Source organism: Alligator mississippiensis, chromosome 5 (assembly GCF_030867095.1).
Source record: "Alligator mississippiensis isolate rAllMis1 chromosome 5, rAllMis1, whole genome shotgun sequence".
In the NCBI taxonomy this organism is placed as follows: domain Eukaryota; kingdom Metazoa; phylum Chordata; order Crocodylia; family Alligatoridae; genus Alligator; species Alligator mississippiensis.
Window position 1 is genome coordinate 74,595,661 of NC_081828.1, and position 121,896 is coordinate 74,717,556.

The 121,896-nt window shown below is 49.5% G+C and overlaps 6 protein-coding genes across 14 annotated transcripts; 3 read left to right on the forward strand and 3 right to left on the reverse strand.

The window, feature by feature from the left end:
• Positions 1 to 11,867: 11,867 nt before the first annotated feature.
• LOC102576955 (translational activator of cytochrome c oxidase 1) lies at positions 11,868 to 21,502 on the reverse strand. Of its 2 annotated transcripts, none has more exons than XM_014604133.3 (6): positions 21,396 to 21,502; positions 20,295 to 20,603; positions 19,840 to 19,946; positions 17,797 to 17,930; positions 15,841 to 16,018; positions 11,868 to 15,045 (listed from the first exon to the last, which is right to left on the reverse strand). In XM_014604133.3, the coding sequence occupies exons 2-6, from the start codon at positions 20,557 to 20,559 to the stop codon at positions 14,845 to 14,847; spliced, it is 885 nt and encodes a 294-aa protein (XP_014459619.1). In that variant the 5' UTR covers positions 20,560 to 20,603; positions 21,396 to 21,502; the 3' UTR covers positions 11,868 to 14,844. The 2 variants fall into 2 exon arrangements, with proteins under 2 accessions (XP_014459619.1, XP_059584441.1); XM_059728458.1 differs by lacking the exon at positions 21,396 to 21,502 and adding an exon at positions 21,222 to 21,245.
• Positions 21,503 to 66,522: 45,020 nt separating this feature from the next.
• LOC102569560 (uncharacterized) lies at positions 66,523 to 85,618 on the forward strand. 7 transcript variants are annotated; one of them, XM_019500910.2, is made up of 16 exons: positions 66,528 to 66,691; positions 67,261 to 67,375; positions 68,323 to 68,430; positions 72,949 to 73,300; positions 73,529 to 73,753; positions 73,982 to 74,218; positions 74,483 to 74,635; positions 75,159 to 75,386; positions 75,763 to 75,990; positions 76,285 to 76,443; positions 77,287 to 77,403; positions 78,342 to 78,569; positions 79,456 to 79,689; positions 80,148 to 80,315; positions 81,274 to 82,242; positions 83,695 to 85,618. In XM_019500910.2, the coding sequence occupies exons 4-16, from the start codon at positions 72,955 to 72,957 to the stop codon at positions 84,618 to 84,620; spliced, it is 4,218 nt and encodes a 1,405-aa protein (XP_019356455.2). In that variant the 5' UTR covers positions 66,528 to 66,691; positions 67,261 to 67,375; positions 68,323 to 68,430; positions 72,949 to 72,954; the 3' UTR covers positions 84,621 to 85,618. The 7 variants fall into 7 exon arrangements, with proteins under 7 accessions (XP_059584448.1, XP_059584447.1, XP_019356455.2 ...); XM_059728459.1 differs by lacking the exon at positions 68,323 to 68,430; XM_059728465.1 differs by lacking the exons at positions 68,323 to 68,430; positions 81,274 to 82,242 and having other exon boundaries at positions 66,523 to 66,691; positions 79,456 to 79,685; positions 83,695 to 83,782.
• A 5,703-nt stretch (positions 85,619 to 91,321) lies between these two features.
• On the forward strand, positions 91,322 to 97,477 carry LOC106739665 (uncharacterized). The gene is made up of 4 exons (XM_059729341.1): positions 91,322 to 91,361; positions 92,590 to 92,998; positions 95,131 to 95,774; positions 96,236 to 97,477. Exons 1-4 carry the CDS (start codon positions 91,322 to 91,324, stop codon positions 96,484 to 96,486), a joined length of 1,344 nt encoding a protein of 447 aa, XP_059585324.1. The 3' UTR covers positions 96,487 to 97,477.
• Positions 97,478 to 100,238: 2,761 nt separating this feature from the next.
• Positions 100,239 to 106,077, forward strand: LOC109286517 (uncharacterized). 2 transcript variants are annotated; one of them, XR_002094586.2, is made up of 7 exons: positions 100,239 to 100,328; positions 100,479 to 100,675; positions 101,071 to 101,406; positions 102,864 to 103,028; positions 103,300 to 103,524; positions 104,012 to 104,200; positions 105,367 to 106,077. XR_002094586.2 is itself a non-coding variant. In XM_019500884.2 (6 exons), the coding sequence occupies exons 2-6, from the start codon at positions 100,522 to 100,524 to the stop codon at positions 105,426 to 105,428; spliced, it is 942 nt and encodes a 313-aa protein (XP_019356429.1). In that variant the 5' UTR covers positions 100,239 to 100,328; positions 100,479 to 100,521; the 3' UTR covers positions 105,429 to 106,077. The 2 variants fall into 2 exon arrangements, 1 of the variants encoding a protein (XP_019356429.1); XM_019500884.2 differs by lacking the exon at positions 104,012 to 104,200.
• A 10,285-nt stretch (positions 106,078 to 116,362) lies between these two features.
• Positions 116,363 to 117,307, reverse strand: LOC109286515 (sperm acrosome membrane-associated protein 4). Its single transcript, XM_019500874.2, has one exon. It carries the CDS (start codon positions 116,784 to 116,786, stop codon positions 116,403 to 116,405), a length of 384 nt encoding a protein of 127 aa, XP_019356419.1. The 5' UTR covers positions 116,787 to 117,307; the 3' UTR covers positions 116,363 to 116,402.
• A 927-nt stretch (positions 117,308 to 118,234) lies between these two features.
• On the reverse strand, positions 118,235 to 120,187 carry FAM83E (family with sequence similarity 83 member E). The gene is made up of 3 exons (XM_006266526.2): positions 119,735 to 120,187; positions 119,289 to 119,456; positions 118,235 to 118,363 (listed from the first exon to the last, which is right to left on the reverse strand). The coding sequence occupies exons 1-3, from the start codon at positions 120,176 to 120,178 to the stop codon at positions 118,235 to 118,237; spliced, it is 741 nt and encodes a 246-aa protein (XP_006266588.2). The 5' UTR covers positions 120,179 to 120,187.
• Between the last annotated feature and the right edge of the window lie 1,709 nt (positions 120,188 to 121,896).

A 121,896-nucleotide genomic window follows, 5' to 3' on the forward strand; every position in this document is an offset into this window, starting at 1 on the left:
GTCATGCCTGCCCAACCTGATTACCTTCCATGAGATGACTGGCTCTGTGGATACAGGGAGACCGGTGGATGAGATATACCTTGATTTTAGCAAGGCTTTTAACAAGGTCTCCCACAGCATTCTTGCAGACAAGCTAATAAAGTATGAACTGGATGAATGGACTGTAAGGTGGACAGAAAACTGGCTGGAGCATCAGGCTCAGAGGGTAGTAATGGCTCACTGTCTTGTTGGTAGCCATTGTCAAGTGGAGTGTCCCAGGGGTCGGTCCTGGGGTCAGTTTTGTTCAATGTCTTTATCAACAACCTGGAAGATGGCATAGAGTGCACCCTCAGCAAGTCTGCAGATGACACCAAGCTGGGGAGAGTAGTAGATATGCTGGAGGGTAAGGCTAGGATTCAGAGTGACTTAGACAAACTGGAGGATTGGGCCAAAAGAAATCTCATGAGGTTCAACAAGGACAAGTGCAAAGTCCTGCACTTAGGGTGGAAGAATCCCATTCACCTGTACAGGCTGGTGACTGACTGGCTGGGCAGTAGCCATGCAGAAAAGGACCTGTGGCTTACAGTGGACAATAAGCTGAATAGGAGCCAACAGTGTGCCCTTGTTGCCAAGAAGCTAATGGCATACTGGACTGCATTAGTATGAGTGTTGCCAGCAGATCAAGGGAAGTGATTATTCCCCTCTATTCAACACTGGTGAGGCCACATTTGGAGTACTGTGTTCAGTTTTGGGCCCCCTATTACAGAAAGGATGTGGACAAATTGGAGAGAATCCAGCAGAGGGCAATGCAAATGATGAGTGGGCTGGGGTACATGATTTCTGAGGAGAGACTGAGGGAACTAGGCTTATTTAGTCAAGAGAAGAGAAGACTGAGAGGAGATTTAATAGCAGCCTTCAACTACCTGGAGGGGGGCGTTCAAAAGGAGATGGAGCTATACTGTTCTCAGTGGTGGCAGATGACATAACAAGGAGCAATGGCCTTAAGTTTCAGCAAAGGAAGTTTAGATTAAATATTAGGAAAAACATTCTCACTAGGAGGGTAGTAAAAGACTGGAACAGGTTACCCAAAGAGGTTGTGGACTCTCCATCCTTGGAGGTGTTTAAACCCCATCTAGACAAAGCCTTGGATGAGATGATCTAGTTGGGAATGGTCCTGCTTTGAGCAGGGGGTTGGACTAGATGACCTTCTGAAGTCCCTTCCAACCCTAATTTTCTATGATTCTAAGGACTTGTATAGGATACTTTGGATAGGGATGATCCTGCCTCAGGCAGGGTTTGGATTAGATCCAGGGTGGCAAAACTTCAGCACATATGCCACAGGTTGCATGGGCAGCCTCTGTGGGGGGCACACAGATTGGGGAGGTGGCAGGCAGTACAGCAGCTGGTAGGGCAAAAAGCAGAAAGCAGAGCAGCAGATCAAGCAGAGGTAGGGGATCAGAATGGCACTCAGGGAGGACATAGGGCTAATTTGTGGCATGCCTGCTGAAAAGATTGCCCTGCACTGGACTAAAAGACCTCTGGAGGTTCCTTCCTGCTATACTTTTCTATGATTCTATGCAAAGCAAAGTCAACATGTCTTTTTGGTTGGTATAGCCTTCTAAAAATGTGCAAAACAGGAAGCCCACATCTTCATGGAAAAAATTTCCTCACATACCCTCACAGATTTTCCATGAAAAATATTGAAGGAACCAGAAAGGAAAAAAGGGGGGGAAACAGCATTAGAACATAAGAACTGCCATTTACTGGATCAGACCATAGGTCCATGTTGCCCAGTATCCTGTGGTGCATAGTGGAAGAGTGGATATTGAAAGGGAGAGTGAACTCAGTATGACCAGGGTTTGGTTTCTTTTCCACTGTTCCTCTCTCACTTGCAGTCTCCAGCATTTAAGATCTAGGAAGTTCTGATTCAGAGACTGTATCCCTAACACCCATGTTCAATACCTACTGATGCCTCTTTACTCCCAGAATTTGTCCTGTCTGTTTTTGAATCTGACCTCCACATCTGGTGGCAATGAGTTCCACACTTGATTACACACTACATAAAAGAACTTCCTTTTATTCATTTTAAGCTTACTACCTACTGGGTTCATTTTGCAAACCCTAGTTCTTGTATTATGAGAGATAGTAAATAATAAATCCCTATTTACTTGGTCTTCACTGTTTTGTATTTTGTAAACCCTTATCTTGTCCCTGCTCTAATGTCGCTTTTCTAAGCTGAATTGACCTAGCCACTTTAGTCTCTTCTCATATGGAAGCCCCTCCATACCACTAGTCATCCTTCTTGTTCTTCTGTGAACCTTCTCTGGTTCTTCTATATCCTTTTTGAGGTGTGGAGACCAGAACTGGGCACAGTATTCAAGGTGTGGGTGCACCATGCATTTATAGAAGGGCATAATGATACTTTCAGTTTTGTTTACAATTCCTTTCTTAATAATCCCTAACATTTTTGCCTTCTTGACAGCTGCTAAGCTCTGAGCTAATGTTAGCAATCTGCTCACAATGACTCCCATATCTTTCTTCTGTGGTAATAGCTAATATAGAGTCCATCAATACAAAAATTCATATGAAATGACCATTCCATTGAAAATTATTCCATGAATTTATTTTTTAAAGAACTGAGAGGGAAGCAGGGGGACCCTCCAAATATATTACCTATGGGTAAAAATTGGCTGATGGGGCGCACCCAGAGAGTAGTGGTGGACGGGTTGTACTCAACCTGGCAAGATGTGAGCAGTGAGGTACCCCAGGGCTCGGTCCTCAGGCCCATAAAGTTTAACATCTTCATCAGCGACTTGGACGAGGGAGTGGAAAGCACGCTGTCCAAGTTTGCTGATGACACTAAGATGTGGGGTGAGGTGGACACACTTGAAAGGAGAGAGAGGCTGCAACTAGATTTAGACAGACTACAAAAGTGGGCAGACGAGAATAGGATGGGGTTCAACGTAGACAAATGCAGGGTGCTGCACCTTGGGAGAAGAAATCCACAGCATACATACAGGCTGGGGAGTTCCCTTCTTGAAAGCACAGAGGCAGAAAAGGGTTCCTGGAGTCATTATTGACTCCAAGATGAACATGAGCTGCCAATGCCAGACCGCAGTCAGCAAGGGGGGAGCCATACCTTGTCATGCATCCAAAGGTGCATCTCAAGCTGGTCCAGAGAGGTGATACTCCCCCTCTATGCAACTTTGGTCAGGCCGCAGTTGGAGTACTGTGTCCAGTATCGGGCACCGCACTTCAAAAGGGATGTGGCCAGCCTAGAGAGGGTTCAGAGGAGGGCCACCCGCTTCGTGAAAAGGCAGCAGGACAAGCCCTACAAGGAGAGACTGAAGGACCTGAACCTGTTCAGCCTCAGCAAGAGGAGGCTGAGGGGGGACCCGGTGGCCGCCTACAAGCTCATCAGGGGGGATCAACAGCAAATAGGCAGAGCCCTTTTCTCCCCAGCACCACCTGGGGTGACAAGGAACAATGGTCATAAACTGATGGAGAATAGGTTTAGGTTAGAGATCAGAAGGCAATATTTTACAGTTAGGGTGGCCAAAACTGCTGAGAGGCCATGGCAAGGAGAACAGTCAGACAGACAGATGCACCTCCCACTTAGGCTAAGGAACAGGGGCCGTTGTACCCCTTCCCCTTTCCCCCTTCCCATGCCTTTTACCACAGGCATAATTGTGAGAGACCCAGGATAGATGCAGGTAAGAGAGATATAGTTAAGTGAGTGGGTGGATGGGGCCAGATAATTTAGTAGTCAGAGTCAAGGGGGGGAACCCTGGCTGTTGGGTAGGACTTCACTTGCAAGAGGAGGCCCAATAGTGGGCACTACTTGTGGTTGTGGGTGGCATCTTCTGACCAGAACAAGAATGGGGCCTCCTGGGAGGCTTTGGGGTCATGGGTAGGCTCTGTTTGTGGGTAGGGCTTGGGTATAGGTGGGCAGGGTTTATCATAGGGGTGGTAGCAGGTGCTTTTCTTATGGGTGGGGTCTGGGCAGCAGGTGTAGCTTTGAATAGCCTGCCTTGGAGAGAGACTTCAGGGTAGAGCTTGGTAAGTGGAGTTCAGCTTCTGAAAGGGTCTTAGGTTGTGGGTGAACCCAGTCTGGTGGAAGTAAGTCAGTGAAGCCTGGCTTCTGGAAGGGCAATGAGTGGTGAGCAGGGCATTGCCAGGGGGTGGAGCCTCCTGGGTAGGCTTGGCTTGCTGGCAGAGCATAGGGGAGGACCCTGCTTTACTTTCCTTATGTGACCCATGCCCTCAGCAGACCATATCCCTTGAACCAGGGGTTCTTCTGTCAACAGGTGCCAGAAGCAGGTGCACTGGCTGGAACTGGAACAGAAGGGAGCTGCCAGAGCCCAGCCCACTGTAGTCTGCTCTCTGCTGAAACTGGCCCAGTTCCAGGGTCCCATCCAGTACACTACATGGAAAACAATGAGATCTGTTCTCAGCCCAGGTAATCCAAGCCAGTAATTGAGACACTGTGCTGTAGGGAGCAGGGATTTCAGTAATGGGTGCTGTGCTGCCGGGAGCAGGGTGTTTCCCTTTTCTCTGTGTTTTTTATAATTGATAAATCCCCTCCTATGGCCTATTTTGGATGGCAGCCTCCTCCTTCCCTCTGCCCCAAAGCCCAGCTGGAGTATGAGATAACACAGGAACTAGTGACTAGAGGACACACACACACTCTTGGATCCCATTGACCTTTATCAACCGAGGAACTTTTATGGCCAAGGAAACCAGTTTCAATGCTATGCCGTTTCTAATAGGAAACATTTTCCATAAAACATTTCTGGGGAAATTTAAATGAATGGCAAAGTTCCTTCCTGCACTTGGAACATGTTCTTTTGACTAAATTTTTCAAAAGAAGAATCCAAAATAAAACAACCGTTTAGTGTCTCATATTTATATTTTCATTTCAGTTTAAGAGCCCTGAGAGTGGGTAGTTTTGCCCCTTTTTCTTTCACACTGGTAAATATTGAGGTAACATAAAAATTGAAGTAAAAAGGTAAAATCCCTAAAAATCCTCGACCTCTTTCTAGTCTCTCACTTTAAAAACAAAAAAAAGTTTGAAATCAGGAAAGATTAAAACAAAAAGCCAAAAATTAATATTAATTAGATTTTTAAAAGCCAAAACAATTATAAATTCCCCTTAAATTTCTTTTTTTTTTTTTAATGTTTTGTTCATTGTTTCTGATTTTTTGCACTACTCAGATTCTCAGTTTTTTACATGTTTGGTGCCAGCTGCCCATCCTTGACTTTTACAGTTCTGTTTTATATCACTAGAAAGTGGAGAATATTGACAAATGGAAAAAAAAAATTAAAAATAATGAGGGCTGTCAAATGGTTAAAAAAAATAATCCCAGTTGCTTGCACGATTAAAAAAAATTAGTTGCAATGAATTCCTATTTTAATCGCACAGCTAAAAACTCAAAATTATGTGCAGAAAAACTCAAAATTATGCAAAATTATGTAGGTACTTTGTATGGTTGGGGTGAGTGGGGGATGTGTAGGGGGGAAATTTGTGAAGGTGTAGGGGGTTGTGGGTGTGTGTTGGGGGTTTGGAGCCCAGGTGGGGGGGTGCTGAATGCCCTGGCAGGATGCAGGGTACTGTAGGTCAGGAGTAAGGGGCAGCAGCAGGGCTGGGGTGGGGTGGGCTGTGGCTTGGAAGTGAGGGGCACACACACACACACACACACACACACACACACAGAGCACCCAGCAGGGACATCTGAGAAGGGGAAGGGGTGAGGGATGGGGCAGATCGAGATCCCCACAGTGAGGGAGGGAGTGGGGCAGGGGGTGGGGTGAATGGGGACCCGAGGCCAGTATGTATTATGTGACAGAGCCACGGGTGGCTCATCCAGGTGCATGGGGGAGTGCAACTCCCCACCGCTGCATGCACCCCCGGGGGAGGCATAGGGGGCATGTGCCCCCCGGATTTGTGCAAGATGCAGAGGAAGACTGCCCACTGCAGGCTGGGGCTCTGCGCCATGCTGCCTTTGCCCTGGCAGCTGCACAATGCCATGTTGTGTCTCCTGCTTCCAGGTGGGCAGGGGACACGCAGTGCAGCCACCACATGGCTCCTGGGACAAAGGCAGCAGTACGCAGAGCCCCAGCTTGCAGTGGGCAGCCTGGCTCTGCCCAGCGCATAAATCTGGGGGGCGCATGCCCCACATTCCTCCCCCAGGGGTGTGAGCAGCAGCATAGAGGCACGTCACCCTGTGCCCCTGGACAAGCTTCCCGTGGCTCCATCCCATGATCCACCCTGGCCCCAGGGCCCCATTGACCCCTGCCCCTGCCTGACTCCCTCCCCCGTTGTGAGGGCCTCGATCTGGCCCCCGCTCCTTCCCCTCCACAGACTTACCTGCAGGATGCTGCTTTACACGCCACTGCATTCCTGGCCATGTTCATATTGCAGCTGCTCATGTGTCTCTGTGTCTTTGCGCCCCTCGCCCCCCTTTCCTACTGCAAGTGCCCGGAGCCCACATCTAAACTGCCTTGTGGTCCTCTGCACTGCCACCACTGCCCTGACGGGTGGCCCAGAGACAGCAGTGAAGGTGGCAGAGTGAAGCCCAGACACAGGCTTCAAAACCACTTGTGCGATTAACATGTTAAGAAAAATAACACAAACACCAATGAATGGATTAATCATGCATGTTAACAGTGATTAATTTACAGCCCTAAAAATATTTTTTTTTAAACTATTCACCATACTTTTTCTCTCATTTTCATAGATTCATAGATATTAGGGTCGGCAGGGACCTCAATAGATCATCGAGTCCGACCCCCTGCATAAGCAGGAAAGAGTGCTGGGTCTAGATGACCCCAGCTAGATACTCATCTAACCTCCTCTTGAAGACCCCCAGGGTAGGGGAGAGCACCACCTCCCTTGGGAGCCCGTTCCAGACCTTGGCCACTCGAACTGTGAAGAAGTTCTTCCTAATGTCCAATCTAAATCTGCTCTCTGCTAGCTTGTGGCCATTGTTTCTTGTAACCCCCGGGGGTGCCTTGGTGAATAAATACTCACCAATTCCCTTCTGTGCCCACGTGATGAACTTATAGGCAGCCGCAAGGTCGCCTCTCAACCTTCTCTTGCGGAGGCTGAAAAGGTCCAGTTTCTCTAGTCTCTCCTCGTAGGGCTTGGTCTGCAGGCCCTTGACCATACGAGTTGCCCTTCTCTGGACCATCTCCAGGTTATCCGCATCCTTCTTGAAGTGTGGCTCCCAGAATTGCACGCAGTACTCCAACTGCGGTCTGACCAACGCCCTATAGAGAGGAAGTATCACCTCCCTGGACCTATTTGTCATGCATCTGCTGATGCACGATAAAGTGCCATTGGCTTTTCTGATGGCTTCGTCACACTGCCGGCTCATGTTCATCTTGGAGTCCACTAGGACTCCAAGATCCCTTTCCACCTCTGTGCCACCCAGCAGGTCATTCCCTAGGCTGTAGGTGTGCTGGACATTTTTCCTCCCTAGGTGCAGCACTTTGCATTTCTCCTTGTTGAACTGCATCCTGTTGTTTTCTGCCCACTTGTGCAACCTATCCAGGTCTGCCTGCAGCTGTTCCCTGCCCTCCGGCGTGTCCACTTCTCCCCACAGTTTTGTGTCATCCGCAAACTTGGACAGAGTACACTTCATTCCCTCGTCCAAGTCACTGATGAAGACATTAAAGAGTATCGGTCCAAGGACCGAGCCCTGCGGGACCCCACTGCCCACACCCTTCCAGGTCGAGACCGACCCATCCACCACGACTCTTTGGGTGCGACCCTCTAGCCAATTCGCCACCCACCGGACTGTGTAGTCATCCACATCACAGCCTCTTAACTTGTTCACCAGTATGGGGTGGGATACCGTATCGAAGGCCTTCCTGAAGTCTAAGTATGTGACATCCACCCCTCCTCCTGTGTCCAGGCGTTTTGTAACCTGGTCATAGAAAGAGACTAGATTGGTCAGGCACGATCTGCCCGCCACAAACCCATGCTGGTTTCCCCTCAGCATAATTTGCCCTGCCGGGCTCTCACAAATGTGAGCCTTGATAATTTTTTCAAAGACTTTACCAAGGATGGAGGTGAGACTGACTGGCCTATAGTTGCCCGGGTCCTCCTTCCTCCCCTTTTTGAAAATGGGGACCACGTTAGCCCTTTTCCAGTCCTCTGGGACTTGGCCCGTGCGCCACGAGCGTTCGAATATTCCCGCCAGTGGCTCTGCAATGATGTCAGCCAGTGCCTTCAGCACCCTCAGATGAAGCCCATCCGGGCCTGCCGACTTAAAGGCATCCAGTTCTTCCAAGTGACTCTGCACCACCTCAGGATCTACGTATGGAAGTCTGGCACCTTGCTGCTGCCTCTCTACAACCCCAGTGAGAGACTTGTCGTGCCCTCACTTAGGAACACTGAGGCAAAGAACTCGTTGAGGAGTTCAGCCTTGTCCCCCCTGTCTGTCACCAATTGTTTCTGCCCATTTAGCAGGGGTCCTATTCCTCCCTGGGCCTTCCTTTTACTCCCAATATATCTAAAAAACAATTTCTTGTTGTCTTTTACTTGGGTTGCCATCCTCAGCTCCATGGTAGCTTTGGCCCGCCTAACTGCCTCCCTACAAGCATGAGCAGAGGAGGTATATTCATCTTTAGTGATCTCACCCTGTTTCCACTTTTTATGTGCTCCCCTTTTGGCCCTTAGGCTGCCCTGGATTTCTCTGGTCAGCCATGGAAGCCTCCTGGCCCCTTTCCCTTTTTTGCCTCACTCGGGGATTGTCTTGCTTTGTGCCCGAAGGATCGTTTCCTTTAGGCACAGCCACCCTTCTTGGGCACCCATCCCTTCAAAACTCCTACTCTGCAATGCGTCCTTGACTAATCGCCTGAGTGCATTGAGATCAGCTTTCCTAAAGTCTAGCACTTTCACCCTACTAGTTACCTTACCCACTCGGCGTCTTATGTTGAATTCTATTATTAGGTGATCACTGTCTCCCAAATGGCTACCGATCTGGAGGTCCCCTATCATGTCATCTCCCGTTGCCAATACCAGATCCAGTATGGCATTCCCCCTAGTGGGACCATGCACCTCCTGTGTCAGGTGGAGGTCCTGTACACAGGTTAGAAACCTGCGTGAGTGATGGGACCTTGCTGTCTGCGTCTCCCAGCAGATCTCCGGGTAGTTTAGGTCCCCCACGACTACCGCCTCTTTAGCTTTTATGGTCTCCGAGAGTTGCCTCAGGAGCCCCGCATCTATTTCTTCCCCTTGGTGTGGGGGTCTGTAGCAGACCCCTACCACCAAATCCCTTTCTCCTTGCCCCCCATGTAGCCTAACCCACAATCCTTCTACTTCCTCAACCTTGGATTCTGTCTTGATGAGGGTTGATGTGTATTGCTCACCGACATAAAGTGCAACCCCCCCCCCCCCTTTCTTCCCCGACCTGTCCTTTCTATACAATCTATAGCCCTCAATATGTACCGCCCAGTCATGGGATGAATCCCACCAGGTCTCTGTTAGCCCCACTAAGTCATAGGTGTTTCATGTTAAAACTTTCTCTTACTTGGAAGGGGGAAAAAAGCAAATATTGGAAGACTAAAAATTCTCCACATACTTTTTTTCCCATTTAAAAAATTAATCTCCAAACAAAACAAAAATTGTGTTCAGAATTTTCCTTTTATTAATTTCTTCGTAAATATAAGTCTTACTAAGAGGAAACAGAAATTGAATCTCTGCTCAAGACAACATTTTATTTGGAATTTTGGCTTAAAAATAAAAAATAGGTCAAAATTATAATTTGAATTATATTAATTGATAATTGTATTTAAGCATGATGTGGCAATGTGTGTTTCCTACATTTCTTTAGGGAAAATGGTGTTAAACTGTGTGGAGAAGGACTAATTGGATGCTTGTATTGTAATGTTTTATTGATAAAAAAGAAACGGACAAATATGGATGGAAAAAATGAAATTTTTACTTGCATTACGGCTGTTAAACTCATCCAGCCCCATGAGCTAGGCAATTCATACAGGGCCCAGCTGCAGGCTGGATCTGGAGTGCAGGGCTTTCCCATCTGGCTTATGGGGCTACATATAGGGCCAGAAATTTGGCAATGGCAGTGTTAATTGCTATGGTTCCCAGAGCCACAGCAACTGCCACTGCTCCTGCCGCCAAATTTCCAGCCCCATGGGCCAGATGACATGGCTTCACACTCCAGATCCAGCCTGCTGGGCACCCCATTGGGCCAGAAATTCCATTGTATGGTCCAATGACAATGCCATTAATTGCTGCAGCCCTAATGCTACCACTGATCAGTCCACCACCAAATTTCTGGCCCACATGAAATAGCTTTTTGCTGCTACAGATTGGAAGTTATATTGTGGCACTAAGCAGAAGCTCACTCTTTTGAACCCTCAATGGTTCCTGCTCCAAAGTTGTGCTACACACATGTAGGCATGTATGAGTGAGGTGTCCTTGGTGACAGGAGCAGCCCTAGCTCATTCTAACCCTTTCCCACAGCGCCAGCCTCCGTGACCTTGGACCCCCATACAGCCCATCCTGCCCTGGTGCTGTCTGATGACCTGACGAGCGTGCAGCTGGGTGCCCAGAGACGTCTGCTCCCTGACAACCCCGAGCGCTTCAGAGTCTACTGCTTGGTGCTGGGCCAGCCAGCGCTGACTGGGGGACGTCACTATTAGGAGGTGGAGGTGGGCAACAAGGCTGACTGGGTACTTGGTGTGGCATGCGAGTCCCTGGCGAGGAAGGGGCAACTAGCATCCTTGGCACGTGAGGCCTACTGGGTGCTACAACGCAATGACAGGGGACAATACCTGGCTGTGGCCTCATGCCCACAGCCCCTCACTGTGGAGGCCCCACCTCGCACTGTGGGGGTGTATGTAGACTATGAGCGGGGATGCATCTCCTTCTACAATACTGTGGGCATGGAGCACCTTTACACCCTCTCTGGGGCCTTCAATGAGCCACTGAGGCCCATCTTTTACCCAGGCTGTGACAGTGTTCCCCTGCGGCTGCTGCATCCCACACTGTAGAGGACAGGATGCTCCTTAGAGCTGTTAGTGGCCTGCCTCCCCCATTTCCTAGCCCACTGCACCCCCACCAACATGGCTGCCCTTAAGTCCTAAGATCCCAGCTACATCTCCACACTACTGTACTGAAGCATCTTTTCCTTCAGACATTAGAGCCCCTGTCCCACCACCATGGCTTGGCCTGTTCTGGAAACCCCTGCTCCCACTAGCTAGGTGAGGTACACTGAAATTGCCCTTTACAGGCTATTTTATTCAAACAACCAATGGCTTAATTACATTGTTGCTACTGGCTTCAATGTGGGTAGGACACTCATTAAAACATTTGGTGTCACATGCACTTCTGCCACACAGGCACTATTGCCACAGGGTGATATTACACCCCTGAAAGTGATCATTTGGAATAATGACAGGGCTCAGACAGCAGGTGGCTTCTGGCCCTGAAGTCCTCAGTTTGGGTTTTAAATAAAAATATGTTGAGTGCAACCTGGTGTTTTGGAGGTATTGGTTGTAGCCATGAATGCCACATGCCCCCAGAGGGGTGGGAGGGAGCCTGGCAGCGGCAGGAGCATGGTGGCAGCAAGCAATGAGCTCCCGCAGGCAACCACGGTGCTGTTGGCGGTGAAGGGGTGGCAAGTGCCGACTAGCGGTCAGCGACCACCTGCGGATGCCGCTGGCCATTGGGGACCACCTGCAGACACCACCAGCGGCAAGGGGGGTGTGGCTAGCGGCAACCGCCCGCTGGCAGTGTCGGCAGCACCTTTTTGCATGGGGTGCACTGCCAAGCTCAGGGTGCACGTGTACCCCTGTGCACCCCCTACGCATCACCAATGGTTGTAGTAATGTTGGTCTAAGGACATAGGCAGACAAGGTTCTTTGGGTAAATCAGATATTTTTTACTGGACCAACTAAAATAGTTGGAAACATTCTTCTTCACAAGTTTTCAAACTGAGGAAGTCTGTAGTTGTTCTGTACTCTTCCCGGATGGGATAGAATAAAATAGAAGCCCAAGGCCTGTCAGCAAGAAAGCCAGTCAGTGAAAAAGCAAATTAAGGCAGTCAATGGGTGACAAACAGGTGTGTGTGTGTGGTGGGGGGCAGGAAGAGGACTGCAGACCTGGTGATAAGTAATTGGTAAACAGTTACCTAAGGTATCAGATGTTAGGCAGGTTGTAATGTGCCATAAATCCAATGTCTATATTTAGTCAATGATTTTTTGTGTCCAGTAGGTTGAAGTGAAGTTCATAGCCTGGTCTGTGAAAGGTGTTTTGTAAATTCCCTTTGAGGATTAGAACTGAGGGATTGGAAAGAGTGGTTGTCTTATGAGAAATGTGCCCCCACAGGTGATTGGGTATTCCTGTCTTTGATAGATTTTTGGTGTACATTCATTCTGGTACGCAGTTGTTGTTTGGCTTCTCCTACATATTTTCTATCAGGGCATTTAGTGCACTGGATGAGATATATTACATTTCTGGAGGTGCAGCTGTAAGATCCAGGAATGCTGATGGTTCTGTTGTGGAGTGTAGTAATTGTGGGGGTAGTGGAGACGTGTTGGCAGGTTTTACATTTCTTGCCCTGGCATAGTCTGGATCCATTCGGTGTATTTTAGGCTGTAGGAAGTTTGCTTCTGGTGATGAGGCTGGCAAGGTTTGGTGCTTGTTTAAAGGTTAGAATGGGTGGTTCTGAGAAGATCTCTTTATGACTTGGTTCTTCTTCTACAATGGGTTGCAATTGTTTGAGGATTTTCCATATAGGTTCCAGGGAAGGATAGTATGTCATAACTAGTAGTGTGCGATTCATGGGGATTTTCTTTCTGTACTGCAGCAATTCTTCACGTGGAATCTGGGTGGCTCTTTCAAAAGTTTGATCTCTCTCTGGAGGAGTGTCCTTGTTGAATGAAAGTCGTTTTGAGTGATGATCATGGGTGTTCTCCTCAGTGCAGACTTGGTGGTACCAGAGGACTTGGCTTTATATTACAGCTTTCTTGGTGTGTTTAGGGCGATTGCTGGTTCGGTGCAGATACATATGTTGGTCTGTGGGTTTCTTGTGATTTTACACTTTGAAATACAAAGTACTTATCAAGGTGGAAGGGGATCAGTTAGTAAGATCCTGGCCATGTTTCCTGACCAAAAACCAGCAACATGAGTTCTTGTGATTTATCCCATCCTCATGTTTTTATTTAAAATCCCCAGCTGCTGGAGTCATGTGAATACAACCAAACCTACATTTGTCTTTAAAAACAGAATGAACCCCCACACAATCCTGAGTGGCAAAAACCCAGAAAGCAAACAAAAGATAAAACAAATTCCTAGTTTTAAAGTATCACATTTAAAATATTCCCAGGCATTCTGGGAGCCACGAGCAGCATGTGTGAAGACCTCAGGCTGCTACAGAACTTTATCCACAGAGCTAGGCACCAGTTTTTCAAGCACCCACTTGCACTTGGGCTGTAAAGTGGTATTAATCGGTGAAGAAAATATTTCCGAGTGAAAAAATTTTTTTCAACTAATTGTTTTCGATTCATCAAACATTTCCATAAGAGAACACCCTCCACTACCCTTTCCTCTTCGTTACAAATTTAATTTTTTATATATAGATTTAAAAAGGGGAAAATACAAGACAAAGTTTACTTTAGACCACAGGCAATTTCTGCACAGAACGCAGTGCTCTATGCTGGCAACAAGGACCAAATTTTCTCAGTAGGATGGTTGCAACGGCTTTGAAAACTATTGGTTTCACTCAGATAATTTTTCTAGAGAATGTTAGATAACCATCCCCATCCAGCCTCTAGTATAACCCAGGCCAGAGAATCCCTCCTGGGACCTCTGAACCCAGTCTAATAGCTACTGGACTGGAGTGGCAATTGAACAGTCGCCACATCTTAATTGACCAATGCCAAATGATGGAAGAGCTATCCCTTTCCATGGGCGATTGTCCATTCAACCAACCCCTTATTTCCAGCTTGAATTTTGTTCCTGCCTCACTGTGATAGAGCAAGCAACTCCAAGGACCCTTAATGTTGCCTTTGGAGAATCTCTCTGGACTTTTCCATTATGTCTCCATCCAATCTGGCCATCACTCATCAAGCCTCCAACTACAACTCCACAATGGCCCCACCCCCCATTCCCTGAGGCACGCATGTATTTGGATAGGAAGAACAGCACTATGCCGAGAGAAGAGACAGAGCCCCCACCCACAAACCATTGTTTATTAGCCAGCATGATGAAAGTATAGCTGCAGCCAGGCTGAATGGTGTGGGATGCCCCTAACCTGGCTGCTGCCCTCCAAGCAGGGCTGCCATAGACAGTCATGCAGGATATACAGCCAAAGGTGTGAGGCTAAGGATGGCTCCTGCCCTGGCACTGCCTGACTCGGTCTATGCAGTGCTGATGCTGTGCTAAGTGCTGCACAAATGAATGGTAGCTCATCCTGCACAGCATCTGATGCTTGGGGAAAGGGGTGGGCCTTGCTGCTGCAACAGGTGTGGGTTGAAGCCCTCACCTGCTGGGCTCAAGACACAAGCACCCAGGTGGTTATACAGGACAAGTGCCCCTGCCCTGCCGAGCCCTTCACCAATCAAACCAACCCCCACCACAGGTGAAGGACAAAGCAAGTCACTCCATTGGCAACAATCCAGCCCAGCAATTAACCTGTAGCGTCCTGATTGCATTCCAGGGCAAGACAGAGTCCTGAACCACTTTGCCAGAGGGTGGAAACCCCAGCTAAGCAGTGGACCACATCTTGTCACTGTCCACAGGGCACCAACATCCTGTTTCTTGTTACCCCAGTGATGGGGTCGGAGGGACACTCTGACACTGTCCCAGCCCCTTGCCATCCCAAACACAGCCCCCTACTGAATGTTGTCATAGATCCTGATCACGTCTTGGCAGTTACCCAGGACCATGAGGAGCTCTGAGGCCTGCTTCATCTCCTCCTCAGAGAGCTCCACGGTGGTGTTGGGGATGAACTCCAACCCAGCAGAGAGTGACTGCAAGCCCTGTGCATCCAGCTTCTTCCGCACCTGGTGTAGCACAGATACATCGCACAAGAACTGTGGAAAGAGAAGGGAGGGTCTCAGCACAGGGGACCAGGCATGCATCCTCAACCATGCAGCACAGTTTTGACCCCTTCTGCTCAGTTGGGTCCACAGCAAACTTGAGTCTGTTGCTGGAGCAGGGAGCTCATGTTTTGCACTCAGAACATCACCAGTTCCATTCCAAAGTCTGTTCTCCCTGACACTGCACTGTGGTCACCCTGAGGCCTTCAACCACAACAGAGTTCCACAATATTACCCTGGTTGAGCCGAGGGTGAAAAATGAGCCCCTGGGTCCATGTTACAACAGCCTCGGGGCTGCTCTCAGTCATACTACATCTCCTGTGGGAAGCTGGGGAAAGCAGCTCAAGGACAGAACAAAGCTGAGGAGCCTCCCCTCACCCCATGCATGGGCAGGATTCAGAGGAAGGCTGTACAATACACGCAGCACAGTGAAGGCTGCCACCAGCAGCTGGATGGTCCCATCAGCTGATTCAAACCCAGGCCCAGCCAGGAGCCCCCCAGGTATTGCTCCATCTCCCTGGAGGGACTGGGGCTAGTTGGATCTCCATGTACCTCCACCCCAGCACAAAATCATGCAGTGAAGTGTCAAGACACCACCCCAATCGAATCTCATTGGTCCCATGAAGACATCAGGAAACAGGTGCCCCCTACTGGCTGAGGGTATTGCCCCTCACACCCATCTGGGCCAGAGAAGCACAAGTGAATGGTCCTGAGTGCACCCCCACTTCTCCCACAATACCCTGCTTTGTTGGTCAGGAACCATAGTAATTGCAACCTGTGGAAACCTACCTTCAGCACCTCCTGCTCTTCCTCATCCTCACTTTCCTGTACATCCTCAGCTCCAGCCTCGACTGCCAACTCCAGGGCCTGTTCCAGAGACACTGACCTCTGCTCCTGGTCCTTCCTGCTGACTGTAACCACCCCCTTTTGGTCAAAGAGGTGACGGACCCCATCAGTAATTACTGCCCTGTGTGGAAAGGCCACAAATTAGCATAAAGCAGGAGTGTGCATCACCCCTGTGTGCAAAGAAGAGCTACAGGAAAAAAAAACAACCTTCACCTGAGCACCCCCATGACCATGCCAACAAACCCCACATCCAAGAAACTTAGAGGAACACTGAGCTGGAAGGGAAAGCCTGGGTCACAGAGCCTGGTCCCCTATAGGCCACAAAAATTGGTCCAAAACAGTCCACAGTAACAGCCCTTCTGACATCTCCTGCCCATAAGCACCTCAGAAACTTAGGGTCTCCCCTGGTTTCCCTACATCCAGCCCACTAACCTCTGGCTGAAGTAGAGTGCAGCTTTCAGAAAGTCACTCCTCACCTTCCATGTCAGTGTACCAGTGCCAAATGTTGGAGGGCCCATCCCATTTCTACAGTAGCCATTACCAATGGCCGACTCCTTCTCCATTAAAGACTGGCATCTAGTCTCTACTCTGAATCCATCTTCCTGCACCTCCCAACCAGCAGGTCTCATTCCACCTTGGTCTTTCAAAATAAAGATCCAGCTTGGTTTGTGCCAATCCCCGTTCACAGACTAGGTTGATGTCACCTTTCCACCTCCTTCAGAAAAGCTGGGAGAAATAGTCCCAGGGACAATCCCAATAATCCCAGAGCTACAGTCTCTCCCTGCAAGAATGCATCCCTCACACCCTAGACTCTTCCTGGGGCTCTCTGTGTTCAAGCGTTTCTGAACTGAACTAGGTTCCAAAGACAACGGGTGCCTGTAGATGTGCTGGAAGGCTGCTCCAATGCGCTGCAATTAATCAAGTTTGCTGGAATGTGCCAATTAGCATGCTCCAGCCAGCCTCTGCATCTCAGGTATCAGCGTCCCCACAATTCAAAATGGCGGCAGGGATGCTTTAACTAAAGCTCATTTGATGAGCTTTAGTTAATGTGCCCCCACTGCCATTTTGAATCTCAGGAACCCTGATACACGAGATGCTGCCTGCACTTTAATTATTAAAGCAGCTCACAGAGTCACTCTAATTAAAGTGCATCCTCCACCCCCCACCCCCCCACACACCCCCAGAGCACATGTAAAAATGCCCAATGTTTTATCTGGTATATAGCTTAGGCAGTACCTACTTTCTCTCCAGACTTGAGGAAAGGCACTTTGCAGTGGCATTTTATATCAATAAAAGGTATTACGACCCCCCATCTCTGCAAAAAATAAATTGCTTCTCACATACTCTAGGCTTTCACAGCCACAATATGCCTACCTAGGTAAGCAGGAGAAAGATTTAAGCTACACAACACCTGGACTGATATAAGCACATCTGTATACAGGACCATACTTGCTCATTAAACCAATTCAAAATTGTTTACACAATAGTGTAGCTTCTTCTGCTTAGTCAAGGGAGTTACATTTTCTACAGCACTTAAGTGATTTGGGAGCCCTGACTCCTATTGGACTGTTATACAACATGGGCTCCCAAGTCCCTACAGCACTTTAAGGGAGGGAAAAAAACGTTAAATAGGACTTTGGTTCCCAACTCACTCAGTGCCTCAGGTAATTTCACCCAAGACCTGGCTTATTTCATTGCAAATTCCTGACCTAAGGCTAACCATCTAGTAGCCAGGCCATGGGCAGCAAGCAACCAACTTGCTCCTGTGGCTCAGTTAATGTGACATATTCCCTCTCAGCCAGGTCACTGTGATGCTTCTCAACCCAGAGACACTGGGTTCAAAGTCCTGAAAATGTGAAGAACTACAGGACACTGCAGAGGGGGGGACAGGACACTGACCCATTGCGACTCAGTAGGAGCCGGATTTCCTGTTGAGTTCGCCTGGTGTTGTCTGTCAGTATCTCGATGACCAGGGCAGACCCCCCAGGGCCTCGGGCTGTATAGAGCACGTAGGTGGTGCTCTTCTCTTTGTCCTGCAATGAGAGGAGTTCGGTTTAGCTCTGCCTCAGCCTTCAGCCCTAAAGGCTGGTGCTTTCACAACCATAAAAGCCTAGTCCCTTCGTACACGCTTCTTGCTGCTCATTCATCTGTGTTGGGCCAAGAACAATTCCCTGCTCCTCCCATCTGATTTCCTCAGGACACTTGTGAAATGCTGTTCACCATACCCACTGCCCACATGGCAAATGGACACTAGAAAACACAGCACAACATGGACTACAGCCCCAATTACACCTGGAAATAAGGGGAAAGGAAGGAGGGGGCTCTCTACAGGCAGAGGAATGAACAACAGGAATAATTTGAGTGGACTGGAGCCAAGCCCACTGTCCTGCCTCCAACAGCAGCCAGTACCAAAAGAAGCAGCTCAGGAGCCCAACAACATTTGGGGGGGGGGGGGGGAAATGATGATAATATGCCCCCTGTGTTATGTATAGTTTTCAGCCTTAAAGTAGGAGACTGATCCTTCCCTTCCAGAACAGGTAGCTCTGGCAGCTACAACAGCAAATACAAGTGCCCCATGTTAATTCAGTGGGTTCTCACAAGCACAAGTGACCTGTGGTAACTCAAGGTGCTCCCATGAGCCACAGAAATATCTCATAACTCCTAATTTCTCAGCTTTGATGCCACCCTGCCTGCAGCAAGCTGACAATTAATATTTGCTTGAATGGGTTCTGAGCACCCTGACCTAGCTCATTTCCTGCCCCCTTGCTCCCATGTTACAGGACAAAGAAAAGAGATACCTTCCCCTCCCCCCGCATCCCAATCTGCCTCCTCCAATTCGTCCACAGGGCAAGTTTGCAAAAAAGGAAATTTGGTTTTACTCTGGGAGTGAAGTAGACGCATGACATCACCTTACCACAGAGTAAGTCTTTCTTTTCTGGGATAAAGTTTCCCTGACAAAATAACTGCAATAACATTACTCCACGGCTAATTTACTACAGAGTAAGTGCAGGGTGTCCACAACTTCATCCAGGGTAGCCCTTCACTTGATACAAATTGGCTCCCTTGCCACCTAGTGGCCACACAATGCAATAGCACCTACTGCAGATCCCTTGTGAGAGTTGGTTGTGTCCAGTCTTTACTCTGGAGTACAAATCAGAATAAAACTGGCTATAATAACCAGGGTGTGTGTCCACCATATGATGAACAACGCTCCCATTTTCAGTCTCTCTTTACAGTAGACTTTTCTTAGGTGCTCTAGTCTTTCTTATGGTTCCCTATGATGGGCCTCCACCTCTGGATTAGCCTTCCATAGAAGGCTATGGAAAAAGACTGATGCCAGAGCTCACAGTTGATAAGGGAATGGATGGCAATTAATTCACTTTTCTTCTCCAGAATACTGTTTTCTATCATTATCATCACAGCAGCACCTGGGAACAGAACAAGACATTGCTTCTTGAAAAGATAAATTATACCTTGGCTGGAGGATATCAGTATCCCAAACTAACAGGATATTCCCATGTGTTGCCATTTAAGTTGTCACTAAAACTAAAAAAAAATTGCTACACATTTTTGCTGAGTTTTTTTCCTCAAAACTGTATATTAAAAAAGTCAAATGTCTTCTGCCAAGTTTTTTATAAATGTACATTCAAAAAAAAAACAACTGGGGGTGGGGGGGGAGAAAAACAACCAAACACTATGTTTATAACACTGCTGCGTGGCCCAAACAAGTCAAACACTACCTGGTGGCTCTACAAGGAGCATAACATTGTCATTCTGTTCTGCTGAACTTCTCACCCACTCCCAACCCCATCATGACCCTCACTGCAGAACTCAGAGCAACCACAGCCCAAGCATGAGTGCAGATGTATGCACATACACACGCACACAGACTCACACAAACCACCCTTGTGCAGAGCTGAGCTAGCAGCACCGTATACACACCACTCCCTTGATGGCCATCTCAATTGAGGCTTTGGGCATGTTGTTGTTGCGGCATTGCTCGATGATGTTGGCCAGGTTGCTGTTCAACTCGGGATCAGGTCCCCCCTCTGCAAAGGGGACAGGAAAGGGACAAGTCACAAGAAGGGAAGATGTGGCCAGAGTCTCAACGGGGACATGTCTGCACCACTCTGACCCCAAGGATTCCAGACATTATCCCCTCTCATGGGGAGAAGTTCCCATAGCTGGGGAGCTGGTAGGGGAAGGAATGGGAACAGAAGTACACCCCACACAGACCCAAATACTACCCTGCAGCAGTCCAGGCAGGACAGGGATTTTGTAGGGGATGGGCTCAAGCGGCTGCACACTCGGCCCATACCTCATACAGAAAAGCCTAAGAGACTCCCCTAGACTCATACATCGCAGAGCAGAGCCCCTGGGACCCCCTCCCCCCATACCTCGCACAGCAAACCGCAGCATCATGGACAGCTTTTGGAAGATCTGGCTGCGCTTAGCATCCCGTGGACCCTTGATGTTCTTCACCTTGGACCACTTGTTGTGGCCAGCAGGGATGGCACCTGTGATACGTAGTGCCCTGCCCAACAGGTAGGGAGGGCCCAGGGCAGACAGACATGGTGCTGACCCCTTCGATGCCAGCGCTGAGGCCAGCAGAAGTCGCTGGTATCGCACAGTTGCTCTTTGCAGGGTGGCGGATGTAGCCATGAGCAGCTATCAGGCAGAAGCTGGAAAGGCACCGGTCTCAGAGCCTGTCAGTAACATGGGCATACAGACGGGTTACACACCTTGGCTTGCAACAGACACATGCAGGTGTCACACTCTCTGGCCTTAATGCGCTGGCATGCATACATACATACAAACACAGACACATGGATATTATACAGCCTGGTCCATGATGCACAAATGAACATCTGCATGTGCATTGTGTACCCACATTACACACTTGGGATATGATTTGGAACAGGTACATCATCTACCCCAGCTTGCTACTTAGACATGTCTGGCCTAAAGCGCATGCATACTCACACACACACACACACTCACACCCTTGGCCTGCAATGAGCAAATGGACACATACTCTCACACAACCTTGACCTGCAACAAGCAAATGGACATGTGCCCATTGCACAGCTTGGAGTGCATCTCTTCCTATCACGGCATAAAATATTGTGTAATTGTCTGACACGCATATACAATGCGACCCAGGGCATGACCTCATCACCAACACACACACAATGCAGCCCAACTTCCAACATACAAGTGCTTTAGACATCACAGTACCCAGCATGACACATGACACTCTCACATGGAATGTGAGCGCCTGTGCCTCCTCTACACGCACATGCAGCACACGTCACGCAACCCACCCGCATGCGCGCACACAGGTGTCACACGGCTGGGGCACAATGTCCACTCCCCACCCCCGCCTAGGCAGGGGGCACCTGGCGCCCGGGCACACGCGCTGGCTCGGCTGCCCCCGGGCTGGGGCGGATCCCAGGCCGCCGAGCTCCCCGCCCCCGCTCCCGGCCCGGGGGTCGCACCTGCAGGGGAGACGCCGCCACCCCCGCGAGCCCCAGCAGCCGCGGGCCGGGCAGGAAGGGCCCGCGCCGTACGTCCCTTTCCTCCGCGCGCGGGGGCAGCTGGGTGATTTTAACCCCGTCACTGCCGGCGGGCGCTCACGGGGTGGGGGTGGGGAGCCACCTTCGTGCCCCCGGGTCCTGCTAGGCCCCCTCCCCCCAAGCTGCGTCCGGCTGTGTGGGGCTGGGCCTTGCCTGGCCACACTGGGGGCCTCGCCCCTCTGTACCTTGCCCTGTGGGCCCGCACTGCTGCCTGTCTCGGCCGTGGCACTGCTCTGCTGTGTCGTCCAAGGCAGCCTGGGCACCATGGTCTCTGTGAGGGGCCACCTCCTCTTCCCACTTTCCTCCAGAGGACGGTGATTGCAAGCGCCCCGCAACACCCGGAGACCTCAGAGCGAGCCTTGCCCCAGACAGACAACCTCGGAGTCCCGGCAGTAGCCACGACTATGCTTGTGCTTGCACTGTGCTTGTTCACGTGGCACGACCCCTTCCCGCTTGCTGTCCCACAGGCAGGACTCGCCATTCCCAAACCCAACTGGAGCAAGGGACGGAGCTGGACACCCTGGATCTCCAGGACTGTGGGAGAAAGGCAACCTCCCCCCTGCCCAAGAGGTTCCCATAAAACACGGGCAAGGTGCCAGCTGAGCCTGGCTGGGTCCTCTCCCCACACCTGCCGAGCTGTGGCAGGCACTGAGTCTGTGGGATACTGGCAGGTGGAGTCATACTAAATGTTTTGGGGCTTTCCCAAAAGTTCCTGCTCCCAGAGCCACAGGAGCCTCCCAGCTCCTAAAGGGAGGAAAAGTGCAAAAAACATTTTTAAAACATTTACACCAAAACAACTCTTTTTTTTTTCCTAGACCTGTTTTTTGGGGCAGCCTCATGCACCTTCATCTAATACTTGATTTAACCAGGGTTAATTTTTCAAACAATCAGCCATTTTATAAGCACTCTGCAGCTGTGCCACGTGTGTTACGTCACAGCTGTAGAGCACTTTCAGGGGCCTGATGGTGTGAAAAAGTAGCTTGGGTAAGCACCATATATATACATATAACTGAACCTGTTACAATAGCCGCAGCAACACACATACAAGCAAATCCTGGTCCCTTAGACCAGGCAATACTTCCCTTCCATCCCCACCCCGCTTGCAGGGTCACATTCTCAGTTCATCTGTCCTCTATGTCGCTGTCGCTCCAGCTCCCGCTGGAGGACTCACTGCTGCTATCCTCAGTTCCACTTGTCCCTTCCTGTTCCTCTCTGTCACCGCCCCCTTTTCCACTCAGAGGGAGTTGGATGATCCTGTGCCACATGTCTCTGTGCCAGGTGGCTTTGTCCGCATCCTCTCCATCCTCCACTACCGATTTCTGGTAGTAGGTCCAGAGTTCGCTCAGTGCCATTTTCACACAGCCTACTACCTCTGCGTCCATTTGCCTGTACAACAGGAGGTTCCTGGCTTTCCACAGGGCACTCCTGATGCAGGACGCAAACTGATTGAAATGGGGCAACAGGTTTCTCTGGAGTTTGTCGAGGTCCCCGTACAGCACCGCTTCTCTGATTAACCAGCTGACGCCAGTCACCACTTCGCAGAGCTGCTTCACCCTTTTCCATACCTCTTTGGTGCAGGTGCAGAGCCAAAGGAGGTGGTCGATCGTCTCAGTGGCTCCATGCCAGTTGGGCCATGGGCAGCTGGGTCTCCCCAGCTACCCCTCTGTGTCTCCGGGCCCTCACTGGTAGAACTTGGTGGGCCATGAGCCAGTTCAGGTCCTTATGATCTTTGCGCAGATCCTTGTAGTCGATGTCCTCCCGCACAGCCTGGCACACATCGCCCGGAAGCAGGTCCATGGGTGACATGGTGTTCCGCACCCTCAACATCTCCTGGATCTTCTTGTGGTTTCTAATGGTTGCTGGGCCTGCACTTTGCAGGCCATACAAACTGCAGCACTTGTTCAGGGTATCGTAGAAACACGGTGAGCCCGTGATTCACAGTCTATGGTTGGTCAGAGTGAATACCCCCCAGTGTCTCAGGATGTGCCCTGCAAAATATTTCACGAGGCAAGCGGTTTTGGATTCTGCATCTGTCACCAGCTTGCAGATCAGACTTGTATACTTGGCCCACGGGAACAGGAGGATGTCTGGCATGCCCCTGCCCCCGGCCCTCGTGTCCTTATACAAGAGACAAGGCAGATATACTGACAGGAGCTCTCTGGCCCTAATCCTCCTGGCCCTGGTAGAGAATCATTGTATTTATACATAATGTTTTAATCTACTGCTGCCCTCTACTGGACACTGTAGTACCTAGATCAGTGGTGCTCAACCTCCTTAGACTCAAAGCGCCACTTGGAAAATGCCAGCTCATCATTTTCATTTGTTTCTTGCCAATTGGAAAATAATAGAGCAATATTTCTGTGGCAAGGCACTTAAAGACCGCAGCAGGTCAGCATGCTTTTAACATTATGGATTCTTATTTAAAATCTTGGGATTTACATGGCGAATCATGTTTACACACCTAACGGTGCTAACTTTGCATAGCACCCCACAACACCCCTGAAAGAATCTCAAGGCAGCCCAGGGTACTGTATCACCCTTGTTGAGAATCACTGGTCTATATGAGGCTTGTGGTGTGAAAACAACTCTTTATTATGTTCAGGAACTTATATAAAGAACTTCTTACATTAAGGAAGTAACACTCTTGCTACCATATTTGCGTGGGTCTGGAATTTAGCCTTGATGGTGTTCTGTCATGCCAGGAAGTTCCTGCTTGCCCACTGAGGCTGGCTCTTGGGCTGCCACACTCCTGAACACCTTACATTCCCAGCAGGATTACTCTATGTCACACACATAATGGAAAGTGGCAGATGACTCCTGTGTATTGGTACCTACAGTGTGTATGTGCATGCAATTGTGCACAGGTCCAGTTCACAACTGGTTGTTCATATCTCCCAGCCACATTCTCTGCACCAGTGAGTGACAACAACTGAAACTGGTCCATGTAAACCATGATAAGGAAGGAAGATGACTCTCCAACTTTGGGCACCAGTGGGTAAACACAGATGACAGAATGCTACTGGCATAAATGTCTGGTAGACTATCAACCCCACCAACAAGACATGCTACCAGGCCTGGTGGGGATCAGTGTCACAGCTGGTGACATTCTGACATACAGATGGAGAGACAACCTGGTGGAAGCTATTGGAGATCATGGCTACAATTGTGATTGTCTGCTGCAAAGGGCAGGGAAAAGGATAAAGAAATAAAAATAAGATGAAAGTGTGATTGACAGCAAAGCCAGACAGAGTACCGATGACTTCCTGGAGGCTGTGGTCTAACCCTGAAATGGGAAAGGCAAAATGGCAGGTATCCATTCATAAAGATATTTAATCAGTTTGGAAATTGCTGTGTCTTGTAAAGGATCTGACAAAGTTTGTTGTAGGTCTCTCAAGGGATGCAAGTTCCTGAAAACACAGAATGAACATGATTACCAAAAGAGGTTGCAGCCATTGCATGTATTGAGGAGCTGGTACTCAAAAGCCTCATTTTGAAATGCTGTAATGTGGAGGAAGAGACAGCTATACAGTGTGATATCTCTGAGATGAGCCTGAGGCATCCTTCTCTCCAGAAGAAGCAGCCAGTAGCTCTCACATCAAGGTTGTTATTGCTAAGGGAACTTAAGGATGATCAAATTGAAAAAGAATGCATTAAAATAATGTTCACACGGGTAAAGTGAAACTTGCATATTCAAGGACAGGAAACCATTTGAAAAGAAACAGATCAGAAACGACTAAGCCCCAAGATGACTTCAGTGCTTGCTACTAAAACTAAAACGCTACATTTCAGACATAAACTATAAAAAAGTGACCACTGTACAGGGTCATTTTCATGGGAATATGGTGATGTGAGATGCTCAACCTGTAAGAAATGCAGAAACACAGAAAGATGCAGAAAACATGAATGAAGCCAGTACCAGCTTGAAAGGTAGGAACCAGAAAGAGTCTCAGAACAAACTTTACAAAACAAAAACTTTTAAGTGCTCAACTTCATAATTCTGTCAAGATGGCCACATGCCAGGGAGAAGAACCATCTGCCTCCTGAGAATGCTGGAACTATCTAGACAAGCTGAGTATACAAGATTATAGGAGAGTAGGGCTGCAAAGGACCTGACCAGGTCATCTAGTCCAGCCCACAGCTCAAGGCAGGCTCATCCCTGACTAGGCCATCCTAGCCAAGTGTCTGTCCAACCTGTTATTAAAAATTTCCAGGGATGGAGATTCTACAACTTCTCTAGGTAGCCTGTTCCAATGCTTGACTACCCTCATAGCCAAAAAGTTCTTCTTAATTTTCAACTTAATTTTTTTCTGTGGCAGTATCCATCCTCTCTATAATCAACCTTCAGGCATTTGAAGACTGTTAGTCCCCCCCCACCCACCAATTTACTCTTCTCCAAACTAAAAAACCCTAGCTCTCACAGCCTTTCCTCATAAATCATGCTTTTCAGGCCTCTAATCTTTTTTGTTGCTTTCTGCTGGATTTTTCCCAAGCTGTTCACATCCTTCTTGAAGTGTGCCTGCCACTTTAAGGGCTGAGCTAAGCAGCCAGCAGGTGCTTGATTGTGGCAGCCATTTTAGATCTCTGACTGCCTGTATAAATGGAGCAGTTGGCTGCTGGTGGGGCAGGCAGAAACATTGCCTGGCTGCAAGGCTGTATGCACCATCCTCAAGATAAGGGCAGGAGCAAAAGGGGATGGTTTGGAGGCTCCTGGTCCTGATCTAAAACTGTACCCTGCCAGGAGTGAGTGGTCTGGTGGTGCTCCCAGTGGTGTGGGAACCCCCAGAAGATGCCAGGCCAGTTACCACCCTGGTGAAAGGTGGGTTGGGGTGCCTTAATAACCCCAGCTCCCACAGCCAGATGGGTTACACCATAGTAAGGCCAAGAAGGTGGACCCAGAGTAGGGAGTGAGATAGAGGCTCAGAGGCCTGACTCAAAGCATCCTCAGCTGGACGATGCTGAGGCCAAGACTGGAAGGGTCAAAAGGGCCAGGGGCCCACTGTGAGGGACACCCAGAGCTAAGGGCCTGGGGTTTCTGACTGGCCTTGGAGGTGAAGCCAGGGTCTGTGTGGCCAAAGGTCCCGGAGGGGGCCACACCTGAGAGGGGGAAGAGTTCAGAGAGCTAGGCAGCCCAGAATGAGGGTGGAGTAGGCTGCCTGATGGGAGGGATCTGGTTGGGGTCTGGACTGAAGGATTCTGGGGCCCAGTGGGGAGCTGGTGATGTTAAGAACTGTGGATACCATCTGCGAGGCTTGGGCTGCGGTGTAGGGGAGGAATGGAGCCACAGATAGCGCTTCCTGGCATCGGGGCAAGAAATGGGCAGCCTCCTACCTAATTAAGATCATAATTATATCATCAAGGCATGGCAGGTAGTTGGCCCAGAAACAGGTGGGCGGGCCATTGGAAGTCTGGCCCTGAGACAGCCCCTGTTACAGGGCCCCAAACTGTGCACAGTACTCCAGGTGAAGCCTCACCAATGCTGAATAGAGCAGAAGAATCACTTCCCTTGCTTTGCAAATGATACTCCTATTAATGCAATCCAGTATTCTGTTGGCCTTTTTGGCAACAGGAGCACACTGTTGTCTCATATTCAACTTATGATCTACTGTAACCCCCAGGTCATTCTCAGCAGTACTGCAACCTAGCCAATCATTCCTCAATTTATAGTTGTGCATGCAATTATTTTGTTCTAAGTACAAGACTGTGTTTGCCCTTGCTGGATTTCATATGCCTGATTGTGGACCATTTTTCTAATCTATTCTAGGTCATTTTAGATCCTAGCCCTAACCTTCAAAGGGTCTGCAACTCCACCTAATTTTACATTGTCCACAGATTTGCTAAACATGCACTCAATCCCATCTTCCAAATTACTAATAAAGATGTTTAACAATAATGGACCTAGGAGAGACCCCTGGGGAACACCACTTGATACTTCCACCTGACTAGTCATTGACCCTTTGACTACTTGCTGAGTATAGTGATCTAACCAGTTATGTATCCCCTTTACAGTACTTGCATCAGAGATAATAGCAACGGCTCTGCAATTCCCAGCCCCAATGCCTCGAGTACTCAACATAAATCTACTCTGGCTCTGTTGACTCTAACTTGCCACATGCCTCAGTGATCTCCAAATACATAATCTCCACAATCATATTCCTGTACTCTGGGCTGGTTAGCTCCTCCCCTGTCCTTACTGTGAACTGTTCAGTTCATCTGAGAATAGATCCTTATTCTGACAGCTGAAGTAAAGCCTTCTCTTTCTCATCCTTAATTAGCTTCCACTTCTCATGGGATGAGGGACCTACATTTCGCTTGGTCTTTCTCTTTTAGCATCCTTGTAGGATGCCATTTTCTTTCCTTTTTTCTCCTTTCCTAGCTAAATCTCCATTTGTGCCTTGGTCTTCCTATTTTTTTCTCCCTGTGTACCTGTGTATTACTCTTATTTTTGTATTGAGTAATATGGTCAAGTTCCCCCCTTTTCAGATGTATATTAAATTTCATTCGGACTAAAGAACTTCTCTTTTAAAACCAGAGGCTCTCCATTCCTTTGACCATGCTTGTGGAAATTTCTTTGACTTGAAGTTCCTCTGTTTTGAACTCTGGGAACTCAGGCCCAGTTTGGTGACATCCACTCACTCCCTGCCATGTGGTACCCATCCATTGTCTGCACTGATGTCCTAAGGCTGGTGAATTTTTAACTAACTGTTTAGTTCTTAATTGGAGGGAATCTAGTTGTTTTGTTTGTTTGTTTTTGGTTCTTTTCACCGATGCTGTGGGCTCAGGCTTGGAGGAGGTGATCTTCTGACTGCTTCCCCTGGAAGACAAAGGAAGAACAGGAGGCATGTAAGAAACAGACTAAAGCCCACCCCTGCCACCAGGCACAAGCATCTCTAGCTCATGGTCCATGTTGTGGCCATGCTGGTTGTTAACTGAGTTCATCCAGGCTGAGCAGGAGCTACCTGACTGCAGCTGTCCCTTCCTACCAGTGTGGGGATGCTCCCACAGCCATTCAGACATTGCGGGAAGGCTCTGCTGCCCCTGCAAAGAGCACAGTGCCTCCCTCCCCACCACCTTGACAGGCCCTGGAAGCTCATCCCCTTGGCCTGCAGGCATGTAGGTACAGCAATCCATTCATAGGCCAGGACCTCCCTGGGGGCTCTACTAATAATCATATACCTTGGGTGGGTGGGTGTGTGTATGGTAGAGGGGGATGGTGCCTTGAGGAGAAGATCCCCCCCCCCCGAGGTAGGGGGAGTCCTCCTGTGGGGGAGAGAGTAGTGGGGGACTCCAGGGGCCTGTAAGAATTGGGAATGCAGGGAGAGAAGATACCAGAGGCTCTAGAAAGGGTGAGATCCAAAACCACTTGGGTCCCTGCTCTCAGAGGCAGTTGTGCTGAGCCCTTCTGTGCCCTGGGGAATGTGTCACCATCCTCCCCATGGCCACATGGACCTGATTCACAGCTGCCCCTCATCATGGTGACATTCTTTCTCACACTGCTGCTTTCTATCAATAATCAGCTCTAATTGCTGCAGCTGGATCTTTTGCTGTCTCTGCTGTCTGTTCAGCCAGAACAGTTGTGGGACAGAGGAGGGAACAAAGAGGGCATCAGGGCATGGAGCAGTGAGGGAGCATGTGTAACATGGCCACATAGATGCACTGGCTATGCCTGGTTGCTCCTGATGCAGGGGCATGTTCAGGCCTTTCCTCCAGTTCACTCGTGCACATGTGCCGGATACCACTAGAGGCTCTCATGCGCTAACTGCACCCATTGCACACATGTGAACACTCATGTCCCCGGTACACACACACACACACACATACACATGCTCATCCTGTAGACACATGGGGGCTATGCTCCCACCCACACACTCATGTACAGAATCCACCAGATAAACACACACACCCCCCTCACCCAGGCCAAAAGCCCCAAGACCCACCTCTCACCAGGACCACAGTCCTACAAGGCCATAAGACACAGGGGTTACTCACGGCCCTACCTGTTTCCTCACTTCCTGGACCTGACTGTAGGACTCTGCTCCAGAAGCGGCAGCAACCGTTCCTCCCTCTTAAGCTTTTTTTCAAGCCTTTGACTAGCCCTCAGGGCTACTTGGGTACTCTGGCGGAGCCTCTGAATGTGGCCCAGGTCACTGATGGTCTGCTGAGGAACATGAGACAGTGCCCTGAACACAGGACCATGACTGAGGAAGCATTTGCTGTCCCTCTCTGAGGATCCTAAGGTGCTGGAAAACCGCTGCCACCCTCTGCTTCATCTGCAGCAGCCACCTGACAGCTGAGGGCCCTGGCAGGCAATCTCAGGCTCTGCTGTATGTTGGCAAGGAGGGATGATACCAGGCGCTCATTACTGCAGCCTGTCACAGCAGGGGAGGACTGGGGCACCATCAGCTCCTGGGCACTGGTCTCAGGCCACATGTGTCTAGTTCTCCAGGTACGGGTCTAGGCGGGAGAACTCCCAGGCTCCATCACTGCCTCTGCCACTCATCCCCTGAGTGCCCTTGGGCAAATCCCTCCCACAGCCCCTGCCTCACTTACCCATCACTAAAACACAGCACCGGGCGTCTCAGCAGGCTCCAGCACTTGGAGATGCCCAGATGCTGCAGCCAGAGAAGTCCTCGACTGGCCTTTCAGGGCTCCTGGGGACCCCAGTGACTCCTCTGCCCTTGAGTGCAAGGATTTCAGGCCGTTCAGCCAGGACAGGGCACAGGGGAGGGCTGGACAGCAACTATAACCTGCCTGCATTGCAGAGCTGATACCAACAGATCCAGCTTTGCAGATGCCTCACAGCTACTCTCTTGGTTCTTGTACCAGGGCTCCTGGCATCGGAGCATCTCCTCCTCCGTGGGGTCCCAAAACATGCGGTCTCTCATTGTGCCCTTGGAGCTGGGAGGTGGTGACTGGGGATTCTCACTCCCTTGCTGTGCTTCCCCCGGGGGCAGCTAAAGAAAGACAGCAGATACTTAGCAGAAAGCAACCTGGGGCCCAGCTTCTCCCTGAAGTGGGAAGCAACTCCCCTGCAGCATGTGTAGAAGCTGCAGGGGCTCGCCTAGCTCAGTGCTGACCCAGGGCCCAGTACTCAAGTCCCCATGTTCTGCTTCACAGAGAAACACGCAAGAACGAGCGGCATCACTGCTCCCCTAGGGACAGCTCTGCTCATTCAGTGGCCAGTGGCTAAGACAGCCCAGCGAGGAGGTTGTGGGGGGTACTGGAGGCCATGTCCTGCATTAGGAAAACACTCCTACAATGGAGAGAGAGAACCAGATCGCAAGACTTGTCAACCAGAAGGAGCAGATGTGAGAAATCTTCCAGCAAGTCACTTACCTGCACAGTCTGTGAACTTCTCCTTTCTTCTTTGTTCCTGTGGCCAGGATACATAAGAACTAAGGGGGTTATTATCATGATGGGTAACTATGTCCTACTAATGCTAATAAGTAACAGTGCTAACTACCTACTAACTAGATAAATTTGAAAGAATACTAAAACTAATTCCTAATACTGCTAATACTACTGACTACTGACACTAATCACTAAGAAAGAGATAATGGTACACTGAGGAACAAAATACAAGTACGGCTACAATGAAATTTGACAACCCACTAACGGGACTGTGTCAACCACAGAGTCAGCAGGAAAAATCCTTTGCTTTGCTTTTATCTCTGTCCCAGTACCAGTCGTCATGGCAGTGTGATGGCAAAGAGGACACACATCACAAACAGCCTGAGCCAGGCCTAGTTCAAGCATAGTTGGGCAGGGACACTGGGCCAGGTTCACCACCCAATGCACTACCAGACATTGCCATGGTGTTTAAGTGTCTCAGGGGGATCCTGTTCCATCCTAAACCCCTAGCAATGCAGAGGGGCAGTTGCTCCTCCTCTTCGATGCTTTATTATCCCTTAGTTGGAGGGCATGGATAGGCAAGATTTATGTGTTAATGGCTGCAGGTTAGAGCAAGATTAAACTTAGATGCCCAAGAGCCAGGAACAGTGGCTGGAATCCTGTATTCGTTGAGCCAGAGGCTGAGCCTATTTGGGAGGACAAGAATGTGTTAACTCATGAACATTCCCAAACTCAGCCTTGTTTGTGAACCAGGTCCTGCTTTGAACGTCCAACCTCTGCAGTGACCCACCCAGGGGACAGAAGCTGGCCTGCAAGGGGGAAAGGTGGAGTTGTCCTTCCTTTTGTGTGTGCAAGTGGCAGTCTGCCTCTGCCACGCAGCTCCTGAAAGGCACCTTGGGGTAGGAGAGCAGGGAATGGTCTAAAGTAGCTTGAGATGCCCCCTGTGAGGACAGGATTGCTGGGTGTGAGCATCATTAGTTATCAGCATTTTTAGTAATTAGTAGCCCCTAGTGTTAGGAATATCCTTCGTTCAGAAGTATGGTAAACCAGGGAACATGGAAGGAAGGTGACATTCGCAGACAGTACGAGTGCATGGTTTGCTGGGCACTCTCTTTCACTGCTGATGCTTTGGGTCGCCAAGTCTTGCAAACTGGTTCTCTCTCTCCCCCTTGTTGGAGTGTTTTTCCAACAAGGAACATTGTCCAGAGCTGTTCATGCTCCTGCACCTCCTGCATGTCATATCCCTTGCCTCCTCTTGCAGTCCAGTGTGTGGAATCTCTTCTGCCTGTTCTTCTTACAGAATCATAGAAAATGAGGATTGGAAGGAACCTCAGGAGGTCACATCCATAGGCGGATTAATGAATGGGCAAGCTGGGCACAAGCCCAGGGGCCCCTACCAGTTTGGATCCTCATCAGAAAAGAAGTACACACTATTGCTGTATGTGGCAACGGATGAGGGTACTGTGGGAGGCCGGTGCTGTGGTGCTGCTGTCGCTGGCCGCTGCAAAATGTTTGCAGGGGCTAAACCCCATTAGCCCCAGCCTTCCCCCGCCTATGTGTCCAGCAGATGGAGCTGGCAGAAGTTCACCCCTGTTCTTCCAGTAGCTTCTGTTGACATCTTGGAAGTGGAGGCTCAGAAGGGACCTCCAGGGTTGTCCAGTCTGACCCCCCTGCACAGATGCAAGATTTGATCTTCCTAAACTGTCCCAGTGAGATGCCGCTCCAGACTCTTCTTTCAAAACCTGCAGTGAAGGAGATGCTACAGCTTCACTGGGCAGCTTGTTCCACTGCTGCTCCATCACTTAGGAAGTTTTTTTTTTTCAGAGAATGAATCTAAATCTCCTCTGCTGCAGTATAAAGCTACTACCTTGTGTCCTGCCTTGCATGGTAAAGGGGAACATTTTTTTTCTCCAGTTTCTTAATGGCAGCTTTATTTATACTTGAAAATGCTGTTGTGTCATCCCTTCATCTCCTTGTCTCTATACCAGGGATTCATAGGGTTTCAGAGCACCCTGGGGTGCCTTGAGAGCCTTTCAAGGGGCCAGAGCTCCCACACAATATTAACGCTGTTAGGTTTACAAACAGGATTCTAACACTGGCCCAGAGATTTCAAATAGTTGTGGGTTTTCTTCTTTTCATTATTCTTCTGTAGGCAAAAAAAAAAAAAAAATGAAAACTAAGAGCTTGGATTGCTAAGTTCATCTGATTGGAAATATTGATTGAAAAAGACCAAAACCTTTTGCAGGAATGTGGTAATGTTCATTGCTTTTATAGTTTTGTTTTGTAAGAAACAAAGTGACTTAAAAATGCCGAAACCTCCCTTTCCAACAGTGCAAGGGTGAAATGTTTCTAATTGTTTTTGGTGGTAGTTGTTCCAAATAGCTTTTCATTTAGAAATGCGGTGCCTTATCAATTAAAAACATCAATTGAAAATGGTAAAAAACAAAATGAATTGTTGCAAATATCCCATTATTTCCTCTTTCCCAACTGATATTTGCCTTCACAAAACAATGTTTAAAATTTTGACTTATCTACCCTGACCGGAGATCAGGAAATCACAACATTTTTTGTAAATCCATTTCTTCCCTAGCTCTGCCATGCAGAACCAGCCGAGGGGTATACATTCCCTGAGCGTGCTCAGTAGGTGTGGATGAACATATCAGCCAGGTAGGGGCAGCATGTCTCTACTCCACTGCTAGCTGAGATGATAAGCATCGACTCAGCCAACATCTCCTCATGCTGCCACCTTGCCCTTCATCCTCATCTCTCCAAGTCCTGCTTCTCCAGGAAAAACCGTTAGTTACAAGACAAATCAAATGCACTCTTTGGTATCCTCGTCCTGTACTTCTACCTCTCCCCATCCAGCTTTCCTTTGCCCCTTGCTCCTCCCCCACAGAGCCCTGCTATCCCACCCTCTACTCCCCCCTGCTCTGTAGGTATCCCTACATGTTGACCTACTCCCATTCATTCAGCCTGACAGCTTAGCTCCTGTCTACACAAATCCTACGCGCCGATCACAACACTGTGCACACGTCTCATCCATCTCCACGCTCATCACTCTCACTCCGCACACGGGCCCCAATCTGTTAACCGCTCACTATTTCACCTCTCACAGTTTTCCCTCCCAAATGACATGCACTGGACATGCTCCAGAAGCATAAGTAGGCCATGGCATCATCAAGGTCAGATGTTCACGGATTCCAGAAACTGCTAAGCTCCAGCCATCCTGTACATGCGTGCCCAGGCCATGCTCACAATATTAGGAAAAACTTTCTCGCTAGGATGGTAGTAAAACACTGGAACAGGTCACCCAGAAAGGTGGGGAATCTCCATCCCTGGCAGTTTTCAAGACCCGGCTGGACAAAGCCCTGGCTGGGATGATGTAGTTGGGGCTGGTCCTGCTTTGCACAGGCGGTTGGACTACATGTGACCTCCAGAGGTCCCTTCAACCCTCCTTGTCCATGATCCTATGGTCAAACAGTGGGACCCACTGTCCTGTTTTCTTCTGTTGCAAAGAACCAATGTTGTTCTAATACTCTTATGTAATCACAAAATGAGTGTAAACTACAGCCTGGCGCTTGCTGAGGGATGCCTGGAGTTTAATGAAGGCTGGGAACCACTGAGCTAGGTCCTCTCTCATCTGAGATGCAGGACAGCGAGGACTCTCCAGATCTTCCATTTCCTTCCTCTTGTTTTCTGAATCCCCGGACCCAAAATCAACAAGCTACTGCCTTTGGATGCCTCCAACATCCTGTGAAATTCTGCTGTTGAGCAGACACAACGTTCAAAAGTTACCATGTGATGGGCACAGGCAGAAGCTCCTGTTTTCCCTTGACTGCATCACAGATCTAAGCCTGGGGCAGAGGGCTCCCTCGCCCCCATTTTCCTTTCCTTCACTTTTGTCCTAATTTAAAGCCAGACAAGTAGGGCTAGGAAATACCTATATGTGACCAGACAATTTTAATTCATGGTGCAAAACCTTCCCCCCCTCCATGCACAAAATCAGACAATTTGTAACCAGCACCCATCCCCCTGGCCCTGAGGCCAGACTGCAGCTGGCATCCCTTAGAAGCATGCCAGGGCCGCTTAATGAAGTTGGTGAGCTGTGGAGGGCCGCATGCGTAGCCCCGCCCCCTGCCTGCCATCTTGGAGCCAGGTGTCCCAGCCCTGACCCCTGACCTTTGCCACCAGAAGTCCCTCCCCTTGTCCCCCAGAAATACTCCTTTTGGGAGGGGGAAGTTGCCATCTAACTACAAAAAAACAAATATACACTAAAAGTCAAACACCGACTATAACGTAATTTAATTTTATTACAAAAAAATATTTTGTCATCATTTGTATCTGTGTAGTGTATATAGAGGTGATTGCATAATGACTCAAAAATAAATTCTTAGACTTTTCCATTGTGTGGGGGGCTGTGGTTGGGGAGCTGTGTGTGCGCAGTGGGGGGTGCATGGTGCAAGTGTATGCTGGGTGTGTGTGTATGGTGGTGGAGGTACATGGTGGTGTGTGTATGGTGGGGTGTGGCTATGTGTGAGTGGTGGGGTATGGGGGAAGTTTGTGAGGGTGTGGCTGTGTAGGGGGGCATAGGGTATGTTGGGGGATTGTGTGGCATTTGTGGGGTATGGGTATGAGAGTCCTGCAGGCAACACTGGTGTGTGTGTGTGTGTGTGTGTGTGTGTGTGTGTGTGTGTGTGTGTGTGTAAAGAAAAAGTAACAGGAATGATATGAGAGAGAAAGTGAGTGAGAGTAATACATGGTTTGAAGTGAGTGACTGGGTGAAAAGTGGAATAAGAGCAGGGCCACAGCGTGCAGCTGAGATTCCTCTCATCACCGGGGATCATCCATTGCTGAGGCTGCCTTGAGTCAGGAAGGAGTCGGCTCACTGCCAATTCCCCGTGAGATGCACAACAGTGCTATAGTAGCGGCTCCCCTGATTCCGGTGTAAATATCACCCGTCTTAGGAGGGACTGGATACTGGCTATCACTGTCCTGAATCCCCGGAAGTGACCAGTAACCCACACTTCGGGTACTGGGTCAAAGGGGAGACAGAGCCAAACGCTGGCGGAGCCTTCAGTAAATAAAGCTTTCTTTGAATTCCTCTGGTCTTTGACGAAGTTCAGATTTCTAGAATTTCCACTGTGTGTTTATATTTTGTAGTTAACTTTACTGTTGGTCCCAAAGTGTGTTAATTAATAAACTGTTTAATTCGTGTACCTTAAGCAGTTCTCTTAGTGATTATTAATTTAAACCGGTGATAGATACGGACAGGGTGAAAACCCACCATATCTTCCGGGGGAAAGATCCAAGAGGAAGCAGCTGTTTGGGTCTGCTTTATAATTTGGTTTAAAAGAGTGGGGCTTTTTTCCCCCAACAGGTTCACAAACAAGGCTGAGTTCGGAAATTTTCAGGAGTTAACCCATTCATGTCATCACAAATGGGCCTAGCCTCTGGCTCAGCCAGCACAGGATTTAGCCAATCGTTCCTAGCATTTGGGCATTTAATTATAATCCTGCTCCAACCTGCAACCATTAACACATCAAATCTGCCAATCCTTTCTCTTCAACTAAGGGATAATAAAGCATCGAAGAGGAAGAGGAACTTCCCCTCTGCATTGCTAGGGGTTTAGGGTGGAATAGGATCACCCTGAGACACCTAAACACCATGGCAATATCTGGTAGTGTATTTGGCGGAGGACCCAGCCCAGTGTCCCTGCCAAGCTATGCTTCAGCAAGACCTGCCCCAGGCTGTTTGTGATGCATTTCTCCTAAGCCATCACATTGCCGTGATAACTGGTGCTGGGGCAGGGATAAAAGCAGAGCAAAGGATTTTTCCTGCTTGCTCTGTGACACAGATGAGACAGTTGACACAAACAAGAATAGTCCCGTTAGTGGGCTGTTGAATTTCATTGTAGCCGTACTTGTATTTTGTTCCTCAGTGTACCATTATCTCTTTCTTAGTGATTAGTGTCAGTAGTCAGTAGTATTAGCAGTATTAGGAATTAGTTTTAGTATTCTTTCAAATTTATCTAGTTAGTAGGTAGTTAGCACTGTTACTTATTAGCATTAGTAGGACATAGTTACCCATCATGATAATAACCCCCTTAGTTCTTATGTATCCTGGCCACAGGAACAAAGAAGAAAGGAGAAGTTCACAGACTGTGCAGGTAAGTGACTTGCTGGAAGATTTCTCACATCTGCTCCTTCTGGTTGTCAAGTCTTGCGATCTGGTTCTCTCTCTCCATTGTAGGAGTGTTTTCCTAATGCAGGACATGGCCTCCAGTACCCCCCACAACCTCCTCGCTGGGCTGTCTTAGCCACTGGCCACTGAATGAGCAGAGCTGTCCCTAGGGGAGCAGTGATGCCGCTCGTTCTTGCGTGTTTCTCTGTGAAGCAGAACATGGGGACTTGAGTACTGGGCCCTGGGTCAGCACTGAGCTAGGCGAGCCCCTGCAGCTTCTACACATGCTGCAGGGGAGTTGCTTCCCACTTCAGGGAGAAGCTGGGCCCCAGGTTGCTTTCTGCTAAGTATCTGCTGTCTTTCTTTAGCTGCCCCCGGGGGAAGCACAGCAAGGGAGTGAGAATCCCCAGTCACCACCTCCCAGCTCCAAGGGCACAATGAGTGACCGCATGTTTTGGGACCCCACGGAGGAGGAGATGCTCTGATGCCAGGAGCCCTGGTACAAGAACCAAGAGAGTAGCTGTGAGGCATCTGCAAAGCTGGAACTGTTGGTATCAGCTCTGCAATGCAGGCAGGTTATAGTTGCTGTCCAGCCCTCCCCTGTGCCCTGTCCTGGCTGAACGGCCTGAAATCCTTGAACTCAAGGGCAGAGGAGTCATTGGGGTCCCCAGGAGCCCTGAAAGGCAAGGCAAGGACTCCTCTGGTTGCAGCATCTGGGCATCTCCAAGTGCTGGAGCCTGCTGAGATGCCCAGTGCTGTGTTTTAATGATGGGGAAAGTGAGGCAGGGGCTGTGGGAGGGACTTTCCCAAGGGCACTCGGGGGGTGAATGGCAGAGGCAGTGATGGAGCCTGGGAGTTCTCCCGCCTAGACCCGTACCTGGAGAACTAGACACATGTGGCCTGGGACCAGTGCCCAGGAGCTGATGGTGCACCAGTCCTCCCCCTGCTGTGACAGGCTGCAGTAATGAGCGCCTGGTATCATCCCTCCTCGCCAACACAGGGCAGAGCCTGAGATTGCCTGCCAGGGCCCTCAGCTGGCAGGTGCCTGCTACAGATGACACAGAAGGTGGCAGGAGTTTGCCAGTACCTTGGGATACTCAGAGTGGGAGACGGAGTCCTTCCCCAGCCATGGCCCTGTGCTCAGGGCTCTGTCTCATGTTCCCTGCAGACCATCAGTGACCTGGGCCACTTCCAGTGGCTGTGCCAGAGCACCCAAGTAGCCCTGAGGGCAAATGAAAGGCTAGAAAAAAAGCTTAAGAGAGAGGAATGGTTGCTGCCGCTTCTGGAGCCAAGTCCTACAGTCCTGGGGCAGGTCCAGGAAGTGAGGAGACAGGTAGGGTTGTAAGGAGTAACCTAGAAACCACTATGCAAAGACAAAGCAGAAGAGAATGTTATGTGACGAATGCCCATCTGCAATGATAAGGAGGAGACAGTCTTAGATAAAGGGGGCTTGAAAACAAAAGTTTGGGGAGGCATCCGGAGCGAGGGTGAACATGGACAAGAGCATAGCGCTTGCGGTAGGGAATTGGGGGGATTTGAGAAACTTTGAGTTACGGGTGGAAAGGGAGGAACTGAAGATACTGGGCATCTGGATGGATATCCAGGGAAAAGGGAAACGGGCTTGGGAAGTATTGGAGGGGAGAGTGAAACAGACGGTGGGTTTGTGGAGCACAAGGGGGTTATTCATAGATTCATAGATTCATAGATGTTAGGGTCGGAAGGGACCTCAATAGATCATCGAGTCTGACCCCCTGCATAAGTAGGAAAGAGTGCTGGGTCTAGATGACCCCAGCTAGATGCTCATCTAACCTCCTCTTGAAGACCCCCAGGGTAGGGGAGAGCACCACCTCCCTTGGGAGCCCATTCCAGACCCTGGCCACTCGAACTGTGAAGAAGTTCTTCCTAATGTCCAATCTACATCTGCTCTCTGCTAGCTTGTGGCCATTATTTCTTGTAACCCCCAGGGGCGCCTTGGTGAGTAAAGCCTCACCAATTCCCTTCTGTGCCCCCGTGATGAACTTATAGGCAGCCACAAGGTCGCCTCTCAACCTTCTCTTGCGGAGGCTGAAAAGGTCCAGTTTCTCTAGTCTCTCCTCGTAGGGCTTGGTCTGCAGGCCCTTAACCATACGAGTGGCCCTTCTCTGGACCCTCTCCAGGTTATCCACATCCCTCTTGAATTGCGGCGCCCAGAATTGCACGCAGTACTCCAACTGCGGTCTGACCAGCGCCCGATAGAGGGGAAGTATCACCTCCTTGGACCTATTCGTCATGCATCTGCTGATGCACGATTCATAGATTCATAGATGTTACGGTCGGAAGGGACCTCAATAGATCATCGAGTCCCACCCCCTGCATAAGCAGGAAAGAGTGCTGGGTCTAGATGACCCCAGCTAGATACTCATCTAACCTCCTCTTGAAGACCCCCAGGGTAGGGGGGTAAAGTGCCATTGGCTTTTTTGATGGCTTCGTCACATTGTCATGTTCATCTTGGAGTCCACTAGGACTCAAAGATCCCTTTCCACCTCTGTGCCACCCAGCAGGTCATTCCCTAGGCTGTAGGTGTGCTGGACATTCTTCCTCCCTAGGTGCAGCACTTTGCATTTCTCCTTGTTGAACTGCATCCTGTTGTTTTCTGCTCACTTGTCCAACCTGTCCAAATCTGCTTGCAGCTGTTCCCTGCCCTCCGGCGTGTCCACATCTCCCCATAGCTTTGTGTCATCTGCAAACTTGGACAGAGTACATTTCACTCCCTCGTCCAAGTCACTGATGAAGACATTAAAGAGTATCGGTCCAAGGACCGAGCCCTGCGGGACCCCACTGCCCACACCCTTCCAGGTCGAAACCGACCCATCCACCACAACTCTCTGGGTGCGACCCTCCAGCCAATTCACCACCCACCAGACTGTGCAGTCATCCAAGTCACAGCCTCTTAACTTGTTCACCAGTATGGGGTGGGATACCGTATCGAAGGCCTTCCTGAAGTCTAAGTATATGACATCCATCCCTCCTCCTGTGTCCAGGCGTTTCGTAACCTAGTCATAAAAAGAAACTAGATTGGTCAGGCACGATCTGCCTGCCACGAACCCGTGCTGATTTCCCCTCAGCATAATTTGCCCTGCCGGGCTCTCACAAATGTGAGCCTTGATAATTTTTTCAAATACTTTGCCAAGGATGGAGGTGAGACTGACTGGCCTATAGTTGCCCGGGTCCTCCTTCCACCCCTTTTTGAAAATGGGGACCACGTTGGCCCTTTTCCAGTCCTCCGGGACTTGGCCCATGCACCACGAGCTTTCAAATATTCCCGCCAGTGGCTCTGCTATGATGTCAGCCAGTGCCTTCAGCACCCTCGGATGGAGCTCATCCAGGCCTGCCAACTTAAAGGCATCCAGTTCCTCTAAGTGCCTCTGCACCATCTCAGGGTCTACGCATGGTAGTCTGGCTCCTGGCTGCTGCCTCTCTACAACCCCAGTGAGAGACCTGTCGTGCCCCTCACTTAGGAACACTGAGGCAAAGAACTCGTTGAGGAGTTCAGCCTTGTCCCCCCTATCTGTCACCAGTTGTTTCTGCCCATTTAGCAGGGGTCCTATTCCTCCCTGGGCCTTCCTTTTACTCCCTATATATCTAAAAAACAATTTCTTGTTGTCTTTTACTTGGGTTGCCATCCTCAGCTCCATGGTAGCTTTGGCCCATCTAACTGCCTCCCTACAAGCACGAGCAGAGGAGGTATATTCATCTTTGGTGATCTCTCCCTGTTTCCACTTTTTATGTGCTCCCCTTTTGTCCCTTAGGCTGCTCTGGATTTCTCTGGTCAGCCAGGGAAGCCTCCTGGCCCCTTTCCCTCTTTTGCCTCGCTCGGGGATCGTCTTGCTTTGTGCCCAAAGGATCGTTTCCTTAAGACACAGCCACCCTTCTTGGGCTTCCATCTCTTCAAATCTCCTACTCTGCAGTGCGTCCTTGACTAATCGCCTGAGTTCATTGAAATCAGCTTTCCTAAAGTCTGGCACTTTCACCCTACTAGTTACCTTACCCACTCGCCGTCTTATGGTGAATTCTATTATTAGGTGATCACTGTCCCCCACTGTTCCCCCTGTCGTGGAAACACACACAGCATATTTTTGGGTCAGGTCAGCAGAAGCTTTTATTCAAAAGAAACTACAGCTGTAGGGGGGATTCCAAAGTGACATGGATTTCCCAAGCACTTGGAAGGGGTCCCCCCCCAAGAGCAAAATCAGGAGGCTTATATACTTTTTAACAGTTGTTTATAACTCACGTGATCATATAGTGAAATTAGCATAAAAAGCGGCTATAATATTACTTCATTATTTCTTTGCTGTAATCAGGATGGGAACTAATGGGGGAGGCGAGGTTAGTTCACAAACCTCCTTCTTGCACCTGAAAATCAACTTTGTACATACTTTTTTGTTATCTTTAAGGCCGCAGTGAGCGAAGCAGTTGCAGAGGAGTTACAAAGAACAAACACTTGTCCTTATCTGTTCTACTGTACAGAGCCAGCAATTTTCCACAAAGCGGTTATGTCATCTTATAACTAAAATAAGCAAAGTTTAAGGCATATATTTTTTCTGATTCCACACCCCTTATCATCAAGGGGGAAGGTGCAAGTAATCAAACAGTGCCTACTGCCGCTAATCTTGTATATGGCGATGGTGTACCCCCCCGTCCTGGCTACAGGCCCGGCAGGTCCAGCGGGCCTTGTGCCTTTTCTTTTGGGGGTCGGGGGGGAGACAGAGAAGGTGGCTAGAACGGAGTTATATAAGGAGGAGGGGTTGGGGGGATGGGGCCTCCCCAACATAGAGACCTTTGTTTACATGCACTTTTTGAAGATGGTGGTGAGGGAAGCGAGGAGAGCAGCGGGGATGGTTACCAATTTCTGTAGGTTCTGGGGGGGAAGGCTCCTGAGAAGGCTGGGCCTGTTCGGGAGTGAGTGGCAGAGAGCATGGGCTTGGCAGGTGTCGCTGCCCTACGCGCGACTTGGAGCCTTTGTTGCGAGCGAAGGATTGGAGGGGTTAGGGATTGAAGGGCTGGAAGATGACAAAAGGGTCCATAAGTTCCTGAGAGGGAAGCAGAGGAGGTCAAACGTCAGGGAATTGAGACCTGAGCAAGTCAGTAGGGTGTGGAAAGGACTGGTGGGGAAGGAATGGAAAGGGGAGCATGAGGAGCTGGCATGGAGGGCTGCGTGAAATGCTTTGCCAGTGCAACAGGTGCTCTATCGCTGGGGACTCTCTTGGTCCCCCAAGTGCCCAAGGGAGCTCTGCGATGAGCCCGAGTCGGTGACACATGTGCTGTGGGACTGCTTTTACGCACAACGGGTGTGGGGGAAGGTGACTACCTATTTGAAGGAGACAAGAAGGGGAACGGGGGTCACTTTTGAAAATGTTCTCTATGGTTTATCAGAGGAGACGGATGGGACATGGGGGGTGAGGGTTTTAGTTACGTGCACCAAAATAGCCCTATGGAAAGTACGTTCCTTGTTGGCTCTAAAGGGGTTGTGCTTTTCCACAGTGGAGTGTCTGCAGTTAGCAATGCACGAGCTGCACTTCTATAGAGCCAGAGAAAGGAATACAGAAGGAGGGGATGAAAAATTCTGGCAAGAGCTGGATTTCAGGGGGTTGTTTCAGCCCCGCACAGGTATAGGCTAAACTAAGAGTCAGCTTTTGTGAGTAGGAAAGCCTGACGAGGGTTGCACATGGGATAGGGACAACAGAAGGGACCTGTATTGCACATAGTGTTCTCTCTTTCCTTTTCCTGGGAAAGTACAGGATGACTGACACGATATGTGTAATATGTGTTTGATAGACAATACTCAGGAATGTTTGTATATACTGTGTAAAAATGAGACGACGGGCAATATGATATCAATTCCGATGTGTTTATTATGTTATTTTTTAAATCTTATGTTGTATTACCCTTTGTGAGGCCTCTGTTGGGGGTCATTTGAGCCTTTTATTATGGTCTGTTTTCCTAATAAAATGTTTAGAAGTTTAAAAAAAAAAAAAATTTGCCTATTAGCCATTGTTGAAAGGGCCTGAATATAAATATATAGAAATGAGACATAACAAAGTAAGTGTAAGTGATTCGTAGTAAAACAAAACTTAAGATAACAGAATTAAACTTAACGCACCAATCAGGTGTGAGCATACAGGGTTACTTTAGAGCAATTGGAAGGTCCCAGAACCGCAGCCAGACTTCCACTTCACTCCTCCAGGTAAGTAGCCTAACTTCTCCCAGTCGGCCAGTAGGGGCAGCTCCTCATTCGGAGGCTACCGCCACTCGCTCCTGCCGGGACCAAGGTCTTGCCTGCAGCCTTCCCCTGGTTGCTGGGAACTTCCTTCTGGGCCCCCTGCCGAACCAGTGTGTGGGGCTTTTAGCTCTGCCCCGCTGCCTCTGCTGGTAATTTGGCATCGGCACGCATTTATAAAGGACATCCATGCTGGCACTGCCTTACTTTCTTTCTCTGGTATCGTTGCCTCTGCTGGCTGCGGCTCAGTACACCGCAGCGCAGCTGGTAAGCCCAGTCCCACTGTTGCCACATCCCGTTTTAGTGGCTCGGCATGCTGTGGGGCCGCCAGTAGGGTCCGCGGCATGGCGATTATGCCGCTGCCACCATGCTTCAGCAGCTCAGCACGCCATGGTGCCACCGGCTGTGGCAGGGGCATGGGGACTCCGATGTTGCCGCCAGGCTCCTGCAACTTGGCAATTCCACCGCCCCTGCCACATATGGTTAAAACTGAACACCTTAAAATTACAATCTGTTTGTTCCCTTCAGGCACCAGAACATGTTAAACTCTGTCCTCCAGTGATCTCATGGCAAGGGCGCTTGTCCGTGTAATCAGCATTTACCCACTAAAAGCATTCCTGGTTTAATTTTTCTTTCTTAGTTTACAACAACTAATTAAGTAACATAGATGTGATTTACCACATAATGGCTTATTATGCTATAACTATTAAAATGTGCTAGAGGACACATCAGAACAATTTTACCCTCCTGCCCTTTCAGTACTACTTTACTGCCAGGTGACGTTTTAGGACAAGAAACACCCAGGAGAGTCCTCCCAAAGGGGATTGCCATGGCTTCAGGCACCCCCTCTCCTAGCCTGGTACTGCAGCACTTCTGCCCCTTGCTTTTTCTGGGTGCTTGTTGCACAGGGCGCTTACAGGGTTGGGGCGTAAAATCTTTCTGTGCAAAACACTGCAAGAGGCTGCCTGCCCCCCCTTCACAATTCTGCCTTGTCGTGGCTTCAGGCACCATGGCTTCTCCTTGCTTTTTCTGGGTGCTTGTTGCACAGCAGTTCTGCCTCCCTTTTTCTACACAAACTTTGCACTGGGAGCTGGGTGTGGGGTACCCTTAGGGCTACACAAGGGTACACAAGTATTGCATCTCCCACCCACCCACTTTGCAAAGCTGCCCACAGCAAAAAAAATTTCCGGCTACTTTTTGCATAGGGAATAGTTACGTTTTGCATTTTGGGGGCTGGGCTTTTCACACACTTTTCCAGCCTATGGGGGTTTTTGCGTACTTACAAGGCCGGTGCCAGACTGCCTGGGGTTTATTTTTTTACACCAGAATGAGGCTGCTGGGGGTGAGGTGAGGGGGGGCTGCCCCTGAGGGCTTATAAATTTGTGGAGCAGGGATCAGGGTGCACATGCTGTACCCATGAATGAGAGACTTTTGAGGCAGATCAGAGATGGCAGCACACCAGAGGCACAACGACTCAGCCCAGCGGGACACTTGCCCCTGGGTGGCACAGGAATACGAATGCACCAGTTCGATAAGAGTGCAGCCTGCTGCTTGCTGCTGCTATCAAGTGCAGTGCAGCATTCGAGTGCAGAATGAGACCGCTTTTGCGACACTTGAAAGAGGACACCTCGACCTGTTTCACAACCAACCCAGACATTTATGCATTGATAAGTGACACCCGACACGTGGCTGTGCCTGAGAGAGGGCAGTTTGCATTGTTTACTTCAACTTGCAAGTAAATAGGATTTAACTGCCATGAATGAAGGTGCAAGGTAGCCCACAGCATGAAGCCCCACAGTCACAGTGCAAGGTTTGGGGTGGGTGGTAGAATACACCCTTCCCCCCTTCCTCAGCCCTCAGCTGCCTTTCTCCACCTCCCCATGCCCCTCCCTCCCCCGTGCCCACATACAGGAGGGGTACCCCCATTTCAGGGCTGGAGGCACTGCATGGTGGTTTTACAATACAAAGTCTCATGCTCTTAACTTCCCCCTCCCTCTTATTTCTAGTTCCCAATTGCTACGCTTCATATGCTGCTCCCACCAGGCACAACAAGCAGAAGAGAAGAACACAAGCCTGAGACAGACAGCTGATGCCATTTCTGTCTCAAGTAAAAATGCTGGCAATATCACTGCCAGGTGTCTATTCGCTACTCTTAATATCCTTTTAAACTCATATTCGTAATACTGAAAAAGCATATGGGAATTCACCATTAGCCTCTCTCTGCTATGATGTAGACAAGTCCTCACAAGTATTGTGTGAATACATCAGCAATTAAGCTTGCATTTTAACTGTAACCCTGGCGGCAGCACTACCCGTAGCCACCTCCAAATTTTTGGGATCCTGGACTGCCAATAGGTCTCGGTCTACTCCCACTCCATCTACAGGCTGGGAGCCACCGCTCATTGGAGTGCTCTCCTGCTGTCCTCCCTGCATGACCACACACTAAATAACTATTTACAATAATTTATTATTTACAATAATAACTGAGAGATTGACAAATTCAACATCCCATAAATAACAAACAAAATGTTTTCAATGAGCTCACTAATAATCTATGCCAGCAGATAAAGCAAATATTTATCATGTAGCAAAAGCAATTATGTTATCAACCTTAACAACTCAGGCAACTTATAACAGATATATACGCTTAATCAGCCAGGTCTCCACAAAACCACTCTACCCACAGCAAAGTAGTCTACTGTGGAGTGTCTGCAGTGGAGCCCCAGGGTGTGGTGCTCGCTCTGCCTCAGAAGAGGGGTGGCGATGCCGTCATCTGGACAGAAGATGGGGTGCCTGTCAGGACCTCGGGTGTGGCTGCTCCAGAGACCAGGGTTTCTTCCCTTTTCCAGTCTTTCCTGGATGCCTGAAATCAATCACACCATTCCTCAGACACTTTCCCAAGGCAGTTCCCCTGTGTTTGGCACCTGGAGTGCCCCTTCTCAGTTGTACTTTATTGAGCTGTCTGCTTGTTGCCAAAATGGCTAGTTTCGTTCCCCTGGAGGCTTGTTCAATTACCCTCAAGGAGAGAGTCACACATACAGGCTGGGTCCATCTAGGTTTATTGTTTGCAAACAGTTCGACCGGGGAGCAGAGAGCTCAAATCAGGGCCGACGATGAGTCCGGCCTGGAATTACATTTTTATAGCTTACATTCAACAGAGTCTTGACGTACTAGAAGTTTATTGGCTGCAGTACCAGTTCCTAATTGTGACGTCTTATCTTGTAGGCTGTACTTAACTAGTTATTGGTTAATGTGACTTATCAGGGTTAGTACGTGCGCACTCAAAGGTAGAATTGCAGCATGCTCAGAAGAAAAGAGCAATTTCAACAAAGTTAGTTAAACTTTAGTAACTTCCTATCTTAACGTAACCTTAAGGCACTGGACAGAGATGATTTCAAAGTGCAAGGCAAGAGGTAAGAACCACAGACCACAGCTTGGACATTAGACCTCCTGATCTTTACACAAAAGGGTCATAAGATGGTCATAAGACACTTCTATCATATGGTTGTTGCTCAAGCATTACTGCAAAATTATGGGGGCTAACATCTTTTTACTACAACTCCCCCCTCAGATGCTTTCTTACTCTAAATTTTTAATAAGTGTCTGCGATAGCCAATTTCTGATAGTGTATAAACATTTCACGGTTAACAACTGATCGAACAATCCATCTCAGAAGGGTCATGATGCACGGTAGCATACAGGGAAGCAAGCAAAGGGTTGATACTAACAAGCATAAGGCCATCAACACTCCCTTTATCCAGCCAGTCTGGGGAAGCCAGGATGTGAACCAGTCAAGGTTCCATCCGTTCCATGTCTGGACTGGAACATGTGCTACCTTCTCCATATCATTGGCTAGGTCTTTTATCAATTCACCATTATCATCAATTTCAACACAACAATTGGACAGGTTTAACTTTTTACACACCCCTCCTTCGCTGGCAAGTAAATAGTCAAGAGCTAAGCGATTCTGCAGCACCGTGGTGCGTATCTGGGTGAGCTGACTTCCAATTAGGCGGAGGGCTGTGGCAGTCTTGTTAGTGACTACCTCTACTACGGCCTGGAGTCTGATAATGCAGTTAGTCAGATAGGTGGGCTCCCTTCCAACCACAACTGGTTCCCAAGTTGCCGGGTCATAATATTGAATGATTCTTTCGGCTGGCCATTCATTATCGCCCCACCGTTGACTCCCTCCTGCGGCTATCCTTTCAAGGGAGGTATCAGTACCACACTTAGCACGATAAAGCCCAAGGTGGATGGTTTGAGTATCATGAGGTGTTGGCTGCACTAGCCAAACGCCAGGAATCAAAGCCCCTAGATAACAGGTCCCAGCCCAATGGGGGGGAAGCTGCCTATATGCCCATCACCCACAAATCCACCACAGCCCACAGGTTTCATTTACGATGCTAGAACGGGAAAACATTAAAGCCAAGGTCAGTGAACCCTTTTTTAAAGAGTTTTTCGTACCATTTTGATAATAAGTGTAATTGTGGCCCCAAACTAAAATTTGTTCCTCACCCAGGAGACAAGGGAGGCTTTCAAACGTATCATATGAGGCGTTTGCATGTGTCCAAGCACCTTGGCGAGGGGCAACCTCCTTAGATATCCATGTCTCTTGGCATCGTGACTGTCCCACCCTAAATCCCCCTCCCTGTTGGGAAATACAAATAGATCCTTTAATCTTCGCTACCAGGAGTCTCCCAGAACCATTAAATCATGAGGAGAGATTAAAATCACGATTAAAGCCCCAGTCAGAGATTATGCCTGTCCTATTGAGGGGAATAGGCAGGAAAGGGATTCCCTCATCACTAGAAACAGGAGTAAGTGCACACAAAAGACAACTGTGGTTAGTTAGAGCGTGGGCTGACTCCTTGAGAAGGGCCACCCATACATTTCCCACCCATGGGTTTGCAGGTGGACCTTTAGGTCTTACAGTTTTATTCATGGCATAATGGTAATCTCCTATGCGGATTCCCTGGGGCTCAACCTCGAAGGGAGGATTTGAAGGCCAATCTCTGAGGATTGCCGACCAGAGTTCTGGTTCTGGCTCTATACATACCGGTGTTGGACCAGCACGGAGTGCATACATTATTATAATTTCTCGACTCAAGCAGCATTTGGAGAGGGTATGCATAGAGGCATTGATTATAGTAGACTTTGAAGCCTCATAGCTAGTCTTATTTAGGGGCTTAAGATTTATGTCAAAGGGACATTTGCAACAGTCTGGGTGATATCCTTTTGGGTTTGCTATACCTAAAAGGGACATGAGTCCAAAAAAATAGATTAGAGTCCACATTTGTGTAAACGTAACTTCAGATCTCCTACTGGTTCAGTTGTCCACTTGTCGGCTTCTTGTTCCCGGGTGTTGTCAGCTTCCGGAGTGACCACACCCTGGGAGTTGGTGTCCTCTGGATGAAAAGGCTTCACTCTTGAATAGAGGGTCCGCTTGTCGCTGTTTGATAAGCGGACAGCCATGTGCGTAGTCAGCAACACCTGATAGGGTCCTTCCCACTTTTCCGCAAGAGGATCTTTTTTCCACTTCTGTACCAGGACCTGGTCACCCGGTTTGAAGTTGTGGGCTGGTGCGTCAAGCGGAAGGCTCTGGAAGGATGCAGCAAACCTGTGTAGAGAAGACAAAACAGACTGCAAGGCAATAACATGTTTCCAAATTTCAGATTTACCAAGTTCTACAGTAACTAGTTCCCTCCATCCTGCTGGCAAGACCCTGGGAGGCATACCAAACATCAATTCAAAAGGTGATAATTTAATTCCCCTACGTGGTGTACTACGAATACGAGTTAAAGCCAGTGGGAGTGCCTGTGGCCATTTCAAATGAGCCTCAATACAAATTTTTGTCAACATGGCCTTCAGTGTCCTATTCATGCGTTCCACCTGGCCTGAACTCTGGGGTCTCCATGGAGCATGGAGTTTCCAAGTGATATATAAAGCTTTGGACACTTCCTGTACTATTTTCCCCACGAAATGACTGCCTTGATCTGACTCAATAGACTCAGGTAACAGAAATCTGGGTATTATCTCGTGGAGTAGCACCCGTGCTACTGTAGATGCGGTAGCTGTTCTCGTGGGGTACGCTTCCACCCACCCAGTTAACTGGTCAACTAGTACCAACAGGTAATGGTATCAGCCGGATCTAGGAAGTTCAGCAAAATCAATCTGCCAAGCTTGTCCAGGATATTGAGCCCACGGTCTTCCTCCCATGGGAGCTGGTGGTCTGGCAGATTTTGGATTCACCTTCTGGCAAGTCGGACACTGAGAGACCACTCTCTGGGCATCCAAATAAAGTCTGGGGGCTACCATTTGACGAGTCAACAAATCTCCCATTGCTGTGCCCCCCATGTGAGTGGAAGAATGCAATCGGTGGAGTATCTCTCCCAGCAGGGCTCAAGGTATCAACACTTTCCCTCCCGGTACGATCCACCATCCCTGTGAATTTTTACTAGCCTTGAGTTCAGCAGCTAGCTTATCTGACCCGGACCATATTTTATTTCACAATTTTCTAAATAGGAAGACACTTCATGGGCCGTGCCCTGGAACGCTGCCTCTCCTCCTGTTTGTGCTGCCTCTTTGGCTGCCATGTCAGCCTTTGCATTTCCCCTTTTCTGGCGTTCATCTGCAGCCTTGCCATGGGCTCTTACATGTACCACAGCCACCTCCTTTGGTAGCCGGAGGGCTTCCAATAACATTATTATTTGTGGGCCATTGGCAATCTTTTGTCCAGAGGCTGTGATGAATCCCCGCTCTTTCCACAACAATCCATGGGCATGAACAGTGGCAAAGGCATAACGTGAGTCTGTAAAAATGTTTACCCTTTTATCTTTTCCCAATTCTAGTGCACGAGTTAGGGCCACGAGCTCTGCTGACTGTGCTGACCATGTCGCAGGGAGCTTTTCTTTCCATACCGTTTCTGTCAATGTCACCACAGCACATCCTGTATATCGCACACCCTGTATCACACTGCTCGAACCATCTACAAAGAATTCCTCCTCCGGGTTCTCAATTGGGTCATCGTTCAAATCAGGGCGAATTAGTACTGTCTGTGTCAATACTTCTAAACAGTCATGACCCGGAGGCCCCGGCTCCGGCAGTAGAGTCGCTGGATTTAAGGCAGTGGTGTGCTTGAAGGTAAGACCTGGATTAGATAAAAGAAAGATTTCATATCTCGATTGTCTGGAGGGGTTCAAAAATTTCCCTCCTTCTCCTCCGAGAATCTGGGGAACCCCATGTGGAGTGTGTATCTCCATGTCAGCTCCCATAACAATCTTTTGGGCCTCTTCCAAGAGGGTAGCAGTGGCGGCGACAGCCCTCAAACATGCAGGCCACCCCTTTGCCACCGGGTCTAAGACCTTGGAGTAGTATCCCACTGGTTTCCAAGTTGGACCAACTGGCTGAGTTAAAACTCCTGAAGCTACCCCTTTGTTCTCATGCACATATAGTCTATAGGGCTTGTGCCCATTTGGGATCATTAATGCTGGGGGTCGCAAGAGGGCAGCTTTCAGTAATTCAAATGCATGTTGTTTTTCCTTAGTCCATTTCCAATTTGTGAGACCCTCCTTCGTGAGGGACTCATATAGGGGTTTGGCTTTTCCCCCATAATCAGGAATCCACAGTCTACAAAACCCGGTTAAACCCAAAAAAGCCCGCAGCTCTTTAGGGTTCCTGGGAGCAGGCATATCCTGAATTGCTTGAATTTGATCCTTGCTCAGAGCCCGAATCCCCTTCTTAATCTCATATCCCAAAAAGGTAACCTTTGGTTGGCAAATTTGAGCTTTTTCTCGAGACACCTTATACCCTCTCTGTCCCAGGGTATTCAGTAAGGATTCTGTCGCCTTTTTCCCCGTCTGTAAGTCGGGACTTGCAATTAATAAATCATCAACATATTGCAACAGTGCCACCTCGTGGTGTCTCTCTTTCCAGTGCTCCAAATCTTTTTGCAAAGCTGTTCCGAAAATATGAGATGAGGCAAATCCCTGAGGTAATACCGTCCACAACAATTGGGTCTTATAGTATGTATCTGGATCTTCCCATTCAAAAGCAAACAATTTCTGACTATCTTCATGTAGTGGAATAGAGAAGAAAGCATCTTTTAAATCTAGCACAGAGACTACCTCAGCACCTGCTGGAACCTGGGTTAAGATGGTGTGGGGATTTGGGACTGTATGGTGGTCCACTAAAATCTTTTTGTTTATGGCCCTTAAGTCTTGTACCAGCCTAAAAGAGATTCCATCTGCTTTGGGTACACCCAAGATTGGGGTGTTAAAGGGGGATGATCCCTCTATTAACCACCCATACCTCTTAAATTTTTCAATTAGTGGCTTCAAACCTATTCAAGTGGCTTTCTTCAAAGGATATTGTTTGACACACACAGGACCTTCTCCTTCCCTCAGGGGAATTTTTACAGGGTGTACATATTTTGCTCGGGCAGGAGCTCCGTCTGCCCATACACAGGGATCCACATTTTCTAAAATCTCAATCCCTTTGGGTTCTGATCTTGTCTCAACTGTCCGTAAAGCCATCTGGTAGTTTGAGCCTTGCTTTACCGGTAATTGCACTACGATTTGATCTTCACGGAAGAAGATTTCCGCTTGCAGTTCTGTTAGCAAATCCCGTCCCAATAGTGCTACTGGGCAGGCAGGTGATACTACAAATGCATGCTCCAGCTTATTATTCCCAATCTTCGTGAGGAGGGGCTTATATACAGGCAATCTGATCCATCTTCCCTCTATCCCTTCTACCGTTACATACTTTCCGCTTTCTTTAGCTAAAGGGGGTTTCACAGGAATCATTGAAAAGGTGGCCCCAGTATCCACTAGGGCCTCATAATCTCTGCCACCTACGCTAATCTGTACCATGGGATCCTTCCGGGCATTTGCCCGTAGGGCGGTGGCCTTGAATCCCTGGACCCTTCAGCTAGAATCTTCTCCCGAGGATTCCGCTAGCATCTGGCGGTCCCCTCGTTGGGTTTCCCTCTTTTTATCCCGTAGCTTTGGACAATCTTTTTTCCAATGTCCTTTTTCCCAGCAATATGCACATTCATCCGGCTGCGGCCGACCTCTTCCTTTCTTCTGCCCCCCCTCTGGTTGCCCTTTCCATCCTCCATTGCCATTAATACTCTTGCTTAAGGCGGCTGCTAGCATGGCCATTTGCTTCTGTCCACGCTTCTCCTCCTCCTTTTCTGCTATTTGATCCCGGTTCCCATAGACTTTATACGCAATTTCCACTAGCTCTGAAAGGGGTTTCCCTGGTCCTCCTTCAACTTTTTGCAACTTCTTCCTTATATCTGGGGCCGCCTGCCCAATAAACAGCATATTCACCATGCAGTGATTTTCTGGAGCCTCAGGGTTTATTTCACTAAATTTCTTAAAGGCATCATACAACCGCTCGAGGAAGGCTGAGGGAGATTCATCCTTTCCTTGGCGGACCTCGCATATCCTGGAGAGGTTTGGTACCCGTGGTACTGCCTTACCCAGAGCTTCTACTATAATCCCCAGATATTGATGATTCCGATCTCTCCCTTCCTCTGAGTCGTTATCCCAATTGGGACTCTCAATAGGACATACAGCATGCAGGTCCCCTCCAGGGGCTATTACCCGCTCCTCAGCTATCTTATCTGCTACTCCCTGTACCATCCGCCTTTCTTCAGAGGTCAGGAGAGTATGCAGCATCATTTGAACATCAGCCCAGGTAGGACGGTGCGTTTGCCCTACTGACCGAAACAGATTTTGCATCTTATCGGGGTCTTCTCTAAAAGAAGGATTTTGATTCTTCCAATTAAACAAATCTGACGTGTGAAAGGGTACGTAAACAAAGGTTGTTCCCCCCCCTTCTCCTGGAGTCACTACTTGTCTCATGGGACAATTGTAATTGGTGTAATTGGGGTTCTTGTTACGGGTACTCCGGGGGGCTTTATCATGCCAGGATTCCACGAGCTTTAACGCTGATTTGAGCTGAGCCAGCCCCTCTGGGAAGCTGTCCGTTTCCTCATAAGGGGGAGCTGTTGGTGGGAGATTCTCTGGGTCTTTTCCCTTCTTTTCTCCTGAAACCCCGGGGCCAATTAGGGGTGCTACTGAGGGACTTTCTGACCTCTCCCTGCCCAACATGTCAGGATCCTCTTGGAATAATGAGGATGATGGTGATGATTCCTGGCTCCTGGAGCTGGGGCTAGAGTCCGTCTGAGATGATGATGGTGACTCCTGACTCCTGGAACTGGGGCTGACAGGTGACTGTGTTCTAACTCTGCGTCCTGGTCCCTGAATCAGATCTCCCTGACTACCAGAATCAGGAAGGACTTGGGCCGTTCTCCCAGTGTCTTTTGCCAATAACACCTTACACATTTTCTTTTTACACTTCTGAACCCATGGGGGAACAGGATTCATTATAGCACTTATCCAACAATCTATATACGGCCACTGATCCCAGTGGCCGTCCCGGGTTATCACATTCGAAACTGCATTAGCTAATTTTACATTGTAAGAACCAACTTCCGGCTATCCAACCCCGAAAGTGGGCCATTCCTTCTGACAAAATATAATCAAGTCATCCTTTGTCATTTCTATTCCATAGTCTCCCTTAAATTTACCAAAATTCCTCAGCATGCATCCTAATGAGGAAGCAGAATCTTCTTCTCGGGAGCTACCCGAACCCATTGTGTCGACCAATACACAAATGCACTCAGGTCCCTGTCCGCTGAGTCACGAGGTTCCAGCTGAGCCCCCTTGCATTCGACTCTACCTTGTTGGGCAGAATCGGTGCAGCTAGGCTCAGCTATAGTCTCAGACTTGGTCAGCGGCTCATGTTTCTAAAGGGATTCCCCGGATCCAAAATCCAGACCAATATGCTGGATACCAAAACCAACACTTAAATCCTCAGGGCTCCCCAAATTCCCTTAGAGACCATTCAATTGACACAAGGAAAGCGAATACTCACTCTGCTGGACCCCTGGTGCCGTCTCTTCGGACCCACTCAGCCTGGGTGACTCATTCAAAGGAGTGCCTTTGACCTTTCAGGTGCCCGACTCACGGACCCGGGGGTCGTGACGGACTCCAAGATCAGTCCAGTGGCCACTTCACGACTCCCCTTTGCCGATCTCGTCATGCCCTGAAGTAGTCCAGAGGGCTCCTGGCTGGCTCGCCAAATTGTTGCCAAAATGGCTAGTTTCGTTCCCCTGGAGGCTTGTTCAATTACCCTCAAGGAGAGAGTCACACATACAGGCTGGGTCCATCTAGGTTTATTGTTTGCAAACAGTTCGACCGGGGAGCAGAGAGCTCAAATCAGGGTCGACAATGAGTCCGGCCTGGAATTACATTTTTATAGCTTACATTCAACAGAGTCTTGACGTACTAGAAGTTTATTGGCTGCAGTACCAGTTCCTAATTGTGACGTCTTATCTTGTAGGCTGTACTTAACTAGTTATTGGTTAATGTGACTTATCAGGGTTAGTACGTGCGCACTCAAAGGTAGAATTGCAGCATGCTCAGAAGAAAAGAGCAATTTCAACAAAGTTAGTTAAACTTTAGTAACTTCCTATCTTAACGTAACCTTAAGGCACTGGACAGAGATGATTTCAAAGTGCAAGGCAAGCAGTAAGAACCACAGACCACAGCTTGGACATTAGACCTCCTGATCTTTACACAAAAGGGTCATAAGATAGTCATAAGACACTTCTATCATATGGTTGTTGCTCAAGCATTACTGCAAAATTATGGGGGCTAACGTCTTTTTACTACATGCTGGAGCTCCCACAAAGCCATGATTCCCTGCCGCTTGCTTTAGCTCTCCCAGAGAACCTCCTCTAGCACCCCCTGTCCCTGATTCCCTCCCAGTGACTCCCTGCACCCAGGGATTTTAAGAGTGGGAAGAGGAACCCATTTGCACAACCCCTGCTCCTGTAGTAAAGGATACCAGGCAATCCTGGGTACTCATTAGCTCAGGGGTGGGCAAAATGCAGCCCACAGGTCAGATGCAGCCTGCCAGGCCATTCTATCTGGCCTGCAGGGACCCTAAAAAATTTAGAAAATTAATATTTATCTGCCCTGGGCTGCCTGTCATGTGGCCCTCGATGGCTTGCCAAAGCTCAGTAAGTAGCCCTCCACCCAAAATAATTGCCTGCCCCTGCATAGCTGGTGGCTCCCCTGCCTTCAGTAGCAGCTCACTCAGCAACAATTCTTTTGCAAGTAGACCTCTCAGAGGCAATTGTTCTGGTAGCAGCCCCCAACAGCCCTTTTCAGCACAGCTTCAGCTACTCTTTTCCCAGCTAGTCTCCCCCTGTTTGTTTTTTTTCCCCTGGGCTTCCCACCCTGGAGTTCCAGCTGTCCAATTCTGTGCATGCATTTTGTGTGCACAGCTTGCTGCAGATCCTTGTCCCAAGGGTGCAAATACCCTGATTGAGCTTGCAAGCTCTGAGGAAACCCTTCAGCACCTTTACATAACTAATCATTTTAGAATTGAAAAATTAACATTTCTGTTTCATATATAACCATGCCAGTATTTACCAATAAATACCATTCTTTGTCTCTGTTCAGGCTAAGAACCTTCTCTGCTGTGTTTGTTTGCCCTACTTGCTGCCCTATGTCATACTTGCCTGCTGCTCAGCCGCCCAGCCTACGTATGCAAGATTTAAAAATGAAGAAAAATTACAAATGTTCAGGTAGTCCAAGAAACTACTTAATGAAATATGCTTCATTAGCTCTTTTCAAAGATGATGTATGAAATATCCCTTTTTTTATACCCAAAATATTTTAGTAGGCTGTCTGCCTTCCCTTGGTAGCGGCCCAAAGACCTGAGGTGCTATACCTCAGACTGGACCGGGTGCCTATTTCCTAATTATTGTGCTTTCTTGTAGCTTGTCAGGACAACAATCCCAAGTATTTCTATGTTAATGATTAAGTTATTTATTATACTAGTAATACTTACATACATACTAGGGCTAAACGAAACAGGCGTGTTTCGATTTGGCTTCAGATTCGGCCATTTCAGAGGACAATGATTCAGTTTGGTGTTTCAGATCACTGTCCTCACGACGCATTGTAAATATTTAAAAAATAATGTTGGCAGGAGTAAAAACAAGCCATATCAAGGAGTAACTGCTCTTTACTGGTGGAAGAGCGTTCTTTCTTTCTTTCTTTCTTTCTTTCTTTCTTTCTTTCCATCTTCATTTGTTAAAATTAAAGTATGTAATTAAATTAAAGTATTCATTTGTTACATTTAAAGTTAAATTATGTTATTAAAATGTTTTAATTTTTTTACATTGTTATTAAAAATGTTTTGATCTGTAGAATATGGGCTTGTGCGCTTCCCCCCCCCCCACCCCAGCACAAGTGGCAGGGGGAACGGGGGTTGGGGCTCACCAAAATTCTCAGCAGGAGCAGGATAAAACATTGGAGGGCTGGCTGGAGTGGCAGAGGCTGAGGCTGGCCAGCTCTGATAAGTGGCAGGGGGTGAAAAAGCAGCAGTAGAGAAAAGGCCAGCCAGAAGCGAAGTGCATGCAAAAATGGGGAACATTTTTTTTTAATTGTATTTTTCATTAATCTGAAATAACCAGTAAAAATTTGCAAGATTAGCACCTGGTGTCTTGTTGAATCATTGCAATAAAAATTGCATGGATTTCCATGGATTTAAGAGTGAACCCAAGTGGCACCTAGTGGTGAAATTGTTGCAATGCAGGGAAAATCTAATTTTCAGGCATAAGTCAGATCCACGTTAAAAAATTAATATGATATAAAAATCTCTCATAGAAGAAATTCAGGAGCTAAAAATAAAACATGTCAGAGGTGTTTTAAATTACCATGTTAAAAAAAAAAGGGTATGGTCATCTGGAGTTCACATGGTGACCCACATAACACTGGACCAGATGACATGGCCTCACTGACACAGACACAGACCTGAATTTTTGCCACAACAGTCCCCTCCTTGATACCTCGCATAGACGTATAAAGTCAGAGGTATCAACACGTTAACATGAGGAGCTGGGTCATGGCTTTACATCTTCCAACGAGATCACCGTGCCCAAGCATTATGGCAACCTCATGCTACGCTACAGAGTGTGACAGATGGACGCCGATCCATTGTGAATGGCCTTACCTGGGTCTGATCACCAATGTTATCCTTCAACAAACACAACTTTAATAGAAAGGTAACAACAATCAATAAACTTACGTACATTCATACTCTACCAGTGTACACATTCTTTCACAGATTTTCATATGTACTTCTTACTTCTTCATCCTTTATAACTTCCACTCCATGCATAGACACATAATTATCATCATCCTCATTTCCGTCAGGCTTTCTTAAAAAATCATCATTCAAGATATCAATTATTTCTCTCTTCAGCCCAGTTAATTGAATCACACGGTAAATATACATTAATTTATTTTTCATTATGCACATCCATATCACTGTCACAACAGTCATCAAACCAAGACATATCTGACCCATCATTATCACAATCACAGGATGGAGGGCCATGTTCAACTCTCCAGTTGCTGTGGGGCTCCACCCCAACAGTGTTTCCCACCATTGATGCTCAGCAACATCAACTACTTGGTTTAGGACATGGACAATTTCATGATTATTACACACTACCTCAAGGTATATTTCTTCTGCCTTTTTCTGCATTAATTTCTAACATTTTCTGTATGCCATCATGAAAAATCAACTGTTTCAACAAAGATAAATCCATTCCTACATGGACAGGTCTTATTTCATCATATACTGTAAGTTTTCTGATCAACGTTAGAATGTAAGTGTAGGGTATGGATAGATTTACATCACATTCAAAGATGTGCATGCACAAAAAGTCTTATTATGCTATCCTGTGTTAACCCTTAACCAACAGTTTAGAATTATGTACAGGCACCAGGTACTGACACAAACACATCGCTGGCCTATAACGTACACAGTAGTAGTAGAACTGTCTTTCAAGAAGATCTTAACACCCATTGGAGGCATTGCTACCAGAATTTCCACATATGTCCCTTATAGGGCGATGCATTCCTTCGCAAATGTAATCGTGTCCTTGGTGAGCAAAGCAGTAATTTACATCCACTAATTCTAATGGTCTGTTACTGCTGTTGTCTAATGTATGAGAGTGCACCCACTGGAATTCCATTCTCAGGACAAATAATGACCCATTCACTATCTTCTCTATACTTATCATAGGATATATAACCTTGATCTTCGCCTTTATTACGGTATGCATGCCGGCTAATAATGCATTTTTCTCGGGATGGTACTCGAAATAAGTTAGCATCTACCAATTTCTCAATTTCATCTCAATTCTAGTGTCTACTTCCATAATCAATTGATTCAATTTCAATGGTATAGTACCAGAATACCCTTGTCTAATGATTCCATTTATAATGGTCTGTACCCAAGATTGTGCCTGGGCACAGGACAATGCCAGACTCATATCATTTTGTGATTTTTCTATGGTCTTTAAGGCTAATATCTGCTCCAATTGATCTGCTTGGTGCCAGATTGGTAGTACCTCTACGTTAACCATAGTTTGGTGTCCGATCTCAGACAAGGATGATGTTATGGGTTCCTTCACTTCCTGTAGTTGCCTTGCAGCTTGGGACAACTTGTTCATCATGACTTTGGTGTTAGCCATATTCATTAACCCCAGACTGGCTCCTATACCTCCTAGAATGCTTCCAGTATCTCGTCTAGTTCTAAATAAGCTCTCAGCTTCAGTAATGTCAGACAGCCATTTAACCCATCCCTCTACTAGAATAGGGACAAAGGGTTTGCGGTCTTGTTTTATATATGTGACACTTGCAAAATCTAATTTCAGCTCTATGTGCCAATTGACATAAATCAGTTCCAAAATTAATAACCTTTGAACATCAGATTGGATACAGGACATTCCTGCATCAAAAAAGGTAGGTACTGGGTTGACAGTGATCCAAAAGAACTCAGTGAAATGGTTGGACAACCACTACCAACTTGTATAACTTAAATTAAAAGTCAAATCCCATTTTCCATAAGTAAAGCCGAACTGGTGCAAGTTGGTATAATTAAGGCAAGTTTCATCTGTCATGTAAATTACCCAGATATTTTTGGGATTAGAATCCCTATGGAAGGGTGGCACCTTTTCTAATTCTGCATCTTTGATAGTGATTGGGAGTCTCTGAAACAGGAGGTCAATGAGTGTTATAGCATACTTGTCCACCATCTTATACCTTACAAAGATCAAGAATGGTTGCTTGTCGATCACCTACCGGGGCACCATCCAAAATATGTACGTATTTATGGGGGTAGAAATGGACAAAACTAATTTCTGCCTCCCCACTTCCACTCAGATACTTATGACTGCAAGGGTACCATACATAATATTTCCGCAGGTAATCAGCATTGATTCAGTCACTACTGTGGACCATATACATATAGCCTTATTTTTACATTGTACAACAGGTTGTCTATGCAATTTTGTAGTCTTGTTCCCATTTCCACTCAATGGTTTATATATATATATAGATATATAGCTGATTTATCCTTTAAATTATCAGATTGACAAGTTACGACAATTCCAGTTAAATTAGACCATGTCTGCATGGGAATCCCACCAGAGGTCTTATTCACAAAAGGTCCACTGATGAGTCCTTTAGCTGTTATACCCCAAAGAATCTTCATCCACATGGTGTCAGTATTTGTGATGGATGACAGAAGGACAGACACTTCCATCTTCTTTGCGATACTGAAGACTGCGGTGGTTTTCGAAGTCAGAGGGCCCCATAGGATCATCATCAGGATGGTGGTCCAACCCATCTCGATAGGTAGTACCTATATAGATCTATCTATATTTACATATTTACACATTTACACACATTTACACAGATTACTCCTCCTTCACCAATCTGCTGCTAGGAATGCCAAAATGTTATCATTTATATACACACATTATTTCAATTACTCAATCACCTCTCCATTCTTTGAGTTGTGATCAGTGGTACCACTTAATGATCTTCTTTCTACTACAAGGGATCAGTATGCCATAAATTGTGGGACTTACCTTTTCAATAATCGGAAACGGCCCTTCCCACAATGGGGCTAGACAGCGTAGCTTCTGTCTAAAACTAAATACCATGACCTATTGGCCTATATCCCACTCTATGATTCTGAACAGTCCAAATCTTTTATTTATTCTCTGTTGATTTTGATTTAAGTTATGGGTGACTTGCATTTGTATTCGATTTATTTCTTCCATTATCAAATTGATCCACTGATCATTGCATATGACCAGATGGAATTCAGTTGGAATGTTGCTCTTAAGGAACCATGCCTCAGGCATTTGCAGCTCTCTTCCAGTGTTTGCAAAATGTGGAGTGTATCCATGGGATGCAATGGTTCCGCGGAATGCCATGAGTATCAACGGGAGCTTCAGTTCCCAATCTTTTCTGTTTTCGTGGATGGTCTTACAGAGTGCAGTCTTGATGGTTCTGTTTGCTCTGAGGACTCTCGTGGTGGCCATGGCAATACATGTTTTCATTGGGTATGCTTTGGTCCATTTCATAAAGGTGGCAACAATTACTAAGCAATACTTGTTTCTTTGCTGCATTGTCGGCAACAGACCTATGAAATCTAATTGTATAGTATGCCATGGACCCATGATTTTCCTGTGGTGCAAAGGTCCTTTCTTAATTCTGCAGTCAGTGTTGTTGGCTGCACAGGGTAGAAAATTCTCAATTAAGTTATGGGTGTCTGTAACAATTCCAGCCCACCAAATGATCTTCAATAGTCGGCTAACAGTCTTTCACAGTGCAAAATGACCAATGCTGTGGGCCAATTGCATGAAGTCAAAACAGAACTGGTCTGATGCTACTCAGACCACTGATGAACTTGAGCATTGGGCCAGTACTAGACTGGAGGGTTCTTGCCATACATGCCACTGTCAATGTTTGCCAATCTCCACCAATTTGATAATCAAAGGGTCCTGCTTCTGGAGTTCAATCAAATCGACTGAAACAGGACCAGGCGTGACCTTCGACACAGGACAAACGTTAGCTGTGTTGGGCAGCTTCCACTCACAGTCTCAGAGTGCTCCTTCCTTGGCATAGACGTCTGCTTGTCCATTCAGTCTAGCCACTATTCCATCCTTCTGATGTGCCCTAACTTTACCTAACCGTACAGGCACACATCTGTTGATGGCAATCGTGTGGCAAGACACCAGAAGGTCGGCATATTTTACCGCCTTCCCATCTGAGGTGCGATAACCTTGACTTTGCCATACACGGAGCCAATTCGACAAAGCCCACACAACCCAGTCACCATCGGAAAATATCCCCACAGTGGCATCAGCAGGGATATTCTTGATAGCCATGATCACACTAACCAACTCTGATGCCTGGGCAGAGGTAAACTTACAATGTCCGTTGATTGCCTGGAGAATTATGTGATCTGCAGTGTCCACCAATACAGCTGCGAAGCCTGTCCTTTCATGTAAACTGAGCTTCCATCAGTAACCCATATATACTGCAGCTGGTTTACCTCCTCGGGTTTGTAATGGGTACCTGGCACAAAAACTCTGTCCATCTGATCTGCAGCACCCCCGGTTGGACATTTGTGATTTGTTGAATAATTTAGATCATTACCCTTATTTACAATGATTCCACACGGCATAATTGGTAGCTCTGTTACAGTTTTGATGTTGACATTATGGTTCAAAAGGGCCAACGTCCATTGTGCGATTCTAGGGGTCGATACCCAAGAATCTTTGATTTTTCCTGATATTACATATTTTGCTGGTGAGTGGCGTGTCCTCAGGGGTAATAGACACCAGTCCCACTAGATACTCCCACTTGTTGATGGACCACACCAGGGCAAGTACCTCTTTCCCACATGGCAAGTATTGGCGCTCCATGTCAGCTAAAATTCTCAATCCATATGCCACTGGCCATCTGCCAGTCCCAGGTTCTTGCAATAGAATGGCACCTATACTATCCACAGTTGATGCTAATTCCAGAGTGTATGGTTTTGAGACATTTGGAAACAATGCAGGAGCCTTAATCATGCTTTCTTTTAAGTATTTAATTGCCTTTGTTTCAGTGTCTGACCATTTCCATGGTGCGTCCTTCTTTAACAGTCAGTATAATGGTGCTGCCTTTGATGCATAGCCTTCAATAAAATCTCTCAGGAAGCCAACTAACCCTAAGAATGAGCATAGGGTGGTTATATTGCTTGGTATCAGCAAGTTACGAATGAGTTGTATCCGATCCACATCTGGGCACCTTCCCTGCGCATTTAGCTCTAACCCAAGGTACTGAACAGTACTTTTACACAGCTGGGCCTTGGGTGGGTTGACCATAAACCCTGTTTGTTCTATAATCTGCAGCGCTGTCCGAGTTCCATTTAGACATTGATTTTTCGTCCTTGCAGTAATCAATGTCATCCACATAAGAGATGATCGAATTCTTGTCCTCTTCAGAGAGTTCCAGCCACATCTTACACACATGCTTGTGGCAGATGGAAGGGGAGTTATGGAATCCCCATGGAGGTCATTTAAACGTAAATTGCGATGCCTGAACTGAAAATGCAAATTTATACCAACAGCTTTCATGTAGAGTAAGAGCAAAGAAAGCATTACTCAAATATAGGACGGTAAAGTATTTGGCACTATATGCTATTTGAGCCATTATTTCTGGGTAACAGGCCACTACAGGAGCCAATGTGGGTGTTATGTGGTTCAGAGCCCAATAATCAATCGTTAACCTCCAGATGGTCACATCTGATTTTCTAACAGGCCACACTGGGTAGTTACATCCTCATTGTATTTCTATAATCACATCTTGCTGTATTAATGATTGTATTGTCTGCATCATACTTGCTTCAGCCTCCCATGGATAGTGGTACTGTCTTTGCGGTGCAGGGTCTGATTTGGCTATGCATATGTCTGCTGCTACTCTTCCGCAGTGCAGTTTATGTACAGCCCAAACACTGGGGAACTCCATATACATCTTTCTCATGTCTTCTTCTAGATCAGTTGGTAAACTCAGTTCCTCTTTTGCCTTAACTGCATCACATGTATGTCGAGCAGGTACGATGGTAGGACTGATCCATAAACAATCATTTGGATAGTCAAACAAGATCCCAAATTTTGTGAGGACATCACTGCCAATTATCCCTATCCCAGACAATTTAGCAAGCCCAATGAAGCCCTTCCTGATTTCTGTCCAATCCAAAATTTCCTCAAGTCAGAAAATCCAATACGGGAATTTGCTCCATTAAAACCCTCAAGGTTTCTCCATGTCCTCACTTCCCAATTTTGGAACAGGTCAATTTCTGCCAAAACCACCATAAACGGGGCACCCGTGTCCACCAACATAGTGGCTTCATGCCTCAACATTTTCTTCCCATCCAGAAACAGTACAGTGCATGTCAGCTTGCATGCAGAGCAGACTCGATTATTGAGTCTGCTCTGACCTGCCTGACCGGCGTGTCATGGGACAAAAAGGTATGTGTATAAATGCCCCTGGTGTTTCATGCATAGAGCTCTGTGCATTACTAAGGGACTCCATTTGGTTGCAAGAACTCCAGTATGTATTAGAAGAGCCTTGCACTGGGTGTGGCTGCTTGCAGTCACATGGGATAGCGTGTGCTTGGAACAATTGAGACATTTTCCAAATAGCTTGAGCTTCCTGGTGTCATATCTTCCCCACTACAACTTGTGTTCCAACCTACATTGTTATAGCTGAGTTCCATTTTAATCACACAGCTGTTGATGATCTTGCAATGGCTGTGGTTGACAGGCCAGCCTATCCTCAGTTCATGGTTGTGCCTCTTATACCAGGCCCCTTCTCCCAGCAGCTGTCTTGTGCTTGCTAGCCCACATCAGCCCTGCTGAGTTCCTCCCACAGAGCTAACAGCCACAGGCCAGGGTGCACAGTAGTGGCTTCACTTACAGAGGGATTCCCTTCTCCAGTGAGATTTACCTGCCACCTTGTCAGCTTTGTAGAGAATGAATTCCAGCTGTGGAATGATGATGTCTTAAACATCACCTACCCCAAGTCACATGAGAGTAGGGGAGGGGCTGCTCTCATTCTGATTCTGAATCTATTCTGCTCTAATTCACCAGACTTGCTCCCCTACCCATCCCTCTCCCCTCTGGAGAGAACCCAGACATCCTGGTTTCTAGGCCCCTGCTCTAACCCATTATATCCTCCTCCCCTTTTAGAGCTGGAGAGAGCCCAGGTGTCCTGGCCCCCAAGCTTGGGCCTACTCTATGCCAGCAGACCCTGTTCTTCTCCCAGAGCTAGGACAGAACCCAGACATGCAAGCTCCCAACTCTCTTCCACCTCCCCTGGCTCTAATCCATGGGACCCCACTCACCTCTAATAACTGGGAGAGAACCCAAGAGTCTTGACTCCAAGCCTCTACTACTCTAACCCATCAGACCTCACTCCTCCAAGGAATGGCATGTCCTGGGTTGTGTGTGTGTCACCCCTGTATGCAATAGACCCCTCAGTAAAAGACTAGAAAAGGGAATCAAGACTCTGGGCTCCATCCCAGCTTTGGGAGGAGCGCAGGCTATAGTGTATCAGAGCAGGGGGGAACTGGGTGCCCAGACACCTGGGTTCCATCCCCAGCACTTGAAGGGGAACAGCACTGGCGACGCGTAGGGGGTGTACGTGGGTGCACATGCACCCTCTGGAATTAGCGGTGCACCCCTGCAGGCAGTCACCACTAGCCACCCCCACCTCCCTTGCCACCAACACCACCGGTGATGTCTGTGGGTGGTCCCTGATTGCCACTGGCCACTGCCGACACTGCCAGAGGTGTCTGCGGGTGGTCGCCGACCGCTAGTCGGAGCTTATCATCCCCCCGCTCCCCACCGCCAACACTGCTGTGGCTCCTCACTCAGCCTGCTGCCGACACTGCCATGGCTCCCTGCAGGTGCTCCCCACTTGCCACCGCCACACCCCCACCACTGCCGCCAGCAGGCGATCACCGTGCCCCCCCAGCCTCCAGGGGCACGCGTCGTTCATGTGCCGAGGGGTACATGGCATGGGTGAAGACATAACAACTGCCATTTCCTGGGTGAGCCCATAGGTCTGTCCTGCCCAAGCCCTCTGCAGCCTGCGCATGCCTAACCTGGATGTGGCAAAGGGGGCAGGGGGCAGGGGGCAGTGGAAAGGCAGCACCAGGCGCCACCACAAAGTTCTCTGCCACATCCAGGGCATCACCAAGCTGGCCAACCGCCACCTGGCTGGCTCTGGCGGTGTGAAGCACATCTCCAGTCTCATCTATGAGGAGACCTGCAGAGTGCTGAAGGTCTTCCTGGAGACCGTGGTCTGTGATGCCGTCACCTACCCTGAGCAAGCCAAGCACAAGACTGTGACCGCTGTGGATGCGGTCTACCCTCTTGTATGGATTTGGTGGCTAAACTCTCAATACCAGCACTCCCTGTGTCACACAGTGGCAGAGAGTGGATGCCAAAAGGGATCGTGAGATGTTTATGACCAGCGGGTTTTTCCCCTGTTCCTTTCCCACTTGCAGCCTCCAGCATTTAAGGTGGGGGTGGGCAAAGTCTGACCCACAGACAGGATCAGGCCTGCAGTGGACTCCTTTCCCCACAAGCCCCTGCCCACCTCACTGCAGCTAGTTTCCACGGACACCAGCCTGAGCAGTGCCAGCGGGGCGCTAGTAGGGCGGGGAGCTGCTCGGGGCCGGAGCTGGGATTTTGCTATGGTGACCTTGTGGTCCAGAGCTTCATAGACATTTCATAGCCATTTCGGGCTGGAAAGGACTTTGGGAGATCGAGTCCAGCCCCTGAACAGGAACAGCTGTAATCCGCTCTCTGCACACCACTGGCTGTCCGGGGCACCAGGCAGTGGATCCCAGCTCCAGCCTGCACTCTGACTGCTGCAAGAACCCAGCCCTAGAGCAACTCCCGCCCAGCCGCGTGCCCTGCCAACACTGCTCCGCCCTTGTCCGCGGAAACCCTGGCCCCACACTGCCATGGCCCCCCACTTCTGGGGTCTTCATGGAAACAGGCTGCAGGAGGCGGCCACCATTTAGCCCAGGCCCGACGTAAGGTCGAGGACATCCCGATTTGGAGGCTGTGCCCCCAACTCCTGTGCTCAACCGCTCAGCACGCAGGGCCACGGGGACGGCAACACGTGGCCGCGAGGCGGCTGGGGCTAAGCAGCCTCCTGCCTCCCGCCCTGCTCTCCCTTTCCGGGGACGAGCCATTCCGCCCCAGGGCCGCTCACGACCCCGCACGTGGCCAGGCCCCGCCCTGTGGCCCAGGCGCTCGTGTCACAGCCGCGTCCGAGCCCGGCCTCAGGCGCCGCCGCCTGGCGTCTGTTTCCAGGCAAGGCTGAGCCCGCCCCGCCCACGTGGGTGACACGGGGTCTGGCGGAAACGAAAGAGAAAGGAGCGAGCGAGCGGGGCGGGGTGGGGTCTTTCGCCGTCTGCGCTGCAGGTAGGAGCCGGCGCTCGGCCTCGCCTCGGTCCCTAGCCCGTGGCCGGCAGCGCCCCCTGCTCTCCGCGGGGCCCTCCGGAGTCACTCCGGGTCGCGCGGGATCGGGGTGGCGGTGCCCTCCGCCCCGCGGCTGCCCGGGCCGACCTGGGGCGGGGGAAGAGCCCCACGCTCCCTGACGCCTGGCACCCAAGGGCCGGGACAGGGTCCCCTTTGCTCCGAGGCCGGTTGTGCGGGGGCCCTCCCCTGCCTCAGCAGCACCCGCTGCCTGGCTCCCGGGCGCCGCCCCGCTCGGCACCTCTCCTCCCTGCCGCCAGCGTGTGACGAGGGGCCTCTGCCCCGGCCCCGCTCGGCCTGCACCCCGCAAGCCCTGTCCAAGCAGTCCCCTCCACCCCCGGGACACCGAGGCGGACAACATCTCCTGTGGGACCCACCGGCTTGAACACACCAGCCCCCTGCATGCACTGCTCCCACGGGACACCCACACCCTGCTGGCCTAGTTCCCGGGTTTGTAGTGGCAGTGATTCAGGTGTTTGCTATAGACTCACAGCACTCGTTTTACCTCTCTTCAGAGTTGCCTGTCACCCTTCTCCACGGGCCACATCTGTACAAATAGATCCGTTAGAGCTACAGGTTTTATTAGGAACATTTAGTAATGGCAGATCACCTTTGCCCACAATTGTTTCTGTAAGTAGCTTTCTACAGGTTTTTTGTGAATACTGTTCTACAACTTTTGTATATTATGTGATGATTCTAAATTGTGAGGGTTGGGCTAGATCTGTGGTTTTCAACCTGTAGTCGGCAGACCCCTGGGGGTCCACGGACTGTGTCTAAAGGGTCAACAAAAGATGGCTATGAAAACAAAGTTTCAGATCCTAGATATCACATCTGCTTAAAGAACGTTGCCTGCCTACATACTTAGACCAACATGACTACAACCAAAAACCCAGATCCTAGAAAAGACATTTAGGGGTCTGCAAATGAAAAGGGTTGAAAACCACTGGCCTAGATGACCTCCAGGGGTCCCTTCCAGCCCTAGTTTTCTGTGATTCCATAATATTTATCATTGTGTGCTGCCTTCATCTGTAAGTGGTAATACAAATAAATTTGAAACAAAAGTACAGGTAATTATAACTATTTATTAACTACATTGTAGTTTGTATAACGCCTTTAATCTAAACTGTTAATATTAAAATAAGCTCTAAATAATTCTTTATAACAACACATTTAATTATGAATTATTTTGAATATTATAAATTTGCAAATAGAGACATACTACCTGGTTCTGTTGTTATCATTATTTGTGCACAGCACATCCTCGTTCTAACAATCCCTTTTTGCCGTGGCCTGAGGAAAGTTCATTAAAGAAGTGTGTTTACACTAAAGGCGTCAATAATCAGTTTGCTGTATCATTCCTAATGATAGAGCTGTGTCTGCTGTGGGTATTGTTAGAGGCAGGGAGTAGCTGATCATTTATATTCTTGTATATAAAATACATCATGGAAAGTATTTGTACTCATATGTATTGGGGATTCTAGCCCAAAGTCAGACTAATATGAGAGGCTACTGCAGCACGTAGCTCATGCAAGGCCCCAGCTTGCCTCCTGCCAAAATTCTGTTCTCATTCCTTTTAGGTGACAAATGTCTCTGTTTGGGAGAGTCTGAATAAAGACTATTCTCAGTCCCCCAGTAGGTTGATCCAGTGCTTTGCTACCTACCTCTTTCACCAACGTGTCCTCCAGGTTGGTCCCGGAAGAGCCATTTCTTAGATCAGCAACAGTACAGCCTACCATTAGGCTGATGTGTTCAGTTATTTACCTCAAATGATTATATATGAAAGAGAGATTGTTAAATGTTTGAAATTATGCATAAATAATTACAGATTAAAATACTGTAAGTATAGTGTGTGTATATGTAACGTATGCATGTTTATATGTATTTGTGTGTGTGCATGTATATATATGTAAGTGCTTATATATACACAGTCTGTTTCTTTCTGCTATTTATTTGTGTGTGTGTGTGTACTTGTACACACACTATCTTTCTATATCAGCAGTGCTACACCTACAGCCTGTGGGCTGCATATGGCTCAGAGCTATATCATCTGGCCTCCCCAGAAATATGTTACGGGGGAGCAGTGGCAGTGTTAATTGCCATGGCTCTGCCCCATGCATTACACAACAATTAGCCTGAGTGCAGGCTGAATCAAGCCAATGCTCAGGGCTAGCCCATGGCCAGATCTGGCGCACAGAGCCAGTAGTTGGAGTCAGTCTGCAGATTGGCCCTATGTACCAGGTCCAGCTGCAAACTGACCCCACTTGCCAGCCAAATCAACAGGGCTGGGTTGTTTGGACATCATTGATCTTTACTAATCTATTTGTGTGTGTGTGTGTGTGTGTGTGTGTGTGTGTGTGTGTGTGTGTGTATTAGGGAGTGCACCAGTAAAGATTTTCTTGGCCGATACCAATAGGTGTTGATTAACCAATCGTATTGGCTGATGCTGATCCGATAACCTCTACTGAGTAATAGTGCAAGGCATTTTAAACTACTGGCATCAATAAATATTTTTTTCATTTGTTTTGCATGTGTAACATAAGCACGCACACGCCTTCTGCTTGCTCTAGCCCTCAGTGAGGAAGGCAGTGACTGTCTTATTCCAGTGCATGTCACACTCATGCCCACGGCTTGTACCTGCAGCCCCGCTTCCTGTGCAGCCTGTGTTGCTGTCCCAGGTGGGCAGGTTGGACACATACAGACAGCAGCACCAGATACGTTTGGAGCCCCAGAGCACACTGCTGCCTCAGTGCCAGTGGGCCCCGTGCAGCCAAGCTCCCATGGCCGCCAGCGAGAAGTTACTTTTGCAAAGATGCCCGGTGCCGAGTGAAGCGAAATGTCCCTCACGTGGCACCTTACCACACCCAGGCGTAGCCCAATATCTCTGCAGCAGCCCTGGCACTTGGGTCCCTGCGGCACGCGCGGCATTGCCATGGCAGCAGCAGCAACAGCAAGAGCTGGTAACGGTCCCTTTGTTGCTGATCCTAGTGCCCTGTAACTGCTCCCCAGCACCTACTCCTGCTGCTTGCCAGGACCTGCATTCTGCTGTGGGCTCAGGCTGGTGGCTGGGCACAGGGACTGAACTACACTCGCCACAGGGTGCTCTGGGCATGTGGCTGTAATTATCAGCTACAATGACCAAAAAATACCAGATAGCTGATAACATCATTTCTCTTTTTATCAGTACCGATCCAATAGCCAACTGTTATATCAGTGCACCCCATATATACACACACATACACAGTATATATATAAAAAAATATTAAATTAGCATGTGTGTGCATATATGTATATACACATATACATATATAATGTAGCCATATATATGGATACATTAAAGTATAAATTATATGAAATCTATAACATTTTTTTTATTTATAATTACATGTTATGTTTTTAACTATTCCTGTTGGGTTAGCTGCTATATTAACAATGCTATGATGCCATTGGTTTATAAGGTTGAACATCTTTTCTGTGCATAGCTGAATTGTGAGCTAGTCTCCCGTGATATCTTGAAGCTAAGAGGCATCCCTGTGCCCTGCAGAATACTTTTTAAAACCAGTTTAGCAAAGGGGGCTATTCCTCACCCTTGGTGATTCACATACGTGAGATCAGGGTGTCTTATTTTTTGTGAGATTTTGGTGTTCCCCCTCTCAAGTCAGCCAGATGCACACATGAGGAGAAGCTGTATATCTGGTGCTTTACCCTTCTGACCTTTTTGCTTCTGAAAGCAATGGATGGGTGTTGATGGGTCCCATAGAGCTGCTTATTAGGAACCAGCAGGGCATGAATGAGGTTGGGGGAGGTTCTATTTTAGGTGCTGCAGCCCTGAACAGGCCCAGGGATGTGGATATGGGTTCCCTTAGACAGGTCACGTGGCATCAGCACTGTGGCCTGAGGAGGTGCACTGGACTGGTGCTCAGGGGATGTGGGCGCTACCCTTGGCTCTGCTACTGGCTGGTGGCAAGATGTGGGCTGGTTAGGTTCCCCTACTTCTCCCCTATGCCTTGTGTCATGAACCCACCTGAGAAGTGGGAATGATTTTGGGCTATAGAGCATCTCCCACAGAGGCATCTTTCCCAAGTTTGATGTGATTGACCTTGTGTTTGGTTTCATTCAAAAGCCAGTAATAAATTGTATTCATTTATATAATCCTGATCATTGTATGGATTATGTTCTATTTTGTTATGCTGCCTATATATATCTTTATGATTTGGGGTTGTCATTTAATCAAAATTTAGAGCCAGGCCTTTAATTAAAAGCTGTCCTTTTTAGAGGCACTAGTAAGGTCAGCTGAAGATGAGGTGGGGGCTTGGGCATCCTTTTAGGGTGCCCTTAGGTTGCACTTGACACAATGGTCCCTGACTGCTTGATCTTAAAAGTCATCAATCGCCATCACTGGTTCTGACTCTGAAGCAGAGCAAGTGCAATTATACTTTCTCTTCTGCAAAGGATTTTCTTGGTCATCCACTTCTGGACTGCACCTGCAGCACCATCTTCTGTAATCTCTGGCATTTCTCTTCCAGCTGCTCCTTTTCTGCCTTGATCTGTTTAAAAGGAATCCAGTTCCTTCACCCTGGACCCTGAGCACTGCTTCTCTGAACAAAACCGCATCCAGGTCACCCACTCTTAGGTCCTAACTGAATATTCTGGCTGCTTGTACTGAAAGACCTTGTTTATTTTGTTTCCACTTGTAAAATCATATCCCATGTATCAGCAGGGTCTGTTGTAAACTGCAGCACGTACTCTCTGCACTGCTCAGTTATAGCATGTAAAAATGCCTTTCAGTATGCCTTATCCCCCCATTGCAGGTGTTGTGTGGGAGTTGTTCAAAAAGTTCACCACGTAAACAGTCTGTCTGCTGCCTCCCTGGGTCCTAATTCTGGGATCACCCTGATATCAGCCAGTTCAACCACAAGTGATCTAACGTTAAACAAATACTTGGAAAAAGCTGTGGCTCCTCCCATAGCTCCTCCCATGGTTAATATTATTTGGGCTTGGGGCCATAGGGAAGGTCCTAGAGCCTTTTGCACTGTCAGTCAGTCCTCTGGTGATAATTGGTGCTGCTGGATTAATTCCACCTCTGTTAAGACCCATGCTACAAATATATTAAAATCATCAGGGGCTACCTGTCCTCAAGCTTTAACCATGGATTCTACCTCTAGCACTGCTGTGTGCTTTTCTTCTGTGGTTAGATGATGCACACTTCCACAAGGTCACCTTTCAATTTTAACAGTGACTGGTTCTGATGGTTGTGCTGTCTCTTTGGTAATAGGACTTTCTGGAGGATAGTATTGTAGTGGGGAAAAGAGAGTGAGAAAGTTTGTCTGATTTTGTGTATTCTGCCTCAAAATTTATGCATTCAAAATCTTCTGTATAATTCTTCTCTCCTATAGAATAAATATTTTTGTTATTTGATAACTTACTGTGTGTCTGTAGTAAAGCGTGGTCTTGGCATGAGTGATATTCCAAGCTGGCCCCTTTATGGAAGGGGGGAACCCAGAATTTATTCCCAACCCAAAGGGAAATTACCTGTAGCAGCTGTGGGGTCTAGGATGAGGGCTGAGGCTTGTGGGGATAAGGAGTTATCCCAGTGCAAACCTTGGTCCACTCTTTAGGACAAACAGTGGGACAGCAGAAAGAAACTGTGAACGTACCAATAAAGATTTTCTTGGCCAATACCCCATTTCTCCAGACAGAAGATGGGGCTGGTGACACTGATCTCCTTCCTGAAGCACTTGGGGTCTTTTATGGCAGGGGGAGCTAGTCAGGGACTCCTCTATCTTTAAGTTTCTGTGCTAGGGAAACCTCAAAAGTGGAGGAGAGGGGAGACAATGAGTGTTTGTCCCAGCCCAGGGCTTGTGACCAAGAAAGGAGGTTTGTTTCAACTTGCAAAAAGTGTAGTGAGATGACGAGGTAACAGTTGGTTACTTCTTCCTTCTTGGTCCAAAGAGCCAAAATAAAATGCGGGATCAGTCCTGGCTCCTAGCCCCTGCTGCTCTAATGCACTAGGCCCCGTTCCTGTCCCACAGCTAAGAATAGACTCCAGGCATCTGGTCTCTTCTGCTTTTCTGCACAGTGGGAACCTCAGGTCATGACCCCCACTGTAGTGGGCTGACCCCCTGCCCTTGGATGATCTGTCTCCACTCCTTCCCCCATAACTGAGGCCTGTTTGTCTAAACCCATCTCTCTGTTTCTTCCTGCAGAACACCATGACCCAGGAGGCTGTGGCCCAGGTGGCACTGAAGGCTGCACTGCTGCAGGTGCTGGAGCAGCACCCTGTTGACTTGCCCCTGGGTGATGTGGCTGGGGCCTTCCACCACCTGTATGGCACCCAGCTACAGTTCAGCTCCACTGAGGTACTAAATGCTCTGGGGGATGCTGTAGAGGTGATGGAGCTGGGCTCCAAGGGGCCCCTCGCTCGGGGGAATCTTGTCATTGACACCCACCTGGGACAGGCTGGAGAACCCCTGCTGGGGACCAGAGCCACCTCCCCCATGGAGAGTGATGGGACCCCCAGCAACTCGGACAACAAGGAGGAGAAGAACAAGGGCACAGGTAGCGACACCCACCTCTGCTTTCACCACTAAGTCCTATCCCCACTTGTTGTAACCCTCAAACCACATTGCCCCCACAGAGGAGGGAGAGAACCCAGGAGTCCTGGCCTGCCTCCCAGCGTGTCTAACCCACCTAACTCACCAGACTCTACTGCCCACAACATAATGCCTCCCACGCTGCCCCCCAGTGGCACAGCACCCTTCACTCAGCTCTGCCTTCTCCCTGCAGCCTTCCACCAGGCCGGCATGTTTCTTGGCCAAGTCCTGCGGGGCTTCCCCTGTGGCATGACCTTGCGCAGGCTGCACCACATCCTGCAGACAGAGGGGGTCCTGCAGGACCTGCCCAGGCACTGGGACTCCTTGGAGTTTGTCTACCTCCTATTCCATGTGCCGGGAATCAAGCTGTGGGTACCCAACAATGGCACGGAAGTCGTGGCCTACCGGGCAGTGCCAGGTAAGTGGGAGGAGGGAAGGGCAGGAGTTGTCCCTGGGCTCTGCAGGCAAAGGCACTTCTCCCAGTGTGTTGGCCTGGCCCTTGACCACCCTGTAACTCCCCTTGTGGAACCTGGGGAAACTGAGGCATAGTGAAGGGAAGAGGAATTGGGTGAGATGGGAGCCAAGTGCCCTGGCTCCCCAGTTCTCCAAGCCAGTGTGTGGTACTGACTCCTCCATCTTCCTCCAGACCCTTCAGCGGTCCAGAGGCTGGTGCATCTGATCCTGGGATATTACGGGACACCTGGAAGCTGCTGGACAGTGCCAGAGCTGGAGAGCTTCATGGCGCAGACATACGGGCTGGATTTGGAGGGCTACAGCCAAGAGCATGGCTACAGGGGGACTGTGGACTTCCTGCGCTCCATGCCTGACCTTGCCCTGCATACCCCACTCTGGGGGGGACCCTACATCCTCCACCTCTATGCAGGTAGTGTGCATCCTGAAGACCTGGGCTGTCTCCTGGGTTTTCACAGCTCTTCTATGTCCCCCTGGGCCTAGTATACCCAAGGCTTTTCTCTAGGCTGGCTCTGCTGCCATAGTGTGTTGAGTGTCCCACTCCTATGCCAGGGGAGCATTGGAGTCTAAGAGAGATGCCCAAGGCCATGCAGGGAGGCTGTAGAAGAACTGATCCTGCCTCTAGCCCCTACTCCAATCCAGTGAGCTTCATCCTTTCCTCCTCTTCTGCTCCCAGGACCTACCTTGTCCCCCACACACATGATTCCACCACCCCTCAACATTGAGCCCCTGTGTGAGATCCTGGCACCTTCAGACCCTCAGCCCTTTGAACCCCCTGTGTCAGCACAGCGCCTGGAGACCCTCTTCCTGAAGCACCTGGACCAAGGCGGTATGTTCCCAGATGGGGAGAAAGGGGCTGAGGGCTTCACTGCACCTCATAAAAATGCAAAAGAAATGAAAAAAAGATTTATGAGGTAAGCTATTGTGAGCCTGAGGTGACACAAATCAGCAGGTCTCAATCAATGACCTTTAAGGGCAGGGGGGTTCACCAAAATCACTTGCATTAGGGCTGCTATCACCATGAGAGCCCATTCCCTTTCCCCAGAGTTGAGGTAAGCCCAGGCATCCTGGCTTCCAGCTATAACTCACCAGACCCCACATGCCTCCCAGAGCTGGGGGAGGACCAAGGCATCCTGGTAAGGATTTTCACCATGTTGCTCAGGGATGTGACACCTTCATCCTGATGATTACCCCGACATGGACTCACCTAATAGTCCCCTTGCTGCTGCTAGTGTTTTCTCCAAGTGATCCAGTTAGTATAGGCCAGCTCTGCTGTCACTGGGGTCTCTGGGATGTGGGTGGCTGGGTGGGACCATGTCCCACCCTGACATACCCCTTCTCCTTGCACTCAGCATTGGACAGGGTGCTGAGCCTTCTGCGAGATGGGCTCATGGAGCACCCTGGCGGCCTGGAACTGGGGGTGCTGAAGAAGGCCGTGAGGAGGGGCCTTGGTGTCGACCTCGAGGACCTGAGCTGGGACATGGGCTTCCGGGGCACCCTGGAGCTGCTGAGCAATCTGCCAGGTGTCTGGGTCTGGGGGCCTGAGAAGGGGGACCACTGCATCCTCCACATGGAACGAGGTATGAGGGAACCCCTCACTGTGGGGGTGGCCCCTGCTGGCAGGGTGGGACCTGCACACTGTGGGAGACAGATGTGCTTGCTGGAAGTGATCACCCAAGTGTCTGCCTATCCCTTCTAGGACCTAGTGAACATACGTCCCTGCAGGAGGGGATGGGGACCCATACACTCAGTGCACCTCTCCACCATTCCTGGTCTGGGGCCCCACCTGGGGGTGGGAGAAGCGTCCTACCAGGCTGGATGCAGCTGCCCAACTGTGGGGGGGTCCCCTGAAATCCTAAATGAAAGGCCTGGTGCAGGGAGCAGGAGGAGGGCAGATGGGTTTGAGGCTTCCTGGACCCAATGCAGACCCTGTCTCTCTCTCTTGCCGGGTCCCAGGCCTGGATGAGGTGCTGGCACTGCTGGCAGGAGGCCTGGTGGGGGCTCCAGCAGGTGCAGAGCTGTGTGAGCTGCAGGAGGCTGTGGGAATGGAGCTTGGTGTTGACCTGGAGCAGCTGGGCCGCGACCTGGGCTATGCCAGCGCCAAGGACTTCCTCACCCATGTGCCTGGCCTCCAGCTCCAGGACCCTGAGAGGGGCAGCCACTGTGTGGTGCAACTGCAGAGAGGTAGGAGGGGGCTTGTTTCCATCTGTCTGTCTGTCCTATTCAGTGCAGTAGTCAAAGCCCTGTTGGGTCTTCAGTTGGACATGCAAGGAAGGCATGGCTACTCAACCTACCAGGCATTTAGCTCTGGACAGAAAGTGGAGTTGGGATAGAACTGAGGTGCCTGGCTTCCAGTCCCCTCCACTGCTTTCGCCCACCAAACCCCACACCCTTCTAGAGCCAAGACATAATCCATTGCTGTGCCCCCAGAGGTGCCACTGTCCCTTTCCAGTGACCCTGGCTCCATCCCTCTTCCAGATTTCATCTATGACCCTGCAGTGGTGCAGAAATATTCCAGCCTGGACCCTGGCCATGCAGGGCACAAGAGAAAGAAGCCATGGCCTGGGCACCAGGAGCCCTGCTGTTGCTGCAGCCAGGGGATGGACAGTCACAGCAATTGGGGTGACATGGACTCTGGTGAGAAACAATGCGCCTGAGCAAGGAGAATATTTGAGCATCCTGACTGTATCCCTCCCCTGCTGTAACCTGGCAGTGAGCAGAGCAAAGACTGGGCTGAGACAGGAAGGGGGAGGAAAAAGAGCAAGGAGGGAGGCATTCTCTTCCCCCACCCCCCAACACCACAGCCAATAGAATTATGCACAGTCATGTGGGATCTGATAGAATCACAGTGAAACGAAACCAGAGAAGGGGAGAGTGGGTTGCAGCTGGGGAGTGAGGATGGCTGCTCCTGGGGCCAGATCCTGGACCAGGACCAGAACTGGCTTCAGTCCTGATGCAGCCCAGGAATGCAGGTAAGAGCTGGAGCTGCATCACAGCCTCTTAGAATCAATACAGAGTCAGTCCTTTTTGTACTGGGTCCCCAGATGGCAAATGGTGAATCTCTGGCATCTGGCTCAGGGAAAGGCAGCTCTGAGCTGGGGACAGGCTGGGCATTGGGTGTGGAGGAAGCACTGCAGGCAGAGAAGAGCCAGACAAAGCGGCAGGGGGGAGGGGTTGACCATGGCCTCTGAGGCTAAGCAGAGTGGGGTACAGCATTGCAGCTGGGGACTACAGTGTGTTGGGATGGGTGGATTGGAGGTGACCTGGGGTGGGAGAGAACTGCTGCATCTCCCCCTGCCCTATACCCCACTACATTGGGGAAAATATCCACCAACTCCTCCTTCTGGTGCTTAGAGGCATCTGAACCAAGTATAGCACAGCCCTGCCCTGCCATGAGAGTCACCCCCTCCCCCCTGCAGGATACAGCACAGCCCATCCAGCCTCAAGACCAGCATAGAGACCTCCTTATTTCTTTTGTAGGAGTCACCATGGATGTGCCCGTACCCTCTTGGGCCAAGCTCAATGATGCCCCCTGTTCCATCCAGCCTGCCTGCCTGGATCCTGTGGAGACCACCCAGCTGGCAGGACCAAAGCCAGGTAGGATCACTAGATTTGGGTTCTTTGGCCTACACTGATAAGTTGGATACCTTAGCCTGGGGCCCAGCAAGGCAGAGGCAGGCCCTTGTGCTGTTACTGAGGCCCCCTCAGTGTGTGGGTGAGGGCTGGATGGGGTCAGAGAGAGTTGAGCACCCCACTGTCCTAGTGCATTGCTACCTTCTCTTCCCCCCCCACTGTGACACAAGTTTGTCAGGTCTCAACCTGGCTTCTAACAAGGCATGCCCAGGTCAAAGTACTATAAACAATGCCCCTTCAGCAGGACAAGTGAAGGCCAGATAATGACATGGGGAACTTGTTTTTAGTGGAACAGGACCGCCCCCCCTCCATTGCCCAGGCTACGGATACTGAACTTGTGTGTGTTCCTTGTGGAATGGGAAGGACAGAGGAGAAAAAGGGGATGCATGAATGAGGAATTGGTGAGCATCTTGACAAGGGGCAGGAGAGGGCTGTATATATGAGGCACAGCAGCAACAACAGTTGAGTGGCTGCAGAGATGTCAAGGTGGCACACTGGGGACTTGAACTCACAACTTGGGCTATGTTAATGGGGATTATGCTCCTTAGACAAACATCCATTCAGCTACCAAGGACCCTGGCTACTTAAAGATGGTCGTTCGCTGCCTACCTTCTCTGCCCCCTCTCCAAGGCCTGATTTGCTTCTAACCTGTTGCCATTTCCCAATAGCAACCCCCTCTTGGGGGACATAGGCTTGTCTGGACACACGGGACCTGTACCCCAGTGTGCTTTGTTCCTAATACTAGGGAAGTGGCACTCTCCATCATAATGTCCCACTGGGGCTTTAATGCCTCACACTGGTCTAAAAGCCTTTCCTTCCTACCATGCATCACTCCCTGCATCCCCATTTCTTTGCTATCCCCAGGCAACCCCCACAGATGCTAATGTCTCTTTTCCCTTCAGGCTTGGGCCAATTGTCAGCGGCCATCCTGGAATGTCTCCGTGGCTACAGCAGTGGCCTGCGAGTGGAGACACTGAAGAAGATGCTATGCCAAAGACAGGCCATGGACCTGGAGGATTTTGTGAAATATGGCGGGTATGGGAACACTGTGGAGCTGCTGCAGCAAGTGCCTGAGGTCCAGCTTCTCTTCCCTGAGAGAGGGGAAAAGTGCCTGGTCAGACTGAAGACAGGTAAGGTGTCATGGGAGCCCTGGCATCAGCCCCTCTGATCTGATGCACCAGACCCCACTCTGCTCCTGGAATTCAAATAAAATCCAGGTGTCCTGGCTCCCACACCTCTCCTTTCTAATCCACTATACCTCACCCTCTCCCAAAACTCCACCTTGTACCCTTATCAGAGGTCTGCTGGCCTGCTTGCCTTGATGTTTCCATAAGTTTAGTCTTATATGTGACTTGAACCTCACATCAGATGACTAGAATCCAAGTCTCCAACCTGGTTTTAGGCTGCAGCATGGCTAGACTATGCAGCGAGGATTTTCTGGCCTGTCTGACTGCAGTGGATGGAACTCAGTACTTTGCAGATCCCTTCCAGTCTGCAGGCGCCACTGGTTGAGGAAGTGAATCCAAAGGCCAGGAACAGACTCCCAGTTCTAGCGAAGGGATGGATGCATTCCAGAGACATCATGGAGACTGGAGCTGTTCTGTGGTTCACATGCCCCTGCTCTGGTGCTGCCTGCTGCCCCCTGCATTCTCCATTGAGCACAGTCTGGTCAAAAAGTGCTTATAAAACTGCTCATTATGGAACCATGCAGTTGGTGGGGAAAAGCTGGAACCAGCAGAGTGGGTGAGACTCACGGAGCTGGCACCTTGGCCATTGGGGAAGGTTGATCTTCCTGCTGCTGCTTCTGAGGCCAAAAGTCTCAGAGATTAAGTTCTGTCTCCTTCTACAGGCCCTGGGAGGCAGACAGCAGCCCCAGCGTAGGGCACCTGGGGGCAGGGAACAGCTGCAGGAGGGGGGCCCCCTGCCATATCCCCATCCTGTCCCCTTGGTTGTGTGAAGGTGGAAGTGCATCCCTGAGCATTCAGTGTGTGAAACCATTCTGTCTCCTACCTCCAGACCTGGATGTGTTGGAGGGGCTGATCCAAGATATTCTGACCCCCTTTCCCAGTGGCCTGCGGGTCAAGAAGCTGAAGGAGATACTGGTGAAGAAGCATGGGACTGACCTGGAGTGCTGGAGTCAAGACACAGGCTACAGGGACGTGGTCTCCTGTCTGAAGGACATGCCAGGGCTCAGACTCCGTGCCCCTGGGAGAAGCAACAACTGCCTGGTCCAAATCCAGAACCAGGCAGGTATGGAGCATGGGGGGCAGGGACAGGGGAGGTGATGATGTCCAGAGCAAAGTGTACTGTCCATGGGCAGACAGAAGAGGTGGGAGGGGGGAAACCTCTTCCCCCCACTCCTCTCCCAGGGCTGGGATAGGACCCAGGAGTCCTGATATCCATCTTCCCTGGGTACCAGTGAATCACGCTTCACAACTACGTTAAGATTTGGACATTCACTGTCAGGGCATCCAAAATACTATAACAGATGTTTGGAGTCCCCTGTGGGCCTTGGGGCAGAGAACAGCATACACTTCTGCTCCCTGGTGGTATGAAACTCATGGTGCAGCAGGTTGGGAGTGTAAGTGCACCAGAGGATGGAGGTAAGGGGCAGAGGAAGGACCACCCCCCAACCCACCCCACCCCGCTGCCGCTGCACATCTCTTGTTCTTTGTGACCAGCTGATCCTGTCCTTGATCTTTCCTCAGCTGTACCTGTTGTTTGGCAGCCATCTTCCAGTCCCCCGAGCCCTCCCATATCCCTGCCAGACACGGAGGATCTACCCAGAGACATTTGCATTGACACTAACCTCTCATCCTCCCCAGGAGGCCCCATCCTCCAGCTCATGGTAAAGTCTAAGAGCAAGAAGCCACAAGGTGAATCCACACTTCAGTATCAGGGGGTGGGTGACAAATGGTTGGAGATCATGGAGCTAGAGGCAGCCCACATCCAGGGTCACCAGGATTGTTGACCCACCCCTACAGCAGGATGGGGGCTGGCCCCCCCCTAGAACGGAAAAGCCCTGGCCTATGCCAGCCAAAACTGGGTCACATCCAGTGCCTTCTAGAGAGGAAAAGCCCTCTACCCCAGCCCCAAGCATTGCCTATGGTGTTGGGTGGCCACACAGGGCTATGAATGTCAGTCAGTCTCTCGCAGGCATCAGTGAAGTCTCAGCATCACTCAGAGCTCTGCTGGGCAGTAAAATCCAGTTGAGCGTGAGGTTGCGGAAGGCACAGGAGCTCCTGCAGGAGAGCCATGGGCTGGACCTGGATGCTTCCAGGGCTATGAGGACATGTTGCCCTTTGCAGGACCACGTGTCCAGGCTGGAGTGCTAGTGCCCCAAGAAAGGGGAGGACTGCATCATCTGGCTGTCTGAATACAGCAGGATTGGGCAGGAACACCTGTCATTAGATCCCAGCCAGAGTTGGGAAAGAACCCAGTTATCCTGGTTCCCAGTCTCCTTACTCTAACCCACTAGACCCTACTCTTCTTTTGGAGTTGGGAGAGAACTTGGGAGTCCTAGCTTTCTTCCTGAGCCCCACTTGCCACCCAGGGTCCATCCTGTGCTGTTGCCATTCTTTTGTCCTCTGTAGAGTCATTGCCAGGAGCAGACCCATATTTCTGGAGGTCTGAAATCCCAGTCCATAGGGCACAGCCCTGGAACAAAAACCCAGATTTATTCCGGTGCACTCTGGGAACAATCTGGAGTCAAGTGCCCACCACAGCGCACACTGGGATACCCCTGCTCCACTTCATCCAATAGCTTCCCCAGTGGCCTCTGCTCCTTTGTAGTGTGCCCTGCCTTGATGACACTTTCCCTTCTTTCTCCTTCAGGGAATCAAGAAGATTCTGGACTGTCACCCTCTGACAGTGCCAAACCCTTGTCCAGCCCCAAGGGGCACCTATCCAGTGCTGCTTCTCCAGCACCCCCTGACAACTGCTGGTTCAACCCTCAGCTACCCAGTACCACCAAATCCCTGGCCCAAGAGACCCCTGGTGCCCCTGCTGTGCAGGGCATGCTGAGTGAGCAGCTCCTACCTAATGCCCATTTGCCAGCCTGGCTCATGAACTCACCCCAGTCAGCTGGCACCCCCTTAGGCCTCCGAGTCAGCAAGGATACCCAAGGGCCTGGTCCTCAGCTGGACAGTGCTTCCTCAGGCTTGAAAGTAAGCAAGGAAACCCCAGTAGGTAGGGCCCAGCTGGACAGCCCTCCCCAGAGTCCATGGGCACACAAGGAGTCCCCAGGGCCTGGTGCACAGTTAGTCAGTGCATCCTCAGTCCTGAGCATGAATAAAGGGAGAAAGTGGTCCAGCACCCAGCTTGATACCATTCCTTCAGGCCTGAAGACTGGAAAGGAAACTCAGAGGCCGACCACTCAGCTGCATCGTGCCCCTTGGGGCCCTTGGGTAGAGGAGGAAACCCAGGAACAAAGGGCCCAACTGGATAGCACCCCATTGGGTCTATGGCCACAGGAAGAGACCAAGGTGCTTAGGACCCAGCCAGCCAGAGCAGACATGCCTAGAGCCAACCCAGGCTGTACCCCATCCACCCAACCCCCCAAAGACCTGGCAGAGCTGAAGCAGAATGTGGCCAGCATCCTGGCCCAGCATCCCCAGGGCATATCTGTCTTCCAGTTCCGGGCAGCCTACAGTGCCACTTACCAGCACCCTCTGCCCTTGGGTCCCGCGGCCTCAGCCAAGCAGCGGCTGGCAGAAATGCCTGATGTGGTGAGGATCCAAGGGTATGGAGTCCAGACACTGCTGCTGCCTGTCTCTAACAGCAACTCCACAGGCGGTGATCCTGGTATGTGTCTGGGATGGAGGCAGCTGCCCTGCTTGGGGCATACAAGCACTGTGGAGTGCTGGGGGCAGTGGTCTTAATACCCAAAAGTGGCATGCCAGGTCAGGGAGATGCGTCATTTGATGGAGGATATTTTGGGCTGTGCCATGTATCCATCCATCAGGGCATGAACGATCAGGGCCCCCTCAAAACAGATTCTGGGGTTCCTTTGTGGCCAGTAGGAATGGGACCTGCCACTGATACACAGAGGCCGCGTCTACATGAGCAGCAGACTGTGCAGTTGTTACTGTGCAGTCATTTAGTACAGGCAACCACCGCTCAGCGCTCTTAATTGGTTCCTGAACAATTGAGCATTAAGTGAAACAAGCATTAAGCAAAACTGAAAGTATTTGACGACCCAAGATGGCGACCACAACTGTTTTTAATGACCCAAGATGGAGACTGCAAGCATTGTAACAAAACTCGCTGAGCGCTAAGTGAAATCGGGTATCAATTTCAAATGAGCATAATAGCGAAATAGTGTTAAGTGAAACAGCATTAAGTGGGGGTCGCCTGTACTTGCATAAACAAGTACTAAATGACAGTAATGTTCCCGCATGGTTTTTTGCTGATGCTACTGCGCAGTAGCTTGTTACTACTGCACAGCAGCATCGCATCACAGTTAGTGCCCCACAACAGTACTGCACAGTGGCGTCTCATATAAACATGGCCAGAGACATGTAGCTCCGTATGGCAACATGCACAGGTCACCCCAGTCTGGAGACAGCAGTCTCACTAAGATCTGTTTCTGCAGCAGGATGTGTCCCAGAGGGCATTGTTAGTAATGTGCTGTTTGCATCTGGCACTGTAGCCCATGGCATTATGGAAAATGTCTGGTGCTTTCCAGATTTCCCTGAAGCAAATGTACTCAGTGCCACAGGTGGGATGTGTCCCAGGATGTATTACAAGCAGTGTTCTTTGTCCCTCCTCAGAGCTGAGGCAAGACGGGTAGAGGCCACCTAGACATATCCCAGAGTTGACCACTGTCTTATCAAATGGGCATAGCCCACAGGAGGGCATAATGGGAGGTTGGCACCCTCTAGTGCAAGGGTCATCAATGTTTTTGGGCAGAGTGCCCAAAACACCCGCAACCTCAACTTGCTGGCGTGCCAGGGGCAGATGGCAGAGAAGCCGCAAGGGCCCAATCCTTGTTGGGGCAGCACAGCTCTGGCCCCTTCCCTGCCGTCTGCCCCAAGGCATGCATGCTGTTTTGACTACGGATCCTATTGCTGGTTGCTAGGAGGGTTCCTAGCTGGCTGCTAGCCTAGGAAGCTTCTAGCAATTAAATTTGTTGGTGCAGATGTTAACGGGCAGGGCTTGGCTGTGAGGTTGGACAGGCCCAGCCCAGTGGGGGGAGCTGTCCATTTTGATCTTCCCTGTTACTTAATTGGTATTCATTTGGATTTGTTTCTGAAGGTTTCACCCTCTTGATCCCAGAAGAAGCTGCTGATCCTGTTGGAGACCCTGACAAACTGGCTGAGCCCCCACCTGTCCTGGCCCCACAACCCCCAGCAGGCCCACAGGGGCCTGAGTCCCTACCTGCCCCCTGGGCCCTGCCACCCACTCAGGCTGTGAGACCCAAAGCTGCCCTCAAGAAGCCTGATCTGGTGCCCAGTGCTCCTGTGATTACCATGGAGATGGAGCCCAGCAGCAGCTCATGGACCCCAGCCCAGACTGAACTTCTCCCTGTCGTGGATGATGCCAGCTCAGCCTCTCATCCAGTTGTGTACCCTCCACTCCAGCAGATCCCATTACCTGATCCCATCTCACTGCCTTCATCCCTGCAGCCAGCCAAAGATGTGGAAGCACAGATCCCTCAAGCCCAGGCCGAGCCAGTCCAGCCTGCATCTCCCACCCAAGGCCTCCCCCATCCATCTCCCAGGGCTGGTCCAGTCTATAGAGTCTCAGGGCAGTACCAGGACCCTATGGGCTTCCTTTTAGATCCCAGCCCTGATGTTTGGCCTTCCACTGAGGATGTTACCATCCCAGTGACCATTGCAGGCCCAAGGGCCGAGGTCAGCCCCCTCCCTACACCAGACACCAACACCTTTAGAGCCCCGAGGGCATACTTAGGCCCCAGGCAAATCTGGTTGGAGAACAGGCTGCCTGGCCTGGGAGCAGTATACCATTCTTCAGAAGCCTTTCTGTACCCCATTGCACCCACTGCTTCTCCTCAGCCCTCCCCCACACACAGCAGAGCTGAGACCGAAACACGCAGGACACCCTGTTCCATCGTGGGATGGGATGAGCCTGAGGTTTGCCCGTGTCCGTCTTGGACAGACATGGAGGCCCCGCAACAGCCAGCTCAGCCACACAACTCTGACCGCTGCATCATTCTCTAGTGCTGCTATCCTGCAGTGAGCCAGAGCCATCAATATACATGCAGCTCTGGAGTAGAGCACACCTGGTCATGTCACAACACTTAGGGATACAGTGTTGCTGTCTGAACAGTAAAGGACTTGATGAAAGATGCTTCTCTTATATGCAACCTTTCCAGAGATGGGGACATGTCTTCTGCTCCAGCATCTCAGATAGGATATGTGCCTGACCCCCTAAGGGACTGGTATGTGTATCCTCACCCTGGAGTTCCTTTATGTGATACTATGAAGATCCTTTGAGGGAGCTGGAAACTTTGGGCCTAGAACTTTTAAGAAACGGCTACTGATTTTTATTTTATGTGGGATGGTTGGGGTGGGAGCTAGTGGGAAAGGGTAGGGTATTCTCTAATTCAGAACCCACCTGAAAATGGGAATTATGTGGCCTTTATCCAGTCACTAAAAGTTGGTAGCCACAGGCTGAAAACAGCCATCTGCAGAAGTCTCGGACAGCTTGCCTGCTGGTTTTTCATCTTCATTTTTTTTAATGAAATCCTACTATATAGGTTTGATTTTGAACAAATATTCCATGTGCATCTTCACTACCTGGCTCTTCTTCACAGAAGTGATTTGGGAATGCTTTAGGAGGCAGATCATGGACTGAGACCCCCAAATTGGAAGGTGTTATACAAGCAGAGCAAAAAAACAGTCCCTTCCCCAAAGGGTTTATAGTCTGAGTGGAAGACCAGGCCCAGCAGAAGGATATAGGCCACCCCCAGAATACAAGGACAACGCAGGGATTTCTGTGACAAATAAGCCTGGTTAAATGGAGCTGATGGGAACACTTTGATAAAAAGTCTTCCATGGTAAATTAAAGATTTTTTTCAAGCACCTAGAAAGGTCTGTGTCAACTGTGAAGTTCAATAAGGGAAAAGGTGAAACAAATTGTTCAAAGCTTTGCTCATGCTGGCACTGTTGAAAAGGATTTTGTATTTGGCCTTGAATAATAAAATATTAACAATGGATATTTCATATTTTCTTGTGTCGACAGCAAAGCAGTATGGTTGTTCCACTTTGCATCACATTTACATATTTATATATTTACATGTATTGTAATATTACTGGGGGGGGTGTAAAAATTAGACATACATGGATGACTTTACAAACAATATTTATAGGAAAGCAAATTACTCTTTAAAAAAAATATGCTTGTTTCTTCTTTCTCTGCCAGCTTGTCTGCCTGCCTTTCTGCTTAGGTAATTGCATCTTTTTGTCACACTTCAGCCTTATCAAAGCAAAATTTCTTTTTCAGTGCATTGTTATTTTAATGCAAATATTCTAATTGCCTCATTTGAGTATTGCCTACAGTATATATATGTAATAGTTTTCTGAGGCTGGACATTATCAGTAGTAAGGATTTTGAAGGTCCTAAATAGTGGTGCTTTCATTCTGTGGGAAGTCTCAAACACTTGAGGATTTTGTTTCCTTTTGGAACAGATAGTTTCAAAAAATGTCCATCTCAACACAAAGAGGTTTTTTTTTTCCCCTGGGAAGAATATCAAAAAGGAATCAAATGGAACAGGCAGGTTTTGTGCAGTGGTTCTGTCCACACTCCAAAAGCGAGGTTTTCTCAGACTGGCTTGGCTGACCTGAATTAGTCAGCACAAGCTCAAAGAGCAGTGAAGACAGCAGCTTCGCTCTTAATTCAGATCCTTTCCGTTTCAAGCCCAGCCTCCTGTATAGCTGATCTTTATGTACATGCTGCAGTGTCTCCACTGATATTTAGTCCCACTCATGAACACCCAGTCTGCAATGTAAAATTAAGTTAGGAACTTAAGAACAAAATGAGAAGAGGAAAGTTTAAGTCAAGTATTTCTTGCCTTCATGGATGCAAAGTCTTCAATTACGTCATCAAATTTATTTGCAAGTGCCTTCTCCACTGAGAGCATGATCAAATGGTTCAACCTATCTTCCCCGATTGATGACCGCAGGTAGTTCTTAATAATCTTAAGCTTACTAATAGTGCATTCCTTGGATGCAACAGAATCTTGCAAGGCAACGAGCATTCTCAAGCAACTGTATATCTAAGGGAACACAGATTCTATACCTTTGCCATACATCCGGTTGAGAAGCTCAAGTGCAGTGCCCATGGCTCCTCCAGAATGCACAAATTTGATTCTTTCCTGATTTTGTAAAACAGGTATACTTCTTGCAACTCATCCATATTCACATCTTGTGGGTATGTGGTGGACAGGGACTCCGCAAACTTTGCAATTTCTTCATCCTCTGCAACAGCTGGTGGGTCAAGTATGGGTGAGAACAAGCTTGAGAGTTTCCCCATGGCCTCAGCTAGCCTTCAGAGATCTGAGAGGAGCATATCCGTGGCTGTGATGAATACTTCAACCCTGAATTTATCTTCAGGGGAAAAGATTGCGTATTCTGTATTGGCTGGCTCACCGTGGAAATGCTTCATCCTTTGGATTCTTCTGTGTTCTCTTGAATTCGGTGGTGATACCTAGCCCCTCAGCGATAACCTTAGCCTCCATGAGAAGACTTGGCCAGGAATCATTCAACCATTGAATTTCTTCCAGGAGGCTCTTGACATGTTGCACCCCTTCTTCCATGGTAAGCTTGGATCCTTGGACAAGCTTGCTTCGGATACTGATGAACTGCAATATCTTGCACCACACTGTAGTCAGAAGGATGAACTCAAAGGATTCCATCCACTCAATGGGACCTGAAACATCAGCCTGGGTTTATGCTGTCAAGTTCAATTCTTCCTCAATTTTGGAGAGAGAATCCAGCATCCCTTTAGGATTTTTCACAAGGGGGAAAACAGCATCAATTCTCGAGCTCCATCTAGTTGTTGACATGGAGTGAAGAGAGTCCTGCAGTTTCCTGAAGAATTTTCCATCTTGCAGGACTGAGTGAAAAGACAGTGTACAGCCTCTGTGAATTTCCGAAATATGTTTTCACTTCAGGGCTCTTCTCCAGGGCATGGGTACCACATAGGTTCAGAGAGTATATACTGCAGGGTGAAAACAATGCCTGAGGATTTTCATCCCGTATCCTAGTTTTCACACCCTGGTATTTCCCAAACATATTTGAAGCACTGTCATACCCTTGGCCTCTACACTTCTGCAACTCTACCTTACACTCCGCCAGTACTTTCTTTATCTGCTCCACGATATCTACTCCTTTCTTTTTATCGCAGTCCACCATTTTCAGAAATTGTTCCTGCACATCCCATTTTCCATCTTTTTCATGTACGCATCTCATGATAATAAATACCAGCTGCTCAGTATGCAAGACATCAGGTGTCCCATATACAAATATTCTATAGTAGTGAACATTTCTCACATCCTCAAGAATTGTATTTAGTACTTCCTTGGCACACCTCCAAATACTCATTCTGACTATGCCAGGACATGTAATGTGCTTGCATTCATTCCCCAGCCATTCAATGCTCCGTAACAGTTTCAAGGTGGCAGTTCAGATCTTGATTGTATTTACTGATGAACTGTACAGTAGAAAGGAAGAACCCGCAGTCATCATGCTCTAGGGTAAAATGTGATCCTCGGAATGGCATATTTCGCTCTGCCTGAAACAGGGTAACATCAACCAGACCTCACAACACTTTATGCCACTTTTCCTTCTCTGAATGTATACCAATTTCAAGAGCATTATCAATGGCTCCTTTTCCACTAAGAGCATTTGCAAGATCTTTCCACTGTAAATAATGTTGAAGATGACCAGAATTGGTGAAGCTCAAGCACAGATCCAGAAATCAGATCAATTGTCTCATTTTTCTCATTTGATGCTATGTCTCCTTCAGCTTGCACCACCAAACCTGGCTCATTTTCACATTCTCCTGCTACATCACTGCTTGCTTCCTTTGTGATGTTTCCATGATCAGAATATTCTTCATCCCTACAAGTGATGTGCCAGCTGCATCACCTGTTCCACTTCCAACTTCCTTATTTCTTTTCACCACCCATCCAAACTGATCCAATGTCTGCCTCCCCTTTTCATCCCAAGCTTTTTTCTCCTTTGTCTCCTTTCTTTTTGATGCCCCGGATTGATAGGTGTGCTTCATTTTTTTCTTACCCGGGGATAAGGGGATAGGAACAGGGTTGTACTTCTCCTGAGCACTTTCCAAACCACTTCTGGCAGAGCTTCTCTCTCCTACCAGTTGCCTGGGGCCAAGCTCAATCTCACAGGTGGCCTTCTGGCTGGCCGCCTCCACTACTCAGAAAGGAAGGATTCCTCCCTTAAGGCCTGGCCTCACACCACTCCTAGGCCTTTTCCGTGTGGTACCTGCCACAGAAAATTACTCTCCAGTGGGACCTTGCCTGAAAATCTTAGCTGGTGCTCATGTAACCCCCATAAGCTGGGTTGTTCTTGGTTCAGGCTTGTGGCTGTGGCAGAGGATAAGCAGGCCCCCTGTTTAAGGAAAAAGAAAGCAACTGCAGAGAGAGTAGACAGAGGAAGGAGGATTTTCTTCATACTGTTGCTGGAAAATAAACTTGGATATTTAGCCTTTAACCCCTTGATTAAGGGCATTGTGAGACTGGTCATATTTTTATAGGCCTTAGTTAGCAACTGCTGCTGTTTGAAGGACCAGAAGAGAGCAAGTCATCTCTGCAACACTGAAAGCAAGATTTGCAGTTTGGAGCACAGACTTCTTCAATCAAGGAGGACTTTATATTTTTTTCCCTCCAAGAGTTATATAGACACCTTGCATTTAAGTACTTTTTGAAGTGGGGAAATACGTGAACCTGAATATGCATTATGTCCAATGCTGTTAATTTTCCTTGATAAATAAAAAGGAAACAATATATATCATTTTAATTATTATATTCCTGCAAATTCATTTCTGACTTTGGCCCTTAAGAACCCACAAAACTGACATTCACTCACGATTGAACTCTTTCCCCTGGAGGTCTTGCTGTGACAACAGGCCGGCTCTGCCACCGATCCCTCCTTTAAGCCTTCCCTGTTCCTTCTTTCCTCACAACAGACTCTGTAACCAGGGCTGCAAACTCTGTGATCAGGCAGTCATAAGCTTGCCTGATCAATCTTGTCTCTATTTGCTGCCCAGAGATAAAGAAAGATGTTACCTTACCATGCTTGGTTTAGACTCCCCCTTGGACATCAACACAACAATCACTTCCGCCTCAAATTAGCATCTGTTTCACACACAACTACATATAATATTTACTTCATGGTCAGGGATGGGTCCCATAATGTCACAATTACACGCTGAGAATGATTCAGTGTTGTCTTGCACTCTAACACACCAATTTCCTCTTTTTTATGAGAACAAAATACTAAGGATCCTGGTGAGTGATGTCGCAGGGCAGGGGCCAATGGTACATACAGGAGCCAAGGCAGGGGCCTTTGCTTTGCAGGGGCCCAACGCAAATTGCCCCAGTTCTCCCCCACCCCCCGGGCAGCTCTGCCCATAGCACAGCCCCCCTTCCTGAACTGCCTCTCCCAAGCCCTCCCCTAATTCCCCATACTATGAACCCCCAAGTTCCTACCTTCCTGCTGGGATCTGACCCTTTGGGAACACACATAACAGTAAGAAGCTTTCAGGGCCATAGTCTGCTCCAGCCTGGGATGCTCCGCACACACTTAGTGCAGTCAGTGCCCTCCTTGTTGTGCTAAATTTAGTTAAGGGGTGGCGGGGAATGGAAATGAATTGATCAGTGAGACTATTCCAATGTAAAATACTAATTTATTGAATGCACAAGCAACACCAATATTTAAGAAAGGCTTCAAATGCAACACTTAACCTTTAAGCAAGCCCTAACAGTCAATATAGATTCCTCCATGAGCCTTCTCATCGATACACTGAGTTTAGCTACCCAGGTGTCTGGTCGTTGCACCAAGGGGCAAGTGCCTGTTCTTTCTTGTCCTGTAGATTACTCTCTCCCCCAACTCCGAGTTCTTACATAGCAGTCCTCTTTGCAACTCTGACTTGCTCCATGTTCTGTGCAGATTCTTGACTTAGGGTTGTGCCTGCTGCGGTTGCAATTTCATTTTACCATTTGCCCAATTGGCCTTTTCTGCTCACATGCTTTCTTTATGCTTAGGTGCATGCCTTTTAGCTGTTTAGTTTGCAGCCCTTGTATTTAGCAAACTGCATTTTTGTTTATTGTTTATGCTATGTGCCTTTATGCACAAATATCCATCAATTCTCTTTCACAAGCAGTCATTTGTTTTCCTGCCAGCCTGCTGTCCATATCCTGTTGTCTTGGACTGTTAAACCACATCCTCTTTTCACTTTCTGTCAACATAGGGGAAAAAAAGGTTACTTTACACTGTCACTTACTTGCTTTTGCATTGAGTTAATTAAGCCAAGGCACAAAATGGTGTTGCTTATGCTAAGCCTTTTGCTAAGGTGACTTTCAGGCCTACACTACCAGGACACCAGCTCTGGGAGGGAAGTGGGATGTAGTGGGTTATGGGGGAAGGGGGACTGGGAGCCAGGGCGCCTGGGTTCTGTCCCTAAGCATCTCAGACTCTGCTCACCACACCCATTTCCCCAGTTCTAACCAGCTGATTTCCAGCCTCCCAGCTCACTTTTGAACTCAGATTTGCCCATTAGGGTGGGGCTAACACAGGGTATCAAGGCAGTGCTTGCAGCCTGGGAACTTTACTTAGGCTGACCTGGGTGGGGCAGGGGGCACCTGCAAGACACCTACCTGCTATTCATACCCGTGATGGATCAGACAGCAAGGAAGAAGCTGGTGCTAGAGGCTGGTAAGGGCAGGGGTGGGCAAGGGACATCATACTTGGACACCTGGGTTTACACTCCATCCCTCTGCATTTGCTCCCAGAGCTGGGAGGGAACCCATGAGTCCTGGGCGCCATGCCCTACTCTCTTCCCACAGCTGAGAGAAAACCCAGGAGTCCTAGCTTCCAGCAGGGCCTGGGGGAGAAATGTGGGGGCCCAATACATCCTGGTAGACCCCCCCCCCACCCAGTTCTCGAAATAGGAAAGAGAATTATCTGATGGGGGCAGGGCTAGCTTGGGAGCCTGGTACAACTGTACATCCAGTCTTCCCAGTCCCAGTCCCCGCCACACTTAGGTCCTGGCTCCCAGCACAAGTTTCTTGGTGGGTTTGTGCTGTGGTTTTTTTGGAGCACTTATAGAGTTAAAAGGTACCCAGGAGCCCAGCCCCAGCCAGTGCCATGCTAATAGCCTATTGGGAGCTGGATGGGGGGGAAATAAACCTAAGCTATAAATGCCCCTGAGGATGGCAGGGAGGGCTGAGGGGTGCTGGGTTTGATGTTATGGGGGTTTAGGGCATGCCTGGTGAGTGAAGAGAGTCAGGATTGAGACTCTAGGAGCCAGGACACCCAGGTTCTCACCCAGCTCTGGGAGAGGGCTGGGACCTGGTGGATTAGAGTAGAAGGAGCTGGGAACCAGGACACCTGGGTTCCCCCAGCTCTGGAAGGGGAGTGAGGTCTGGTAGTTAGAGCAGGTGTGGGGGGGGAGCTAGGAGCCAGGATGCCTGGGTTGTCTTCCAACTCTAAGAAGGGAGATGGTGCCTAGTGAGTTAGAGCAGTGCAGGGCAAGGGCAGCCAGGAGAGGGATGGGGTCTTATAGGCTAGTGTGGAAAGGAGGAGGCAGCCAGGACTCCTAAGTCCTCTCCCCGGATTTAGGAGGGGTGTCGGGTCTTGAGCTGTACCAGGGGCTCAGTTCCAGCCCTGCTTGTGGAAGAGGAGCAAGGTGGGAGGCAGGAAGGGCTAGTCTCCTTCTTTTGGCTCCTTCAATTGCTGCTTAAGCCTTCAACAGTGCCTTCCTATGAAAGGAAGGGTATGTGGTGGGGTTGGGGTTTACCCAGGGGCACACTGACCTGTACCTGGGCTCCTACCATGCAGTCCATGCAATGTACCAATGGCCAGTTTAGGGAAAGTCCCCTAACTACTGCCATCAAGTCCCCCAGAGGTGTCTCTCTCTCTCTCTCTTCCTCTCCTCCACCAGGTGTAGCTGGCAGGAGTGTGGAGCCACCTTGCTCAGTGCTGGCCCTCAAGGGGGCTGTGCTGAAGGTGCTGCTGAGCCAGCCTGGGGGTGTTGCAGTGTGGGATCTTGAGAGGCTGTTCTGCCAGCACCACGGCTGGCCCCTGGAGCTTCGCCAGCATGGCTACCACTCCCTACAGCACCTGCTGGGAGACATGGCAGACCTGGTGGTGCTGGCTGAAGAAGAAAATGAGCTGCAGGTGCGGTGCCAACACCCCACCTGCCATCTCACAGGAACCCCCATGAAAACCCCCCAGGTCCAGGTGGAGAAGTGGGCTGGACCAGACCCACTGCAGGCAGGTACAGTCCTGGGTGGGGGTGTAACCTCCACCCCATACCAAGCCAAGGACACAGATGTCATCTACGCTGCCAGGTGCAGCAGCGTTTTGCCTGGCAATTGTGACTTGGCTGCCAGGAGAATGGCCTGGAGAGGAGTCTCTCCTTGCCCCATAGCATTCTGGGTAGCTCTTCAAAGGGATTTGGGATAGTTCCTGTTGTCCAAGGGAACTGTGGGAAATGGGTTCAGGAGTCTCCTTGGAATTTTAGCTTCTAGATTTGCCTGCTACATATAGCAGAGCTGCTCCTGTCCCAGAATCATTAGGGTTACTCAAGCTCATAGTGGGAAGCACACAGATGAGACCTGACTGTCAGGCCACTGGAGAAAACTAAAGGCAGGTGCAGCCTATAATCTGAGATACCATAGTGTTTTACATGAGGAACTACACTCCATGTGTTTCTCAGTTCTCCCCCAGCATATTGCTTGACTATCTCTGCACTGGGGAAAAGCCTAGGTAGCTATCTCACAATGCCTCAGCAGGAGGGGAGAGGCTGGGAGCCAGTATTCCCAGCCAGGATGAAGTGGATGGTCATGATGAAGGGAGTCCCACAGCACAGGAGAGCAACAGAGTTATGTCCCTGATTTTTGACCAGGTGCCCTGGAGGTCAGACACCTGGGGCCCATCCTAAATGAGGGAAGTGGGGTCCAGCAAATTGGAGAAGAGGAGCCAGAGAGCCACCACTCATTGTTTCAATTTCCAGCTCTGCTACTGACTGGAAGCACCTGTCTTCCTTCTCCTCTACAACTGAGGAGTAACTCATGCCTGAAAACTGTGAAACTTCATGAAGGCAAGGTTCTTTGGGTAGATGTGATGTCTTTTATTAGACCAACTGAGTAGATGGGGGAAAAAATGCTCTTTGCAAGCTTTTGGGCACAAACACTCTTCTTCAGGCATAAGGAGACCCTGCTGGTGGTTTGAGTTGGTCAGCTGTAGGCCCTCCTATCTCTACCTATTGTCTTCCAAATTACTGCTCATCTTCATTTTCACAGACCTGCATGTCATAAATTGGCTTCTTTTCTACCTTGGAGAACTCAAACCACCAGCAGAGTCTCCCTATGCCTGAAGAAGAGTGTTTGTGCCCAAAAATTTGCAAAGAGCATTTTTTCCCCCGTTTACTCAGTTGGTCTAATACAAGACATCACATTTACACAAAGAACCTTGCCTGCCTATATCCTTAGACCAACATGGCTACAACCAACAACCCTGAAACTCCATAAACACATTCTTGAAAAATGCAGAGGTGGGGGTGGAGAAGGTAGAGCATAAGAGCGTAAAGCATATTTTTGTCTCTGCTGACCTGGCATCAATACTGGCTTCCCTTTGAAGAAGAAACCCCTGGTGCAAATTAAGCCATTCCTTTTCTGTCTGTTTGTTGGATAAACTAGCAGTGGTCACAAATAGTGCCCAGGTAAATTTCTCCATTGGGAATTTCCACTTCAAATGCCAGTGTAATGTTCCTAGAGACTGGCTCTGGGTGGAGACGTAACACCACATATGCCAGATAGGGCCCAAAGCTGAGTGAAGCTTTCCAGCTGAAAAATGCAGGTTTGACTCAAATGTATATTCTGGTCTTTTTTGGCAAAGGATTGCCAAATTGGCTGGACCCAATTGACAGGACCCTCACTCCTGGCATCTCAGAAATTTAAGGGAAAAAGAAAGTCCCAAAGAAACTGGAGCATTTTTTACAACATTTTAAAAATAAAATTTAATATTTTTATTTTAAACTATTTTGATACCTTTTATTTAATGCACTGAGATTGAAAAACTAATTCAGGCTCAACAAAATGCTTTAGAACAAGCAAAATGAAATATATATTTTCAAAGCTGCTAGCAAATGAAAATTGGCCATTAGTCTGGCTTTACAGAGATATAAAACCATGAGCTTTAAGTCTACCTGTCTAAGCTTAAAGACCCAGACTCTAACAGATTGATAATATGCAGCCAAACCACCTTCTAGACAGAGACGGCACAAATTTGGCTGATTGCTTGCAAGGACACCTCCATAAAAAAAATATTAAGTACAATAACGAATGGCAAGGCAGCAGATTTCCAAGGGACCGCGTGTCTTTTACACACCTGGGACTGACTGTGGGAGATGCTGCCACCTAGTGACATTTGCTGGTAGGGCTGCTGTGCTGCTTTTACTGCCTATATGTGCCCTAAACAGCTTCACCTCTCCCTTTGCAGGTCCAAGGGCCTGGAGCTCCTGCCATAACCTGTCTACCTCCCATCCATGCAAACTACAGGCCAAACCTCACCGCAAACGTGGCACCAGAGGCAAAGCCAGCATCCCACCCAACCGAACCATCTCTCTGAGCCACCTCCCCCAATCCCACCTACCAGTTGCCAGCCATCAGCAGCAGCTGCCCCTGCTGTCTTCCTCCAACCAGCCCCTGAGCCTGGAGCTCTTCCAGGCCACTCCTCCAGTGCCCCCAGTACCAGTTCCCACCCTGGCTCCTGGTCCCAGCCAGCTGCCCTGCCCACAGCACCCAGCCAAGCCCCAGAGGGACCCCCCAGCAGCATCTCAGGCCTTCCTCCAGGCCCAGCTGGAGCAGAAGGTGGCACTGGTGCTGGAGGGCCATCCAGAGGGCATGTCACTCTTCCACTTCCGTCAGGCCTATAGTGCCACCTACCTCACCTCCTTCCCACTGGATGGTGCCACTTCTGTGAAGGACAAGCTGCAGGCTATGCCCAGGGTGGTGAGGGTGCAGGGCTGCGGGGCACAAACTCTGGTGTTCTCTGCCACCTCCCAGAGGCCTGCCACATCCCCCAAATGGCTTTTCATCACTGGAGAGGATGAAGGCCACATTGGTAAGGACCCTCCCAGAGACTGGACCTGGGATTCTTGGGGCTGAGGACAGAGGCCTCACAGGAAAGGGGTGGGGAAGTAGGGGCTTCCATGGATCATGCATGGCATAGGTATCCTTGGATTAGGTGTGCCAGCAAGCAACCTAAGCTGGATCCACCTGTGTCACTGCTTGGATGTGAGACCTGCAGGAGCTAAGGGAGGTGGTGAAGGGGGCTCTCTCCCCTTACATTCAGTGCCAATCCCAGGGTGGTGGTAGGGGGTGCCATGCTGCAGGAAGCAGGATGTTGGGCTCAGGAGGGGTTGAGCACTCTCCCCTTGCAGTTGGTATGCACCCTGACATGCCAGGGTGGTGCTAAGGGGCACTGCACTGCAGGGGCAAGGTGGGGCTCCTCCAATAGTGTGGTCCCCTTCAGAGTTCACATTCACTGGGCAAAAAAATATCCTGCTTTGTCTTTCCCTCCAGGGCTCTTCCAGTCTTTCCAAGAGGCTGCTTCTACTCCTGCCTCCTCCACTGCTGCTAGGTCACCCAGTGTCATGTCCTGCCTGCCTCCTTCCACCTCTGCCAGCTCACTGGATGCCCAGTATTATGCTAATTGCATACCGGTTCCATCAACCTGTGAACACCAGCATGAAGCCCTAGCACCTCAAGCTACAGCTCTGGGGTATAAGAAGAAATGCCACAAGCACAAGCCTAAGCTCTGCATCATCCTGTGATGCATGGAGCTATATGCGGGGCTTGGATTTGCCAGGGGAGGAAGGGTTGCAGAGGAGCGTAGGGCAGAGATAGATAAACTATGCTTATTCCACTCAGCTGACCAGTCCCCCCCAGTGGCATTGGTCTATGGAAGGTGTCTTCATTATCCCAAACTGGTGTCTGCTCCTTTGCCTTCCTTTATACCTGGGGTTTTTGGGGTCCTGCTAACCTGTTGGGGGATTGGGAGAAAGTAGACCTAGAACCCAACACCTTTTTTTACTGAGGCAAAGCAGCAGTGGGATGGAAGTAGGATCTGCCCCATCCAGAGGAGTCAAAGCAGCTCACTGGATTTGGTGAATGCACATTCAGAGACAGTAGCAAATCTAAAACCCAGCAAAATTCATGACAATAAAACCTGAGACAGATCTGTCGGATTTGGTGATGCATACTCAGCACCCACCCAGGGTTGGGGCCGATATTAGCCGTGATGCAAGCACATCTAGAATTAAACCTTGCTAATAGCATGGTTGATCTAGAACCTATCCAGTTGGTTCTAGCTTACTTGGGGGCCAACTAGAATATACTTCTTTGCAATGCTGGTCTAGAAACCAGGCAACTTTGTTGAGAACTGGTTGATCTAGGACACATTCCTATTGAGGTAAGAATCTAGAATCCAGTGCAAATTTTTTTGGGTTAGGTTCTATATTAGTCATCATCTGATAGGCTGGGTATAGACCTACAAGCCAGGCATTTGGGTGGTGGGCACATCTAGAACCTTCCCATTTCATATGGGTATGGGAAAGGACTGTGTGCGTGGGAGGGAAGGTAGAATCCAGGGCTCCTTTTTTGTCTAAATGGAGACATGGCTTTGCCCCGAGCAAAGGAGTAAAGCAATGTTTAAGCACTTCTTTTCCCTGCCCACTGAGGGGAGTGGGGCAAAATCTCAATTTTTATGTTCTATTTTACAAAACTCCAGATGTTTTCTCAATAAAAATTGCTATTTAAACAGTTGTTCCCTTCCACAGCTGTTCTTTCTTATCCCACAGGTGGAGATGGTAGGCAAAACGCATCTACTCTGAAAATTCCTAGAGCAAGGGCGAGGTCTGTAGCTTGCAGAGTTTAGAGCCCAGCTGGCCTAAGATGTTGGGTTTCTCCTTTGTGTAACCCACAGGGCAGCATTTCCTGCATAGCCATGGGTGGAATGTATGAGGCTTTTCTGGCTGCTCTGGACCCAGGGGTTTGACCCTGTGATAAGCAGTGAGCTCCTCATCCTAGCTAAAAACTGGCTTTGTTTCTGGAGCACAACATTAAATATTAGAGGTAGAAATTTCCCACCCTTTTGTTTTCATCCAGAATATAAAGCTCTCTGGCCACCCGCTGGCTGAAGTGCTGCTTTATCTGGTGGTAGGGTCAATAGCTTCTTTTCATGGGCCATCTAAGAAGGCAGGGAGAAAAGAAGCAAAAGTCTTACCTTGTTTGCCTTCTCAAGGCCTGAGGAGGTGGAGCAGAGATCTGGAGAGTCCTGGCAGTGATGGAACTAAATGAGCAAAGTCCACAGCAGCCAGCAGACTCTGCTAAAACAATGCATGTCATCAGGAGGTTATTGGCAGCCACCTGTGTAGCCAGAAGAAATGCAGGCTGGAGGAGAGGGTCTGGCAGCATCTGGAAAGTGGGAAATTGTCAGGCAACCTGACAAGGATGTTGCAGCAATAATGGCTTGATATTTTGGAGGGAATAAAACTGCCTTGATGGTAGTTTTGTTGAATTGCAACCAAATGGCCTTGTTTCTGCAAAATATTTTGGTTTTGGCTGCATGGGTATTTTTCTAAGGAAAAATTAATGTCTTGATTTGTCTCCCACAATTGGCACAATCCCTTCCAATGCCACTTTCTTGTGATCAACATGCAAAAACCTGTGTTATTAAAAAAAAAAAAAAATACCTCATGCTATTGGAAACTATTCCAGCACATTTTCTCTTAGAAAATGCTGGCTCAGTGAAGTCCAAAGGCAGGAATGTGCTGATTTTTAACAGATCTCCTGCAGGGTTCATGGCTATAGGCAGGAATGGGCATCCTTGTTTCATGCCAGCTTGTCTCAGCAGTATGATGGCAAATACCAGCCATGTCTTCCACTCTAGAAGCTCCTAGAGCAGGAGGAGGGCTGTAGCTTGCAGAGTTTAAAACCCAGATTAATTAAGTAAATCAATTGCTTCTCCTTTGTGTGATCCACCACAGGACAGCATTTCCTACCTATGGTGGATTTGCTGCTGTAGTGTGAGGGAAGGGAATATAGGGGCTTCATACAGGTGACAACTGAGCCAGGATCCCTGGAGAATGACTTCTGGCTGAAATTGAAATAAACAAACATTATCATTAATAATATCAATAATAATTACAATGGAAATGAAAATAATAAAAGCAGCATTTCCTTGCAGTGGGAAAGCTGGGAGTTTTTCCCCTTTCCTTTTCAAAATGCCATGATTTCTTTTAATAATAAATGCAGGGCTCTCCCGAGAAGGGGAACTTAGGGCTGGGATCTCTTATGCAAGGAGGGGGTATATTTCCTCTGAACTGTGCTCTACTGTCTCCAGGATCTTGGTCTCTGTGGCAAAGCCAGGGTAGAAACACCTTGTTCCCCACAGCTCCTTTCTGCATGGCACTGTGCCCCAGTGGGTGGGCCACAGGTGGGTTCTCAGGACCACGTGGTTTCTTATCTGTGCCAGGGGCTGCTGGGCTCTGACCCTTCCTCCCCTCTCCGTGCCTGTTTCCCTGTGGGCAAAATGGAAGTAACCACAGGGCTGTGGGGTTGCCAAGTACCTTCCCCTCTCCCATCTCATTTAGTGTTACATTAACTGCTCATGAACTACATTAGCATGGAGATGGGACTGCCCAATGCTACCTTATGCCCTTCTAGGCTGTGGCCTTGGGTTTAACATCAGCCACTGGAAAGTAGGAAGCACAGGCTCAAAGCCTGTAACCCTTTAACTCCGCCCTCTTTGAATGATGCCCCAGTAGACTGATCCCAGGCACAGGCTCAGTGGAGGGAGATTTCACACGTGTAGGTACCCATACTCTGTCATACCTGGCTGCTTCTGTGCCCCTTCCTTTTCCTCTGTGTGGTGATCCCTGATCCCATGCTAAGACAGGACTGCTTCATGAGCATGGTTCCACTTAGGAAGCAGTCCTTCATGACCTTAATTCTGCCCACTGCTCCCTGAGTTGCATCTACTCTGGCATTACATTCACCACAGCTCTGGTACACAATACCCACCCCTGTGTCTCAGCCTCCTCAGACTCCTGCCCTGCCTCCCTAATCACCTGGGTCCCCTGATTCAAGGAGCCTATTGGTGGTCTTTTGGCAAAAAATCAGCCTCACCCAATTCCCCAGCCTTTAGTCCCTTCTCCTTGAGTGTCCCCAGGTGTCTGTGAGCCAGCCCCTGTCTGCTGATTGTTACATCTACTCCCCACCCCTGCAGCCTTCCAAACAAACCCTTCAAATTGCTCCTCAACAGCCCTAGGATACCATCAAGCCCTCCTCTGACCACAACTTCCCTTACCTCTCTCCCTGCCACCCACTCCCTCCCCAGGTGAGTCTTCGTGTTCTATGAGCTCACCGTAGGAGGTAGTGCTTCTTGGAACTCCCAGAGGGTGCAGGGGATTGGTTATGGGCCCAACCAATGGGCAGGATTTCTGATTAGGTACTGCTTTAATTGATGGCAAGGCCTCCTCTAATTGGTCCACTTGGGTCCCACCCCCACATGGGGTGAAGTATAAGAAGTCCTGTGGTTATACTGGTTTCTTACTTGGCTGGGAAATACTGCTGGGTGGGGTGCTTGGCTTGGGCTCTCTTTCTGGTGTTGGAGGTGAGTGGGGTCTGGTGGGTTATAGTAGTGGCTAAGGGGAGGCTGGGATTTCTGGGGTTCATCTCCAGCTTGAGAAGAAAAGAGGAGCTTGGACTTCTATTCCAGCTCTGGGAAGTGAGCAAAAACTCCCAGTAAAATTTTTATTTGTAGGTGGGCTGCACATCAGGCCTGGGTGTGACTCTGGCTGACCCCTATGGATGAGGAGGTAATAATCATAGAAACCCCAGTGACATGCTCCAAGCGGGGGGCACCAGCTGAGCAGAAGGACCTTGCTCCTAGTAAGAGACTCTGCAGCTCCCTGGCCCCTCTAGGGCCACCCATGAAGCTGGAGTCCCTGGAGCAGGCAGGTAGTACCTGGCTTAGGGCACTGCTGAGTCTGGGATGTGGGTAGATAATAGAGCAGAAAGCATGCTGGAGTGGAGTGGAGGGTGAGGGGGACAGGGAAATTGGAAGGAGGAGGATTGGGAGAGGCACAGGGATGTTGAGTGGGGAGCTATTGCAGGGGGTGGAAAATGCAGGAGGACCTTGGGGAGGTGGAGGACTAGTATACAGTGGCTTGAGAATTGGGGGCTATGTGGGGGTGAAGGAAGTGGAAGGATGTGGGGTTAGGTTTGTGGCTAATTACGGGAGTAGGGTTTGTGGGGGAGTGGTTCAGGAGGGTCTAGCATCAGCTGGGATAGGCATGCTGGGAATAGGGAGGGGCTGAGGGCACTTTTGGCTCTGAGTCCAGTATCTGCTCCAGGTGTCGGCAGCTCCACGGCCACGTGTCCATGTACACCCTTCCTTAGTGCCCTGGTTCCCATTGTGCGGGAGGCACTGCATGTCTTCTCTGCTGGGCGAGGACTGCCCCAGCTCCTGGAGGCTGTGCAAGCAAGGTCCAACCTAGACCTGGCCCAGCTGGGAGGCACCAGGGAGCCTGAGAGGGCTCTTGTACTGGTCCAGCAACAACCTGGGGTCTGGCTAGAGATGGGCAAGAAAACCACTGCTCAACTATCTGGCCCTGGCCCCAGTGAAGACTGGACTGCTGACCACTGGCACCCAAGGGAGGAGGGACCCATGAAACCAGCTGGCACAGAAGGTAAGAGGCCTTCTCCAGGACTCAGAGCACAGGACTGCAGGGAAGGGGTGAACTCTTCCCTCTGCTATGAGAGGGAAGTGGGGTCTGGTAGACTGGAGCACAGTGGTGACCCATGGGGGTGCATGTACACCCCCAGAGCAGTGGTGCACCCTCTGACAACCAGCGTTCCCTGCTTGGGTGAGGAGTGCCCCCCCTCCCCCCCCGGGCACTGGCTGGTGAGTGGGGGTGCCAGGAGAAGCACCCCTGGCCCTTCTGGGCATACTGCTGGCACTTCAGGTCAATGTGTTTGGCTGTGGGGGGACCCCCCTATGTCACTGACTGGCTGCTGGGGGAGTAAGTGCCCCCCCAATCCCCCCCCCCCTGACTTGCATGAGCAACTAGTGTCTCCCTGGAGCAGGGGGCTGAAAACCCAGATTCCTTGGTTCTGTCACTAGTTTTCATAGTGCAGATGGGAGTGGGATATCTGATTTGTGTCCAGGTTGTCCAAGTCGAGGGCTGCAGCTGGCTCTGAGATCTGTGCTGTCTGTCCATCCCAGGTGTTGCCTCCATTGTACCCCTGGTGCTGGCCATCCTGGCTAGATTCAACAGTGGCTTGAGGCTGAAGAAGCTGCTGGAGCTCTTGAAAAAAGAGCTTGGGGTTGATTTGAAGACTATGGGTCAGTGCCAGGGCCCTGGGGCTGTGCTGGAGCTGCTGGGGAGGATGCCAGGTGTCTGGCTGCAAGCCCCAGAAAGGGGCTTCCAGTGCGTCATTTGGCTCGAGAGATACCAAGAGAACTGGGGCTCTTTCTGTTGTTTGGTTTGGGAGCGTTTTGTTTCAGGTTTTGGGGGGGCTTTTTGAGAAGGGGAGGGGCATGTCTTCGTACTCAACATCTCCCTCCCAGTTGCACCTGGGCAAGGCCAAAGTGCCAGGGGTGGTGGCAGTGGGGCTAGTGGTGATGCTGGGGCTGGCTTCCCCTATTCTTTTCCCAGTAGCCAAGGCTCTTGGAAGGCAGCCTGCCTGTCCTTTCAGAGGTCCTAGCTGCAAGATGCTTTCCTCGGTGCCCAAAGCCACTGCTGGCAACCAGTCGGAGCATGGTCTGAGTAGTGGGACACACCTGAATGCATCAGAACCTGGCCAGCAGCTATGAAGGAAAAGACTGTCCACTACTTGCCTCTGTCATCTGCATCCCAGATGCCTCCTGCCCCTCTCAATGCCATTGGCATGGGCTGTGTACAAATATCTGGGACCTTAGCCTGGCATATCCCAGGGTAAACCTTGCTTCTCTACTAAGTAGACCAAAGCAAAGGAGCTGGGGTACTAAGACACTTCAAGAAGCATTGCCCAGGCTAGATCTTTTCCCCTCAGTTCTACTTTGCCCCAAGCCTCTTGCAGGTCCCATGCCAGGGTCCCATTGTTTCAAATCTCTAGCTGATGTTAAGTGTATTTTTTTTTTTCTTTTGTGTTTTTTCCTGTTCAGAGCTTGTGGGTGATTGCCTGGCATCCTCTAATTGGTGTCCCCCTCTGCCAGCTCTCTGCAGCAGCCAGTCGCTGCCAGCTGAGTGCTCTGAGCACTGCTGCACACCTTCCCAGCAACTGCAGAAACCTGCTCAGTCAAGGAAAAAGAAGTCTTTGCAAGATGAAGGTGGCTAAAGTGCAGGGCTGCTAGTCAGGAACCCAAGTTGTCTTGGCTTCAGGGGTGGTGGGAAGGGAAGACTCTGGGTGAAAGCAGGTGGGGCTGGGTGTCAGGACATCTGGGCTCTATAGTTCTCAGAGGGGAGTAGTATCTGGGTGGGAGCTGTGCGAAGTAAGAGCCAGGAGGCTTGGGTTTTACCCAGCCCAATTTTGAAAAGCCAGAGGGCTGGCTGGGATGTCTGTTGGCTTGTCCTCTTTGATATTTGTACATCTGTCCCCAGCTCTCTCTGCTCTTGCTCCTTTGCTCTGGTGTATCCTGCGCCCCTTCAACCAGGGGTTGAGCCTAAGCAAAATGCTGGAGGTTTTGAAAATGAAGCATGACATGGACTTGGTGGTCCTGAGCCATGAGGCGGGATATGCGGATGTCACCAAGCTACTGGCCCGGGTGCCCGGGCTCTTGCTGCGCAGATCAGGAAAGCAGAAATGTATTGTTATCCTTTCCACAGGTAAGAGCGCAGTGTAGGCAAAATTCCTCCCCTTTCTGAGGTCCCTTCTTCTGTTGGGGGTGGGGATATTTCTTGTCAAAATAACTTTTTTGTCAGCAAGTGAAATGATGCTGGCTTATTTCTCCCCTAATGAGGGGGGTGGTGGGGAAGGTGCACATTATTAATTTTGTTCCTCTATTACTTTCCCAAACATGTTTAGATTGAGCTTGTTTTCAAGCCTTTTCCCCCTTTCCAAGTATTAGGCAGGTCAGAATCTGAAGTGAACATCTTAATTTGGATACAAGTGAAATGCTTGTATGGGGCCATGGCTTCAGAAAGTTACTATGCAGAGAACCTTTTGTTTTTGTTCCAGGCTATAAAATGTAAAGGTGGGGAGTGTTAATAGATGAATTCACTCCTACTAGCAGGGCCTGGGACTCCCCAAATGTCTCATTGGAGTACAAACCTACAATTCCTGATGGCCTACATAGTGCCCTTCTATCAGCAGGTAGTGCCTATCAGGCAGGTGGTATCAAGATCCCATGACAGAGCAATGAATGCAGCTGTGATGGCCCAGGGAGTAGGGTGAGAGAAGACCCTGGCTAGAATCTAACCATGGTATCTGATTGAACCAGCTGTACAGCGAGGAAGAGCTGGGCATCTTGTGTTCAACTGTTGGTCTTACTTCCCAGCAATGGTACTAATCAGCTTTTAAATCGGACTAACTTCTTAGATCCTTGTATATGCTCTTTTTTTTTTTTTTTTTTTTTTTTTTTTTTTTTTCCTCTGGAGGGTTGGCTGAGGAGAGAACTTCTTAGTTCAGTTTGCAGGAATTTTACATAGTTGTCTGCTTGGGGTCTAGGGAAGCAATCAAAAGTGCAGATTTACTCTCCAGCACTTATTTTAGAGATGATTTTTATTTATTTTTATTTTATTTTATTTTTTTAGTCTAATCAGCAAGGAATTCTGCTTTTTGGGGTGGGTGTGTGGTGGGGGGCTTTTTTGTTTTGTTTGTTATTCCTTCTCCCACCTCCCTCACTGTGAAGCTTATCCAGGCCAAATTCTGGCTTCTGCACTTTGTATTCTAGAAAGCACAGTCTTGCCCCTGGCGTCCATTAACAGACACCTTTTTGCCTTCAAAAGGCTCAGCTGTACTCTACTCTCTGGGCTGATGTTATGGTTGTGGAGCTCTGTCCCTCACAGACTTTGTGGTGCTGCAGCACTAACTTCGAATTTTTTAAGTGGTTCTGGACTTGGTTTGACTGTTCATCTTATCTTCAGTAAAGAGCAGTGATATGAGTGGAAAATACAGGTTTAATCTGGGTATTTCAAGTGGGGTTTAGCTTCTCCTGTGCACCTCTATCTGGGTGTGCCTGGAGGTACCCTTAACATGGCTTTTACTCCCACAAACTGCACTTGATCCTCTTTAAACGGGGACTGTCCCAAACTTGCGTGCTCATATGCAGGCTATAATGCTCATTCAGAGATATGTCCCTATCCTTGAAGACCTAGACTTATTCTGTGGGGACTTCAGGGCCTTGTTTTGGTATTTATGACTTCTGAACTGCCCTTACAGATTCCCACTATCCCTCAAATGTATGTTGGGGTGGATTCCTTAAAACTGAACCCGAAAATGTGAAGTCTACTTGTATCCAGGGTTGACTTGTAAAAACAGTAACAGTACAAAGTTAGTCCAATAAGATGCATGCAGTAGTAGGCTCTTATCCTGTATATGGACAATTGTGCACAGTAGTATGTATGACATGGGACAAGCCAGGAGTACATGGGAGAGTTTGGCTACCATGGGGGGGCGGGGATCCCATTCCCACTCAAAACTGTTTTGTCTTTGTTTTTCCCCTGCAGGTATTGTGAACAACTCTTGTGACGGAAGATGCTCCTGCCATCCTGGATCCTGGGCTGGCTGAGAAGCTCCTCAACACTCCGGGTTGGGGGAGGGCATGGTACTAGGGGTTCCCTACTGCATGCAACTTACTGTGAAGAAGGAAGGAATAAAAAAAAAAAAACTTCTCCCCTTTGCTGGCCTTGCATTTAGCCCTGGATCTTGCAGGGAAGGGGGCTTCCCTGGATCATGACATCTGCTTTCTAATAAAAGCAGCTGCTCTCCTCAGCACTGGTGTTACTCCCTTCCCCATTTGACTTTGCTCCCTGGAAGGGGAGTCCTCTCTGACCTGTTCTAAAAATAACCTCCAAACCTGCCTTAAACCTGGCAGTACCCCCTACCCTGCCCCAATCCTAGCTGGTCAGCTTCATTTTTTGTAGCCCCTGGGTGGGTGCCTGAAAGTTAGGGACAGCTGAGATGGCTGTATTTTACAAGGGGGGAGCTGGACACCAGTAGGCTACAGAACCCTGGATCTACTGTTCTAAAGTGATTGGGTTTGTTTGTTTGTTTTTTTTAGTGTTTTCCCACTGCTGGTTGCAGCAGGTGACAGCTTGTAGTGAGTATGGCTTTCTAATGCATTTTGGTTGTTGCTTTTTCTTTCCCTCTCCCTTCTGAGATGAAGGCCACAGGGCTCCAATGTCCTCCAAGCCCTCTTTCTCCTCCTCCTCCTCCTCCTTCCCCCCCCCCCCCCCCCCCAGGGCCTAGGCTGGGCTCCCAATTGGGCAGATCCAATACAACTAAGGTGAAGAGCTCACTGCTGCACTAGAAAAAATATTTCTGTTGTGGTAGAAGGGCACATTGCTTCTTTTTGTTCTTATTAAATGACTAACATAAAGATGAGGAGTCATCCTTCCTGTATATCCCTACTACTTTTAGCCTATGGGGCATGTCCCTGGGCTAGAGAACCCAGGTGTACTGCCTCATTCTCACACTAGATTCCCCGCCCCCCCCCCCCCCCCAGCAGGGGTAGAACCTGTCTCCTGTACCCTCCCTCATCTAACCCACCAGACTCAATTCATGGTATTGTTTTTCCCATGGGGCTCTTATCAGTCTCTCATACTACAACCCCTGTGCATTTCAGGGGGGTAAGCTCCCCTCCCCTCTCACTTTCCACTTCAGGGGAGAAGGCAGAGTCTGGGTTAGGCCTACTTTCCCCACCCCTTCAGAACTGGTTCTTCCAGTCTCTGCAGCTGGGTGCTGTACCATAACCTTGCCATCTTGAGGGTAATTTAGCATAACCAGTTACAGTGGTAGAACCCTCCTGCCACTTCCCTTGGGAGGAAGAAAAGTTTCCTGTTGATTCATATTTAACCCAGGGCTCCCATAGGCCTAATCTGTCCCAAGTCTACTTTGCCCCTGAGTTGGGGGCAGGGAGAGAGACTGGAGCTGAAGAGTTCCTCTCCCATTTCAACCTCCATGTATCAGTTGGTCCTACTAGCTCCAGTGGTGCTGCAGCTCCCAAGGCCTGGGTAGTTCCATCCAGTACCTAGGTCCCAGCTCCAGCCAGCACTTGGCTACAGGAATATGCTCCCCTGCTACTAGCTTACCAGCAAAGGCTGATTTGTTAAACTGGGTATCTCAATAGAATCGCTGGCTCTACAAATCTGTGCCCCATGCCTACTTTACACCAGTGAATTCCTAGTATTTCTAGTTCCTATCAGCTGCCACAGGGATGGGTCATCTCTTCAGTAGTATCAAAACCCAAGTGAGGAAGTCTGGCATGGAGTGCTCCTCCTGCTGATGTCTGTCTGCCTGCCTGCTCCAGTTCAACCCAGTAACAATTGTCATAGCTTGTAATAACACCCATTGCCTGGAGAACAGTCCCCAACAGGGTCTAGTTGAGACCATCATGTCCTCCCAGCTTATACCAGTATGAGCAGGGAATAGTCCCATCAGAATCTAGTCTTGAACTGCATCAGTCCAACCCAGTAACTTCAGTACATCCAAGAAACTCCTGTCAGGCTCCAGCTGAAGTCTTTGGTATGGCATTGGCTTGCCCCAGTAACACGAGTAAAACTGGGCAACATGCCCATCAGCTTCCAGTTTAGATTGGCATGGTGCACCAGTTTGTTTCAGCACCACCAGTGTAACCTGAGTTTAAGTCATCTGCCCCTTCCAGTACCAATAGCAGGACCAGGAGAAACTCTCACCAGAGTCCAGTTAAAACTGTCAGTATGCAACAGTTCACCTCAGCAACTCCAGCATAATGAAACCAAACTCCTTTCAGGTTTCAGTGTAAGACAGGGTTTCTGCACTGGCCCATCCCAACAACAGCAATACAACTGGCTAGAACTCCCAGACTCCAGTTTGAGCTGTGCCCATCCAGCCCAGTAATGCCACTATAACCAGGACAGATGCCAATCAGACTCCAGTTTAGCCAATCAGTATGCAGCATGCATCAGTTCATTCCTGCAACACTGGTGTAATCAGGATGATATACCTGCTGGACTCCAGATTGGCACTCGCCAGTTCATCCCAGTTCACACCAACATAGCTGGGGACACCTCCTTTCCAGATAGTATCTGGTTCCAGAGTAACCCTTGGTAGCTGTGTACGAGAGAGGTCGAGGTGTCTTCTGGCTCCGTTGTCTCCTGGCAGATGCCTCCAGTGCCTGGATCAGTAGTGCCACTGCTTTCCATAGCTGTGTGTGGTTGGCTGCCCCCAGGGCCGTGGCAGAGCCACAGGGCCATGATACAGCTGCCCTTGCAACCGACCCAAAGCCAGGTAGCCAGATGCCCCCGGGGGCTTGTAGCCAGGTGACAGGAAGACAGGGGGCTGGCGCAGGTCCTCACCAGTGTGTGGGGCCCCACGCTGCCGCATCAGTGCCCGGGCTGGTGTGTCCTGGTAGCCCCACTTGGATTTGCCCTGGAGGGAGAAATGGGGGGGTAGCCCCAACCCCCCAAGAGACAGTGAGTTCCTTCCAGCAGCCTCTTCCCTCCTATAAACTCTCCCCCCATTTATGGTCCTGGCATTGGGGAGGGGGAAAGGAGGTGCCCAGAGCCCCCATATAGTTCCTGCTCCCAAGGGTCCCTCCTACTATGTGCCCCCCCTGTATCTCCCCGGGGATCCCCTCTATGATCTCCCCACCTCCATGCATCCCTTCCCCACCCTAGTACCACCTTGACCACTCCAGGGTGCCTTGCCCTGCTCCCCTCACAAGCCTTCTCTCCAGCTCCATTTCTAGTGGCAGGAGCTGCAGAGAAGCCTGTAATTCACAGCCTAACATCAAGGGGATCTCTGGCGCCCAGGACTAGACCTCTCCAGTCCTGCCCCACCCCTCCTCCTAGCACCCCAAAGACCTACATGTGTTGGGGCAGGGACAAGGTGAAAGGGCAATAGGGGAACAGGAAGGAAAGAACTAGGGAGAGAGAGAGAAAAGGAAGGAGAAAGGGGGCAAAAGAGGGGAGAAAAATTGGGGCAAGAAGAGAGCACAAGGAATTGTTTAAGGAAAGAACCTGGGGAGGGCAGGAAGGGGGCTTTCATAACCCCCCTCTTCTCAGGGTGCTCAGGCAGGACACCTGGGCCCATACCCAGCCCAGACTGGTGCATGAGTCAATATTGACGCAGGGTGGGGGTGTTGGGCCAAGGCGGAACAACTTGCAAGGACAAAATCAGTAAGGCAAAAGTGAAAAATGAGCTTTACCTGGTGAGGGAAGTTAAAGACAACAGGTTCTCAGCCTTTTTACACTCAAGGCACCCCTTTGAAAATACCAGATCTTAATTTTCACTCATTTTTTGACTATGGAAAAAGAATACTGCATTTTTTCTGGTGCAAAGAGCTCAGAATGACAAAATAGGCCAGAAGTTTGTTAACACTATGGATTCTTATTTGAAATCATTGGGTTTATCTTGTGAATCGTGTTTGCACACCTAACAGTGCTAACATGGAATGACCTCCCACAACACCCTTGAAAGGCTCTCAAAGCATCTAGAGTGAGCTGAGACTCACTATTCTATAAATTTTTGACTGGAAAACAAAGATCAAGGAAGCTATGAGGCCACCATTAAATACTGAGGGTGAGCTCTTAACAGAAGATGCAAAGCAGGCAGAGTTGCTCAAGAGCTACTTTACCTCAGTCCTCACAAAGAAGGCCGCAACCAGACAGCTAATAAAGATTATCTGGATAAGGACTAGGACAAGTCCAGGGTTGAGAAAAGAAAAATTCAGAGAGCTTTTGCTGGATCTGAATGCATTAGTTATCACAGTCTAATGAACTTCATCCCAGAGTCCTGAAGGAACTGGTAGATGAGATTTCTGAGCCTTTGGTAATAATATTTACAAAATCATAGGAAATAGGTGAGGCACCACCATTGTCCCTCTGACTTACCTGTGGTAGGTTAGGGTGTTATGCACTGTGGTTGTCAGGGCTGACTATAGTTTTACTAATAGGTTAGGCAATGAATGTGTATAGGATGGGTTGGATAGGGAATAATTTGGCATCTAGTAGGGGTTTGGAATAGGCGATCTCTGAAGGCCCCTTGCAGCCCCACTGTTCTACAATTCTATGACTGGAAAAGGGCTGGCAATACCCCTTTTTTAAAAAGGGGGACCTGGGGAATTATAGACCAGTTAGCCTCACCTCAGTGAATGGGAAGTTACTGGAACATATTATAAGGAAGTCCATTTTCAAGGAAATGGAGAAGGAAAGGCTGATCACAAGCAACCAACATGGATTTATTAAGAACAAATTGTGCCAAACAAACTTGATCTTCTTTGATAAAATAACTAGCTGGGTGGAGGGAGGGAATGCATTGGATATAGGATAGCTGGACTTCTATAAGACTTTTTATGAGTCTCACATGGCCTTCTCATAAGCAAATTGCAGAAATGTGGGCTAGACAAAGTTACCGAAAGATAGGTAGACAACTGGCTCAATTGCCACAAACCAAAAGGTATATAAATGGATTTATACTGGAATGGCAGAACACTGAGTGGAGTTCCACGGGGGTCTTCCTGGGCCTGGAGCCGTTCAACGTGTTTACAGATTTATTATTTGGATAATGGAATAGAGAGCTTCTTGAACAAATTTGCAGATGACATGAAACTGGAAATGATTATGAGCATACTGGTGGACAGAAGTGTGTTGATACCTTTAAGAGTGGTATGTATAAGTTGTTACATTTGAATGGGGGAGAGAGGAGGGAACCCCATGGAACAGCAGAGGGGGAGGCTAAGAGGCTCTCTGAATGAACAAGCTTTATTGTTCAGTAAGTTTAACTCCTTGGTCTTTTGAGAACACAAGAAGAGCAATTCAAAAGGATTCTGATTCTGAGTGGAAAGCTGAGATAAACCCAACAGGCTGAAGTGCAATACTGAGAAATGCAAAGTGCTATATATACACCTTGAGAAGAATAACCAATAATACAAATACAAGATGGGTGGATGGTGGCATTAGGGAGAAGGAGCTGTGAGTCCTGGTGGATCACAGACTCAACATGCATCTGCAGTGTGGTACAGCTGCACAAAAGGCTAAATGTGGTTTTGGGCTGCATCAACAGGAGTGTTCAGTTCAAGACAAGGTGATTGTGCCTATTCACTCAGCACTGGTTAGGCCTCATCTAGACTGTTGTGTGCAGTTTTGGGCTCGATGTTTTCAAAAGGACATAGAGAAAAGTTAGAGGGGATCCAGGGGTGGGTGACAAAATGCTAAAGAACTTGGAAGGCAAGCCATATGAGGAGAAGTGGAAAGAAATCGGCACATTCAGCTTGCAGAAAAGGTGCCTCAGAGGGTGGACATGATAGCAGTCTTCAAATATCTGAAAAGCTGCCATAAAAAAAAGGAAAACACCGTTTTTTCTGTTGCTGAAAAGAGCAGGAAAAGGACCAATGTCTTGAAGTTGCAGCAAAAGAAGTTTAAATTTGATCAACTGGATATCAGGATAAACTCCTTCACTGTTAGAACAGCGAGGCAGGGGAACACACTGCTTGCAGAAGTTGTGGACTCTCCATCCTTAGCAGTTTTCAAGAACAGATTGGACAAGCTTTGATCAGAGATGATCTAGGAGTATCTGTGCCTGGCGTGGCATGTAAAAAGCAACAGAATGATTGCTGGGAGATAACAAGAAGAGTTTTGTAGCTTAAAGAAGGTGGATAAAGCAGATGACCATGGTCGGCAGCAAAAGAATGAAGCAGATCTCCACCCCTGGCTTAATTATGAAAGGAGATCTACGCAGCTGGAATAACTCTGTGGAGGAGATGGAGAAAGGTGTGTTCTGGCTGTCTAGTTAGTTAGAGGTTTTTTTTCACTTTCCTCAGAAGCATTGGGTGTTGGCTGCAGCCAGGGCTGGGGACTTTGACTGGAGTACGCCAGTGCTCCTGCTAGAACTAAAACCCTGAGGAGTTTCTGGTTAGAGGGTCTTGCCCCTCCACTCAGGGTCATATCAATCACCATGTTTGGGGTCAGGAAGGAATTTTACCCCATGGTCAGACTGGTACAGACTATGGGAGGGTTTAGCCTTCCTTGTAGCAAGGGTCTGGCCCTCTTCCTTGGATCTCCCCAGAGCATTTTAGCAGACCTTGCAGCAGGAGAACTGTGACTGTTATTGTCCCCCAGCTTCACCTGTGGCAGGTTAGGGTGCTTCAAGAGTCTTTGAGCAATATGCCTTGTAGTTGTGCGACAGAGTTGATTATGTAGTTTTAGGAATAGGTTACATAAGAATTTGTATGGAACAGTTTGGATAACAACGATCCTGCCTCAAGGAGGAAGTTGAACTGGATGACCTCTGGAGGTCCCTTCCAGCCCTACTTTTCTATGATTCAAAGGTGAGGTGGGGATGCCCAGGTCACACCCCCTCACCAGGGCTTGGGACACATAGACGGCCCTCCTCTCCCCTGTCAAGATAGCCATCAAGTCCCAGCGTTACCCAATTGTTACCTATCCCTACACCTTCGCCTTCTCACCAGTTTGCTAGGAATGCCTAGCCCTCTGTTCCCCAGCCAGGCCTTGGGTTACGGGTGGGGGGGAGGACCCCAGCCCCTCCACCCATTCCCAGACTGCTCTACCTGGCCTTGGAGTACAGGAGGACCCCAATCTCTTGCCTCAGTCTCCCCATCCAGGAAACCCTGGTCTTTATCCCACCCCACCCCTCCTTAGGGGCTGGGAGCCACAGAGCAGCCAACTTGCCTTGGCTCCTCTCCTGGCTCTGTGCTGGTATGCCAGGAATCCCCAGCTCTGCCCTATCAGGCCTCAAGGTGTCAGGGGACCTCAGTCCTAGCCCCCATTCTCCCACCACCCAGGGCACTGATTTCCCCTGCTATCCCTGGGCACAGCAGACTCACCTGGGCATCATCCCCCAGCTCAGTGCCATGCTGGCCAGAGTCAGTACTGGAGCCTGAGAGCTGCGAGAGCCGGCTTAGGTCCCACAGCGACTTGGTGGGCCTCTGCCCTGTGGCACGGGTAGCTACCAGCCGGGCCCGCTGGACACTGCGGTGGATGTCACTCAGGGCAGCATGCCCCCTAGGAGCCTCCATGGGGCGCCGGGGTGGTGTCACAGCTGTGGCCTCAGGCAAGTTGATGGGGGAGGGACCATCAGCAGCCATGGCCCGTGTGGCCCTCACTACTGCCCAGTCGCCAGCTCGGCTCTTGGCCACAGGCTGGGGGGCCACAGAGCGGCGCTCAGCCACATGGTGGGCCCCCGGGGAGAGGTGGACGCCAGCCAGGGTGCTGAGGAAGGGAGCCACCTGGGATGCAGGTCCCCCATTGGCATGGCCATGGGCGGGAGGGCTGGCATGGGCAGTGGATGGCGCGGGAGGTCGCAGTGGGTGCGAGGCAGCGTAGAGGGTGCGGAACTCCTGGTCGAAGGCCCCAGCCACATCGCCCGTCAGCAACATCACCAGCTGGCGGTGCAGGCGGGCATCAGTCCATGTGAAGCTGTTGGGGAGGGGAGAGAGTGGGGGTAGTTATGGGGTGGAAAGGACAGTGGGATGGGGCAGCAAAGCATGAGGTGGGGTGGATGCAGTTGAGGGGCAGAGGAGGGGAGCAGAGGAGAGTGGGGTTGGGAGAGGGAAGGCAAGAGGAATGGGATAGCAGTGCGGGGGAGAAGAGAGGGGGCAGTGGATATAACAAGGTAAGGGAAAGCAGAATGGAGTGGGGAAGTCAGGCAGTGGGGGGGAGGAGGAGAGGATGAGAATAAAAAAAACTCATGAAATTTAGAAGTGGAAACCATGAAAATCCTCTCACCCCCAACATAGCTGGAAACATTTTGTTCTCTGGGGGGAGGGGGCATTCCCCCCACCCCCAACAAGCAGCTGCCTGCATCTGCTTATGGGAAGGGTGGCATCTAGACACTGTACCCCTCCCAAGCATCCCCCTGCCCATTCTCCCCAGCAGCTGGAGGCAAACAGACACAGCAGGTGCCACACACTGGTCAGGGGTTACACAGGGGCCCTTACCCAGAGCTGACACTACCAAACCCTAGCACAGAAAGGGAGGTTGTGTCTGCCCACTATTGCTGGTGGAGGAGGGGTAGATGTCATGAGGCAGACTGGAATTGCCCCAGATGCCAGGTTCAGAAGCACCCACTGCCATCTCAGATCTCCTGCTGCAGCAGTGCAAAGCCAGCCTGTGCCCCACAAGCTGAGGCCCTGAGCTGCAGGCAAGAGATGCACATTCCCAAAGCAAGTGGCTGGTGGAGATGACACATAGGAAGAATCTAAAACATTGTCCCTTCCCTGAGTACCCCCTCCCACAACTGGGGTCAAACAGACACAGCAGGTGCCATGCATAGCCCAAGGGTCTCACACGAGGCCCAGCTTGCCCAAGCAATGAGATGTGGTTGCCTCTGGGATGGGGAACACATCAGAGGCTGGCTGGTTTTACTGGGACTTCCACACCCAATATGCAAGCTTCGCCCAGGACATCTGGGTTCTCAACCCAGCATACAATACCCTCTGCTCACTCCCCTTCCAGCCTTGATGCTGGATTCATCCCCAGGACACCTGGGTCCTACTCCTGGTTTGCAAATGCCTGCCACTCCTCCTTCCCCCACCAAGACTCTGAAAGTACCTCCAAGATGCCTCAGTCCTACCCCCAGTTTGCAATTCCCATTGTGGCCCCATCTCCCCTCCCAAACTAAACTTCAAGACACCGTTGATCTAAGCCCAGTTTGCAATCTCTTCTACTTCCTGTCTTCCTCATTTCCCCCAGCACCTTGGACTCCCCCACATGACCCCTGGGCATGGGCGACTGGTGCCACTGTAGCCGGGGGGGGGGGACATGCCCCCCCCCAGCAACCAATTTCGCTGACCGGGGGGGGCGTGCCGTGGCCGATCTCACCAATGCGGGGTAGGGCTCCTCCCCCGGCCGATTGCGAAGCAGCAGATCACAAGGCAGCCAACCACTGCAACCACTTCTGGGAGCACCGCTCCCTGACTGGTGCTCACACAGGGGGCACCAGCTCTCCTGCCTGCCCCCCCTGCCCGTCACCTAAGTGGCAAGCATGGCCAGTCAGGGGATGCACTGGTGCTCTCAGGGGGTGCATATGCACCCCCCTGCACCCTTTACACATCACCACTGCCCCTATGTGCCCTGCCCAGATTACAATCTCTCTCCCCAGGACACAGGACTCTGCTCCAGGATGCCTGCTGCTTCCACCTCCAGACTCATCCAGACCCTCCCTCATCCATTTCACACAGAGCCCTCCCCTCACACTGACAGCCAGATAGATCCAACCATCTCAGATGCTATAGCCAGAAGACACCAATGGCACATCCAGATATGTGTGGACGTTTTATTTGGAAAAGGTTTGGTTTGGAAAAGGTGTGGAAAAAGGTGAGTTGGCTCCTTGAAAGTGACAGGAGTCAGGCTGATGACAAGGGAGGCAGCGGTGTATGGACACCTAACTGAGCAGCAGGGGTCCCAGACAATGTGTTTCGACCAGTGTGTGTCCTGTGTCAGGAGTGCCCTGTGGCAATGCAGGAACCTCCTGTTATACAGGCACACCGAGCTCAAGGAAACAGACTGTGTTAAAATGTTTCTGAGTGAACTTCAGTCCTAGCACTGGAAATCAATGAGTGCGGATGGAGAAGACGTAGCCAATTTCATCTGGAAAAGCAACACTTGGCACAGGTTGTTCAAAGACCACCCCGGGAGGGGAAGTAGACAAAGAGAACAAAGACAACAGAGATGCTACTGGACCTGGAGACAGTGAGAAGGACTACAACAGGATCAGCAGCAGCAGGACTGACAGCAGCATCAACAGCGACAGCAAAAGAATGTAAACCCCAAATCAGGGTTTGGACTAAAGGACTGGGATTTGGGTAGGTGAGGGTGGAGGGAGGGTGTGCAGGGGCATAGGGGATTGGGTGAGTTTATTGTAATGGGAAGCGCAGGTTTCTTAATGCAGTTTTAAGATGTGTGATGGAAATCTTATGATAGAGGATGGATACATATAACTCTCTCCCTATATATAGAAATATATTTTAATAATAATTAAAAAAAAAAATGCATGGACGTTTGGTTCTCCAGAGAAGATCCATGCCACACACACTTTGGCGCACAGCAAGTTGCCCCAAGTGGGGTAGGGGAGGCTGGGGCCAGCACTGAGCTGACCCTAGCAGCCTTACCTGCAGTCCTGGGAGCCTTCCAAGGCTGCAGCAGCAGTAATTCTGCCATGCAGAGCCTGGCCAGCCCCCGTAGCACAGCTCTGGGCAGCCCTGAGCATGCACTGGCCGAGTGTACGTTGCACAGTTGTTTTTATTTATCCTCAATTTTTTTTTGACCTCTGGATATCCAGGGGTCAAAAAAATCTGTGGGAAAAAAACCCAGCGCAGCACACGCTCTTGCAGCATGGAGGACACCAGACTGTGCAGTATGTGGTGCTGCAAACATGTTGCAGCACCGCATACCACACAACCGCACTCATTTGGACGCACCCCAAGTGTCCATGCCTTCCCTCCTGCCCCCTCTCCCAATGCCCCAGTGCCACACAAAGCCACACCAGCCATCCACCTCTCTAAGGGTTTTTATTAGATCCCAGTCCCCCTCTCTCCTGGGCAGGCTCAGGGGCGCCCCAGCAGGAAGGCGAGGCCCAGTGCCAGGAGCAGGCCAAAGCCAGGCAGGCGGGGCAGGGCAGTGCCTGCATTGCACAGGGCCCCTTTGCAGCACTGAGTGACCAGGCTGTAAGTGACACCCATGTGGGTGATGGGGTGCTCCTTGCCACAGTTGATAGCTCTGGTACAGCCCTTGTTCTGCACCACAGAGACACCCAGGGCCACACCACGGCCCACAAAGCAGTCCTCATCATTGTCGCAGCTCATGAGCGTGCTGGGGCATTTCTGTGATGATGTCACCTCACAGAAGTAGCAGTCCTTGAGGCTGGCCCCAGGCACTGCATTCAGCACCAGTGCCAGTACCAACAGTAGCAGCATTAAGGGCCGGGACATGGGGTATAAGATGTGGAGCTGAATTTTCACACTGCAAAAGGACAGGATGCGTGGCTGGGCAGTAGGCAGGGATTTCTCTGTTCCAGGAAGGGTACAATCGCAGACCAGGTCTCCCTGCTCCAATGAGGTCAAAACCAGGTCCCAGTTAACCCAGTGGGTCGGAACCAGGGCCTAGACTGATGTCTTTCTGCTCACAGGAGGGCAGATGCAAGTCCTAGTTATTGGATCTGGACTCCAAGATGTGGCAGCAGCAGAACCAAGTTTCAGTCTTCCCAGCCCACTGAATTCAGAACCAGGATCTGGACTGGGCCTGCCACAATGCCAAAACCAAGCTCTGGGTCCAAGTCTCCAGCTCCTGTGGCACCAGAAGCTCTTCCCAGTTAATGGATCTGGATTTCAAAGCAGATTCCCAGTTCCAGCAGACTTTGAACCGGATCAATCCAATCTCAGCAACTCTGGAACAAGGATCTGGGGCCCGAGCTCCAGAAAACCAAGGGTCTGGCACTCTCTGGACTTCTCGCAGGTCCAGAGAACACAGCAGGGAAAAAGCTAGATTTATTGACTTAACAGCAATGACTTCACAATGGTCAGCATGAATCTCATTGGCCAATTCCAGGGACAGGAGAACCAACTGATATCACTACAGTGATATCATAGTGGCCAGTGACCTCAGCGTAAGGTCACACTGAAGGAAAAGTAAGTGCAGGAACTGGTATTATAAAGAGGGGGGTCTAGTGAGTTTGAACAGTGGAGGCTGGGAGCCTGGATACCTGGGTTCTAGCCCCAGTTCTGAGAACACAGTAGGGTCCTAGTGAGTTAGAGCAGGAGGATCCTGTCCCTGGATCCAAACCTCACCTAATGTATGGCCTGGACGGCAAGTCCCATGGAGGACAAAGACCCTGCTGCCATTTCCACATGGCACAGTGAAGCAGGAATGTCAGTCCTCCGAGTGAAAGGAAAACGCCACAGAAGGCACAGACCCTGCAACCCATGTCCCTCTCCAGGCCCCCCAAGTATGCTACAGTCCTTACTCCACCTCTGCTTCAACCCTACTCCAACCCTTCCTACCTTGGAGCCCCCTCTCCATATGAACCAACAGGGTTTGTTCTCAGCCCAGTGCTTAGCCAAACAGGTCTTCCCCTATAGCACAATCCTGCCTCCATTAGCACCAAATTGCAGTGATCAAGGCATGAATGGGACATGGAGAAGATATCACCTTGCACTAGAGAGTCTTGAAATAAAAGGATCCCTTACCTAGGCCACCTCAGGGATGGAGCATGTAAAAAAAAAAAAAAAAAACAAAAATTGGTTGTACAGGAACACCCCCACCACCACCACACACACACACACACACACGCACACCCTACCCCCTGCACTAAGATGCATCCATCTCCGGGATGAAACAATATTAGAAGCCCCATTGTACCCATGCCAGGTGTGAATCTTCCCTACCTGTAGCTTCCAGTAATCACCACATTCCCATCGATCAGGATAAATTTCTCCTTCAAGGCCCCTGTTGCTTGCTTGCCCTGGTGGCTCTGGAAGGTACAGCCTCCTAGGACCCAGACTCGGAGGTTCTGCAAACAGGGTGAAAAGAACAGTTATCGGAAACAAGGCCATGCTCAGAGGGTCCCACCCCAACCCCCCAAGCAGATGTAGGGACACCCTAACAACCCAGACCCCAACCACAAACCAGTCTCACCACCCCTCTGCCCTCTAGTCCTCCCCTCTGGGGCACTGGCCCCAATCCAGCCCAGGGTAGGACTCTGCTTGGCTCAAGAGGGAGGGATGAAAGAGGGACCTTTCTCCTCTAGAAGGTGCCAGTTCAGACCCAGCCTGACTTTGCATTCACTACAGCCTGGTCTTCTGTGTAGTATCCAGCTTATGAGAAAACTCTCAGTTGAGTTTGGGACGGATGCACCAACCACAGTGCAGACCACAAGAGGGGCCAATAGGGAGTGCTGTGCTGCAAGGGCTCAGTGGTGTGCATTGTGTTGTAGATGGCAGGGTGGAGGGCATTCAGGGCACAGCATATTTGAAGCAGAGGCCATAGGAGCTCGGTGGCAGGGGGAAGGCACAGTGCCGTGGGTGATGGGGCAGAGAGCACTGAGTGGGAAGAAGGGCTATGCTGTGGGGTAGATGGGTTGTGTGCATGAACGCCACATGCCCCCGGAAGCTGGAGGGGCATGGCAAGCTCCTGCAGGCAACGGCAGCGGTAAGCGGGGAGCTCCTGCAGGCAGCCACAGCACTGTTGGTGGCAGGGCAGGAGGGGATGGCAAGTGCCAATCACCGCGGATGCCGCTGGCAGTGTCAGCGACAAAGTGGGGGGGGGGAAGGTGAGCAGCAACCACCCACAGGTGACACCGGCAGTGTCAACATTGCCTTTTCACAGGGGGTGCACCACCATGCTCAGGGGTGCACATGCACCCGCATTCACCCCCTACACATAGCCAATGGTTGTATGATTATTACCATGGGTCAGGGACCTGGGGGTGCCCATACCTCCATGTAGCAAATGTTGAGGCAGGCTTTCTCTGCCATGCTGAGGAAGGCAGCGAGGTGCTGCTGACAGAGGATGAGGTAAACAGGGACTCGGCGGCTCATCGCTGCATCGTGCAGGTCTGAGAGGATGTCAGGGTCAGTAAAGATATCCATCACTATGGCAACCACCTGGGAAGTACCAGAGAGAGAAATCAGGACATCTCCTTCATGGGGCACTGCCTCCCCACTCCAGGATCAGGAACTGGGCCTTTCCCTTTTAGGGGCCACCAGCCCCAGAGAAGGAGCACTGAACCCCTCAGCTATGGCTCTATCCTACTACACTTTACCACCTCCCAGAGATGGGATGGAGCTGCAACATCCTGGCTCCCAGCCCCCCGCTTTAATCCACTAGGCCCCACTCCCCTCCCCAAGCTGAGACAGAACCCAGGTGCCCAGGCCCTCGGTACCTTGGTAGCCTGCTGAAGTCTCCTACGCACCAGCTCCTTGACTTTGGGGGCCTGCTCAGCTGGCGGGTGGGTGTAGATCTCAGCCTGAGTGATGCCCTTCCAGGCACTGTCCTGAGGCCATCCCAGATCGAGGTTAGGGGTGGGTTCCTCAGAGCACTCGGGCCAGTAGCTGAGGCTGGCATCATCAGCACCATCTCCATCCCAGGCACCAGCAGGCTCATTTTTGTCCTGTGCCACCTCCAGGAGACTATGCAGCTCCACTTTAGAGAGGAAGGGACGTAGCTTGTCCCGTTCCAGGTGCTGGGTGTAGGCAGCAATCCCTTCACCCAGAAGGGCCTCCACTGCCAGGCGCTGCCCCTCCGAGTAGAAGAACTCGGGGCTGGACTCGGTGATGGGGGTCATCGGCCCATCGTCCTCCAGGCAGCGCAGCTGAGAGGCTGCCATGTGCACAGGGTGGGGGGACAGCGATAAGGGGAGATGTATACCCCCTTGGCTGGGGTAAGCAAGTACACGTGTGCGCGTGCGCGCGCGCACACACACACACACACACACACACACACACACAGCTACCCCACCAGTCCCCCTTGAGATGTAGGCACACTTCTGCATCTAATCCCAAGACAGGCCCTTAGATACACACACATAGATCTCCCCAACATGCACACTAAGAAAGGTGGACACTAAGATCCCCCTGAAGCAGAAGGGGTGCAGATGTGTGTTTAATATCCCACACACAAATGCCACATGAACAGCTTTATCCACTCCATACATGGATAGACAAAGATAATCCCTCATGCACACCCGCATACAAGTGTGTCCTACACCCACACAGAAATAAAGACAAGCCCTCGCTTAGGCACATGGAAAGACCCTCAAGTCCACAAATGCCCTTCCACATAGGGTTAAGCCCTTCACCTCAAATACACAGACCTACACTGCTATCCCATCACACATATACAGAGGTTTCCTTCACTCAGATACACAAGCACCCACATGCAGAGCTATCCTACAGAAGCACATAGACTCCCCACTCCTCTCACATATGTACACATACACACAGAGTCCTTGAACGGACCTATAGAGGTACACATCCAAGTATGTCACCTAGGCACAAAGACGGACACTCTCAAGTCCACAAATACCCTTCACACAGATACAGAGTCACACATATACAACACTCACACAGGCTGATACATACACAAAACCCCTCACACAGTCATCCCTGAATAGACACAAATACAGGGTAGGGTCTAAACTTCAGGGTTTAGTCTTTAGGGTCTTGCCGCACACCTGCCCTCCACCCTCCTTTCCTTTCCAATCCTCCTCTGTTCATGAGTCAGTCCCTGCTTCTCCCCATCTGTCTTTCACCCAGTCAGTCTCCTCTCATCACCCATTAAAACAACAGCTGAAGTGGAGCTCCTGTCATGCCAGTGCTGCCCAGATGCAGAGAAAGTGATGATCCCTGCGGGGGGGGGGCTCAAAACCCGCCTGTTTGTCCGTCCTGTTCCCTTCTCCTCTTTCACAGTTGCAGATGTCTCCTCCAGGCCCAGCCTCTTATCTCAGTGCAGGGCTTGGGCATCCCAGCTCCAGATCAGTCCTGAGAGACAAGCAAAGGCCCCAGTGCCCAGCTGTCCTGAGTGGCCCCATCCACAGTCCCTACCACAGTCAGCATCGGTGGCAGCTGGAAGGACCAGCTGTAGGTTCAGGTGCCAGCTTAGGTCTGAGGGGTCAGGGGTCTGATTTCTTCGTCTTCACCACAGATGACTTCAGGCAAGTCACTTTGCCATAGTGTGCCTCGGTTTCCCCATCTCAAGATCCAGCCCTGCCTCACTGCTCGAAATTATCAGTGGTCCAGACAGGGAGATGAGCAATTCCTCTGCCCCCAGCTGTGGAGACTCAGGAGGCAATCACCCTAGGGGAGTAGAGGAGGAGGAGTGTCCTAAGTCAGAATTGAGCTAGGACAGGAGAAACAGGGAAGCCCTGCTCTTCTCTTTCCTGCCATGGCCGCTGCTCCTGCTATGCAGCAGGTGACCATGGAAGCTGCGATAAGGTTACAGCTTAGCATGTGGTTTTGGCTCCTTCCTTCATTGCAATTTGCTTTACTAGCTCTATGAAGAGCAGGAAGCATGGCATAATGGTTGGGGAGGAGGGAGGGGCGACAG

Coding starts and splice junctions, on each gene's coding strand:
- FAM83E (XM_006266526.2), bottom strand. CDS start 120,178: ATGGCAGCCTCTCAGCTGCGCTGCCTGGAGGACGATGGGCCGATGACC. Junction 119,457..119,734: donor GACTTCAGCAGGCTACCAAG/GTACCGAGGGCC, acceptor GGTACTTCCCAG/GTGGTTGCCATAGTGATGGA. Junction 118,364..119,288: donor TCAACATTTGCTACATGGAG/GTATGGGCACCC, acceptor CCCTGTTTGCAG/AACCTCCGAGTCTGGGTCCT.
- LOC109286517 (XM_019500884.2), top strand. CDS start 100,522: ATGGATGAGGAGGTAATAATCATAGAAACCCCAGTGACATGCTCCAAG. Junction 103,029..103,299: donor GAAGTCTTTGCAAGATGAAG/GTGGCTAAAGTG, acceptor ATCTGTCCCCAG/CTCTCTCTGCTCTTGCTCCT. Junction 103,525..105,366: donor TATTGTTATCCTTTCCACAG/GTAAGAGCGCAG, acceptor TTTCCCCTGCAG/GTATTGTGAACAACTCTTGT.
- LOC102576955 (XM_014604133.3), bottom strand. CDS start 20,559: ATGGCTACATCCGCCACCCTGCAAAGAGCAACTGTGCGATACCAGCGA. Junction 16,019..17,796: donor CTCCTACTGAGTCGCAATGG/GTCAGTGTCCTG, acceptor CTTTCCACACAG/GGCAGTAATTACTGATGGGG. Junction 15,046..15,840: donor AAGAGCAGGAGGTGCTGAAG/GTAGGTTTCCAC, acceptor CTCTTTCCACAG/TTCTTGTGCGATGTATCTGT.
- LOC106739665 (XM_059729341.1), top strand. CDS start 91,322: ATGGATCAGACAGCAAGGAAGAAGCTGGTGCTAGAGGCTG. Junction 91,362..92,589: donor GAAGCTGGTGCTAGAGGCTG/GTAAGGGCAGGG, acceptor CTCCTCCACCAG/GTGTAGCTGGCAGGAGTGTG. Junction 95,775..96,235: donor AGAGGATGAAGGCCACATTG/GTAAGGACCCTC, acceptor CTTTCCCTCCAG/GGCTCTTCCAGTCTTTCCAA.
- LOC102569560 (XM_019500910.2), top strand. CDS start 72,955: ATGACCCAGGAGGCTGTGGCCCAGGTGGCACTGAAGGCTGCACTGCTG. Junction 77,404..78,341: donor GCTGGCAGGACCAAAGCCAG/GTAGGATCACTA, acceptor TTTTCCCTTCAG/GCTTGGGCCAATTGTCAGCG. Junction 82,243..83,694: donor CTCCACAGGCGGTGATCCTG/GTATGTGTCTGG, acceptor TTGTTTCTGAAG/GTTTCACCCTCTTGATCCCA.
- LOC109286515 (XM_019500874.2), bottom strand. CDS start 116,786: ATGTCCCGGCCCTTAATGCTGCTACTGTTGGTACTGGCACTGGTGCTG.